The 142,196-nt window shown below is 46.4% G+C and overlaps 3 protein-coding genes and 1 long non-coding RNA gene across 7 annotated transcripts; 2 read left to right on the top strand and 2 right to left on the bottom strand.

Moving 5' to 3' along the window:
- The first annotated feature begins 1,773 nt into the window (after positions 1 to 1,773).
- On the top strand, positions 1,774 to 21,680 carry ALDH9A1 (aldehyde dehydrogenase 9 family member A1). The gene is made up of 11 exons (XM_040635995.1): positions 1,774 to 2,022; positions 3,767 to 3,912; positions 8,364 to 8,493; positions 9,282 to 9,416; positions 10,678 to 10,874; positions 11,731 to 11,871; positions 13,696 to 13,884; positions 14,334 to 14,421; positions 16,923 to 17,064; positions 19,542 to 19,654; positions 20,964 to 21,680. Exons 1-11 carry the CDS (start codon positions 1,842 to 1,844, stop codon positions 21,056 to 21,058), a joined length of 1,557 nt encoding a protein of 518 aa, XP_040491929.1. The 5' UTR covers positions 1,774 to 1,841; the 3' UTR covers positions 21,059 to 21,680.
- A 5,040-nt stretch (positions 21,681 to 26,720) lies between these two features.
- MGST3 (microsomal glutathione S-transferase 3) lies at positions 26,721 to 47,001 on the bottom strand. Of its 2 annotated transcripts, XM_008685704.2 has the most exons (7): positions 46,864 to 46,878; positions 46,240 to 46,333; positions 32,570 to 32,693; positions 30,451 to 30,524; positions 29,818 to 29,875; positions 27,657 to 27,729; positions 26,721 to 26,972 (listed from the first exon to the last, which is right to left on the bottom strand). In XM_008685704.2, the coding sequence occupies exons 3-7, from the start codon at positions 32,684 to 32,686 to the stop codon at positions 26,836 to 26,838; spliced, it is 459 nt and encodes a 152-aa protein (XP_008683926.1). In that variant the 5' UTR covers positions 32,687 to 32,693; positions 46,240 to 46,333; positions 46,864 to 46,878; the 3' UTR covers positions 26,721 to 26,835. The 2 variants fall into 2 exon arrangements, with proteins under 2 accessions (XP_008683926.1, XP_008683925.1); XM_008685703.2 differs by lacking the exon at positions 46,240 to 46,333 and having other exon boundaries at positions 46,864 to 47,001.
- Positions 47,002 to 74,577: 27,576 nt separating this feature from the next.
- On the top strand, positions 74,578 to 136,353 carry LOC103658227. 3 transcript variants are annotated; one of them, XR_005836312.1, is made up of 5 exons: positions 74,578 to 74,643; positions 91,496 to 91,642; positions 94,442 to 95,583; positions 133,407 to 133,530; positions 135,483 to 136,353. It is a non-coding gene; the product is annotated as an uncharacterized LOC103658227 (long non-coding RNA). The 3 variants fall into 3 exon arrangements; XR_567082.1 differs by lacking the exon at positions 74,578 to 74,643 and having other exon boundaries at positions 91,035 to 91,642; positions 94,442 to 94,604; positions 95,404 to 95,583; XR_567081.1 differs by lacking the exon at positions 74,578 to 74,643 and having other exon boundaries at positions 91,035 to 91,642; positions 94,442 to 96,339.
- On the bottom strand, positions 105,456 to 124,586 carry LRRC52 (leucine rich repeat containing 52). Its single transcript, XM_008685705.1, has 2 exons — positions 123,962 to 124,586; positions 105,456 to 105,908 (listed from the first exon to the last, which is right to left on the bottom strand). Exons 1-2 carry the CDS (start codon positions 124,581 to 124,583, stop codon positions 105,583 to 105,585), a joined length of 948 nt encoding a protein of 315 aa, XP_008683927.1. The 5' UTR covers positions 124,584 to 124,586; the 3' UTR covers positions 105,456 to 105,582.
- Positions 136,354 to 142,196: the final 5,843 nt, after the last annotated feature.

Here is a 142,196-nt window from a genome sequence, read left to right as displayed (position 1 = left end):
AATGCTCTCTTTATTGTGTTTTCCAGTCTTTTTTTCTCTTTGTGTTCCATTTTGGAGAATGTCTACTGCAATGTCTTCAAATCCATGAATCTTTTCCTCTGCAGCTCCTGTTAATCCCATTTGGTATGTTTTTAAATTTCAGATATTATGTTTTTCATCTCCGGAAGTTTGATACGGGTCTTTTATATATCTTTTCCTCCTCATCATGTTTATTTTTTTCCTCTACCTTCGTAAGCATATTGAGTACTTTTATAATAACTTTTAACATCCTTGTCTACTAATTCTGTCATCTGTGTGGTTTCTGGGTCTTTCTTTTGATTGATTTCTCTCCTGGTTGTTTGCATGCATGATAATATTTGGTTGGCTCTGGACATTCTGGATTACACTTCTTTAGGTGCTAGACATTGTTGTATTCCTTTAAATATCTGGGGGTTTTTGTTCTGGGGCACAGATGAATTACTTGGAATTGATTAGATCCTTCTGAGACTTGCTGATAAGCATTGTTACAGCAGACGCAGAGCAGCCACTAGCCTAGGGCTCATGTGACCCCACTATGGAGGCAATATCCTTCTGAGGACCCTACACAATGCCCTCTATTATAAGGTCTTTGTACTCTGGCCGGTGGGAACACAACAATTCCCAGTCCCATATGAGCTCAAGGGATTTTCCTGCTTATTCCTTTCTGGTGGGTGTTGCCTTGGCCCTGAGTTGTCTTCTCCCTACTGAGTACTAGAGTATCAATATTCAGCCTTCTCTGCCCATCTCCAAAGCTCTCTTTGTACAGCTTCTTCCTTTTTAGCCCCCTTCACATTCTCGAACTGGACATTCTGTCTCCTTGTTCAGGAAGATGGCTAGACTCTATTTGGGTTCCTTCTCCCTGTCCTGTGGCCTGGGAACTGTTTTTAGGCAGGCAGCTGGGAAACTTGAAGGGCTCACTTCGACCACTATCCTATGTTACCTGTTGTCCTATATCTGTAAATTATTGCTTCCTATATTTAGCCCAGTTTTCTAGTTGTTTAAGACAAGAAGATAAATCTGGTCCCCGTTATTCCATCATCATTGGAATCAAGTGTCAACACCCACTTCAGATGAGGACATGGAGGAGAGCAGATAAAATAGTACTATAGTCAAGGACAACATTCTCTGGGTTCTCTCAGATATTTTTTTCCTTCTTATCTTTCTTGAGGTATAATTGACAAAAATTGTATATATTTAAGGTGTATGACCTGATGTTTTAACAATGATATACACTGTGAAACAATCACCACGATCAAGCTATTCACCTGTGCATCTCCTCACATGGTTCTCATTTTCCGTGTGTGTGTGTGGGACCCTGGTGTGTGGCCTCATCCTTCTGGCTAAGCGAGGGACCGACCTGGACCGCCTAGGAGCCTACGCCACCAAGTCTCCCAGACCCTGCCCCCACCTGGAGGCCCTTAAGCTGGGCTACGCCCCAGGATGACCGGCATCCACTCTCCTCCCCTCCCCGCAGCCCGGCCCCGCCCCTCCCCGCAGGCCCCTCCTCGCCCCGCGGCCCCACCCCTCTCCCCGGCCCTGAGGGCCCCGCCACTCGCCCTGCCTCTCCGCGGCCCCGCCCCTCCCCGTCAGCCCCGGCTCTCCCCCAGCACCTCCCGCCGGCCCCGCCCCTTTCCGCGGCCCCGAGGGCCCCGCGCTAGCCCCTTCCTTTTGCGGCCCCGCCCCTCCTCGCCAGCTCCGCCCCCTCGCGCGGCCCCCCCCCCGTCTCTGCCAGCGGGGCTTCTCCGGGCCATCCTCTCTTATCCCTACGGCCCCGCCCCTCCTGGCCGCCCTGAACTTCTGCTCCCCTGCTGCGTCCGTGCCCCATGTTTTTCCGAGCCGGCCTGGCAGCGCTCACTCCATTTCTCCGCACCCTTCGGCCTGCTCCTCTTGCGGCCATGAGCACTGGCACTTTCGTTGTGTCGCAGCCGCTCAATTACCGCGGCGGGGCCCGCGTGAATCCGGCGGACGCCTCCGGCACCGAGAAGGCGTTCGAGCCGGCAACCGGTAAAGGGACGGAGAGCGGGAGGCAGGGCCTGGGCGGCGGGGGCCGCGGCCGTGCAGGGGGGCGGCGGCGGGGCCTGGGCGCGGGTTGGCGCTGCCCTGCTCCACTCGTGGAGGTATTCTACTGCCCCGAACCTGCATTTAGTGCGTTCGGCAAACGTTTGCTGGGCATCGGTGAGTGACGGTGTGCAGAATAGAGTTACATGTGCAGGCAGCTAAAGACTCCGTGTAAACACGAATGCATCTGGACGGGGACAGGAAGAGTCTAGAAACTGGTAAAGCCGGTGAGTTGCGTCTGGGGCGGAAGGGTTGTAATGCTACAAGGGCCTGAACAGAGTCTACAAAGCCAGGGTGCGTGAGGTTGTGCCCCTGTTAGTTATTAATTTTTAAAGTTAGAACGGCAGTAATGTATTCAACTTTTTGCATAGGAGAGGATTAGGACTTCCAGGTGAAAACAGTAGAATGGAGAAGCGTGCACATATGACTCTAATAAGCATAAATGAGGACTCCGTTGCCATCTCTTAGCGTTAAAATATTTCTGTGCAGGAATCAGAATTGGGAAAGGGGGGAAAAAGCCCAGCTTTTATCCAGTGCTTGAGGTTGCCAAACAGCGTGTTGGGCCCTGGATTTGCTCTGAGAGTTCTGAAGATCACACAGCTAATGAGGAAGAGATTTTGGTTTTGGTTTATGTTTATTTTGCTGAGCTTTATGGAATATTTGTGGGGAGAAAAATGTAAATGTTTTGTGCAAACCAGAATGGCCGGTAGCCAGAGGGACAAAACTGGATTGCAAAGGACTGCAGAATTTAGGATTGATCAATCCCGCTAAACTACAGAGTAGTAGTAACCTTGTCAGCCCAGGAAGGGGCCCCGGGCATCAGCGGACTCTCCTGGAGGAAACAGCCTCTCCACCTCCATCCCTATAGTCCTACAGAAGAAAGGAAAATTGCTCTTTAATTACCTGCAACGTGTGCAGCCCCTAGGCACTGCCCTTACCGACTTGCTATTCAGATTTGTAACAGAAATTGCAGGCTTGTGCAATCTTTCTGGAAAAAGAGTCCCTGGAGTTCTTGGGGGAGGGAAAAGGAAGTTCCAATTTGGTGTACTTAAAGGATTCTTGTTGGTAGAGTCAGTCACAACCCTTGGGATGTGGGTTCATATTTTGCACCGGGATAGGGAATAAGATTGGAGTAAGAAAAGGAGAGGCGTTTTTTATATTTGAGAAAGATTTTTTCTTGTGTTTAGGGATAGGTTTGGCTGATATTGCTGTTTATTAACCATATTCATGAAGTGTCAGTATAGTATGATATGACTTCTGTAGAACACAGGCCAGTGATACAACATCAGAGTTCACAACCCGGGAGACCGAGGACTTTGAACTTTGATTTCGCAAGACCCCTGCGATTCTCAAACACTGTTAAGGACAGTTGCAAAACCCAGCTGTAAAACAGAGGAGGACGGGGTTCTTAACTTGAAGTTCGTGCTGTGCTTAGGGCAAGAGACACACTCTCTCTGTAATTCTGTGATGTGGTGAAGTACATTTTTCTAAAGAGAAGTCTGCAACTTTTATTAGATTCTTCAAGGGTTCAGTCACCTCAGGATAGAGCTAAGAACTGCTGGTGTAGGAGTTGTCATTAAATCAAACCATAGTTAAAAACAAGGGGGTCACTAAAAGGGAATTTGGGTACATAGTACTTTCTTTAAACTTGAGGCAACAGTTGGAGATAACACCGTGTTTCCTGTCATAGGCCGAGTGATAGCTACTTTCCCTTGCTCTGGAGAAAAGGAAGTAAATTTGGCTGTCCAGGATGCAAAGGCTGCCTTTAAAATATGGAGTCAGAAATCTGGCATGGAGCGCTGTCGAATTCTTTTGGAGGCTGCCAGGATCATAAGGGTATGCTTTACTTTTTTTCTCTTTCAGAAATGTCCCCTTGAGTTGCTCTGAGGGTTCTTCGTGATGATTTGCAGTTAGACTTTGATGCTTCATTAGGTTATGCCTTTTTTACGAAATTGAAGGACATTTTCGTGTGATCACCCGGGTATATAGAACTTGCTTTCTTCGAGTAATTGCCTTCTGGGTCTTGCTTCTCTGTGACCTCTCCCTTGGCAGGTTTTTTTCTCCATCTTTGTTCTCATGTGTCCTTTGCAGCTTGTCTCCTTTTCGACTCCGTGTACTCGTTTCCAAACGGTTTACTTTTTCTTCTGATGACTCTTAAGTCTACCGTTCTTTTTTCAGGTACATTTTCTACCTTAATTGCCTGGGAAGATTTCATAGATTTATAGATGTTCCCTTCTTAAAAAACAAAGTCAGGGGCACCTGGGTGGCTCAGTTAAGCATCAGACCTTTGATTTCGGCTCAGGATGTGGTCTTGGAGTTAGGGGATTGAGCCCTGTGTCAGGCTCCGTGCTCAGTGGGGAGTCTGCTTGAGATTCTCTCTCTCTCCCTCTGCCCACCCCTTCCGTCCTGCTTCTGCTCAGGTGCTCTCTCTCTCGCTCTCTAAGGTAAATAAATAATCTTTAAAAAACCCAACAAAGTTAAAGCTTCTTACAGTCTTTTTTTTTTAATTTTATTTATTTTGAGTAATCTCTATACCCAACATGGGGCTCAAACTCATGATCCTGAGATCAAGAATTGCATGCTGTACCAATTCAGCCCCTAAACTTTTTACCGTCTTAAAAAGCAAAAGGACTAGAGATGCTCGTTACAGAAAATTAGAAGATTCAGAAGCATGTACGCCAAAATGTGAATGCTGGTTATCTCTGAGTGGTAGAACTCTGGTGATTTTTGTTCTCAAAGTGTGTTAAGTCAGAAACTGTGACGTGTCTGAGAATACCATATTTGCAAAGATAACATATATATGTACGTACATATATATCGTGATAGGAGACACAAGGCTTGCTGGATTAGAGAAAGATATATATATTTTTAAGATTTTATTTATTTATTTGAGAGAGAGAGAGAGAGCACGAGCAGAGGGGAGGGGCAGAGGGAGAAGGAGGCTCCTCACTGAGCGGGGAGCCCAACACAGGGCTGGATCCCAGAATGCTGGAATCATGACCTGAGCCAAGGGCGGATGCCCAACCGACTGAGCCACCCAGGCGCCCCGAGAAGGATACGATTGATCATTCACAGCAAAATGCAGCAGCCAGAGCAATACCTTAGCGGTAGTTTTCTGCGCTCCAGTCCCCACGGGGAGATGCATGAGAGCCACAGGTTACCCTGTCGCATGCAGAGGTTGCCTCCCAGGAGGGGAACCCTAAAGTTATGAGACTCAGTTCAGACAGGAGCTGCTCTCACACCTGTGCCTGCTCTCTCTGGAGCGCGCGAGAGATGACTCACTGAGCAGATCTCCTCCAGGGTTCGGGGGGAAGGTGTTACCAGCTTTATTACCCTGGAAAGCAAGCCGATGTCTGCAGAAATGGGAAGCAGCAAGCTTTCTATCTGCACGTCTCTCCAGGCACCTCTGTCTTTCGGGAGACACTGTGTCTGCCTTCCAAGGCCTTTGCCCCTCAGCTTGCCAGCGTCCTCTGCTCAGAAATCCTGGGCCACACAGAGATGTCACAGTGTTCATGGAGGATTTCCTCCCAACTGAGTATTTTCCTCTGTCCTTTAAATTTTTTTTTTAATTAGACCACAAGTGGTAACTCAAGCAGATAATTTATTATTTTAGTTTGTCTTTCACTTTTTCCTAGTGCATAAGCATTTAGGGTTGTTGCGTCCCCTTAAGAATTGGCCCCTTTGGTGCCTGGGTGGCTCAGTCGGTTAAGCGTCTGCCTTCAGCTCAGGTCCTGATCCTGGGACCCTGGGATGGAGCCCTGCCTCTGGCTCCTTGCTCAGCGGGGGGCCTGCTTCTCCCTCTCCCTCTGGTGTTCCCCATTCCTTTCTGTAGGTCCAGATTCCCATGTGGTGTCATAGTTTTTCTGCTTGAAGAAATTTCTTCAGCATTTCTTATTGTGCAGGTTTGCTGGTGGATGTTCTTTAACTCTTGTGTGTCTGAAAGTCTTCATTTTGCTTTGTCTTTTGAAAGAATTGGAGGTATATAATTTTAGGCTGATGGGGTTTTTTTCAGTGCTTTAACTATTAGGAAATTCTAACTGAATTTCTGCCCCTTCTGTCTCTCCTCAGGGCTTCCAGTTACACACAGACTGGGCGGCTTGAAGCTCTAGCAACTGAGGCTGTTTATTTTTTTCCTGTTTTTTTCCTCTATGTGTCTTAATTTGGGTAATTTCCAGGGTTATCCAATAATTTAATTTAGAACTTCCTAACTAAAGAAAAACCTATCTCTGGGTTCACACAAATGGCAGTGCGGGCCTACCCAGAGTATCTGCTGATCTTATCTGGCTTGTACAGGGCAGGGGGTGGGGGGTTGTAGATACTGTGGGCAAAGGTCTGAAGTGTGCCCGAAACGTGTGAGGGGGCAGGGAGTGGTTAGCCCAGTGCCCTGGGGGTGGTTAGAACGGCTGACTGGCTTTGGGCCCCTGTGGACACAAGTCCTCATCTGCCAGTGTCTGAGAGCGCAGGGTCTGGGCCAACTTATTTAGAATTTACTAACTTCCTGTTTTAGAAATCGGTTTCGTGAAGGCAGAGAATGGATCTGTATGTTTTTTTCTTGGTAATGAAGGTAGAATGACTCACTCAAAACTCTTGATACCTCTGGCCTTTATGGAAACATAGTGCGTTCAGATCTCACAGTCAGACTTCTGTAGTGATTTTTATGTTCCTCCTCCCTTCTTTCCCGAGGTGTGTGCTGTGCGCACGGGCTCGTGATTCCTCCTCCCTTCTTTCCCGAGGTGTGTGCTGTGCGCACGGGCTCGTGATTCCTCCTCCCTTCTTTCCCGAGGTGTGTGCTGTGCGCACCGGCTCGTGATTCCTCCTCCCTTCTTTCCCGAGGTGTGTGCTGTGCGCACCGGCTCGTGATTCCTCCCTTCTTTCCCGAGGTGTGTGCTGTGCGCACCGGCTCGTGATTCCTCCCTTCTTTCCCGAGGTGTGTGCTGTGCGCACCGGCTCGTGATTCCTCCCTTCTTTCCCGAGGTGTGTGCTGTGCGCACCGGCTCGTGATTCCTCCCTTCTTTCCCGAGGTGTGTGCTGTGCGCACCGGCTCGTGATTCCTCCCTTCTTTCCCGAGGTGTGTGCTGTGCGCACCGGCTCGTGATTCCTCCCTTCTTTCCCGAGGTGTGTGCTGTGCGCAAGGGCTCGTGATTCCTCCCTTCTTTCCCGAGGTGTGTGCTGTGCGCAAGGGCTCGTGATTCCTCCTCCCTTCTTTCCCGAGGTGTGTGCTGTGCGCACCGGATCGTGATTCCTCCTCCCTTCTTTCCCGAGGTGTGTGCTGTGCGCACGGGCTCCTGATAACGGCAGCTGCCATTTCCTTCTGCTTCTGGTCTGCCTCACTGCTTATCAGTTTTAAAAAGACAATGCTGCATCTCGTCAACTGTTTGATGCACCTTTTATGTATGTCCAGACATTCACCCTCTTGTTTATTTTTACACTGGATCCGTAATACCCCACGTCTACTTCTTACACACTCTGTTCATTCAGCTCTTTGGTCTTTGGGACAAAGAAAGGCATTATTCAGCTTTTTCTCTTTAGGCCAGTTTCCCAAACCTTTCCATTCATCCCTGGCCCATCTCCAGCATCTCTGAGTCGTGGAGGCTACAACTGGAACAGTATTTAAAAAGAGAATTGATGAGTACTGACCATTAAAAATAATTACCTTGTGATCTTCACCTGCTGCGTGTCCTCGGGTGCATTAAAGTGGTGTGTGTATATAACCTCTTACCTGCCGATCGTCCTGTTTGGCGATTGCGTACTGTTTCCATGGTGATGCCTGTGTCTTACTCTATACATGCATACACATATGTGCACGTGTGTATGTATTTATACACACACACATATAACATTCACTTTGCAAACCATTCCTTGTAAGTTTTTTTTTTTTAAGATTTTATTTATCTGAGAGAAAGCGAGCATGAGCAGGGGGCAGACTCCCCGCTGAGCAAAGAGCCCAGTGGGCTCTGGGATCGAGTCCCAGAACCCAGGGATCATGACCTGAGCTGAAGGCAGACGCTTCACCAACTGAGCCACCCAGGTGCCCCATCAAACCATTCCTTTTCTAATCGATCTTGAAACGAGGTATGGGTCTTAAATCTGACAATTAACTTGAGGGGAGAATAGGGCTGCTGTTCCGCAGCCAATTTTCTCTCTCTTCCAAATGTATCAGTGTGACTCCTTTCATTTAAAGTGCAAGCTGTTTCTATTTCTAAAAATTGGGCGATGTATTTTGAGTGTTGACTATGTTGAGGTGTCTGGTCGTATGTCTTAGATCTAGTCTCCCGTTTCACCCGAAGGAACGGAAGGATGAAATCGCCACCACGGAGACCATCAACAATGGCAAGTCCATCTTCGAGGCCCGCTGGGACATCGACACTTCGTGGCAGTGCCTGGAGTACTACGCCGGCTTGGCCGGGTCCATGGCAGGTGAGCCCCGGCCTGGGAGCAGCTGGCGGGGAGACAGAAGAGCAGATGCTGCTGGGGAAGGAGAGAGATTTGGGGATTAAGACAGACCGGGGTTAAAAATCCTGGGTTTATCACTGTCCGTGGGGGGTGACCCGGAGGATGACTTGATCTTCCCTTATTGAAACTGTCTTCGTGTGTCAGCAAAGGATTAAATGAGCAAATGTACGTACTGCGCTCAGCATGCTTCCCTGAGCTTCAGGCCAAGTTGTTAGAGGCAGTAAGCGTATCGTGTTGACTAGTTCTACGTCATTAGCAGAAAAGGTGGGTTTTTTGGACTCGGTGAGGTTTACAGTAGTTGGTGTTGGATGGTCACCAGCACCCAGCAGGGCTCTGGGGAGCCAGAGTCTGAGGTTCGGGTCCTCAAATTCCACCTGGTTTCTTTTAAGTTATTATCCGCTAGGTGCTCTAAGGTTTTAGAAAATTAAGTATTAAGTCGTGTGAACACGGCTTTGAGGGACGGGTGGGATTCTTTATCGGAGAGAACGTTCAGCGGCGCGCACGCAACGCTGGGTTGAGCGCTGGAGCGGAGACGGGGCGCGCCGCTTTGCTGGGGGCGGGGGTGGGGGGCGCGCCGCTGTGCTGGGGGCGGGGTGGGGGGCGCGCCGCTGTGGCGGGGGCGGGGGAGAATCGAGTTGTTTGTGCAGGCAGCTAGAGACGCCGTGCAAACACGAACGCGCTGAATACCGCTGTTGGCCGAGTCTCCGGAGAAGCAGCCCTGCATTCTCGCGGCTCCTCTGTTTCCCTCTTAGGCGAACACATCCAGCTCCCAGGCGGCTCCTTCGGTTACACCAGAAGAGAAGCGCTCGGGGTCTGCGTGGGGATAGGCGCGTGGAACTACCCCTTCCAGATCGCCTGCTGGAAGTCGGCCCCAGCGTTAGCGTGTGGTGAGAATGATTCTTCCGCGTGGGAGCCGTCTGTTCTCGCACCATTCCCCCACTCACCTGTTCGTGTGTGCGTGCGTGCCTGTGCACACACACTCACACACACACTCACATCAGAAGGGGCTGCCTTGGGGTACCCAAAGCCTCCGAGGACGTGTGTCCCTGCCCCGCTGCTTGGGGACCTAACAGCATAGCTAATGTACACAGATTGCGTCTGTATTATTCCCAGTTTTATTTTATTTTTTTAAAGATTTTATTTATTTGAGAGAGAGAGAGAGCGCGCACAAGCAGGGAGAGCGGCAGAAGCAGGACCCCCCCCCCCAAGCAGGGAGCCCGATGCAGGACTCGATCCCAGGACCCTGGGATCATGACCTGAGCCAAAGGCAGACACTTAACCGACTGAGCCACCCAGGCAACCCGATTCCCACTTTTATTTATCTAATTTATTTTTGTTATGGAAAGGAAGACTGTGAGTTTTGGTCTTGGAGGTCTTATTTTTTTACTGTTAAATTGATTTAGGTTTGTGATCTTCATAAGCTCTCTTCTGCACAAGAGCAGTGGGATGGGTTTCTGTGGAAGGAGTGGCACTCAGGAGTTTGGCTTCACTTAAGAAGCAGAAGATAAACTTTGTCCTTCTTAAGACCAATGATAAACAAGGCTCCCATTAGAGAAATTTCGGCTGGCGACTGAAAAAGTTTTCTCCTACCATTTAAAGAGGAATCCGTGGGAAAAGATATTTTACTGTATCTTAGGAAACAATCGTAAGGTTAAAGACAGCAGTACGGTTGGGACGCTGCGTCGAAATGCAGCGTTTCTTGTGTTGCTGCTACGTGTCCTGCTTTTTCCAAGTTCCCGTGTGAGGCAGGGGCAGCTATGACAGAAGGAATAGAACTAAGTCCTTAGCTTTGGAGACTCCTCAAAATTAACCTTTCTGGTCTTCAATTTCAATTTCTCTAAAATGGGAGTGAGCACAGCATGGTGGCACACATTAGATGAGATATAGATGTGGAAAGGCCTGGGAATGCGAGTGTGAGGTATTCCTGGTTGACGCTGGGCAGGTGGGTGGCTTGGGATCTGCTCACGGAGGGAAGCCAAGGAGGGAAGAACAGGTTGTGTTTCCTTATTCATTCCAGTGTGGGTCTGGGAGTCTGTGGGGGGAACAGGAGACATCTGGAGTTGTTCTTGGCTTGTCCTGTCCCGTCCTGTGCTCAGAGGATCACCGGTCTTAGAAAGTCTTTTGTGCCCGCATGTTGGGTTTGTGCAGGTAACGCCATGGTCTTTAAGCCGTCTCCCTTCACGCCGGTGTCCGTGCTGCTGCTGGCTGAGATCTACACGGAGGCCGGCGTGCCCCCTGGGCTCTTCAATGTGGTGCAAGGAGGGGCTGCCACGGGCCAGTTTCTGTGTCAGCATCCTGACGTGGCCAAAGTCTCCTTCACTGGGAGTGTGCCCACCGGCTCGAAGGTAAAGATAAGACCAGTATCGCTTCCCATAAATGACGGTGTCTGGTCTGAGGCTTATCTTCTGATCTCACCCAGCTTGTACTGGGAGCGAGGCCGTAGGAATTGGGGGCAAAGATCTGAAGTGTGCTTTAAACATCTGAAGTGGGGAAGGAGTGGAGTTAAATGATTAGAACATTAGGCTGGCGGTCGGTCCCCAAGGGGATGGAAGTCTTCATCTCCTGCCTGTGTCTCAGAGCACAGGGTCTGGGCCGCCACTTGGGTCCTTGGTATCTTTTTTTTTTTTTTTTTTTTTGAAGATTTTATTTATCTGACAGAGAGAGAGACAGGCAGCTAGAGAGGGAACATAAGCAGAGGGAGTGAGAGAGGAAGAAGCAGGCTCCCATGGGAGGAGCCTGATGCAGGGCTCGATCCCAGAACGCTTGGATCATGCCCGGAGCTGAAGGCAGATGCTTAACGACTGAGCCACCCAGGCGCCCCTGGGTCCTTGGTGTCTTTAACTCTTCTGTAGCAGCCACATCAGAAGGAAGGGTACTCACTCAGTTTATTTCTGATGTATTGTTTTCACCTTAATGGTCAGCCTTGAACACAGTAATAGTAATAGAAGAGTTTCCACCTGTGACACGTGAATGAACGGTATTTTGAAAATGAATTCCCTCTTCAGAATGTCAAGTGCAGTCCTGTAGATTCTCTTCAGGGTTCTGAAAAAGGATAAGTAGACGAAGGGCAAAGTCACTGACAAGAGCAAGGCTGCAGGTCGGCCGTAGTTCGAGATGCCTGGAGGCTCCGGTCCTAGCGGACGGTAGCACGCAGTTTTATTTGCCTTTCACTTCCGAATGTGTTTGTTCTTGTTCTGTAAGATCATGGAGATGTCAGCTAAAGGAATCAAACCCGTTACCTTGGAACTGGGAGGCAAATCTCCCCTGGTCATCTTCTCCGATTGTGATATGGAGAACGCTGTGAAGGGGGCGCTGATGGCCAACTTCCTCACGCAAGGCGAGGTATGCCCCTGTCCCTGGCAGAGGTTTCAAAGGAAGCTCACCCCTTCCTCCAACAGCATGTTTTAAAGCTTTTAGTTTTGAAATAATTTCAGACTGACAGAAGCGTCGAATTCCATGTACCCTTGAGCCGTGTTTCCCAAATGTTAACGTTTTATCACGTTTCCTTTGTCATTCTGTTTCTCTTTCTATACATACGTATGCATGTTTTTTTTTTCTGAAGTGTTTGAAAGTTGCAGACATAAGACTGGTAACTTCTACATTGCTTCCTAGAAGCAAGCGTGTTCTCTTACATAAGCACGGTGCCCTTAGTAAAACTGATAACCTCATGTAAGTATACTCACTCTGCAGCCCCTATTCACATATTGTCATTTTTAAAAAGATTTTATTCGAGAGAGAGGAAAAGAGACAGAGCATGAGTGGGGGGAGGGGCGGAGCTAGAAGCAGGCTCCCCACTGAGCAGAGAGCCCAATGTGGGGCTCGATCCCCGGACCCTGGAATCATGACCTGAGAGCTAAAGGCAGACACTTCACCGACTGAGCCACCCAGGCACCCCCACATATTGTCACTTGTTTGACATTAGTCCTTTTAGCAAACAACACAAAAACACAGCTTATTTTTCCTGGTCCAAGATCAAATCCAGGAAGGTGTGTGTGCATTTAGTTAGTGTCTTCATAGCCTCCTTTAGTCTGGAACAGTCAGCTCTTCAGTTATTCTTATCTTTTAGGACCTTGACATTTTTGAAGAATACAAGCTATTTATTTTGTAGAATGTCCCTCATTTGGGGTGTGTCTGGTGTTTCCTTTTGATAAGATTTGGGTTATGCGTTTGGGGCAAAAACACCGCCGAAGTGATGTTGTGTCCTTCTCAGAGGTGCAGCCGACCCTGCTGACGGTGGGTCTTTCCTGGGGAATCACCGCGTCTTCCTCTGTGGGAGACGTGTCACGTAGCGGACAGTGCGAGAGGATTCTGCAGCTCCTCGGGCTCTCCCCCGCAGTCTTCACAGCCTTGGATGAGTTTTGCTGGAAACAGTTTCTATTATGTTGGTTCCCAAATGGTGATTTCCCAACATTTCCCTACATTTATTAGTTCACTCTCCACTGTGAGAAAGAACTTTCCCTTTTCCCGTGTTTTTTTCACTCATTTATTTTTATTATTACGGACCATGGATTCTTACTTCATTCTATGGATTATGGATTACAGTCCATTTGCTACCGTGGTTTATTTTGACGCTCAGATGATTGCAGATTGGGCCCATGGCAGCTCCTGTGACCTTTTGCTATGTGTTCATTATTCTGTGAGCGTGAGGGCTTGGCTCTAGTTTTGGACTTTGTATCTACAGTCCGATAGCATTTGAACAGTTTTCGTGCTTGCGTTCCACGGGAGAATCTAAATGGTCACGATTGATTTGTGATTTTAGAGAGAGATGTTCACTGTGAAATGCTTCGGGTTTTTATGAGGCTCAAGCCCTTAGTTCTTAGTCTATTTTTACTCTCCCTCCCCTCCTACTCTTAAAATACACGGCCGCATTGAGCCTCTGATAGGAGGCAGTAGGAGAGCTCGTGTGGCTCGTGCTGTGAATGGCCTTAAGGAAAAGTGAACCAACAAAAAGCTAGAACTTTCATCTCGGGCAGGCAGTTTCTTTGCTGATATGGTGTTATGTCCACAATTCCATGTGTGATCCTGTTCAGTATGGGGATAATTTTTAGAGCTGGAGCTAACCTGTTAAAAAGGTGTACTGTCCCTTTTAAGATTAAACCTGGTGCATTCTTCCCTCTTTTCCTTTTTCCTTCTTTACACACATACAAATTTGTGTCTGTCCTTCAGGTTTGTTGTAATGGCACAAGAGTGTTTGTGCAAAAGGAAATTCTTGATGAATTTACAAGGGAAGTGGTGAAACGGACCCAAAAGATAAAAATCGGAGATCCCCTTCTGGAAGATACAAGGATGGGTCCCCTCATCAACCGCCCACACCTGGAGCGAGTCCTTGGGTTTGTTAAGCTGGCGAAGGAGCAGGTGAGAAACAAGTGGAGATGGGATGGGGTGAGGGGGAGGGGAATTATAACACGTTCCTTGCTGGGTGCACACTTCCCGTGCTAATACCCGCTTGGCTCGTGATGTCCTCAGCTGTGGCCTGCTTTGTACCTGCAGTGGAGTGACTAGGTGTCTGCTCAGGACACACTGAACGTTTCAGGAACGCATATCAGGGTTGTACTTTTTATTTATTTTTTTAAAGATTTTATTTATTTGGGAGAGAGAAAGAGCACAAGCGGCAGGTGGGGAGGGCAGAAGAAGAAGGAGAAGCAGACTCCCCGCTGAGCAGGGAGCCCAATGTGGGGCTTAAACCTAGGACCCCAAAATCCTGACATGAGTTGAGGGCAGACGTTTTAACCAGCGGAGCCACCCAGGTGCCCCAGGGTTGTATGTGTAACAGAAACTATGCATTCTTGTTTCTCTTTGGGCAGGGTGCTCAAGTGCTGTGCGGTGGAGACGTATATGTGCCCGAGGACCCCAAACTGCAGGGTGGATATTACATGAGACCTTGTGTATTGAGTACGTCCTCTTCGTGTTTGCTTTTAAATGGTTTGAATTAAATGTCAGCTAGAAAAGGATATTTATAAAATACGTACATGGTGTGAAGCACGTGTCGGTAAACTGTGTCCCCACTGCTCAGACTTAAGGAGTAGAAGTTCTTCATTACCTCCCGTGTGGATGGGAGTGTGGATTCGTTTCCTTCCTCTCGGATGACAGTGTGCGTTAGTTTACCTGAGACTTAACTGGGTCGACACCTGTTGTTCTGGAAGCAAGGAGCTTAAAAAAAAAAAAAAGTGCATGTTTGATAAAAAAAAAAAATTAATGAATTTCGTTTCTCAGGAAAGTTGCTGAAGAATATGTTTTTCTTTGAATGATATGTCATCAGTATGATAAAACCAATTTGTCAGACAATCTGGCAATGTTTTAAAAATTATGTATTTTAATAATTTTTAGCACCTCTGTTCAATCTTAAACATCTCCTGGTTTGGACAGGCAAGTGTGTGGTCATCCCGCTGTCCTCAACCCATTTACTTCCCCCCTACCTCAGAGGTGTCCGCTGCTCTAGGTAATGTCATTCTCGTGCTTTCCTCTGTCATTTTACAATATATCTTAGTAGCCCTATAAAGATATCGGTAGTTTCACTGCTGTTCCACATAGTCCTAGAAGTCCTAGCCTCAGCAATCAGACAACCAAAACAAAAGGCATCCAAATGAGCGAAGAATACATACATACTTGCACACAGTGGAATACTACTCAGCCATCAAAAAAGGAAATCTTGCCATTTGCAGTGATGTGGCTGGAACTAGGAGGTATTATGCTAAGCAAAATAAGTCCATCAGAGAAAGATAATTATTGCTCTCACTCATATGTGAAATTTAAGAAACAAAACAGGGCATAGGGGAAAGGAGAGAAAAATAAAACAAGACGAAATCAGAGAGGGAGACAAACCATAAGAGACTCTTAATCATAGGAAACAAACGGAGGGTTGCTGGAGGGGCCGGGGGTGGGGGGATGGGGTAACTGGGTGACGGGCATTAAGGAGGATACGGGATGTGATGAGCGCTGGGTGTTGTATGAGACTGATGAGCCACTGACCTCTGAACCTACTCATATACTATATGTTAATTGAATTTAAATTAAAATAGTAAAAATATCATTAGTTTCATAGGCTTTAAAAAACTGTATACAGTTTGAATTACGTTGTGTAATTCCTTACATCTTGTCTAGAAGATACTCCAGCTGATCTTTGTCCCTAGGGTTGACAGCGGTGTCCCTTTTCAGCACTTGATTATCTGATGCATTTTAACCTTTAGCCCTCGCTAAAAAAAGATCCACTGAGGTTTGAAAGCTGTGAACCTAGCATCCATACCATGGATTAGCTTGTACTTATTAAGTGACTAGGAAAAGCTTATAATATATTTTTAGTTACAAATAAAAAATATAGATTAAACCATAGTGTGTATGGTATTAATCCAGATGTATTAAAAAGCAAATGTATGCGTAAGAAAAAGAAGGAACGGAGTATGCATCATAATGTTAATAGTGGATTTCTCTGGTTGCTGGGATTACAGGTGATTTTTATTATACTTCGTACATTTCTGAATATTCCAGATTTTTCACAGGGAAAATTTTTTCCTAATTTTTAGAATTAGGGAAAAAAAAGTTATTCTTAAACAAGCTGTGAACCTAGGCAAAGAACAGGGAGCTAACCAAACAGAGTTTTATTCTAGTGATTCTGAAAGCCTGGTTTGTGGTCCACGACGTCAGTGCCATTTGGAAAATGTGTTAAAGGAGCCGATTCCTGGCTCCCGCCCTAGACCAGAGATCTGCTTTGTAATAAGCCCCCAGTTCATTTTTATTCATATGAAACTTTGAGAGTCACAATAGAGTCTGGGTTAACTTTAGATTCCTTAAGATTTGGGGCCTAAAGGACAGTAAGTGTTCCCTTTCAGACGGGAACCTTCCTTCCCTCGTGGGTCCACATCTCCTTTGAGTCTCCAACACAGAATTCACTGCAGACAGAGCCACGTGGTGTCACCAACCTGCAGGAGATAATAAAGTATTTCCTGGGACTCTTGGGTAATGATTGTCCTGAATAATTGAATATTCTGGCTAATCGTTTCTCTAAACATCGTATATGGATTCCTAGTTTTCAGAGAATTAGAACATAATGAACTATCCTTCAGCACAGCCTAAGTGTTATTTATTATATCTTTAAGATTGTTCAGGTGTCCCCAGAGTGTGACATACAGGTGACCAGAGTGCTTTTCGTACTTTGTATGCGCAGGCTCTAAACCACCGCTTAAGAGAATGTAGACTTGCCATCTGTGTACATGCATGAGGAGCTGGTTCCCAGACTTTGGCTGGTTTACTGCTGATGTTAGGAGTAGCGTTCTCAGGGCGTTCTTAAGGCTGTGTATTTCAGCACTTACTGTGGAGAAGACATTTGCAAGCAGCAAGCACGATCATTCCTTCACTGGTGTTTGACTCTATTCCAATTCCAATTGACTCTATTCCAGCTAATTGCAGAGACGACATGACCTGCGTGAAAGAAGAGATCTTTGGGCCAGTTATGTCCATTTTACCATTTGACACTGAAGCGGAAGTTCTGGAAAGAGCCAATGATACCACTTTTGGCTTAGCGGCTGGTGTCTTTACCAGGTACGTGGGGAAGGACACCTCAGGCAGCTTTGCAGGAATAGGGGATGTATGCCAGAGCTGCCCAGAGAGCCCATTGCTCTCATTTCCTCTCTGGAGTTGATGTTTTCATCAGCATTTTCTGTCTGCTCCAGGAGAGGTCCGAAGGTGACAGAGTAGCATCTGGTAGTTTGCCCTGAATGGCCAGAGCCCCTGCTGTTGAGTTTAAATTGAGCTTTAAAAATTGTTGATGAATATTCTATCCTATTTCGTTCATTCATTGAACAAATATTTAAGGTTCTGATCTATGGAAAGCATCTATGTAATGCGAATCACCGTTCCTTGCCGTGAGGATTGAGTGGGTTCAGTCTCCGCTCTGGCTTTGCCGCCACAGGACGGACAGAGGCGCTCACCAAGAGTGACTCCAATACGCTGCTCCTGTTTTAACAGCTTTGTAGAATGATTCATGTACCGTACAATTTACTCACTTAAAGCGTATAATTCAGTGTTTTTTAGTGTATTTAGAAAGTTGTATAACCGTTACCATAATCTAATTTTAGAACATTTTCATCATCCCACGAACATGAGCTGTCATTCCTCGTTCTCCCCTCCCCCCAGACCCAGGCCACCACTAATCTACTTGCTCCCGCTACAGATTTGCTTGTTCTGAATATTTTATATAAATGGAATCCTACATCCTATAGTATGTGACTTTTTGTGACTGGCTTCTTTTTTTTTTTTCTGGTCTTATTTTAATTTTTATTAATGTAATAAAAAATATGCATTTTTGTAGTGCCTCGTATGTATATTATAGTGTGTACATAGTATTTTATGCTCATGTCCATAAATTTTATGTTTTCTGTAGCAGAGGTTACATCAAAATTCTCATGAACAATCTATATTGCTAACGTAAACCAATTTAACTCAACCACTTAAACATCACTTCAACTACCCAAATAATTGTTGTAAGTATCAGAGTATTTGGACTGATGGACATAGTCAACATAATCATTGATTAAATGTTCCACTTTTCATCTCACTATTTGATGACAATATCTTTTTTTTAAGTCTACATTAAGGTTATTTTAATCCAAATCATGTTTATGATAGACATATTTGGGTTATCAAACTCGGAGTCACAGATCGAATACTACATTGACAAAATGCAAAAGATAGAGACTAGATTATAATGTAGATTCTATAACCCACTGATCTACACAACTTAGGCAAAAAGATATATAATCAAGAATGTTTGCTATTGTTCTTTTTTTTGACTGTCTTCTTTGACTCAGAATGTTTCCAAGGTCATTTATGCTGTAGCAGGTGTGCGTACTTCCGGAATAATATTCCATTGTATGGATACGTTTTGTTCATTCACCCGTTGATGGACATTTGGATTGTTCCTGCTTTTTTGCTATTATGAATAATGTCTCTGTGGACACTTGTATCTGAGTCTTTGTGTGGCTCTGTTTCATTTCTGCCTGGGGCACACACCTAGAAGTGGAATTGCTGGATCATACGGCGACTCTGTGCTTAACTCTTTGAGGCACTGCTCAGCCTTCTCCCAAGTGGCAGTACCGCCTCCCGTGCTCGGTAGCAACGTGGGAGGGGCCAGTTTCTCCGCCTCTGGGGCAGCCCTTGCTACTGGCTGTCCTTTTGGTTTCCGCCATCCTGGTGGGTGTGAAGTGGTGTCTCAGTGTGTGTGTGTGTTTTGTTTTTTTTTTAAGATGTATTTATTTATTTAAAAGAGAGAGAAAGATCGAGCATGAGCAGGGGGAGAGGGGGAAGCAGACTCCCCATTAAGCAGGGAGCCCGATGTGGGACTCGATCCCGAGACCCTGGGCTCGTGACCTGAGCCGAAGGCAGATGCTTAACGACTGCACCACCCAGGTGCCCCTCAGTGCGGTTTTGATTTGCATTTCTAGGAGTTGTCTTTGTCACTTTCTTGATAGTCTCATTTGCGGCACAAAAATCGTAAATTTTGACCAAGTCTCATTCTGTTGTTTTTCTTTTTGTTTGTTACTTTTGGTATCATGTCTAAGAAGGCTTTGTCTAACCCAAGGTCCTGAAGATTTATTCCTGTTTTCTTTGAAGAGTTTTATGGTTTTCGCTCTGACGTTTTAGGTCTGTGATCCGTCTGAGTTCATATTTATATGTGGTGTAGAAACGGATCGACCTTCGTTCTTAGGGGACATGTGGATAGCCAGCTGTCCCAACACTATTTATTAAAAAGACTCTTTTTCTCCCCATCGAAGTGTTTGGCCCCCCTGTTGCTGCTACTTACTTTACAGATGCTTTCGAATGAGACCGTAAAACTCAAGTCCTTCTCTCCTGTGCCTGGATGTTGCAAGATTTTAAAACATATTGTGAAGAAGTGAGAATTTGGCAATGCTTTGAGACCTTTAGAACTGGTAGCCTAACTTTTCCTGTTAGAGCAGGGGCAAAGGAAACCGAATAACCGACACGTTTTGTTTTGTCCTGTTGTTGTTTTCCCTTCGTAGGGACATCCAGCGCGCGCACAGGGTGGTGGCCGCGCTGCAGGCCGGGATGTGCTTCATCAACAACTACAACGTCAGCCCGGTGGAGCTGCCCTTCGGCGGGTATAAGAAGTCAGGTGAGGAGCGGAAACCATGGGGGCAGACCCGGTGTCTGGGGCTGTGGGTTGTCGTTCAGACCCTGTAGACCAGCTTCCCAAACATGGCCGTGTATCAGAATCACCTGGAAAAGTATCCTGATTCCTGCTCTTCCCCAGACCCACCAAACCGTCTCTGGGAATGGAAGCCAAGTGTCTTTATTCCCCCCAGAAGCTGTCCAGAAGGTTCTGACGTGTATATAGCCTAGCTTGTGAACTGCTGGTAGACATCTCAGAAAAGTTTATCTTGTGGGTAGAATTAGTTTTTCTTCAAAGTCTGTGATCGCTGGAGGCATGAAACCACCTAGAGGTTCCGGCCTGAGGCAGGGTGACAGGAAAGGCCAAGTGTGGGATGCTGTCCTTGTGACGTGTGACCTGGTGACCCAGCGGTGCTTGGACTTTGAGTGATCAGAGCTACCGGAAGAGTCCCCTGCTCTTGTGAGTTGGCGGGGTGTAAACAGCAAGCTGCTCTTAACAGCTTTGGTATAAGAAAAGGTTAACAAATCTATTATGTAGACTTAAGGTTTCAGTGAGCACCAACTTTTTTTTTTCTTAAATGTATTTATTTTAGAGATGGAGAGAGCACATACACACAAGTGGGGGGAGAGGTAGAGGGAGAGAGAATATCAAGCAGACTCCCCGCATTTTCCACATGTTGTTGCGAAGGTATCCTTCCCCATTTGGACCTATGCACTCAGGTCTTTGTATCTCTGTTAAGTTTCATAATCTCAAAGTTAGTCTATAAGTTTAGCTTTTAAGCCATAGAAACAATCTTTTTTTTCTTTTTTTTTCTTTTTTTTTTTTTGATAGAGCAGGGCTGGAGGGGCAGAGGGAGAGGGGGAAAGAGAATCTTTAGCAGGTTTCCATGCCTAGTGTGGAGCCGGATGCGGGGCTCAATCTCACAAGCCTGAGATCACGACCTGAGCTGAAATCAAGAGTTGGACGCTCCACCGACGGAGCCACCCAGGCGCCCCAAGTTAGCACCAACTTTCAGAGGCGTCCGGCGATTATTGTAGAGACTGCTCTTACACTGGATAGGAAAGCCTGAACGTTTTCAGATCTCAACCCAGAACAGAAATGAGACGTGGATATTCCCCTGTCCCCGCCTCGCAGGCCGGTGGGTCACTTTTGCCCGTGCCTGGCTCCATAGCTGGTACGTGCACTTGAGGACTTCCTCCCAAACCTTGTCGGTTCTGTGTCCCTCCCCCCGCTGGGGTCCACCGGGCCCGTCCTTGACGGTCACCGTGACTTTCAGTCCCACGGCTCATCGTCACCCCGCTCTCCCTTTCAGGGTTCGGCAGAGAGAATGGCCGCGTGACAATCGAGTACTATTCACAGCTGAAGACTGTGTGTGTGGAGATGGGGGATGTGGAATCTTCTTTTTGAGAACGTGCGGCGTGGCCAGGTGTGGAGCGAGGACTGGGTCGCGGGGGAGGCCGTGCAGCGGCCGTCCTTTCCAATCCCGGAACTGTGTCTTTCAGGATAAGAGAAAGGCTCAGTGTTCTTCATGTCTCAGTCCCCTTCCTCATTGAAAATGTGCCCAAGTGCCTTTTAGCTACTAATCAAGAAAGTTGTGATTGCGCTCTAAGCAGATGTCTGTGAAATCTGTAACACCCTTCTGGAGAACAGGGAGAGGGACCAGGATTATGCTTCTCTCACAGGTCTGACCCGCTGACAATGCCCAGTCTCTGGCTTGCTTCAAAGAACTCGTTCCTGGTTAGGTTCCCGGTGGGATCGGTAGAGACGTTTTCCTGCTCATGGACATTTTTAAGCTCTGAGCCCTTGTCATTCCATTGAGAAAGCCGACGGTCGGGATCGAGATGACAGGGTCACATTCTGCGTGATGGTTACCTTGCCAGAGGAGGCCTTTTGTTTCCACTCGGCGCTGGTGGAGAAAGTGGGTCTCCAGCCCTTGCACGACAGACAGCCTGCTCTCTTTTTAAATACACAGGCCAGCCATATGCTACGGCAGCACACCGAAATGCAATAAATCACACTGTTAACCCTTTCAGCTTCGCGTTTTGGAACGAAGCCCATCTCCAGGGAATGCTAGTCCACAGAATAGGGCTGAAGTTCAATGTGTAAGGCCGGGGATTTGTCCTTTGCACTCGGGAACAAGGATGGGCTTTCGTTGCTGTCATGAATGCTTATGGTCCGTGGGAACTTGTAGGCTCTGTGCCCTTCCCCATTCTGACACGCAGTGCCTGTGTTTGCAGGGCTGTCAGATCACGGCGACTTCTCAGCCCGTCGCGGGGGTCCTCACCCTGCCCCTTTCTCTGCCTTTTAGCGAAATAGTTTATGTCCGTTAGCTGCACGAGTCAGGGTTGGCCAGAGACACAGTACCACAGAAGAGAATAAGGGAACAGGGAGGTAGAAATAAGGGAAGATTTATTGTAAGAATCGGCTCACATGATCTTGGAGGCTGAGAAGGGCCCCAGTCTGCCATCTGCAAGCTGGAGACCGGGAAGTCTGGTGACGTGGTTCTGTCCAAGGCTGAGGCCCGAAAACCAAGGGGGCAGAGGGTACAAGTCTGAGGCAAGGCCGGAGAACCAAGAGCGCTGGTGTGCGAGGGCAGAAGATGGATGTCCCTGCTCAGGCAGAGATCGAACTCCCCTCTTCTCCATCTTTTTGTCTGTCTGGGCCCTGAATAGACTGAGCGATGCCCACCCACCCCGGGGAGAGCCATCTGCTTCCCTCAGTTCACGAATTCAATTGCTGATAACTTCTGGAAACCTCCTCGCAGGCACAGCCAGAAACCATGTTTGACCAGCCGCCTGGGCATCCCTTAGCCCAGTCGGGTTGGCGCACGGAAGGAACCAGCGCGGTAGCTGATTTAGCCATCGGGGTGAGGGAGGTCCTCCTCACAGGGCCCGCATCTAAGTGTATCAGGATGGGTAAACACCGCAGTGTTGGGGGACGAGGACAACTGCACCCGCCTCTCGGGTGTTTATTTGCACAGAAGGCAAGTAGGAGCCGCCCCAGAGAAGACAGATTTCGCTGTTCCTTTAGAGGGAAAGCAGCAGGGGAGGGGAAACCAGTGTTGGAAGCCCCGCTGTGTCCCCACTGCTACATCTTCACTCCGTCCTCCCGCTAAACAGAAGCGAGATACTAGCCCTGATGTTCAGAAGAAGAAACCGAATCAGAGAGGCCGGGTGGCTGGGACTTCAATTCTCGTGCTTCCTGCTATCCTTCCCTGGTCCTGGAACTTAAATGCTGTGTGCTGGGCTCCTGGGACTGCAATAACATGTGACCACAGACCTAGAGACCTGAAGTCCTAGGTGCTTTCCAGGCGTTGGCGGGGCCCCACTCCCTCCGGAGGCTGCAGGAGAGAATCCTTTCCCTTGCCTCATCCAGCGTGCAGAGCGACCCTTGCATCCCTGGCTCATGATCCCTTCCTCTGTCTCTAAGGCCAACAGCTTAGCATCTTCAGCTCCCCCTGCTGCCCTCTTACAAGGACTCGTGTGACGGCATTTAGGGCCCACGGAGCGTCCGTCGTCATCCCTCAGCTCCAGCTTCTTCTTCACATCTGCAGTCTCTTCCTGCCTTGGAAGGGAACTTCCACAGGTTCCGGAATTTGGATTGGGGGCAGTGTTCTTCAGCTGCCCCAGCCCGCACCGTCCACCGTGCCTGCCAGGATGCCACCAGCTATGGTCCTTCACACGTCTACCAGACAGTATTATGTACAAAAGACGCTTCAGGAAACACTGACTTAACCAGGAGGTCAGGCCTTCCTCTGATTTGGAAGAAGTTAGGTCCTCTAGCGAAATTCTCTTGGACTCCTCGTCTTCGTCTTTTTTCTCTGAGGTTATTTTGATTCCCTTTTTGAAAGTTATGCAGAAGAGCCCCCTTCTTTCTCCCTCCCTGTCTCATCTTCTCTTCCAGGGGTGACTACTGTTTCTCTCCTAAGATTTTCTTAAAGGGAGTAACTGCAAACTAACCCTGTCTCCTGATGCCTGTACGAGCTGTTGCTTGTAAGACAGTGGCCAGTCCAGTCCAAGGGTCCTTTTGCCCAGTTCAGGAGTTCCTTAGCCATTTGTTTTAGAATGGAAAATGGAGCTTTTCTCAAGATGGAGGCTCTCATGTCCAGAAGTTTTATACAATTCCAGAAATGCAAACTCTCAAAGCCAGAACTGTCAGGCCCTGGGCTCATGGGAAGTGCTGTTTGCATAAGTGAATGGATCAGAGGGGCTGGGTTAGCCTTGCTCCTCACAGTGGCCCAGCGACCAGCAGCGTCTGCTTGTTAGACCCCCGGAATCTCTGTCCCTCCTCAGACCTGAGGATCAGGATTTGCATTTTAACAAGACCCCTAGGAGATTCTTAGGCACAGTAGTTGGCCAAACTCTGTGCTTAGAGCAATGGTTCTCAACTTTGGCCACACAGAAGTGCCCAGAGAGAGCTTTAAAGATATGGAGATTCTAATTTAGCTGATCTGGGGTATGGCCTGGTCATCTGGATTCTTGAGGTCCCCGCCAAGCTGAACTCAGCAGACAGGCTGAGAACCACTGCTGCCTGAGTATGGTAGCCACTAGCAACGTGTGGCTGCTTACATTTAATTAAGATTAAGTAATTCAGGTTTTTACTTGCTTTAGCCACATGTCAGGTACTTAATGCCGCACATGGGGAGTGGGGACCGTATTGGACAATGCCCATGTCCAGTCTTCCCATGGTGTCAGAAAGTTCTGTCGGACGGTGCTGCCTACAAGGGAAGGACCCAAGACATTGTTCAGTTTTCGAGTGAGCTAGGAGACCACCTTTGGGGGCAAGTGCTGGGAGGGAGGAAGAGGGGAGTGGGGCAAACCCTGGAGCAGGGGCTCCTTAGAAGCAAAGAGGGTAGTAGGTCACTGGTTGCTGACTCCTGATGCATGAAGCTTCACCAGCAGGTGGCGCTGCGCTCCCCACACCTTGTGGTGGAACCGGAGCTGGTCTGGGGTGCACGGGGCGTGTGCTGTCGTTTGATCCTCAGGAACTTTCTAGGGTAAGTGTTATCCTTATCCCCAGTCTACACCTGGGGGAACTTAGGCTTAGGGAGGCTAATAAACCTGCCCAAGTGACACAGCTCCCGGGCAGGGAGTCCCCCGCGGTACTATGTGGAGTAATTAGACGCGCGTGGTTCTCTAGTTTCCATCTACAGCAAAGCCCAGAGTGTGTTTCTCTACGGAACCAAACCGCCTGTGGAACATACACTGTCAAACTAGCCGTGAGTGCAGGACTTACACCACCTTTGGAATTGATCAGAAAGTAGCTTGTCAAACACGGTTCTCTTCTATGGCAGGGGTCTACACACTGCAATCGGCCAAGCCCTGAGTGGGGGGCCTGGGGAAATGGAAAGGCACAGCTCTGGGTTCCCCCCTCAGTCACAGCATCGTTTCATGTGGTGGGGTTCCTTCTAAAACCTCTTCGAGCCTATTCTGTAGTAGCAAAATGACAAAGACGGATCACACGACTTTGAAAAGCATCCCCTCCAGACTCCCAACAAAGGTGAAAATGCCACGTCGTCCCCAGGCCGTCCCTGTGCCGCCTCCCTGACGCCCAGACTGTGTGATGAGAAAGGAAACCACGACCGTTCCCTAACCTGAGGTGCACTTACGAGAAAATAAGCACGAGAAACAAAAACCAAAAAAAAATCATAACCCCAGCCTATTATAAAGTCTTTATTTTTTTCAAGTCTGGACCAAAAACACCAATCATCACCACCATCATTTTATAAAGGGTATTTTATTTTTTAATTTTTATGAAGATTTTGAGAGAGAGAGCACAAGCAAGGGGAGGGGCAGGCAGAGGGAGAAGCAGGCCCCCACTGAGCAGAGAGCCCAATGTGGGGCTCCATCCCAGGACCCTGGGACCATGACCCAAGCTGAAGGCAGAAGCCCAACCAACTGAGCCACCCAGGTGCCCCAAAGGACATTTTAATATAAAAAAAAGAATGCAAGTTAAAACTTTATGAAAACAGTCATTTCCCTTCTTTTGCTCCATGCTGGGGCAAACATCTCATGACACTACGGTAGAGTGTATACCGCTGGCCTCCAGGTGGTCATGTGGCCACGGCTGACCATGTCCAGTTGCTGAGCAGAGCATTTCCAGCCTTAGGTGATGGAGGAGTACAGTGGGAAAAGCATGGATTTTAGAGTCGGACCTGGGTGCAGACACCATCTCTCATCCTCACAGGCCAGTGAGCGCTTGAAATGTGATGAGAACAACTACAGAACGGATTTGTACTTACGTTTTACTCATTTGAATGTAAACAGCCCTATGTGGCTCGTGGCTACTGTACTAAGCAGCACGGGTGTAGACGCTGCCCTTCTGTGAATGGAGTTCACGGCCACATTCACTCGGGGGCAGCCCTCTCAGTCTGCCAGCCAGCATCCTTCTCCAGGTCATCGAACCTGTTTAGTTTTCCACATTTTGTTGCTAAGGTGTCCTTCCCCATTTGGACCTATGCAATCAGATCTTTGTATCTCTATTAAGTTTTATAATCTTAAATTTAGTTTGTAACTTTAGCTTTTAAGCAATAGAAGCAATCTTTAAAATTTTTTAATTTTTATTTATTTACTTACCTTATTTATTTATTTATTTAGAGAGTGGGGGGACAGAGGGAAAGGGAGAGAAACTTAAGCAGGCTCCATGCAGAGCACAGAGCCAGATGTGAGGCTTGATCTCACAACCCCGCTCATGACCTCTGAGCCAAAATCAAGAGTTGGATACTTAACCAACTGAGCCATCCAGGTACCCTTCTATCTTGCTAAAGATAGAAGCAATCTTTAATAGAAATTTAAAAAAAAATCCTTGTTGTTACCATATGTCTTAACAGCAAATGGTAAGATAATCTTATATCCCAACTCAGGCTAAAAGAGTTTCCTTCCTCGGGCCCCAGGTTTTCACGGCTGTGGTACGGTTATGAACATACTACCACAGTCAGACGTTTCTACAGTTTCACCGAAGTAAACACCGCTGGCAGGTGAGGAAGAGACTCAGTATCCATCACCTTTCCCATCTAGTAGGAACAGGTTACTTCTTTTAGATAAAGACTCAAATCAGCAACAGAGTCAGGTTTAGGTATGAGGCTAATGCCAGGTAAGTTTTTATTATATTTAGAAAAAAAAAAATAACAGAAAATAAAAGTCAGTCGCTCAAAATGAATGAGTTTTTGAACACCCTGTAATTCTTCAGTGGCAGCATTTGGACCCACCGCCCAAGCCAGTTTTAACCCAGCCAAGATGCTGGAAAGCAGAGCACACCGTCGTGCCCATGAGGCCAATGAGGGCTACGGAGCCCAGGGCTCCCCGATTCCGCTTGCTGGGCTCTGAAACAGGAGAAAGAGCAGAGGTGACTAGCGGTGCCAGAAGGACAATGCCGTCAACATCCACAATCCATTCTAGCAAGGCATCTGGGGTCGCACATCAGACCACCTGGCCTGAAGAGTTCAGCCAACGTTGGCCTCAAGCTGTATGTCCCATACTGCATGCCACGAAATGTGGCACGATAGTATTAGTTGGACCTTAAGAGAATTAGGGGATGATAATTAGAGCAACTTTGCTCCAGGACCTTTGGGAGTGCTCCCCCGCTTTCAAGAGGTAAATACAGCCAAAACAGTCTTTCTCCCCCTCTTTCTCAGGCACACCATTCCTAGTAGGGAATTAAGAGCAGGTGCTCCGGAGTCAGGCTGCCCAGGTTTAAATCCTGGCTTCCTAGTTCACAGTAGCAGCTCTGAGCCTCAGTCTCCCATCTGTAAAATAGGACAGATGGTCTACATTATAGAACTGCTGTCAGGTTAAACAGCAGACACCAGGGTCTTAGAGCAGCAACTGACACATAGTAAATGCTCGGTAAAAATAAGTTCCAAAGGTTAGTAGAGAGAAGGAAGATACCAGACCTTTCACCTAAATATCAAGTTACTTCCCCTTTTCTTAAAGCCCTGCTAAGAAGAAAAATATAGTAGCATGGGGTTTTCGATCTGTTTCCTTGGCAGACGTCACTAGGTACTCACCTCCTGTGTAGTAACCATAAGCATAGAGAACTCGTCCAACAATCCAGGCCAAGCCCAGGCCAGAAGCTATACGCTAGAATAAAAAGGCTAGGTTAAAACTGGCATTCCAGAAACAGGCAGGTCTTCATTAACATCTAGGGTTGATGACACAGTGTTTAACCAAAACTTCCATGGATACGGTAAAATGCTCCACCACCCAAGTCAGGGTACAGGTATGTTACTTGTCTCAGAAAAATCAAAGATCTGTGATTCTTCCATGAACTGCTCTGGATGGGGGAGATGAGGGCTGGCCTTCCACGTGCATGGGGTGGAAGGAACCTCCTGGCTTGCCCTGGGGAACTCACGTGTGGGCGCACAAGAGAGGGAGAGGCAGGCCAGGGGGTCGAAGGGTAAGCCCCAAGAGGAAACGGACCCCAAGGCAGGACTGGCAGAGAAGCCTGGTTGCCTCAATGGGCCTGTCACTGCATCTCTCAGTAAGGCTCCCCCGCAACGCCTCCTGGGAGGGGCTCAAAGCAGGCTGTGCTCCGGCCCGCACTTGGGTTGAGGGGCTCCGCTAGAGAAAGTGGGCTGTGTGTGTCATGTTTCCACCCCAGAATACGTGGTCTTGGAGGGAGAAGTCTTCCCCTTCCCATGACCCTTGAGAAGAGAGTAAAACTTAGGCAAGAGGACAAGTCCTATGTGAGAACCCTCCTGGGGTGACCTGTTTGGTCAAAAGGAGTCGGGAGAGAAGGGGGTGTGTGGGCGTGTGAAACATCGTGCTCTGTCTCCGTGTGCCTTCGCAGTTCACAGGGGGTAAGGATAGTACTTCAGATTTTTGTGTTTGTTTAGTTGATTTGGGGTAAGGTTAGCGATCGGGTGTGTGAAACCCAGGCCCATAAGTCACTACCTGCAACCTGGTCTCTAGCAGGCCATGCTTGCTGTAATTTGCATAGTTACCACCAAACCTAGGAACAACATTGATGCTTGTCCCCAGAGTAGTTCTTGGAGTATTTTAGAGAACTAAGCACAGGAATGGGGTCTAGGGAAGACAGACAGGAAAGGGGATGGGGGCGGACATCAGGGGAGGCCTAACTAGGGAGACCGGCCAGTCTAGTCGCTTGCTAGCATTGGGGACCCACAGAGGCACAAGAAAGAACTATGTTCTCTGAGACATCAGCAGATGTTTCTTTGAAAAAAATAGGACTTCAAGGTCACGAACTACAGATGTGCCATTCTGGCTGCTTAGAACGAAGCACGAGGCCCTTCAGCTACAGAGCAGAGGCTCAGGTGAGGCTGGGAGCCAGAAACACGAAGTGTCAGCACTCTGCTCAGAACTCAGCTGAGGGGAAGCTGGCCCCTGAAAAGCAGACACTTCTGTCCAAGGCAGGACCCAACTGGCACCCAATCCGGCTTACGTCAACGCACTTTGTTTAAGTAACGTACAGTGCAGACCACCTCTCCGGCCCACGAGGTCGTCATGGCCTACGAGGCCCTGCGGTCTCCCCCCGCCTCCTGCTCCCCACGGGAGCCGCGCTGCCCTTCTCGCTGTTCGACACACCACACGGGCTCCCGCCTCAGGGCCTTGCCCTCGCGCCTCCCCCGAAGACGTCTGACCACCTGCAGCACCTGCTCCCTCACCTTCTTTAACTTTGCCTCGTTGTCACGCCAGCAGCCGGCACAATCCTCACCTGACCTCCCCACGCACAACAGTCTCCCGACCCGGGACTCCCTTTCCACCCGCCCTGCTGTGTTTTCCTCCCTGGCACGCATCACGTCTAGCGCTAACAGTCTGTGACCCCAAGTAAGAGTAACCCAGGTGGTCTTGGCCTGTTTTGTTCACCGCTGTAACCTCAGGCGATCTGTCAATGTCTGACTGTGGCACGTGAGAAAATTCTGGACATGAACCTTCCAGGAGCAGACAGACCTGGGTTCAAGTTCTGATTCTTCTACTCTGTGTGTCGCTATTTGTCCCTGGGACAGTTACATAGTATCCATGAGGCTTCTCCTGATCTCTCAAAAATGGGAAAGTTCTACCTATTTTAAAGGACTCTGTAACAAGTAATGGAATGACATGCTTTTAAATGGACATTGAAGACGTTCATAAAGGTCCATTTCCCGCTTTCCTCCCTAACAGCTCAGTGAACTAAATCCCAACAGATGAAAACCCCCTGGAAACACTTACCGGGTGGTAAACACCTCCAACAGCTAGGAAAAATAAGAAGGGAGGATACACTTCCAACCTGGAATAGACAGAGAGCTTTTTTTAAAAAGTGCCCCACTGGCGTGTGTCTCCGTGAAACAAAGAGCCACTTACGCTCTCACTTGCTGAGTTAGACCCTTGAGAGTAAAACTAAGCACTGAGAGCAGGGAGAAGCCCCACCACCAGGATGCACCCTCTTTTCTCTGCATGGGATCAAAGGTAACTCAGAACACGCTGAGCAAAAGTCCGCAGCTCTAACATGCGGACAGGGAAGGTGGTGGCGAATTCGAGTAGATTCCCTTCCAGAGCTCACAGCTGCTCCCTCCCCAGGGCTGGGACATTCAGTCTCAGCTTAGACAGGGCACCTTGCAAATGCTGTCAAAGGCCCACACACCTTGAAAGGCATTTTTGAAAAGATTATCCAGAACCCCACTATTCTAACAACTCTGAATATTCAATCTGTCCACAGACATATTTGTTATGACCCTTTTACGGAGGAGCCCGTGATCATCGTCCCAGCTGCTCTTCAGCCAACGGGGTACTAAAGGCCGGGGTGCTGAGCAGAAAATGCACCCTCTGCAGACATCCCCAGCTCCCTGCGGGGCCAACACTCACGTGTTCTGGTGGGCGCGCTGAATGCAGTTGAAAAGGTGCCCGTTTTCAGGGTCCGTGCTGTACATGGTAGGGTACTGTGAAAACAATGGGATACTGTGGATCAAATGGTCAAGAGCAGCATTCAGTGTTGAGTTACAGTCAACCTTAAAGATAATCTATCCTCAAGCATCTTCTACTTCACCCTTGACAGATGATCACTTTCTGCTTCAATATTTGCAGTGACAAGGGTCTCAACTCTCAGAAGCAGATTCAATGTACTTGTTAAAATCCAGTCCTAAGAATGTACGTCTGTGCCACAGTTGCACAAGGGAGGGAGGCAGCACGCGCCAGACCCCGTCCGTGCCCTTGACATTGAGCCATGACTGCTGGATTCCCGATGCATCACAAAGACACCACAGGGAAACAGCTCCTTCCCAAGAGTTATCAGACACCACAACCTTCTAAGATTTTCCTTAATGGGAGAACAGAAATTGAGGGTGTGAGAATTTTAATGGACGCGTCCATTTAAAAAAAAAAAAAAAGGAAAATCAATATGAAAACTTAAAAAGAACCTCTAGTCAGAGAGTCTAATTATAAGTTGCCAAACAGAAACAGACATTTAAATTTGCTCAGTAATTAATCTCTTGTAGACAGCTGGAATGAAAAGAAGCATTTAATAGACCTCCTTCTTATGTCTAACGTCTAAGCCCAGGCTGACCTCAGCACCACACGTTTCTTCTTTACTTGAGAAGCAGGAAATCACCTTACGACATTGTTTTTAAAGTGGCACACCAGGGGAGACTTGCCATTTACCTCTACTTAGTTAATTTTATTACTTATTTTTAAAAATCCAAGTATAATTGACATACATTGTATTAGTTTCAGGTGTATAACACAATGATTATGTTGTGAAATGATCACTACAATAAGTCTAGTTACCATAGTTGCAGAGTTCTTTTCTTTTGATGAGAATATTTAAGATTTGCTCTCTTAGCAACTTTCAAATTTACTATAGAATAATTAATTATAGCTGCCATGCTGTACCCTGCAGCTTTTTTTGGTTTAGATTCCACATATAAGTGAGATCACACGATATTTATCTTTCTCTGTCTGACTTGTATCACTTAGCATAATGCCCTCAAGGTCCATTGATATCGTCATAAATTGCCAGATTTCATTCTTTTCTGTGGCTGAGTAGTATTCCATCCTAGATATATACCACTTCTCCTTTATCCACTCATCCACTGACGGACACTAGGTTACTTCCATGTCCTGGCTATTGTAAACAGTGCTGCAACGAACATGGGGTGCACGTTATCTGAGTTAGTGTTTTCATTTTCTTTGGATAAATACCCAGAAGTGGAACTGCTGATTCATACAGTAGTTCTATTTTTAATTTCTTGAGGCCCCTCCATTGTTTTTCATAGTGGCCGCACCAATTCACATTCCCACCAACAGTGTGTTCCCTTTTCTCCCCATCTTCGCCAGCTGTGGTTATTTCTGGTCTTTTTCATCATAGCCATGCCCCACCAGGTGTGAGGTGGGGGCTCACTGTGGGTTTGATCTGCATGTCCCTGATGATGAGTGACAGTGAGCACCTTTTCATGTCCCTGTTGGCCATTTGTATGCAGTCTTTAGAAAAACGATGTGCAGGTCCTCTGCCCAGTTTTAAATTCGGTCTTTTTTTTTTTTTTTTACTATTGAGTTGTACGAATTATATATTTTGGATATTAACCCCTTATCAGACGTATGATTTGCAGATTCTTCCTCCCACGCCGTAGGCCGTGCTGTTCGTTTTCTCGGCAGCTGCCTTTGCTGCAGGGCAGTTTCTGGTTTGATGTGGTCCTGCTTTTTTACCCCTCGTTAGAAAATAACACTCTTCCTGGCACCTAGCTCCAGCCCAGGGCCATACTGTTCTCGCCCCAGCACAGCTGGTCTTTCCACGGAAGAGACCACATGAAAACAAGACGGACATTGCTCCCCAGCAGGGCCCCCCATCTCTTGCCTTCTTCCTGCCCGAAACGGGCAGCACTTCGAGTAGCTGCGGTTCTCAGACTGCCAGCGCTGACCTCCAGCTCTCACCTCTCCTTCCACGACTGAAAACAAGGTCTCGCCTTAACAAATCTAGGTTCCCACTCACCTCCACTTTGTACTTCTTTCGGGCCTTGGCAACGTTGACGGCTAGATGAGCCACCATGATGAAGCTGGCAGCGCCGGTCAGAACCACGAACCCATACTCCTTAGAGAGGACAGCCATGCTGGCCCTGCGGAAAGAGGACGACGTTAGGCACCCACGGGAGGAGGCCTGCAGCTCGGCGCCGCACTACCTGCCAAGGTCTAGCTACAGATCAAAGAGGTGCGAGTAAACAAGATGTTCCTAGGACGCAGACCACATGCTGTATCACACAACAGCATCGAGCCGTCACTCAAGCATGCGATGTACACTCAGGAAAGTACACGATCGTGTCACGTGTCCTCTCCCGGTGAGCACCACGCTTACAAGGTAGCTTCACCACCGCAGTGCGTACTGCCGGAGAGGGACACAGCTGCTTAAAAACCACACTTTTGAAAAAAAGGTTAACTGGCAAAATCCTAAAGGATATATTAGAGAGAGAGAGAGACACGGAGGAGAGAGGTAGGGAGAGAGGAAAGGAGAAAGAAAGGGAGAGAGGGAGGGAGAGAGAGGGAAGCAGGATATGAACAGCAAGTATACAGTGATTCCAAGTTCTTTGTGTGCGTGTGTCTGTTGGCATGGCGGGGGGGGGGACACGAGGGTAGCCCCCTTGGGACTCCCTTTAGCCCTGGGGCACATACTGGCTTAGCAGCAGGTAGGAGACCGAGTTCTAGTGCTCTGAAAACAGAGCCTGGCTCTAGAGCCTATCACGCTGCCAAGAGCCCTGGCTCTGTGTAGCTTGCGGGAGCCAGGTTGCTCATCAAATCCTCACTTCAGCACGAGCCCCAGGATGTGATCCGATGCCTGCAACTTATTCTGCAATGCATCAAGCAATGACAAGACAAACCAACAGAGCAAAACGTTAATTATGGAAACCAGGGGGTGGCTATAGGGATGTCAGTATATGATTCTTCCAACTTTTCTGTATATTTGAAAAATGTCATCATAAAATGGAGAATAAGCAAACCTCAGCATTTTTCACTGTTCTACCATTTCAGCTCTTTTAGCGACTGTTCTGCCCCCAGCAGGAAAGAAAAGAGGAGCAACAGACTGGCCAGCAAGGAGAAAAGAACTTGGCAGGTGGGAGGAAGCCCTTGTCATCTCATGGTAGGATCAGTGCTGCCCCTCCAACCACTTTGAGCTTTGGTCACCGGACAGGTGAGGCAGGCGGGACATGGAGCCATAGCCCCCGTGCTCCCTGAGATTACTGCCTGCCCACTGTCAGCGAGGCTGCCACAGGCGAGCAGCTCCCGCGTATGTTCTGCATTCGCTTTAGAATGACCACCCCTGCCATCTGGCTCCCTGCAATCTGTCCTATAAGCCCAGGAGGGCTCCCCTGCCCCCAAGTGTTTCTCGTTGCCCTCGCCAGCAACCCAGCAAGATGGACCATCCCTATTTCCAAAGAGTACCCAGAGGGTAAGGCCCATTCCCAGAGTCCAAAATAGAAGGCCCCAGAACTGGGATTCCCATTTAGATTCCAGTCTGGTTCCCATGTCCCCTTTTAATCCCACTTGGAAATGGAGAGCTTCACTGTTGCTGGGGTCATAGCGCCTTTCTCACTGTGGAATTTGGGGCCAGAAAGCAGCTCAGTTCTTTAAAATTATGCTTCCCTTAGGTCTCAAAAAGGACATACAAGGCTGAAGTCCTAAAGTCTGCCCCCTGCCCCCTCCCGATCCACAGTAATTCTCCCCAGTTTCCCCTTCTCCATTCTTCACCCTGAGCTGCATCCCAGGCTGCCCAGCCCACCTCGCCCAGTTTGGAAGGGGACACACTGCAAAGGGCTGGTGCCGTGACTCAGCACAGGACTGGCCTCCTGGCCACTCTCTCCTCACTGTCAGGTACGGCTGCAGAAAGCAGGCAGTCTGTGGCTGCCCTCCAAACCTCTCTGCCCTCGTTCCCTTCTAGAATTAGTTGCTTCCTGAAATGTCCAAAATCAGCTCAGGGAGGTAGTAGTTATTGAGACAAAAATACAGGGGGAATTCTGAGCACCTCTTTGAAAATAGCAATGACTGAGCCATCCAACCTATCTGATGTCCTTGGAGCTCAACAACGTTTGGCTATACAGGTCATTTAAAATGAAGCCGTCACTCACTCTGTCAGAAGCCACCTGTTTAAGGACAGTCAATCAACCATACTTGGCTTAGGTCAAGGTTTACAAGTCGAGAGAGTCCTAGAGTGAGAGCCCACCTCCAGACCCCAGCCATGCTCCCCGGCAGCATGGGGTCACCCTGTGTTTGTGTAGCACTTTTCAGCTCCCTTTTCACCCTCACAATAATCCCATTAGCTTCACTTCACAGAAAAGGAAACGGAGGCTCAAGTAGAGGAAAGCAGAGCTAAGGCCAGAGCAAGTTTCAGAAGTCTTCCCCAAACACCCAGGCACAGGCAACATGGCTTAGTCACTGCCCTTGGTTTTTCTGGTTTGTCCGGGCTTGGGGTAGGAGAAGCAAACTGGCCAAACACCTCTTGAATAGATGTTCCTGTTGCAGGCAATGAACACTCAGGTGACTGCTAAAAAATTTACAATCTGAAATTAATAGTTACTACTGAGCTCCTCTTCCAAGGTATATACGCAATCTGGGAGGTTAAACCTGTTAGACAATCACACTCTAGTGAGAGTTACCCTTCTCCCACTTTGCTACAGTGATGGGTATTAGGGAAAAGGACTCTGCCTATGGGCAAGCAGAGCCAGGAACAACAAGTACCTTTGAAGGGCAGAGAATTTACAGTAAGGGGACCCAGAGTCCGGTGCTAGAGTGGGCGGTTTGCAAAAGACCGCATAGCTAGCCGTGGGAAAGCAAGTGTGCTCAGATGGGGGGGGGGGAGTGCCTACCTCCCTGAGCCTCTCCCTGCAGAAGCCTGGACACACCCGCAGAGGCGCTAGAACAAAGCCCAGGAAGCCGCCTGTAGGACGGGTAGGACAGCCCTCCTTGACCCCCTTGCACTCCCCACAAATGAGGAGTCCTGCTTCAAACACCATAGCAGTCAGCACTGCCCGGCTGGTGTGATCAGCGCTAAACCAGAGACAGCAGCCAGTGACAGCAGCTGCTAAGCTCCCACGGGGGTGACTGCGTTTGTCCGGCATCCTCCGCGCCAAGCACAGAGTGTGCCTACAGACACCTGTGGAATAAACGAAGCAAGCCGCCACTCCAGGTGCTTTCGGAACTGACACCTCCGACTGACAGAATGCTTGTCGCCTGGCACCGTGCCCAGCATAAAGTGGTCGCCTAAGCGATTTAAGTTCCCTTTTGTTCCCCCAAAAGTATCTACTGAAAACCTTTGAAGCAGAGAAAGAGGAGGTCAGAACACAGAAAAAAGCTCTGTCACCAGAGCTATTGAAAGCCTAAATCCAACAGGGACTGGAAAATGGTTAAGGCTTGTCCTTTCAGGAGAGAATCAGCTTAATTCAGTCAGCGATCTGAAAAAAAACAAAACAAAACCCTTATCATTTGCTGAGTCCTTCTGTTCCGAGGAATCCAGCGCAAGCACGCTCCCACCCCTTAAAGATCGGCCTTTGTGGGCTCGGGTGCAGGTGTGTGCATTGGTTAAGGGGAGGCAGCGCAAGGGACCGAGGCCAAGCCCTGGCAGCCACAGCCACACCCGAGGCTGTCCCAGCCCTGGAGCTAGGAGATAGCTTCCCGGCCACAGGCTTCCTCACGTCTGGTACGAGCACCCACTGGGCTGCACACCACGTTTTGTTGATTATATACCTGCTTTGTGTCACCAGCAACCCTTCTATGACCCAAGAAGACCAAGTGGTCTTGGGGGTGGGAGTCTGTCCTAGACCAAAGTCTTCGACATGGTGCCACACACGGCATGTGGTCTAATAGCCCCTTTGCCGCTCAACTTCCAAAGCAGAATCCTCTGAAACCCCCCTCGCTGTATAATGGCATTTGTTCATCGTCACAGTGTTTTCGAGGCTGGTCACACTCCAGCTGTATACATGAGAAGTTATAATTTGTATAAATAGAAATGTATTTGGGTACCTATTTAAAAGCACCTAGTTTGCACTATTGCACAGTGGTGGGAAAGTGTACAATAGAACCATCTGGAGAACAGCCCAACAACAGTAAGATTCTTTACATCATTCATACCTGCTAATTCATTAATTCCACTGGGAAGCTAGCGGGAGGGAGTAACAGAAACTCGACAGCATTTGGTTCAAAGACATTCACTTGAGTGCCACTTAGGACAGCAACACAGAAACGGCACAATGGCCAAGCAAAGAGGACTAATTAAATAAACAGTGCACCCATAAAACAGAATATTGTATAACCATTAAAAATGGTGTGCACACAATTAAAGATGTTGAAACGGGCTTCACATATAGCATGTTAGGTTAAAAAATTTCAAAAAGTCTATATTGTATATATATGTATAATCTTAGTTTTCTCTGTAATAGAAAAAATTTAAAAAGAAAATATCAAAATCATAAACACAATTATTTCTAGACAGGTGATCTGTAGACTTTCCTTTGTACTTTTCTATCATTTCCACAATGAGCAGATATATACCAAAAAACCACACGGAAAGTGGCCTGACAAGGGTTAGGAATTGAGAAATCAGGGGAATAGGCAATATTCTGCGATGGAACCAAACAGTCACATGTGAATTCCAGCCTGAATCCCGTCACTCATCTGCTCTGTGCTCTTTGCAGCTACGGATGCAGTTCTGGAAGGACACTGAGCTCAGAACCTGGTTCTCACACTTCCTAGCTGCGTGTCCTTGGGAAAATTCCTCCACGTTGTTTCAGCAGCCTCAGCCTCCTTATTTTTTACATGGAGACATCGGTGGTACCCCCCCGCCCTGTGGTTGTTGGCTGTCGCGAGAAGAAACGGGGACGCTGTGTATTAGCGCACAGCACGATGCCTCACAGCACTCGGTAAATGTTCTGGAGCGGGTTATATGATGTGTGTTAATGCGAACCGTCTCTGCCCTGATTCAATTATAAAAGGGGATGTTTGAATGAATGATAATATACATTTAAGAATTTATCATTTAGAATTGCTATTTTAACATAGCAAACTTAGAACTATATATATTCACTTCTTTTTCTGAACTCTTAGCCAGCTGTGTCAAAGTATCTGAAAAGCAGGAGTATTCAGGAGGAAGCACGTTTCCAGTGCTGACCACGGAAATCGGTGAACTGCAGTCATTGAACACCCCGCCCCCACCCCACTGCGGTCCAAGTTGGGGGTGAGTGTGCATTCACTTGCTTATTCAAGTTTACTGAACACCTGCTGGGTACCACTCACTGCGCCCCTGCTGGAGATGAACAGCCCTGACTTTGGTCCCTGGCCTCACAAGGCTTATGTTCTTCTATTGGGGGAAACAAGCAAACAAGTAAACACACACCCAATTCCAGATTTCTCCCCTGAATAGCCATGATGAGAAACTGGGTACAAACATACCCTACAATATGAAAGTGAATGTATGGGGGAAGGCAGAAATAGGACAGAAGGGTTTCTGTTCTCCCCTCCCTTCTTAGTAGTTGCAGGGGTATATGCTTTCAGTTAACTGTTTCCTGGCCGTCTTGAGTCTTGAGATGAGTCAAGATAGTTTGGTTGAAAGGATATTAAATTGAAGGTTTAAAAGAAACTAGATTTTGTATTTAATTTAATTTCCTGTCACTTATTTAAGAATAGAGATTTTTTTTAAAAGATTTTTTTTTTTAAAAGATTATTTATTTATTTATTAGACAGAGATAGAGACAGCCAGTGAGAGAGGGAACACAAGCAGGGGAGTGAGAGAGGAAGAAGCAGGCTCATAGTGGAGGAGCCTGATGTGGGGCTCGATCCCATAACGCCGGGATCACGCCCTGAGCCGAAGGCAGACGCTTAACCGCTGTGCCACCCAGGCGCCCCTTTTTAAAAGATTTTATTTATTTATTTGACAGAGAGAGGGACAGCCAGTGAGAGAGGGAACACAAGCAGGGGGAGCCACTAACGACTGAGCCACCCAGGTGCCCCTTAAGAATAGAGATCTTTTTGGAAATGTTTTTACTTCTAGTAGACTTGAACACTCTTTTATGATTTGTCTTCTCCTGTTGGAAAGGTCCGCAGGAGTGGAGACAGCAGGAATCCTGGAGTCGGATGGATGTGTGTTTAGACACTGCCTCTGTACGGAGCTTGGGAATATTACCTAATTTCTCTACAAAATAGGAAAATACTAACTACTGACTTCGCAGGATGATTTGAGGAATTAAAGGAAATAAACTAGAGGCGCCTGGGTGGTGGTCAGGTAAGCATCTCACTCTTGGTTTTGGCTCGGGTCATGATCTCAGGGACGTGAGGTCGAGCCCGGGGGCCAGGCTCCACGCTCAGTGGGGAGTCTGCTTGGATTCTCTCCCCCTCCCCTCTCCCTCTGCTCCTCCTCCCACATGCTCTTTCTCACTCTAAAATAGATAAATGAATCCTTAAAACAACAACAACAACAACAAAGGAAATAAACTAGATAAGCATCTGGTATGAACACTTAATAAACGTTGGCCCAGGGGTGCCTGGGTGGCACGGCGGTTAAGCGTCTGCCTTTGGCTCAGGGCGTGATCCCGGCATTATGGGATGGAGCCCCACATCAGGCTCCTCCGCTAGGAGCCTTCTTCTTCCTCTCCCACTCCCCCTGCCTGTGTTCCCTCTCTCGCTGGCTGTCTCTATCTCTGTCAAATGAATAAATAAAATCTTAAAAAAAATAAATAAACGTTCGCCCAAATACAAAGACATATTGTAAATACTGGTAAGCGTGCTTGTCTGCCCACGTCAGTCTTATTTCCTAAATAAGAAGATATCGATTTCCCTACAAATCAATGAGGCGCTGACTCAGGAATTAGTTCCAATTCTGTTTGAAAGAGATTCAAATTTGGCAAAAGGCCGGCCGACTTAGATTCCCGGTGTGGACAGCATAGTGTGTCTGAGAGGGAGTAAGTTTTCTCGTGTGGACAGCATCGTGTGTCCGAGAACACTTAATTCACTCATTTGACCACAACATGAAAGCACTTACTGTATGCCAGGCACTGCTGAGCGGTGGGGGACACAGTAGTGGACAGGACGAGGTCCCTGTCCTTAAGGCACTGACATTCTAATGAGGACAGAAGACTAATAACAAACACGCCAAGGTGTCAGCTAACACTCCAACAGCAATTGTACAGCGGTATAAACATGAAAGAAATGTATGATACATTCACACTTATACAATGTCCTGTATCAACTGTATCTCAGTAACATCAGAAGACCTTGCTGGGGCGACACTTACACTGACACAGAATGAGGAGGAAACAGCCGCACAACATTCTGGGGCAGAGAATATTCAGGTCAGAGTACACAGCACGTGCAAAGGCCCTAGGTGAGGAAAAGCCTGGCACACTCGCGGGACAGAAGGGCAGCTGGTGTGGCTGGGCCCCCGAGGTCGGTGGGAGCACCAGGAGACAGGGTGAGGGAGGACAGACCCAGATCACGAGAGAGGCTTTACCGGCCAAGTATCAGTCAGTACTTGCCGCCTCTCCCTCCAGGGACTAAGGAGAGAGGCAGAGAGGAGGAAAAGGTGCAACAATGTTACGCATTAGTAGCGGAAGGGTCACTCCCAAAGGGAAAGGTGTACAGCCGAGCAAGCAAGCACCACCGTTAACCCGGACAGCCCTCTGGGTGGACGCAACTCTTACACGTGGAGAGAGCGTTCAAGGTCGAAGGGAGCAGGATCAGCACAGACCCCAGACGTGAGGAAGAAAGCGCTCCAAAGAGGAACCAGTGGACACTTCCACCAAGATGCACGAACAGACCAAGAATATGCTCTGGCTTTGGTGAGGGGGGCCCTCTGACAGCCGGGTTTCAGGGGAAATGGGAGACGGTGGAAGCCCTGTGCCGAGGGTTAAGACACAGGCGGGCTGTGTCTCAGCGCGACCTCCTGCATCAGGTAACAATCCCACAGGGATCCCATGTGGTAGTTACCATTATCCCCGTTTGACAGAGGAGAAAACTGAGGCAAAAGGAGTTCAGCAACTTGTCTAAGGCCCCATAGCTAGGGAGTGCAGAGCTGGGGTCTGAACATAAGCAGACGGACCCCCAGGTCTAGCTAGCTCTTTGCTACCACATCACCCTGCGGGGTTTGCCCTTTACCCAGGAGTCAGATTACTCCTTCCCCCAGCACAGGGCAGGGAGCAACAAGGAGAAACACCTTTGCAAAACTCCAGCTCAGAGGCAGGACCGGAGCTGCACCCTGGGAGCAAAGGGGGGTGGGGACAGAGCCGGGGCACGAGAGCCCAGGAGAAGGGAGACAGCTGGATCCGTGATCTACATAAAGGATCGTGTCATCTGCAGAAGACAGTTTTACTTCTTTTTTTTTTTTTTTTAAGATTTTATTTATTTATTTGACAGAGAGGCAGCGAGAGAGGGAACACAAGCAGGGGGAGTGGGAGAGAGAGAAGCAGGCTTCCCACTGAACAGGGAGCCCGATGCGGGGCTCGATCTCAGAATGCTGGGATCATGACCTGAGCCAAAGGCAGACACTTAACGACTGAGCCACCCAGGCGCCCCCAGTTTTACTTCTTTTTCATCATGAACGCCTTGTACTTCTTTTTCTTGCTTGATCATCAACTCCTGCTTCTGCCACCACTGGCCTTATCTCACTGGGGCAGGGTTTCCTTCAGTTCCAGCGACTACCCAGAACACATCCTGAGCCACATTCATCAGAATACCCCTGGGGTGAAGCACTCCTTCACTACTTGCTCAAGTCTCTCTCGGCTGCCAGCAGGAACTCCCCAGGGCACAATCAACGTTGCACAAATGGAGTAAAGGCAGGCTTTATAGATTTGAGCACTTGCCTCCAATGATCACTTCTGAGCCATGAAGTGACATCAACTTAATCTTTTACTAAATGAAATCAATCGGATTTTTTAAGGGAGAAAGGATTTCACCTTTCAGCTTTCTCTTTGCCCTCAAACAAGCAGATAAAAGCCAAGCTGGACAGTGGTCACCCCCTACTTCCACCTGCAAGATTGTTCTCCTCAAATCCTCCTGCAGTTTCGCAGTGGTGTCCTTTTTTACACACCCAGGAATGGGACAATGATAAAGCACTCACAGACTGACCTGCAGCCATCCCCGACGTTTCGTTAAAATTCTTATTTGGCTCCCTGTGCTACTTATCCAACCTTCCTTATACATGGTTCCTTATTTTACGAGGCAAAACCCACCATTTTCATGAACCTTAACACAAGGATGGTCACTTACACGGCTGATCTGACCGTCCCAAATGGACTTCTGTGAGTCTCCCAACACGGAGGTGGTTCAGAAAACACTGAGGTTGTGTCGGGTGTCTACTTAGCCTGTTTACGGCACCCCAGGGCAGCTGCCCAGCCTCACTTCTGCCTCTAGCTGTTTCTACAAATGAATGGTCCCCACAGTCATCTCAGGCAGGGCACTGACCCTCACGAACCCATGCAGAGGGAAGACGCACAAAAGTAGTTCCCTGTTTCCACGATAGGAGAGAAAAAAGAATCACAGGATTTCTTTGTGTCCATCCTACATTTCAAAATGCCAGTTCCGGCCACTTCTCCTTTTTTTTGAAGATTTTATTTATTTGAGAGAGAGAGCGTGCGGGCACACACAAGTGGGGCAGAGGCAGAGGGAGAAGCAGGCTCCCCGCTGAGCAGGCAGCCCAGTGCCAGGCTCAATCCCAGGACCCCGGGATCATGACCTGAGCCGAAGGCAGACGCTTCACCGACTGAGCCACCCAGGCACCCTGACAGCTAGATTTTTTAAAAAGTGCGTGGACATTTAAGAGAAGAAATAACAACCCAGGTGAGGAAGAATGACTGCTCCCCACCATCGCATTGCACATTTGGCAACCATCTCCCCAAGGGCTGAAAGTGAAAAGTTAGCTGAATAGGATACCCTTATTCATCCAGCACCCGATCATGAACTCAGTGAGGCCAACAGCAGAGGCAGGTCGGAGACCGGTCCTTCCCCGGTGCCTCACATCCTTTGATTCCTCATCTATGTTCCTGGCAGAACATTTGGAAAGTAGAAGCTAACGGTTAGAAGGGCAGAGGATCTGTCCCTTTAAGAGATCAATGTGTTATAATCCAAATGTATTCAGCTTTATAGATTCTTTCTCCCTATCCCTCCCGCTCGTGCTCTCTCAAAAATACATACATACATACATACATACATACATAAATTCAAATTTCCCATGTTGTTTGAATTCCAGCACTTTGGTGAACCGACAGGGCTGCAAACAATGAGTACCTCCCTGCACGCACGGGCTGGGAGCGCGGGAGGGCGGCCCCAGCATGATGCTCGAGTTCATCGGAACAGTTCTGCCGGAATGGAACTGAGTCTCCCCCGGAAAAAACTGGTCATTCAGCTCCTCAAGATACTAGGAAGAGTAGCCTGTAACAAGACAGAACAAATCCTACGTTCCTCTGCTGGGGTGACGACAAACGTTCCCAGTTTCCTGACACAAAAGGCTCTATGGGGTGAGAGGTGTGCGGGCACCGCACCTAGAAGTCGGGGCCGTGCTGGGCCATCTGCAGCAGAGGTCCCACGGGATGTGATCCCAGCGACAGGCCGCAGGACATTTCCCCGTGGTCTGAAGGCACCCACCTCAGCGGGCAGAAGAAAGAATGAGGAGAAGCCACGGGATGCAGAAGAAAATAAAATCGCCTAACAATTCATTAAATGGAGCCGATCTGCAATCAATGCACGACAAACCATTTCACCTAAATGGAGCGCTTGCCTGAAGTCCACACCTACCACCTTCTTCAGTATTGCTTTGGGGCACGGTTCCTTCCCTGAGTTATGCCCCACTCCACGCCGGGCACCACGCGAGGTGGCGAGGTGCGCAGGGCTCCGATGGCAATCCAGACTGACAGCGGAGGTCCTGATCCTCCAGAAGACACAGAGATGTGGAGGGAGACAACCCAGGAGGGCCATGAAGCAGGACAGTAGCAGACTGAGAGAAGGGCTCCGAAAGACATCAAGTGATGTGGGAGACAGACACAGGGAGAGAAAACAGCGAGGACACAGGAGCCAGGAAAGGACTTCGCTTGTGTAAGGAAGAGAAAGGACACCAGTGTGTCTGAGGGTATAGAGTGGATGGGTAGGTGTAGTGATACAGACTATAGAGTGGTAGGAGAAATCAATTATTAGTAGTAATACCTACTATTGGCCTGTCTTATTTATTACATGTCACTGTTCTAAGTAGCTCACCAGATTAACTGCTCACAGCATCCCTATGATATCTTATTACTTCTATTTTGCAGATGAGGAAATGAGCATCAGAGAGGTTAAGTCATCTGCCCAAGGTCACACAGCCATCACAGAGGAGGCCTGGACTCACACACAGCGAGACAGCCGGGCTCCAGAGTCTATGCTTTCGACGCTTGCTTCTACCGCGTCTTAATGAGATTGGAGAGCAAGTGTGACCACACCTGACCTCTTTTGGAATTTTTCTATCTCCCCAAACTCTCTCCTGAGCATAAAATATATTAATAGGAATAGACAGCTAATAATTAACTCCAAGCCTGTGACTGATTAAAGCCTAAGAACGTTCTAATTGGAAGGAAAAAAAAAAAACTTGGAAAAGGTCCAAAAAGTAACTTATTTTAAAATTTCTTTTCATGAGTGTCAGCACTGCAGTAAGACTTTTAAGAGGTGAGATTCCAGGAAGGAAAAACTTCCTCCAGTCTTTCAGGTGTACGGGTTTGCAAGGAGCAAAGCAACACAGAAATTGGCTTTTCTTCTCATATCATGATTTCCACATAACCTGTGCCTTAACTGGCATTACAGAGGAACTGAAGGTCATGGGGAAACAAAGCCCTGACTTCCACAAGAGGAAAACAAAAATCTCAAATGAGTCACAGTGACACCACTTGGATTTTCCATCGCAAGAAATGTGGGCAGACTGTAGTTAATTCTTAGCAGCTGCTGTCCTCACCAGGGTATCAGACATTCTGGATGAAGGAACCCCCAGGGTTGCCTGAATCAGGGGTCTAACTCTTTGTGCCTGTCTGTACTTAGGATGAAGCCAAGCCAAAACCATTCACGTTGCTTTGGCTGGAGAAATTAAAATACCACTTATTAAAAAAAAAAAAAAGTGAACTAAGGCATCAAAGTATTAGAACATGACTTTCAGTGAATGAACTGGTCAACTGTGGCAAGAACTCAGAGGGTCAACAGGGGGACTTCCAGTCCCAAATATGCAATCCTTAAAGGTATTTGCAAGTGTTGTTTGGAAGGTCGTGCAATTTTCCCATCTCCTCATTGATGTTTTTCCTCCTCATAAAGATAGGTAGGTAGGTAGACACCGTGAGAGAGAGTAAGGGAAACAGGAATTCTCTTGTACATAGCAGTATCCTAGCTGGTAACTGCTGAATTCTTCCTTTTTAGGAGGATGGTATACTCATAAGTAGTATTAATGAATTCAACTGCATAAACTGTAGCATTATGTGGAATCTTTTAAAAAACATTGCTTAAAAATACTAAATGGTTCATGGTCAATTGTGGTTGGCAACTATATGCTGAATACAGATTCAGAATATTGAAATATTAAATAGGGAACAATAGGTTTAAATACAGTTAACTGTACAGTAGGCACTAAATTGCATTTTGACAGCTTGATTTGTCATCCACTTCACTGCAGATCGCTCCAGACATGCTTTTCAGCACATCTCTGGATAATGGGGTAAATAAAGCCTCTCCTTGTTGTATGTTCGCTCCCTTTGCTGTCCTTCAGGTTAGGAAATCTCCTTTCATGACTGTCTCTTCAGGACTCTAGGCCAACAGGAGGAAGTCTAAATTAGGGGGAAGACTGCCCTTTTCCCGTTCTGTCCCTTACTCTAAGGAAGCCCCTCGTGTATACTTTCTATAGCTGGCTACAGTGATCTTTCTAGTATATCTGTTTTATATATAGTAACATCAGTTCAGGAAAAACAAATTGCTTGACAAAGTTTTCTATTTCTGTAACATTGTGTCAGGACGGAAGCTTAACTGAACGTCTTCCCAGGGGTAAAAGGATTTCTTTGGATTTGAGAGGTTAGTTTTATCTAACTTGGTTAAATTTAACTCCTGTGAGAATAAATATTCTTGATCCCCTGACCAGAATACTATGCTATTATTATTGAATTCACTGAACTAGAACATAGCCTTGTAACTCTGACCGATAACCCTGGGTGCTTCCCACAAACTGCAGGCTCTCGGTGATCCACAGATTTCCCAGGAGAAGCCCTTGCTGCAGCTCCCACGCACAGAGGAATCTCAAATCTGCAGCAGTTCCACGGGACCACGCCTAGGTCCACAGCACCCGCAGAGCCATTGGTCCGCACAGCAGTAAGTGTCCTTCCTTCCGGGACTCTCTTTCTCCAGTTGAAGCGATTAAAGCCCCAGCTCTGTCACTCCTTTCCTACCCACCCTCGTCTCAGCGCTTCCTTCACCTCCTGTTCCACACTCACTTGTCCCGTACGCTACACAGCAGCTCCTGAACTCCCGGTCGGAAAGGAAAGTAAGAGCAGAAACCACAACTTAGGAGAATGACTCACCAGAGTCTCCCGCCCCTTCCACCGCCCAGCAGCTGCCCCCCGCAGGGGCCCCGGGGCTCCCTGCAGTGACACAGATAAGGAGAAAAATGCTCTGAAATCCAAAGCAGAACCTTACTTTGAGAGTCCTCCTCCCCTGCGGAGTCTCCTGCTCTCGGGCCGAGGTAGGAAATGACCCACGGAAGGGTTCCGGTACCGACGGAGAAACCTTTCTATGAGGCAGCAGGAAAACAAACACAATTCCCTGGGAGGTTCTCCCAGACGGTTCCTAGCAACACATCCGCAGCAGGCGCAGGGCTTCCAGGGCACTTGTTACCGATCGGGCCTGCACCGTCCACCGCCCTGCAGCGTCCCGCCCGCCCATCTCTGCACCACAGCTGCACTTGGCAAAGTCGGGTGGGCTCTGGGAGGCAGAAACAAGGAGCTCGGGTCTGCACGGCCCGGGGACAGGAGGAGAGGAAGGGAAGGCACTGAAGTGTTGACCTTGAGAGTCTCCCTGAGTTACAGATGGCGAGGTGGGCCCCATTTCAACGCTCCAAACCCACTCCATCAGGGGGAGGATGCAGGGCAGGTGGAGGGCAAAGGGGATGGAAAGGTAGACAGAAGTGTACAGACCAGAAAGAGGAAAGGGAGCGCATCCCTAGTCAACCCGGGATGGCAGAGGTAGGGGTGGTGCCTAGCGCTGGAGCAGAAGTGCCCCGAGAGCCGGCACTCCGCGTTGCCCGTAGATGCGGGGGCTCACCTGGATCACCTTCGCTCGGCTGGTGCAGACCACAGCTTTGCAGGGAAGCGAGGATGCCGCGCCCTTGGCCACTGGCAGGGCGGGGCGTGGCCCGGATGAGGGTCAGCCCCCGCCCGTGCAGCGCGAGACCACGCCCCCACGCCGGGACACCCGGCAGCTGGGATGTGCCATGTGAGGGTTTCTGCCAGTCACTGTTTGGTGGTTAGGCCGCGGAGACTGAATTTTCTTCCTTCTCCCGGCTCTCCACACGTTACGCTTCCTACTCCCAAATCCATGTATCAGCCCCCTTCCGTAAATACCTCTGTGGCCGTCTTCCTAAATTATCCCAGTCAATTCGTACTTTTCGGATTGGGTTTGCAGAACAGTAGCGCGTCAATAATTTGTCCTTAGGAGGGCCACCGTAGCTTGCTCCTAGGCGCGTGCGCGGCTTGCGCGGGGAGTACGCGGAAGTGGTAGCGCCCCCGCGCCGGGGGATCGCGTGGGTTGGGTTGGGTTTATTTTCTTTGCGCGTCTGGGGCGCGGTAGGCCCATAGTGTTGCAGGTTGCTGCACTCGCCAAGTGAGAGGATTTAGGGATGTTGGGGCCTGTACGTTTCCCTAGCTAATAAGTACTATTGTAGTCAGCTTTGGCGAGAGCGGGAAGGGACCCCAGCCCGCGAGGCGGCCGCACCCACCCTTGCCCGCACCCAGCCTCGCCCGCGGCTCCCGCCGGCCGGCCGCTGGGGCCCGCCTCGCGGTTGTTTCTGTGGGAGCAAGACTGCACCGCAGACATTTGAGAGTGTACACATCCCCAGGTACGCCCTCGAGGCCAGCCCTGGAGCGGGGTCGAGGCGGTGAGGTCGTGACAGGCCTGCAGGTGGGGTCGGTCTGAAGGGGTAGAACTTGCTTCTACCTGCTGTAAACTCGGCCGGAAGAGCCAACCCCACAAGGCCCGAAGGTCTCCAGTTTCAGCGTGTTCTAAGTGCGTCCCTCGCCCCTTTCTTCTGGATACCCCGCATACTACCAACGGTCGCCACCTCTGGGTCTCCCCTAGGATCTCTTCCATGAAAGAGGGTGCTTGGGAACCAAATGTTTCCAAGTCAGGGTGTGGAAAGGTTGGAATCTCGGTGTCAGAAGGCTTTAGGCTGGATATTTTTCCTTTTCATTGTGTTGACTTATCCGTACAGCTAGAAGTGCTTTGACGACTCATAAAATCTTTATTGCTGTTTCAGCAATTTGCAGTCCTAGGCTTTCAACTTCTTTGGCACAAGAAGGGCTTATGTTTTAAAAAGTTTCTGGCATGTTGAGAGTAAAGGGCTTGTTTTGACTGAACATTGGAAGGAAGAAAGCAGGAAAGCAGTTCTGCATTAGTGAGGGGAGAATGTCCCCCTTGCTGCTGTAGACTGAGTGTTTGTGTCCTCCCAATTCCTATGTTGAAACGTAGTCCCTAATGTGAGGGTATTTGGAAGTGGGTGGGGCCTTTGGGAGGTGATTAGGCCATGAGGGTGGGGTCCTCATGAATGGGATTAGTACCTTTATGAAAGACCCTAGAGAGCTCCCTTAGCCTTTCTGTGTATGAGGACACAGCAAAAAGACTGCAGTCTGTGAACCAGGAAGCAGGCTCTCATCAGACACTGAATCTGTTGGCACCTTGATCTTGACCTTCTCAGCTTCCAGAACTTAGAAAAATAAAAGTTTCGGGGCGCCTGGGTGGCACAGCGGTTAAGCGCCTGCCTTCGGCTCAGGGCGTGATCCCGGCGTTATGGGATCGAGCCCCACATCAGGCTCCTCTGCTATGAGCCTGCTTCTTCCTCTCCCACTCCCCCTGCTTGTGTTCCCTCTCTTGCTGGCTGTCTCTATCTCTGTCAAATAAATAAACAAAATCTTAAAAAAAAAAAAAGAAAAAGAAAAGTTTCTAGCTTATGGTATTTTTCCGTAGCCCCCGGAACCCAGTAAGATCTTAATATTTTCTAGGAAGGGGTTAGCCTGAGGTGGCAAAAGGAATGACTGAAGAACCGGAAGCATTAATTCAGGCCCCTCCCCCAGTTATCTCGGACAACGTACAAGCACTTCACCACTTGGGCAGGACCTTTTAAAAATCTCATTACAGGTGAGGCCTTGGTGGGGGAATAAGGAGGTGGAGCTGGCTTAACCAGACTTTACTGAAAACAGAAAACCAGTGGAACAAAGATTACGAACAGGAGTGTGGACTGTAGCAAAACAGAACAGAAAGGGAGGGAAGAGGAGTGTCAGAAGAATGTGTGAATGATTAGTTCCTGTTGCCTAGCCCTCCGGAACTCTGGGTTCCTGACTTTTTTGTGAAGCCTGTTTCTCCAGCCCATGACTCTCTGAGCCCTTCCATTCTTCCGAGAAAAATCCTTTTCAGCAAGTCAGCCAGAGTCCGTTTCTGTGTCATGAAGAACCATTTACCTTGTTACAGGCTTCTCACAGGGCGTCCAAAGCCACATGCATTATCTTTCCCATCAGACCTTTATGCCTTTAAGTAAAGGACGTCATCTAAGTAATTACCTTAGCTAGAAATGTGGCTTCACTCCTTGGGCTTGGGAATCAGATAGAATCCCAGAATAGCCATTTATTTAGCTGTGTGATTCTGGGGGAAATTATATAAGTTCTCTGAAACTTGTTTTGCCCTTGTATATGCAGATTTGGTACACTGACACCTACTTTGCTTGCCTGTTAGGAAGATAGCAGCAGAGTCAGGGCCCACTGTAGGCACTCAATAAATTTTATTATTGCTGATTGTTGTTGATAGCCTCTCAAAACAGTCTCCTTACTAGTCCCTCTACCTTAGTTTAGACCTTAAGTATCCTCTGATCTGGACTATTACAGTAACCTTTGAACTGGTTTCTCTTTTAAAATTCATCGCCCAACTACCATCATCGTTACCTTTCTAAAGCAGACCTCTTTGATGGCTAAGATGAAGTCCAGACTCTCAAACATGGCATTTCAAGATCCTCAGCAGTCTAGCCTCAAACCACTTTCCCAGAATGCTCTCACTTAACATTAATTTAATAAACATAGAAGTGCCTCCTAGAGGCCAGACACTAATAGAGCTTACATTTTAATGGGGGGGAAACTATCAATAAAAACAAGATAATCACAAATCTTGACTGAGATTTCAATGAGGCGTGGGAAATTTCTGTCATCTCTTTTGTGGTTCTGCCTTTCCCACCATGAAAAAAGAGAATGTTTCAGGAAACCATTAGTTCTTTACTCTGAGTCCCAGAATGAGACACATGGCTTGGCAGATCCAAACCTGCTTTGCAATCGAGCTAAACTGGGCTGAATTCAACCAAGGTTAGCAAAGCCTCCTAGCTCAGTCACAGCCAGCCTCCAGGCTTGTGTGTGGGGCATAAATATTTATTGTGACTGCGAGTTTGGGTTCGTTTGTTATTTTAGCAAAACTGGAATAATACAGAGAACCAAAAGCCCTTGCTTGTGGACTGAATGTGTGGGTAAGGAAAAGAAAGAAATCAAGGCTCCTGTTCTCAGCAACAGAATGGTGAAAGGCATGAATTATCAAGGTAGAGGAGATCCGTGGGGGAAGGAATTTGGGTAGAAGGATCAAGTTCAGTTTTGACCATCTGTAATCTGCGTAGGCTAGCTGCTGCTGGACAAATAACTTTAAAATAGGAATGGCTGAACGCAGTCGATTTTTCTTTTCTTGTTCACAAAAGAGTTCAATGTGGGTATTCAGTGGATAATATACATTTATTCATGAATGTAAGCCCTTTCTACCTTTTGATCTGCCAGGCTCTATGGCTTCATCTAGTTGCGTGGGAAGCTGGGAAATGCTTAGCTGGGTGCTTGAGGTGAAGAGGATTTGGGCAACAACCAGCCAATCTCTCCAACTGCACCTTATTCTGGAATGTCCTTTAGCTATCTGGAAGATAAAGAGTTCCTGTAAGAGCCCGGCTCTCAGGTTTGATCTTGAGATATACTTTTGGAAATCAAAGACATACGGATGGTATTTAAAAATCACATGTAAAGAGAATAGAATGAAGTTTAGGACAGAGGTCTCTACTATTGGGCTTTTCAACATTTGGGGGTTTCAACAAAGGAGGAAGAGCTGACAATAGATCTGACAGCTTTCTCTTCCACCTTTGTTCATGTTCCTCATGCACCACGACTGCTCTCATTTCGCTCTCTTCCAGATTGTCCTTAATACCATCCCCTGCCCTTGGCAGATGACCACTGGCCCCTTCCTTTCCATAGCCCTAAAAATCCCAAACAACAATCTAGCCAGACTCATTCCTTTTTTTTTTTTTAAGATTTTATTTATTTATTTAACAGAGAGAGAGACAGCCAGCGAGAGAGGGAACACAAGCAGGGGGAGTGGGAGAGGAAGAAGCAGGCTCCCAGTGGAGGAGCCTGATGTGGGGCTTGATCCCAGAACCCCGGGGTCACGCCCTGAGCCGAAGGCAGACGCTTAACGACTGAGCCACCCAGGCGCCCCTAGCCAGACTCATTCCTGGCTTTAATGAACATGGTCAGAAATGTTTGGCTGTTCATCAATGGTAGCTCACCAGGACTGTTCAGCTACACCACATTTCTTAAATTCTTGTATAATTGTGGCTATGTGAGTGAGTTTTCCCTAAAGGAATGTAAACAAAAGTGAGGTGTGTTCTTTCCAGACCTGACCTGTACAACTGCCTGCACTTGCCTTTCCCTCTGCTCTCAAACTGGAGTGGTGATGACTAGGATAACCTTGGGCAGCAGAGCTATTGTCGGCCTGGGTCCCTGCATGACTACATGGAAGAGAGCTGCTTGCCAACCTGGACTAGCTTCTGCAGAATGTCACATGAGCGAGAAGTAAGGGTTTACTTTGCGTGAGCCATTCCATTTGGTGTTCTATTTATTATAGCAGTTTAGACTATTCTAAATACATAGAAACTAGAACCAGGAGGGGTGCCTGAGTGGCTCAGCTGGTTAAGCATCCGACTCTTGGTTTTGGCTCAGGTCATGATTTCAGTGTCCTGAGATCAAGCCCCATGACAGCTCCATGCTGAGTGTGGAGCCTGCTTAAGATTCTCTTTCTCCCCCTGTGCCCTCCACCCGCCCCCCCCCCCGCCCTGCTCACGTGCTCTCCCTCTTAAAAAAAAATTTAGAACCAGGAATGGAGGGCTGCCATAATAAAAATCCAGACTATGTAGCATTGATTTAGCAGTTGGGTAACATGTAGTAAGGCAGATCCCTGCCATGTGGGGGAAATATAGTTGGTGAAACACTGCCTGAGAGAACCAGGAAGGCAAATATAGATTCCTTGTGAACCTATAATTATGGGAGAAGAAGTTGGAAAGAACCAGAATTTTAGGGTGAGTTGGCAGCTGCTTGCTGCTTTTAGCAAGGTACAGGTCCAAACACTTTGGAGCTAGATGCTTTTGAGGATTCAGGATTTTTCTAAATTTAGAAAGTTAAGAGGGCATCTACTGTATAGTACAAAATGCCCCAGCAGCACCCCAAAATCAAACACATTCCTGTTTCTGCAGTGAGATGTATGATTATTTTCACACTAAGAAGGATACATAAATAGCTCACATCAATTTAGGTCAAGTTTCACCATCTCAGAGTTACAGGAATGAGCTACAGAAAAACTTCCATTTCCCAGAGCTTTTTGGGTTTCAGATTTATGGATAAGGGGTTGCAGACCTGAATTATAAGAGATGAATCCAAACAAGAGCTAACTCATTTTCTTTTCTTTTTTTTAAGATTTTTATTTATTTATTGATGAGAGACAGAAAGGCAGAGCGAGAAGCAGACTCCCCACTGAGCAGGGAACCCGATACGGGGCTCCATCCCGGGACTCTGGGATCATGACCTGAGCCGAAGGCAGATGCTTCACCGACTGAGCCACCCAGGTGCCCAGGTTTGTACATTTGAAATATTGAAATTAATTATCAACTTTTCTTCCAGAAAAAGTTCATGAATTTACACTTTTAGTCACGACAGTATATAAGAATGAGCATGTCTCACACTCAACCAGACAAAGGTGGGGCTGTGGTGTCAGACAGCTCCCGAGGGAACCTGGGGTGGTCACAGCCTCTGTGGTTCCAAGCTGCCACCCTGCCTTTCAGTCTCATGGGAGCAACATGGCATCCCCTCGTCTTGGCTCTCATTTCTTTTCTTTTCTTTTTTTTTTAAGGAGACTTTTTTTTTTTAAAGATTTTATTTATTTATTCGACAGAGATAGAGACAGCCAGCAAGAGAGGGAGCACAAGCAGGGGGAGTGGGAGAGGAAGAAGCAGGCTCATAGCAGAGGAGCCTGATGTGGGGCTCGATCCCATAACGCTGGGATCACGCCCTGAGCCGAAGGCAGACACTTAACCACTGTGCCACCCAGGCGCCCCTTGGCTCTCATTTCTTTACCTTTGTATACACCTGAGAATTATTATCCATCTACCTCTTTATTTGAATTTATTTTGTCTACTTCTAAAAGCTTTATGTAAATTGAGGATATCAGCAGTTTGCTTTCCTGTGTGACAAATATCTTTTTCCCAGTTTGTCAATGATTTTTAGACTGTATTGATTGATCAAAGCAAAATTTCATAAATTCATACTTTTGTGTGGTTAAATTTATCAAACTTCTGCCATTATAGCTTCTTGGTTTGGTGTCCTTCTTGGAAAAGCCTTTTCTACTCCAGGATCTAATGTAAATTATTCATGCTTTATTCACAAATTATATGGGTATATTTTTAAATTTTATTTTAATTTTTTTTTAGAGAGAGAGCAAGTGTGTATGTGAGGGGGGCAGGCAGAAGGAGGGAGAGAGAATCTTAAGCAGACTCTGTGCTGAGAGAGGAGCCTGACATGGGCCTTGATCTCATGACCTGAAGATCATGCTTGACCTGAGCTGAAATCAAGAGATCGTTAACTGATGGAGCCACCCAAGGGTCCCTATTTGGATGTATTTTATTCAAAATCTTTGATACACCTGTAATTATGTTGGTATAAACTATAAACCCAGCCTTATTTTTTCTAACAATTCTTCATTTTCCTCTACACTATTTTATTTACCCCACTGACTAGATTACCTATAAATCCCCTAATCAGAAACGACACCTTTATCATGAACTAAAATGGGTGCATATTTAGGTGTATTTCTGGATTTTCTCCTTTGTGCCACTGAGGTCTTTTTCTTATCCAGTAGTAAACAGTTTTAATCATGGCAGCACTATCTGGGTTTTCTGAAAAGTTATCTTTTTCATTGGTGTCCTCAGCATGGTCTGTAGAATTGGGGATGTGGAATCAGCTGGCAAGACTGGTGGTGCCAGGGCCAAGGAATTAGCTAGTGTGGCCAGGACGGCTAGGGCTGAGGACTTGACCTTTTGTGGTTGGCGTGTTTGGTGGGACCAGGGCCAGTGGCTCAGCCAGCACAGCTGGGGCTGCCAGGGCTACGGCCAAAAGGAGACTGTGTGAGTGGTCAGGAGATGGATTACCACTGGGGAAGTGGCTGAAAAAGTAAACATATCGAGAATAATGGAGTCCAGGTTTCTCCCCCTGTGGTGTTGGTGTGGAGTTGGAAATGTTTGTGAACTTGTGGTTTTCAATATGTGCACAGAGACTGACATGGACACAGATTGTAGGCAGTGTGTGTGTGTGTTCACATATTTTTAGCTCTGTCTCCGGTAAGAGTCTAGAACAACAATAGCCCAGTAGCAATGGGCATAACCAGTGCCCAGATCTTGGGTTCTAAATCCTGGTTCCCCCTAAAGGAAACTGGGGATCTTTGGATAAATGGCTGATTCCAGATACGGAAAAAACAAGGGCAATGTGAGCTTCAAAGATATTTTTGTGCCAGAAAGTAAAAATTGTTCAAAGAATAATAAGGGGTATGTCATGAGGATGTAATAATCAGCCTAAGGGAGCTTACACCAGCTAAATCTGGAAAAATTCAAGCGTCAGACAAATAATGATAGTAACAAATACAATCCACTCAATGAAGTAGAAACCCGTGAGTCCATACTGCTATAAATAAATCCATGAATAAATAAATAAATGGGGGAGAAGAGAAGACTCTACTGCACAGTGTGATGCTAACTAGGGTATGTAGAGGGAAGGAGAGAATGGGAAGCACCTTGCAGTCATTATAGTAATAATGGATTCAGGTAAGTTTCATTAATGGATGCCACAACCGCGGGTGAATGTTTGATGAGGAACAGAAGATTTACATCATTTCATAGGGGTCTCCACTCAGACTATGTGTTAATTGTTTATGAATTCGTGCTAAATACTTCTCAGTTGATTTTACCATAGAGAATGCTGACAGACACTATCTTATAAATGTTAGACCACCACCAGTATTGGGACGAATGGACGTCGTGGACTTCCTGACTGGCTGCTGTTAGAAGAACATGGCATCACTTTTGGGGTATTGCTGCCAAGAATATATAATTTGCATGTAGTTACGGGGAAATAGCAGATAAATCCGCACTGAGGGCCTGTCTCAGTCAGCTTGGGCCACTGTAACAAACTACCATAGACTCAGTGGCTTAAGCGACAGATACTTATTTCTCACAGTTCTGGAGGCTGAGATCAGAATCCCAGCCCGGTCAGGTTCTAGTGAAGACTCTCCTCCTGGCTTGCAGATGGCCACCTGTTCACCGTGTCCTCCCATGGCAGAGAGACTGAGAGACAGAGACAGAGAGACAAAGATGGAGAGAGAGAGAGAGAGAGAGAGAAGAATTTCTTCCTCTTGTTATAAGGACACTAATCCCATCATGAGATCCCAATACTCATGACGTCATCTAAACCTCACTAGAGAGGGGCTCCCAAAGGCCCCATCTCCCCATGGTAGATGGCTGATGATGGGTCACGTGGCTGGACCCTGAGGGTGGGCTCCAGGAGCCCAGAGTGACACCCCGCTGGCAGCCAACAAGGAAACAGGGACCTCAGCCCTACAACAGAAAGGAACTGATTTCTGCCACAACCTAGATGAACTCGAAGAGGACCCTGAGCTCCAGATGGGGCTGTAGACTCATCAACATCTTGGTTTAGCCTCACAAGAAAATACATTTCTGTTGTGTTCACGACCCCTACGCTGTGATACTCTGTTATGGCCGGCCAAGCAGATGAACACTGTGGGGTACGCAGTGGGGAGCCGACTAGCCTTATCTAAATAGTTAAAGTGCAGTCAAAGTGTGAGAATCTAGTTTTCAGTGGCTCTGTAGATAATGGCCCAGCTTCAGAATGAAGAAGGGACTGGGTGGAGTAAAATTTTGTTGTTGTTTTTCTTTTTTACATATCCAAAGAATGAGTCAGTCTCTCCAAAGAGCTCAGTTTTCTGAAAAGCTGAAGGCCTGTAAACACTTAATATTCTTTAAAAAATTATTTTGAACAGGCAACCATTTTTACATTCTTTGTTTTCTTTTTATTTTTAAACGTTCATAAACAGAATTAATGCACATTGTAAAAATCAAATGGGGGGAGGGGAGAGAGAGATCCAGAAAGGATGATCATGAAAATGCTGATTCATGTTTTGTCTGTACAAAGGCTGTCTCCTGCCTCAACTCGTCCTGTTCCCAGATACGATTTTAATAATTTCTCCCCCCTCCCCCCCCCTCGTGGTGGTGTCTCTATGTTTTTCAACAACACCCTTAACACCATTTTTTTTTAAAGATTTTATTTATTTATTTATTTAACAGAGGGAGAGAGAGCACAAACAGGGGGAGCAGGAGAAGGAGAAGCAGGCTCCTTGCTGAGCAGGGAGCCTGATGCGGGGCTCGATCCCAGGACCCCGGGATCACAACCTGAGCCGAAAGCAGAGCTGAAAGTAGACGTTTAACCGACTAAGCCACCCAGGTGCCCCCCCTTACACAATTTTAAAAATGTATCCACTTTATGCGTTGCTGGTCTATGATGGGAGAGGAGTTAGTTCACCTCCATCAACTCTGACTTCCCCACCCTCCAAAATGGTTCTAGCCCCAGTCTCATTCCTTTACTATGATTGGGCATCTTTAAGCAAAACATTTAAATCTCAACTTCCTTTTTTTAAAGATTTTATTTATTTATTTTAGAGCTAGAGAGTGAGAGTGAGCTGGGGGAGGAGCAGAGGGAGAGGGACAAGCAGACCCTGTGCCGAGCGTGGAGCCTCACACCGGGCTTGATCTCACCGCCCTGAGATCATGACCTGAGCTGAATGCCCGACTGAGCCACCCAGGTGCCCCTAAATCTCCACTTCTTATGATGCCAGTCCTAGATTACTTATTGACTTAAAAACAAGCAACAAAACCCCCACAAAAATAGTAAAATATAAAAACAAATTAATGGTTTATAGACCCTGAGAAAATTTTCAGCAAAGTACAAAAATTTAAAGCATTCCTTTTTTAATTTTGTAATTCTTTACTGTGGAATAGCTCAGAATGTCACTTCTGTTTTATTTTTTATTTTTTAAAAGATTTTGTTTATTTATTTGACAGAGAGAAACACAGCGAGAGAGGGAACACAAGCAGGGGGAGTGGGAGAGGGAGAAGCAGGCTTCCCACTGAGCAGGGAGCCCAATGCGGGGCTCAATCCCAGGACCCTGGGATCACCCCCTGGGCTGAAGGCAGACGCTTAACGACTGAGCCACCCAGGCACCCCATCACTTCTGTTTTAAATAAAATTGATAACTGAGCAAGAAAACATAATTTGGATTCTAAAAAACTTGCCTTAATAAAAATTCCTTAAACAGTGAAAAAAAATCAAATCTTTTCTTATTCCACAAACGAGATAGTATTTAATTTCCCACTGTGAACTGTAAATCTTGATACTTCTATTGCCTTCTGCCCTCTTTACCCCATATCCATTCCCCTACTTTTGACAGCTATCGATCTGCTTTGACCAGAGCCAGATTAGTAACATTCATACTTTGTTTTGAAACTATGGTTAATTTCCCCATAATTTATCTATAGTTCAATTCTACAAGTTGGAAGTCTAGTGTTCATATGATTATGATGGTGTAAATACTGTTTATGACAGAACCGAATATTGTGCTGGGTTTCTTATTTCAAGTCATGACCCCTATACCTCTTAATGGATTATGGTGCTAAACAGAATATAATGAACATATGTTAGTGTTCCTTTGTAACTCAGGATCGTAATTGTGAACCCTAAGTATTTTGCTTGCTATAATCTAGTGTTGTCTTTCTTCCAATATTAATAATAGCTATTATTGATTACCTACTAACTGTCAGGAATTCTGATATGCAATATTCTTATTTTAGCTTATTAACAATCCTTGAGTTTTACAGGTGAGAAAACACAAGGTAATTAGCTGGCAGGACTGGATTTGATAGAAGATCGACACCAGGTTGGGTTGACCAACTCATCCCAGTTTGCCTGGGGCTTTCCAGTGTTAATGCTCAAAATCCTGAGCCCTGGGAATTGTCTCAGGCTCAGGGGAACTGAGATTGTTGGTCATCCGACAAGTCCAGAGTCTCTCTCTTTCTTGTTTTAAAATTATTAACAACAACAACAACAACAACAGCAACAACAGTAACCAGCCATGTCCATGGCTTGGGACCCACTGCTCTTCCGCAGGTAAGTTACATCATCTGCCGGTGGGCTGTCTGAACTTACCAAAGCCTGGACTGACGTCAGAATTGTAAACATCTGCGGCCTGTATGCCACTTATTGTTCAACATATTAGAAGATAGTCTTCTCCGCCGGTCTCTATTAGGGTGGTAATTTTTCTGTGTGAGGCATACTTTAGGAACTCCCTTTGCTGGTTCTGCACCGTGTTCATACCTCCAGCACGGAGCACCTCAGAACTCACACCTTGACTTGCTTTTCTGTCTACGTACTTGCATGAGGGCTCATCTACTCCCATGACTGTAAATCTCATCCACGTGAACCACTGATTCCTACATATACATAGTCAGTGTGGATTCTCCCCCGAACTCCTGACACAGATGACCTCCTGGACCTCTCTTCTTAGAGGCAGAATAGTCATCTGAAACTTAAAATATCTCTAAGTGATTTGCTCATACTTCCCGGAAAAGTTGCTTCTCTCCGAGCCTTCTGCATTCCCAAATGGCAATTCCAGCCTTCCAGTTGTTCAGGTCAACAGGAGAGTCATCATCGACTCTTCTTTTAATGTTTTACACTGTTTAAAATCTGGCAAATCCTCCAAAATGCATCCAGAATCTGACTACCTCTCACTACCTTTGCCCTAAGAACACTCTGGTCCAAGCCAGGTCCCACTTGGTTTAGTGCCATAGCCTCTTAATTGGTCTTCTTATTCCATTCTTGCCCATTGATGGTCTATTCTCCGTAAAAATCCAGAGTAAAAATCCTCTTAAAACACGTTTTGCATCGCTCTCAGCTCAAAGCCCACAGATTGCTCTCTGTCTCACCCGGAGGGAGAGCCCAGCACTCAGGAGGATCTTGCGTTAGGTGATGCATGACCCCATCCCTGTCCTGTTTCTCTCTAGTCCTCTGGCTTCCCTGCTCCTTGGAAGCGCCAGGTATGGTCTTTGTTATTCTCTTTGTCTGGAAAGTTAATCCCCTGATTATCTGGAAGCAGGCCAACTCCATAATATGCAGGGCCCTGTACAAAATGGAAATGTGGGGCTTCTTACTCAAAATTCATGAAGGTTTTCAAAACTGGGACAGCAGAGCGTAAACCCAAATATGGGGCCCTTCTAAGCATGTGGCGCTTGTGAAAGTCTGAAGGTCTCTCTCCCTCAACAGCTTCAGGACTTCGTTCAAAAGTCATCTTCTCATTGAAGCCTCCTGTCCTGACCACCCCCTTCAAAACCTCAGCGCCTACCTCCCCACCTGAAGCTCCTTACATACCCTCCGTGATTTCCTTTTCCTCTTGAGCTTTTCTTACCCGCAAACACATGTGCAGTTTACTTACTTATTTTGCATTTTCCGACCTCTCCTTGCATTTGAATAGGTGAGGTCTGGGGTTTTGGTTTGGTCGAAGTTGTATCCCTCCCGCACTCGGAACCATACCTGAAAGAAAGAATGAATGAATACATTGATTTTGTGGTCTTCTGGTAGAAATAGCCAAGCTTTTAAATCCATCCTTTAGAGCAAAAATCCTATGGACTTGCAGTATTTGTATAAAAATAACACCTTGGGGCGCCTGGGTGGCTCAGTCGTTAAGCGTCTGCCTTGGGTTCAGGGCGTGATCCCGGCGTTCTGGGATCGAGCCCCACATCAGGCTCCTCTGCTGGGAGCCTGCTTCTTCCTCTCCCACTCCCCCTGCTTGTGTTCCCTCTCTCGCTGGCTGTCTCTCTGTCGAATAAATAAATAAAATCTTAAAAAAAAAAAAAATAACACCAGTCCCTGGCATTTCCTTCATTTTTTACCCAAGGACATGCTTGGACCACAGAACAGCTGGGCCATCTCGCCTTCCAGAATTCGGGCTCTCTGCATGCATGTTGGCCTGTGCACTTCTGCGTCTCCTTACACGGTTCTAAAGTTGCTGTTGTTTTGACTTCTTGGTTCTCTTTTCCTTCGAAAAGTAACATTATAGATAATATTATGGTTTGGAATTCAAGAGTTACAGAGTGAAAGGCCTTCTGTCTCTTGCCCTGTCACCTCATTCCCTTCCTCGGGAAAAATAAATATTATCTTTCAGGCCCTCCTGTGAATCCTCCCAGAGATACTCCATGCAGAGACTGTGCTAGTGAATACAAGTGTGATGCATAGGTTCGCCCCCTTTACTTTTCACCGAATGATTCGGTGACAGTGCACGAGAACGGGACCGTTTCTGTCTCCGTTTTGATCGAGGTTCTAAGACTCTGGTTGCAAACAATCCCTGTTTCTCAGGGAGCTGGCAGAGCACCTTTGCAGTACTTGGAAAAGAGTACTGAGAACTGGTTTTCCAAGTCTCAAGCCTTCACCAATTAGGCTATAAAACAATTTGGAAAGGCGAAGGTGGAGTCAAGATTGACTAAGAGCTTTTGCCTTGGACTTTGAAGTCACACCCATTCCTACAGGGAAGCATGCTTTTCCCTCACCTTTAGCCTCTGGCTGAAGGTAGTTCTCAAAGGGAGGGGGATACCCCGCAGGGGACGTTGGCAATGTCTGCAGCCATTTGGAGCTGTCAGGATTGGGGAGATGCTGCAGGGCTCTGTGGGAGAGCTGTTGTTAAACGTGCTGTGCATGGGACCGTCTCCACAAGGAGCACCAAATCCAGGGCCTCCAATGTCACCAGTGTCGAGGTTGAGGAACACTGGCCCAAGAAGAGGGGTTTCTTTGGGACCACCTGAGGAATGGTGAGATGTCTCTTGCAGTTGGTGGACACACGGCGCCGTTCTTTGGCTCGCATGTGGAGGCTGAGGCTGGCTCGTTGTGCTCGTGGTGGAGAGGGGGAGGTGAGGTTGCTGAGCAGGTGGCAGCCTGGGCTCCCGCTGTGTTTGATAAAAGGGTGCGTCAGGGATTCTTGCGGAACCAGATAAGGACTGTGATAGCAAAGCGGGACTGCCACCAGCAGAGAAGAGTGAGCTCAGGGTAAGAGGCTGGAGGGCACTGCCAGAAACCATGGAGTAAAGGAAGCGGTCAGAAGTACTTACTTATGCCAAGGGAGCCACAGGGGAGCTATCTCCAGCCCTGGGGGAGCTGTGGTATGTGATTGTCTTCGAAAAACCTCCCAAAGTACTTCAGCAGAAAGCCCGGCAAGCTTAGACAGCACTCAGCATTATTAGTCACATGAGTTTGGCTGTCTCTGCAATGGCCCATAGAGAATACAACCCAAAGCTCACAAAAAAGACCCTGCTTGATTTGGCCCCTGCTGGCCTCTCCAATTTCATCTTCCATTGTTTTACTCAAGTCACGTAGACTTCAGGCCTTTGCGCTTGCTTTCCCCACCACCTGGCATGCCCTCCCCGCCACCTGGCATGCTCCCCACCACCTGGAATCTCCCCCCTGCCCGCACCTTTGCATCACTGTTTCCTCCCTTCATTTGAGTCTCTGTGCAAAAGTCATCATCTCAGGGAGGCCTTTCTTGAACAGCGCATCTAAAACAGGCAAATCTCTGCTTAGTATCTCCTATGCTTGCTTTATTTCTCTTCAGGGCCCTCAGTACCTGACCTTTTGTTACATGCATTCACTTCTCTCTCATCCATGATAATATCATAGCCCTACAGGAAGACACTTCGTCTTTATGTTCCCAGGACCTGGGGCCATTTCAGCATTTGGTAGGTGTCCAATAAATATTTGTCGAGTAAATCAATGAATGCATATCTGGGCAATGCCCCTGTGGTTTGCCCAGCTGTTTGAGCTGGCTTCAGGTCTGTTAGTGGAGTCTTAGCTCTGCTTGAAGGCAGGCTCTGCCGTCCCCAGCTCTGAGCCTGTCCATTCTCTGACACACTCTCCCCCATCACGCTCCCTAGCCCTGGAGCAAAAGACACCGGCTCACAGGAAGAGGAAGACCAGGCCACCCCCTGCACATAGCTTTTCAGGGAAAAAGCTAACTAGGACCTTGACCGAAGACACCCCTCCCTGTTTAAAGATTCAAGTGAAAATTTGTGAATGAAAAGAGGGTAACGACGGCTTCGTCCTTTTGTTTTTTTTTAAGTCAAGAATATCTGTGTCTTATTTACATTCTAGTTTGAGACAGATGTATTTTTAAATCAAAAATAGGGGCGCCTGGGTAGCGCAGTCGTTAAAGCATCTGCCTTCGGCTCAGGGCGTGGTCCTGGCGTTCTGGCATCGAGTCCCACATAGGGCTCTTCCGCTATGAGCCTGCTTCTTCCTCTCCCACTCCCCCTGCTGTGTTCCCTCTCTCGCTGGCTGTCTCTGTCAAATAAATAAATAAAATCTTTAAAATTAAAAAAAAAAATAAATCAAAAATAGACATTTATTGTTGCTGTTTGGAAAAAGCGAAATGAGGGGCACAATGAAATAAGATTGTCCACAAATCTGTTATTCAGACGTTGTCATTATTATTTTAAAGATTTATTTTATTTATTTTACAGAGAGAGACAGAGAGAACAGCAGGGAGAGAGGGAGGAGAGTCTGAAGCGGACTCCACTCTGAGCCCAACACAGGGCTTGATCTGACGACCCTGAGATCACGACCCTGAGATCACAACCTGATCCAAAACCAAGAGTAGGATGCCTACCCAACTGCGCCATGCAGGCACCCCCAGACATAATTATTTTAATGTTCGGTTTACACTATTACTCTCTTGTTTTTTAAATGCATGCAGAAGAAAATATATGTGAAAATGACACCATATTAAATATATCAAAATGGCATATACTCACAAGTACTGCCACCTCATAATTTTATGGATGTATATTGTAACATTGTGTGGAGGGAACCACTGTTAATTTTCTTCTAATTCCCTCCCAAAACAAAACAAAACAAAACCTATACACATGAATCTTAACTATCATCTATGGATTTATCTGCCTATCTAACATTGCACCTGTGTATCTATGAGTTAGTTTATCCAATATTTATTACCTTTCTATTTTTTTTGTATCTTTCTATCTTTCTATGTAATCTGTGTATCTATGTATTCATTCATCTGTCCTATCTTTCTATCATCTATGTATGTATGGGTCTTTCTCTCTCTATGCATTTATCTCTCTAGGTATCTATGTAGTCGAGGTAGCTATCTTTCTATTTATGCGTCTATCATATATCAGTGTGTTTATGTACCTACCAGTTATCCATATATTTATTGATCTGTCATCTATTTTTGTATCTCTCTCTATATGTACATATTATCTATTCATCACCCATCTATTTATGTATAAATATATATACATATGTGTGCACATACCCATTATCATCTGTCTCTGTTCCTATCTTTCGTTTTTATTTACACACAAGATTTTCGGCTCTGCGCACTTTGGCACCTTGTTTCCTTCACTTCGCGCATCTTAGAGACTTTCTGCTTGAGCACTTCAAGAGCTATTTTGGTCTCTTGGATGATGGCATTGTATTCATCATAGGGGTTTTAGTAATGCCTTTAGAATTTCTCTTGTCCTTATTTCATTGTGCTCTATAATGTACATAATATGTGCACGTGCATGTGTGCGCACACACACACACACACACACACACACTTTAGATACTGCCCGTGTCAAGAAATAGAACACTGCTACCACCCAAAGGTCCCCAGTAGATTCCTACTCAATTACAGCTTTACCCCTACCAACTAGAAGCCACTTCATCTTGATCATTGTGATAACAATTTTCTCGCATTTAAAAAATTTTACCATCTGTGGGTGCATTTCCAAATAAGACGGTTTATTTTTCTGTTTATGAACTTTAGTCAGATGAACCGTACTTTATGGATTTTGTTGTTTCTTTCTTCTTTTGCTCAATGTTATATTTACGAGGTTTACACATGGTGGCATGTAGCTGAGTATATTCATTTTCATTGCTCTGTAGTAGTATTTCATTGTATAACTAAATCCCACTTTTAGAAAAATCAGTTCTAATGATGGTGGACATTTGGAGTGTTTCCAGTTTGGGCCTACCGTCAAAAAATGCTTTTATGGACATGCTTATAGATGTATTTTGATTTTCATGTGCACCAGTCCTTAAAGATATCTTTCTAGGACTTGAAGTTCTAGGTCATGGGTGCATCAACTTCACTAGGTAGGGCTGGACTGTTTCTAAATATTAGCAGCCATTCCTCCCCACACCCCCAAGCAGTGGAGATTTCCCATTGCTCAGCAATCTTGCCAACAATTGGTGTCACCAGGCATTTAAATATTTTTACAAGTTTCCTGCTGATGGTCAATCTAGTCTCTCTCTCCTTCTCTCCCCTCTTAATTTTGTTTGTTTTCTTGCTATTACGAACACTGTAAGGAACCCAACCTCATAGACTATCCTGGCAAGCGTTGGTAAATATGCCTATAGTATGTCTCCTTCTTAGTGAAATGCTAAGTCAAGGTACTGTAAATGTTGATAGCTACGGTCAAATATTCCTCCCCAAGAGCTCTTCAGTTTATGTTCCCACAGTAGAAAACAGGAGCCTATTTCCCCACATTTTCAACAACACTGGCTGTCATCCAATATTAAGTGTTTATCAGTGTCATGGGTATTTCATTTTTGTTTTGATTTGCACTTATCTGGTTGTTAGAAAGTTTTAACATGTATTCATTTGGATTTAATGGCTGAAATATTTTTTTTCTTTAAAAAACTGCCAGTTCTGATCTTTAGCTCATTTCCATACTGGATTGTCATTTTTTTCTTATTAACTAATATAGGCTTTTTATCACTTAAGGAAATTAGCCCTTTGCTGCCATATATTGTTGTAAAGATCTTTTTTCATTTAACACCAGTCTTTGGGCTTTTTTCAGGCTGCTTCCATTCCGTAAAAAAATTGTGTATTTAAAATTACCAGTTGTCTGCTTTCCGGCCTCTAGGTTTTTATATCCTTCTTAGGAAGGCCTTGTTCCTACCTGCACTCATGCTTTCTTTTTGAAATTTTATGGTTTATTTTATGTTCAACTCCTTGATACATGTTAAATCTTTGGTAATTTGGGTTTAAATCTTTGAGGCACCAAAAAGGAAGGACTGCAGCAAGAATCTAGCTTTTCCTTGCTAACAGTTTGTCAGTGGGTCCATGTTTTTCTTCCTTGTTTAGAATGTCACCTTTACCAGAAAATAAAATGCCATATGTATTTGGGTCTATTTTGAAATTCTCTATTTTGTTTCACTGATGTCTATTTTTTGCCCCCAGTATTAAAACAGTTTTAAATTTTGCTCACTGCCTGGGTTTTACTGAGCAAAGGCATTTTTTTTTCCTTAACCAAAAAGTCAAAGCCAAACATAGGCACAAAACTAGGAGTGCACCTGAGCAAGGTTGTGTGGGAAAAATGTTACTGTGTGGCTATTGGCACAGAGGATAGTGGGCTGTAGGTCCCAGGGGTACAAAGGTATAATGTTCTCGTAGATTCTTGATTAGGAAGAAGTGCTCTGTATACACACAAAACTGCAAGTTAGGCAAATAACATATATTAGGCCCAGTATCTTAGGGCAAAGTCTGATTTCATTTGAAATAGTAGTGTACCTAGTGACTAGTTGATTAGTTATTCTTTATTTAAATGGTTAACAGTGCAACCAAGCTGCAGGCATCTGGTTTCCCACGGCTGTGGGAGGGAGGTGAGCCATGACCTACTTCACAGAAATGGGAACTGATGTAGTGAAACTCTGGCTATCTCATACCCTCAAGAAATGGCTCTGTTTTCTGGGAAGAATAAGGCCTTTAAATAATACAGTATACTTTATTTTTATTATTTTGAATGGCGACCTCTGTCAAATGCATGAGAGCCGTCCCTGTCTTATTTCTAGGGTTTTCATTACTGGCGTTCAGGCACAATTGTTCAATCAATCAGGTAGGACAGGCAAGCAGCACTTCCCAGGGCCAGCTGATCCTTCTGTCCTTTCCTGGAGCAACCACTTCTGGACCCTTTCTATATTTGATTTTTCTGATGGTTTCTTCCTTATCTCTGTGTATTATGTGTGTGTGCTGCTCCTTGAGATATCAGTTTTAGACATTGCTTCTTGAAGGTACGCATGCTATGACAGTTGATTTTCATCACCCTGTACCCACCCCCTCTCCACCCTGTACAGTTAAGTATCCTTCCTCCTCCTTCCGTGATGGCCTGTGTGCTGTGTGCTCCCGCCCCCTCTGCTGGGACTCCTTAGGCCCCTCGTTGTCATGTCACTCTTCTGAATCTTGGCTCTGCAGGACATCCGTCCCCAGGGCTTAGCGTTGCTGGTCCCAGGATATTCCTGGAAATTCCACTGTGGCCTGTGTGCAAGTCCTGTGTGCCTCCCCACACCCTGCAGAATGCTCCAGGCGCTGGGGCCTGACTGCCCCTACTTCTCTCTCCTCCTCTTTGCTGGTGCCCTTACTTTATCAGTGACCCTCTTTCCACAGCTGCCACTTGTCAGGTTCTGGGCCATCGATATTTTCCTAACCTTTGTCCCCAAGGCTCTGTGCTTGGCCTTAAGATCCATTTTGAACATGATCAGGCCCTTCTGGTGCTCAGCGCCTGGGGAGTGATCTCATCTCAGAAGGTATCTGCTTGGCTCACTCAGCATCATGCTCAGATGTGTGAGGTGTGACAAGCAGCACCCCGGGTGTCCCTGGTGACCCTGGACTGTCATCGATCGTGTGGGGACACCTGTGGAAGGGAGGGAGGTGGATGGCTGTGAGAAAGCAGCCTCATGGGCAGATGCTTGATGGATTATACTAAGCTGCAGCCCCTCAGAGGGGCGGATGGGGTGTGGGGTCCTAGGTTGGAAGTGGGAGGGGTACCAGGTGGGGTTTCCAAGGGGAGCTCCCAGGGCACACCTCCTTTCTAGGGACCGGCAGGCCTGCTCTAAAGGCCACGTTGAGCCATTCCCAGAGGTTATGGAAGGATCAGAAGAAGGTGATGCTGTCATAGGGCCAAGGCGGCCCACACGGCCTCCAAGGGACTCACAGTTCAGGAGGCGAGAAAGACTCGTAAATAAGTAATGACAGCACAGGTGTTAAATGCTCTGGGACGATGCTTTGAGAATGCAGACTCAAAGCACCCTAACAGCCCTCTCTCCTGACTTTCTCATCCCTCAGGTGGTAAAAGCCCAAGGCTTGCAAAACCAGTTTTCAGGCACCTCCTTTCCAGGCCAGCTTCACTATGTGGGAGTGGTTGGTACTCAGCAAAAAGACAGTAACATTTATTGCCTCTGGGAGGAACTGGTGGCTGGAAGCAGGAGTGGAAGGAGAGGACTTCCACCTGTGAATGTTTGGATTTGAAACCTGTGTTACCCATAAGCATAAATGTACTTAAAAATACAGCCAAGAATTACCAAAAACACTTTTCAAAGTGTCAGGTGGGGGACCTCATAAGGGGAGGCAGTGTTGCAGAAAGGAGGAACTGAATGAACAGACTCAGGGTCCGGGCACCATGCAAGATTATCAGGGGAGACTAACATCTGCAGGCACCTTATCTGCACCAGTGTAGACAGGGTGGGAAGGGTATGATTGGCTATTTCCCAAGACAGGTGGTCTGCTGTGTTGCAGGTCCACACAGCTCACTGTGCATGTATGTTTGCATATGCAGGTGTGTGCATGCGTGTGTGTGTGTGTGTGTGTGTGTGAGGTTAGCAACCACTGATAGCTCAATGCCCATGTCAGTTACTGCATCAGGAGTCACAAAATGATGATACGCTAATCCAATCACTCCTTCTTCACTTATTATTTTGAATGTGTCTATTAAAAGAAACTTCCTTTTACTATTTGGTTCCCTAATGATTCAATTCATACAGGAAAGGCAGAACAAATGTCTGATTCTTTCTCTTTGTTTACCGTTTCTCAATAATATGTTCTTCTCTTATCTACCAAAGGTGATCAAAAAGTTTTTTTTTAATCAAATAGGGTTTTTAAAAAGTAATTTAAACCCATGGATCTAAATATAGTGGATGCATTGCAATTGATTGCAAGTATGGTTCTTACTGATGCTCTGGTTGTTACTTCTTCACCAGTGAATGCCCCTGAATCCCGTTTATACAACCCTAATTGTCATTTTCTGCAAGGTGTTATGCATTCATTATTATCTTTCCTGCCTCAGACCTGGAATCAGCCATTTCTTCAAGAAGCCATGATTTCTTTCTTTCTTTTCTTTTAAAGTAGGCTCTACACCCAGTGTGGAGCCCAACGTGGGGCTTGAACTCACGACCCCTGATCAAGACCTAAGCTGAGATCAAAAGTTGGACACTTAACCAACTGAGCCACCCAGGTGCCCCAGCCATGGTTTCTTTTAATGATGAATATATTTCAGGCAATATTGGCACTAAACGTGTTCACTGATACTGAGTTGACCATTGTTTCTTGGCCTTTTCAGTGGACAGAGCAAGGGAATATTTTCGATAAGATAGCTCACAAGTTAATACTCATACTTCTCTATTTCAAACTCAGCATCACAGGATTTTAACTTAGCTCCTTATATTTGTGTCGCCTTTCTTTGTCACCAAGAGCCCTGGTTCTCAAGAAGGGTGGGGATATGACGTAAGCACTCGTTTGCCATTCATACGCTTCACGTGTAAGAGTCTCGCTGTCAGTCAAGTTCTGTTAAATATTTCGGCCTGATCTCAAAGATGCTGTGTGGAATTAAGGGAGGGTCTTTATTCAGGCCTCTAAACGGTAGAAGAAGGTTAGAAACAGATCGTCCTGCCTCCCTGAGGCCAGCGTGTTGGCAGGATCCTGGGATTTGGGGAAGTGGTTTGGACCCATAGAAGTGGTTGGTGGCGAGGCTGTGGCAGTTCATGAAGCAACAGAGATTGTTGGTCTGGAATTGGGTGACAAGGCGATGAGACCAAAGTTCTTCCCAGATATACTCTATGGAAACTTTTTATTATATAGGTGAGGGCCTTCGAGCCAGGAGACATTTGGATTCCAGTTATAGTAAGCATTATGCTGTAGGTATTTGCCAAACAGCCACAGACCGGGCATCTCACTTGGTCCTGACAACCGTGTGGGATTCAGATACTCTGTATCTGTCTGCCACCCGATTCTTACAAAGCACTCTTACTTGTAGTCTCTCATTCAAGGGTCACATCCCATCACAGGAATAACACGAAGTTTTATTCCCTTACAATTAAATCAGTTTAACATATTTACGTCTCTGAACGTGAACTCTGCTTTCCTATTCCCTATACCTCTGCTTTGGTGGTTATCTTGGACAAAATCTCTTTTCCTGTCCTGTTTCTAGTCTGGACTCCTGTTTAATCCCCATAGCTCCGCACAGAGGGCCTCTGCCGCCTTCCTCTGGGCCAGGGTGTGCATTCAAGCAGCACCAGCCTGGAGAAAGGGGTTTCTCAGATGGTGTGAGGGGCATGGCTCACTCTTCTTTTCTCTTCTTGGGAGGGGTGGTGACTGGAGCCCCACTTCAATGTGCAGGGCCTCAGGAACACCCCCAAAACATGGAGGCATCTGCATCTATTCCTAGGGTTTGCTGCTGTTTCGCAAGGAGAAAATAAAACATGCCTTTCCTCTCCCCCACTTCTCAAAGTTTTATTCTTACCTAACCAATCTTCCTTCCCCTCTTGGAAGGAGAGAGGACATTTTCTGTCTGATGCAGGACAAACAGTGGGAGATCTTAGATTTTGCTTTAGGGCATATTTATGGATTTTTAGTTACATGCCAGTGAGCTGCATTTTCTAAATTAATCTACATTTAGGATAAGCCCTAAAACGAACTGATTTTTGAAGAGGGGCAGACAGCAAAGGTGTGGTGGCTGACATGTTCCTGGAACTACTAAGAACTTTTTACAATAGCCTTCATTTTGAGGAAGACAGGAGAAGAAAACTCTCCATTCGACATGTCTGATCCTCCTGGGGGGCTCCTCATCCTCCCAGATGTGGGGAGGACAGCCAAGGTGGAATCCGAGGTGCCATGTTGGGCCACAGGGACACCGTACAGGTTGCCTCTTCTCTATATACTTTATATATATGGAGGGGGGGCAGTACGGAGGGCTTTGGAGAGAAGGACCCTTGTGGTTGGGTAGTGCTCTCCCAATTTCAACATCCCCATTTGTATCCTCTGTAGAAGATCATATAATCTGGAAAACTCAGAGTGACGCCACTCAGGACATTTGTGAGGGTGACAGCATCCCTTCATCATGCGGCACTGCCGGCCCCCAGCCTGACTGGTGGAGCACTGAAGCCGGTGGATCCCCGCCACCTGCCTTGCTCAGCTTCCACCAAACATGGGACTCACAAGTTCGCGGGAGGAGCCACTTTTGCTTTCCAAAGCAGGGGGTTGCCAAGTAGAGGCCAGCAGTCAGGGGCAACTGGGAGGAAAGGAATCTACCTTTGTAACAGTGAAAACCAAAAACTTCGGGAAAGGAAAGAGGGACTAGGGAAATTTAAAAAAGACCACAAATTGTAGAATGTGGAGGAAGACAGGAGTGTTTGTTTGCAGAGAGAGCTTTCAAGGGCATTAAAGATGGAAGAGGCAGGGCCCTCCTGCTAAACAGAGTTGCTTGTCACTCTGTGCCACCTTGTGGCCACTGTATCACTTCCGTCTACCGCTCCACCTCACTCCCTTGATATCCTTGATATTGCCTATTACCGGCACCTTTGAAAGTCACTTGGGTTGTGCCCACAAGCAGCGCCTAATTTCAGTGGTGGGTCTCAGGGCACTGATTTCTTTACCCCCACCGCGTCCTTGGCAGCACCGAAGGATCTGAGGGCGGGATACTGACAGCTGTGGGAGAGACGGATGGGGGACAGATGGGGAGCTCGGCATCTCTTCCTCCGCAGCCACTGCAGATGCTAAGAGGGCCACAGAGGAACTCGTGTGGGGGGATTTCCGGCATTATGATGACGACTCACATCCATCCCTGTGCTGCAGTAGAGATGAAAACGGATTCTGATGTTTTCCCTGAAGTTTAAGCAAAAGCTTGCTGGACACCAAGGACATCCTGTGGCAAGAAAGTGATGAGAGAAAAACTCTCTAAAGGCCTGGTATATACACGGGAAGATGTTTTAGATTTCTTTCTCAGTCAACATGACTGTATGGAAACTCTGTTTAAACCCAAAGCCTGATTTATAGCCCGCTGTGCACACGTGGTACATCTGCTTCGTGGATAGTAGCCTAGAGGAAAACCATCTTGTCCTTGAGATATTGATCAGTGCTCCCACTCCCTGCATTCTTTTGTGATAAAACTCATAATTCCTGCCTTTATGCTAATCTATAATCTTTTGAGCTTTTACAAGATGTAAAAAAGTATACATAACTGTCTAAAAACTCGTCATTCTCCAGAGTACTTTCTTCCTGCGAAGAGTGTGTTTCCTGGGCAGCTGTCCTAACTTGGGCTTAAATAAAACTCTCTTTCTTACTTTTAGAGATTCTAAAAGGTTTGATAATTTGGTATCAACAAAAGGAAGAAGTATGAGACATAGCCATGCCTCACTGTCCATACCCAAAGAATGATTCTGTCAGAGATGCTCACACTGCTGTGGTTTGGGATCATGGCTTGATAATAGTGATACTTCATACATATACAGCACTTTCAAAGCCCGGTCCTATTTTAAGCACTTTTTGTATTATTGACCCATTTAATATTCACAACAACCCTATGAAGTTGGTTCCATTCTAGCTCCTTTTACAGACAAGGAGACTGAGACTGAGTAACTTGCTTGGGGTTGCCCAGATAGTGGGTGCCCAGATGGGATTGAAATCCAGTTTTGCTCGTGACCCCCAGCATGCACTCTCTCCCTTGCACCTGCATTCTGTTTAGGACCCGGAGTGCGGATCTGCCTGTGACCTTTGGTGCTTCTTCGGGGTACCCTATTGTTTCTAGAGTAGTCTGCCCTACACAGCTGTGTCCCCTGATCAGGTGCTTTTGAGAGAAGGACTTCACTTCAACTCTCTCCATTCATCTTTTTGTTCTCCTCCAATACCTCTTTTCCAAACCCTCAGATGATACTGATTCAGGAATAAATGGGGAAGTCCAGAATATTTGGCATTTTAAAAAAGAATGGAAGAGCAGGAGTTAGGGAAGGTAATTCCTATTCAATTCTTTCCTCCCAAAGACTTAGCAGGCAGAGAGCCATTTAGAAGGATACAAGGTAAAATCAAAGAACAGCACACACCAACCTGTCCATGTGGCAGAATGATACTGAGATCTTAAGATCAGTAGATCTGGGGTCTACAAGTTAAGTCTTGCTCATACCTTCAAGTGGCTTGAATGCCTGCAATAGAATCCTCTAAATACTAACAGATAGAATGACTTAAAACATCAGTAAGGTGGATCAGCTGTACAAAAAGGGGAAGGGAAGAGTCAGGAAACCGTAGAAGCTAGACAGCTGCCATGTTAGTTGTTAGAAAATTAAAGACAGCCAGTGTTTCCAGCACTCTTCGCTCTGCTATCCAATTTCAGAGCTCTATAATGAAGACATTCAAAAATGAAATGAGAAATTCCCAAGGAGCAAATGGAGAAGAAACAGGGCAGAGCTGCTCAAGGAAGTGAAAATAGTTATAGTAACACTGGTTTCATAAGACAGACTGTGAAGGTAAGGCATTGGTATAGCTCCATAATGGAAAAGAGAGACCTTTCCTTTCACTAATAATGTACCTGGAAAAATAATTCTATATATAGTAAGCTCAGAATTATGACAGCCTCTGTGGAAATCAGAAACAAACTTGGAAAAGAAGTAAGAACAGTATAATAATGTGAGCCGTGGGATATGACTTTGGTGAAACAGATGCAAAGCCTCTGGGAGAAAAGGACATCCAGCCGGATATACTGTCAGAAGAGAAGGGAGTGGGTGAGCACAGTGATTTGCAAAGTACAACGATGTCACACATGCAGGGCTTTAAAAAAAAAAACAAAAAAACAACCATCACTGTATTCCTCTCAGAACAGTATGCTTTCGGAAAAGACAAAGTCTGCACTGTTTAGAAGCAAAATGCCAGGGGCGCCTGGGTGGCACAGCGGTTAAGCGTCTGCCTTCGGCTCAGGGCGTGATCCCTGCGTTGTGGGATCGAGCCCCACATCAGGCTCCTCTGCTATGAGCCTGCTTCTTCCTCTCCCACTCCCCCTGCTTGTGTTCCCTCTCTCACTGGTTGTCTCTATCTCTGTCGAATAAATAAATAAAATCTTAAAAAAAAAAAAAGAAGCAAAATGCTACGTTTCAGGTGCATTTAACGAAAGAAACTGAAGCGAATCTAAAATAATTCTGATAAAGGATTGACCATATTCTGAGATTGTTCTGCTGAAGCTTCTTGGGGACAGTATCTTACACGCTCTGAGTATTGATGGATGAGAATTCCTTCCTAAGCATTCAGGCATCTTTGCATCCTTTTTCTATGGAGTTGAGTCCAGTCAACCCTAAGCCTGACAAACATACGGCCTGGATTTTCAGGGGCAGGACTAACTTAAATCAGCCTCGACTTTCTCCACAAGTAAGCAGCTTTTCATTTTTATTATTATCATTTTTTCCCCATGTATCCTGAGGTTGGGCCAGAAAACAGTCATTCTACCCACAGAGCAGAAGCTTAGAGAATTTTCATTTTTTAAAAAAATCTGACTCAGCTGTGCCTTTGTTCTTCCAGAGTTTTCAAATACTTCCCCCTTTTTCCCCTTTGTTCTCCCCCACGATCTTTGTCCAACCTTTCTTCCTGAAACCCTAGTTATTTTAGGAGGTCTCCCTGGACTGCAGAATACCAATCACTTCGCTGCATTTTTTGCTGACAGTATTTTCTTCATCTGAAAAACAAACAGCATTTTCTCCTTCAACTCGGAATCTTACTTCGCCTGCATGCCCAAATCTTCCCTGAGCCCACACAATTACAGACTTTCATTTGACCTGCCGCAATTGTCCCCTCTCAGGGACAATTGTGATTACTATAATAATCGATTAATTATTGGGTTGTCCTGTTCTCCCATGTCAGGGAGCAAGCCCTAGACTGGGTGAACCGGGCACCTCCAGCAGCCGGCTCCTGAAATGCTGGCAGTACGCCACCTCAGCCAGGAGCGGCCTCCGCGGGCCCTTCCCACATCCCAGCACCCATCCAGGGGGCTCTCACGTGCTTGGGTTCCCCTGAAACCGCTCTCCGCGCCCCACACGAACCCCTGGCTGAGGGGCCCTCCCCTAACTGGAAGTCCGGGCTCGCATCACTAAGCCCCGTTTCACTAGGCGAGAGAAAAGCGTTCCCACCTGGGTCCCGCCTCGTTTTTCCCCAGCCCCGCCCCCCGGCAGTCTGACCATTCAGCTTCGGGCTCTACATAGCAGCGCCTGATTGGTGGAGCACAGAGAGCGCGTCAGAGAGCGCGGAGCTCATTGGGCGGCCCCTCGGCCCGTCTATAAAAGGGACGCCGAGGCAGCGCAGGTAAACTCTCGGGGGGGATTGCGGTGGCTCTCCGGCTGGCGGGTTCCGGGGCGTTGTGCTGCTTATGAGGCGGCGGCAGCTCTGCGCGGGGCGGGCTGGCTAACGGCGTGCGCGCTGAGCTCCGCATTTGGAGCCGGGGCCCCAGACCCCAAGTCCTTCACCCCCTTCAGACGTGGAGAGGCGATGGCCTCCGAGAGGGGAGCTCTACCTCAGCCGTTATCCTTGAAATACTTCCTTTTATTTATTTGTCAGCCTTAAAGCGAACATCCACCTGCCTTGACGTGGGCCTGAGAAATACTTGTAACTTATGGGTCATTGTAATTGTTTAAGGAAACTCTGGAAACATTGGCGGTCAGCCCTCTTCTCACTTCCCTACCTTTTCCGTGAGCAAAACGCGCTCCACGCTTGCTCCTCTGACGCTTGCTAGCAGTCTGTCTTGTTTTTGGCGTGCACAGGGCGCGTTTCTCCTCTCGTGGAGAGCTCACCTCACGAATCCTGGCCGCACTCTGCAGCCTTCAGATGCATCAGCAGACGCGGAAAGAGTAAAGGGATATACCGAAGCCACTCGGTGGGACCGGGGCTGGCCACCCCCAAGGACCTTCCCCACCCGCTCATTCCTAATCGCCTTGGTTCATAGATGACCCACCTGGTTTTTCTTCTCAGAGGGTACTGATGATGGAGAAGAGGAGGGATAAGGGGACATAAAGGGAAAGGGGAAATATGTGCCGGGCATTCTTGGATAACCTCAATGTAGATAAATGCCCCTTTCCCAAGAGTGATTTTTAACTTCATTTTTTATGTAATTTTTTAAAAAAATTAAGTTTCCTTGTTTGTTTTAGAGCAGCTTTAGGTTCACAGCAAAATCCAAGTGCAGAGATTTCCCATGTGCCCCCTGTCTTCACCCATGCATAGCCTCCCCCATTAGCAACATTCTTCACCAGGTTGGTACGTTTGTTACAGTTGATAAACCTGTATTGACATGACATGATCATCCAAAGTCTGTAATTTACATTAGGGTTCACTCTTGGTGTTGTGCACTCTATGGGTTTGGATAAATTATGTATTTAGTAAATAACCCCAGAGCATTTGGATCTAAGTTTGTGGAATGAGCAGGTTAATAGCGGTTGGCCCTAGTTTGGAATTTAAAAGGGAGAAGGAGAACTGGGACTATTAAGTAATGTACTGGTTATGTAGTTTTGAAGGCGGTTCCAAGACTAATTCCATAAACATTCTGAGCAGTGTGGTAGTGCCACCTAGAAGCAGATAGATAGCTCCCGTGGGGACACCTTTGAAAGCAATCCTCTTTTGGTTGTGTAAATTCTGATAATCAAAATTAATTCATCTTTCCTTCTTTTTTTTTTTTCTCCTTTCATTTTCACAAAGGATTTAGGGACGTGGCTTAATAGACTAATCTCAAAGATAGTTTAATACATAAATGTGAAAATATGTAAGTGTGGAGTTTATTATTGTTTTAGGCACCAAATTCATTACCAAGTGTCTTAGTGATCACCAACTGCATCCTGTAATACTCAGATTAAAACAGGCTATAGGTATGTTACTGAAAAATTATGTAGACCAAAATTGAAAATGTTGAACAAAATATTTTCCTGATGACTTTGAATTGTTATTTAGGAACTACTTTTAAAAATCTTCATTTCTGTTACTTTGAAATTAGTAGGGATTCCTTCTTCTCTCTTTAAATTTTTCTAGTACTTATGTTGTTAATGAAATTATACATTGAACCACATGAGATTGCCAGGATTTTGGCTTTATTTGGTCAAAACAGTCAAAATTTGGCAATTTTGGGTGATTCAATCTAATATCTGAATAGGAAAAAAATTTACTTAAAAATAGTTTGAAGTTTATCTTTTTTTTTGAATATGTGATTACCGCCTAATGTATTGATTTTATAAGTTAAGATTTTATATATTGAGTTTACTTACAGAAGGATCCATTTAAAATTTACCAGACTTTTCTGTTTTGCACATGTGTGGTATGATATCCTGAGTAGAAATTCAGGAATTTAAGGGCAACTAGAAACCTTTCAGCACATGTCTTTCACAGCATTAACCACAATCCTCCCTGACAAGTTGGAGGTTACTGACTTTGAAACATAGCCAGTTGCTGAGAACCCAGTGTATATTCTTTCCATGACCCTTAAAAACTGGCCTGTTTCCTATTAATGATTTTTTGTTTTGTTTGAGGCATGCTATGGTCCAGTTTCCTGGTTAATTTCCAGATCTTCTGCCATTCTTCTTGTACAACTCATTTTCTTTGTGGTGGGTCTCACCAAAAGATACCGTGTATGGAAAAGGGGCTTCTGGAAATTATCATGTTTCAGCAACAAAATTGTTTAAACATCTGACTATCATTTACAACCAACATCTCTGGTCTCATCCATGGAAACTATCACACATAGCAGAGAAAATTGAGGAGAGCTGGCAGAAGCTATCTGTTGTGTTTGCATTATGCACTGTTCAAATGTGTTCCTAGGAGATCTCAGGCCAAGGTTATTTTTTTCATTTCGATTTAACTTGTTGGGTGTGTTCCTTTCAGTGGAGAGTGGAGGATCAGAGTCTGGTTTTGAAGGTGAACTTGAGAAATCAATTAGTCCAGCCTCCTCCTGTCTGGAAACTCAGCATCACAATGGACATAGAGCCTGGCTCCAAGGTGAGAGGAGCCTTGTCAACAAAATTCTCGGGCAGGCAGAGGGCATTCCTCTTGGCCCTTACCCTTGCTGATGTGTTTTGGTCCCAAGGGACCGTTGTTCTGAGGGCCCTGCAGAGGAGCTAACTCCTAGTGGTTTGAACAGTGATTTGTCACCCTGGGGAGCCATTGACTAATCCGGTCCTATAATTTCTGGGTTAGGAACTTTGAATATGTCTTATTTTTAGGAGTTCTTGTCTTGTAGATTTCTCTAAGGCCACTTTTCTGGGGTTAGAAAAACTTTCTTTTTGGTAAGAAAAACCTGCCAAGAAACCCTAGTTAGCCTGCAAGGAGCCTCAGAAGCGGAATTGCTTTAATCTTAAGGTATGACCAGTCTTGCTCATGGTGAAACTTCCCTCTGCTTTAAAGGTTTTGAACTCAGTAGGGACGAGAAGATACCGTAGCCTTAGGAACACAGCTCTGAGTGGAGCAGTAATAGACCCTATTTTCCTTAATGTAAGAAATGTGAAGTTCTCTGTTGAGCCTGATAAGCCACGTGCTTCTAATATCTAAATTACACTGTTATTAATGTAATCTGCAGGATGAAAACTTTGGGATAATTAGTGAACAAGTCAGTCACCTGTAAGACACACAATCAGAAAAAATCAGGCTTCATTAGTTTCTTCACAATGTGAAACTCCTGGTTAATAATTATAGCTGTCTTAATTGAACATCAGGTGGCACTTTTCTGTCTATCAGTGGAGGAAGACATAGATTTTGGTTTCATGCCCTTATCTTGTACTAATTAATGTACGAAATGTCTTTATTTACAAAAGTATGTCTGCATGTCTTTAAACGAGTGCTAGCCAATAGAAATGTAGAGCTTTCCACATAATTTAAAATTTTCTAGTAGCCCCATCAAAGAGTAAAAAGAAATAGGTGAAATTAAGTTTAATAATAACTATTTAACCTACTGGATCAAAAATATTATGTTACCATGTAATCAACATAAAAATCTTCAGTGAGATAGTTTATATTTTTATTTTTGTATGAAGTCTTAGGAATCTGGTGAGTATTTTACCTGTCCAGTACATATCAACTTGGACTAGCCACCACATGTGGCTGGTGACTGTTGAACTGGACAGCACAGCTTTAAACTGTTACTGTATCTGTAGTGAGGCAGAGGATTTTATAGGGGAGAGAAAAATGGGGCAGGAAAGGGGGGGGGAAGAGCCCCTCTGGATACGGAGAATCCGTGGCACCAGATTTCCCAGAGTGTGCATTCCTCTGTTGGACATTTAACCTTTAAACCGAAAACATTGACTTTATTTAACACCCCAGCAGGAGACTGTGATTAAAACAAGAAAACAATCTTATAGACTCAGTGTCTGCCCTAAACAATTTGAGCAGTGAGAACAGGTGGTTTTCGTCTGATGTAATCAGAAGGGACTTTGGGAATGGAACAGACAGAACTGAGTTCAAACCAGCCCCTGCTCTGTCTGGCCCGTGAGCTTTTGCAAATCTATAGCTTCGTTGGCCTTTACCCACTCTAATAATGGGCACAAAAATGCTAGTCTTGCAGAGTTTTAGTGGGGATTAAATTAGATTCCTTATGTGAATGTACTTCATTCAGTCAGTGTGTGATGTGTGGAAGTCTACCGGGGTTACCTGCCTCTTTCTCCATCTATTTTTCTCATCAGGGCACTTTGTCTGACTTTTCTCCCCCTTCACTCCCTTTTTTAAAGTCTGAACTGATTTCCTGCTTAGCGTTCCCAGAACCTCAATTTCTGCTGCGGCTCTGACTCGTAGGCCTGCTGTAATTGTGATTATGTTATAAATATCAAAAACTTACTGTTGGATCACCAGCAATAATGGTAATAACAATGCAGCTACTGCCCATTCCAAAGCCACATGAGATGGCCCATGAAATCACTCCAGACTCCGTGAAAAGACCAGGAGTACTTTTATTTTTGGCCGATGGGTGGCAGCATTGTCTAAGTCACGGATCTTTGATCCCCCGGTTCTTGAGGGTTTTCTTTTTCTGTGATTCATTCTCTCAACCTGGAAGAGAACTTTTCACCAAAAAGTCTAGGACTCTAGAGTACAGTGTCAGTTCCGGAATGCTAGAGGAAGCCCAGCATACAGAGGGGCTGTCCATCCAGGCACTGGGGGAGATTGCTCAGGCCCAGAGTCCAGGTGTGTGTTGGGGGTGGGTCAGAGGCAGGATCCCAGGAAGGTGATGGCAGGGTACAATGCTTTCCAGCAGCGATTCCTGTAGGTCAAGGCAAGGGCAACGAGAGGGTAGAGAGGTTGACCCTATGAAGCTGCAGAAAAACCACAAGAGCCTCTACAGCAGAGGCTGCCGATGGGCATCCAAGCCTGGTCTTGTAGGTTCACTGTGATGACTGGGAAATGGCTTTCTTATTTTCAGCCCCTTAGTAGTAGGACCTGTTACCTTTGAATTAGGAGGATGTGCTTTAAAAATATTGTTTTTTTTTCCTTTTAATATCTTTTCACCTGGAATTTACTGTATGTTTCCCCCTTCCCCCAACACCCAATACAATGGCGGTTTGGCATTCTGAATGCTAATCTTTAGGCACCACATTACACAACTATTTGAATTAAAGGGAGTCTAATCATATTTGTGAACTTAAACTTCTTTCAGGCTTTCCTTTAAATTTCCTAATTTTGTCAGATGACTGATTTGGTACAGATCAAGAGATCAACAACATCTGGAAAACACAGAAAATCACCAAGAAGGAAATAAAAACATCCATTAGCTTTAAAAAATATGTATCTTGGATAATAGGAAAGAAAACTTGGTTATTGTTATAGAGGCATTTACTAAACCAGAAAAACTTCTGAACTGAAGGCAAGCTACATGAATCTTATGATTAACCATGTGGACAAAAGCGGGAGGGGGGGGAAGCATGAAGCATCTAGGATTATCTTGTTTTGTTGGATTATTCAGTTATTCATTTATATATGAAATCATTTAAGGAAACGTGCTATGTACAGTGCTAGATCGGGGAGGAGGGAGTTAAGCAATGAATAAGATAACGGGTTTTGCCTGTAAGCTCCTTACAGTTTACTGGAGAAGAGAGACAAGAAAGTCAAAATCCCGATGTGGTAAGTAGCACAACAGGGGTGCACACTTTGTTATAGAAGCAGAGAAAAAGGCATTGTACTGTGGAGCCAGGGAAGGCTTCAGAGGGAGGTGACACAAGCTGAGTATTTAAAGGCAAATAGGAATTATCCGAATTGGGCATGGGAGTTCGGAAGGACGGTCCAGGCAGAGGAAAGAAGTGTGTAAAGACGTTTATATTAGATTACCTGATGTTTGTGAGTGATGGCAAGTACCTTTGTATGAAGCTGGGGCAGAACGTGTAAGTATACGAGGCAGGAGAGGGCGTGATGGGAAATAAGCTTGGACGAGGAGTGGGGGCCAGATAACAATGGGTGTTTGATGCCTTTTTGAATCACTTGGAATTCTGTCTTATAGGATTTGATAAGAAATGGATGTGGAGGGTAGGGGGATGGGAGAGATGTGAGACGTGTCCCATTAGGCTTCTAATCTGGATGATTGGATGAATGTTTGTAACAAAGGGTTGTGGGAGGTGAGAAAATGGTGAGTTCGCTTTGGGACTTCCGGGAATCCTGCCCATCTGACAACTGACTATACGGACCTGGCCATCAGGAGAGAGACCGGATTTCCAGTTACAAATTTGGTTAATAATAATTACCATTTACTGAGGACTTCTCTGAATAATAAGTCCCCGGTAAATGGTAATTATCTGTGCCGGATTCTGTACGATCTGTGTTCTGTATTTTCTGAATACAGATCATACAGAATCCGGCACAATAATACAGAATGTGCCAGATTCTGTATTAATCCTCACCTTAAATCCTCTTCACAACCCTTTTGCCACATGTTACACACGAGGAAGATCAAGATACGTGACTTGTCCAACGTGATGTGTCCAGCAAGGGGTGGGGCTAGGATTTGAGTCCAGGCTGATTTCGGAGCCTGTGCTCCCCACCACTATCTTTCACAGGAGCCGTCTGCACGGAGGTGAAGCTAAGCAACAGGCAGACAGACCTTTCAGGGACAGGATGTAGAACGAGGAAAGGATGGAGGCCGGAGCTTGGTGGAAAATGCCCGTGGGGACAAGTAGCAGCAGAGGAGCTATGGAGTCTAGGCTGGACTTGCTGCAGGGGAAGGAGGAAAACAAGGAAAGAGTATTGTCCAGAAACCCAGGAGGAGAATTTTACGCAGAGAGGGGTCACCAGTGGCAAATATCACAGGGAGACAAAGTAACAGGATGGCATGGGGCCTTTAGGATTTCCCCTTTGTGTCTTCCTGGCACCAGCCCCACATTGCCAGCTGACAGCCAAACATAAGCATTTAGGGGTTCCGCAGGCTTTGTCACCCGTAAGTTCTGTTTCCGTTGGTGATATGACTGGCTTCTCAGACACCCAGAATGCACACTTCGGGATGATCTTTGATGTCCTTGTCCCACATGATCACCAATGACCAAATCCTGTTGACCCTAACTCAGCAACATTTATCTACCCCTTCCTCTTCGTGACCTCTCTGAAACCCCAGATCTTTGTTTTTTTACCTACACTGTCGTATTTCTTTCCTGACTTGTCTTCTTGCCTCTGGTTGCATTTTCCTCTAATCTACCTTCTGAAGTCTCACCATGCCACTCCTGAGCTCAGAAACCTTCAGTGGCTTTTCATTATTTACAATATAAATTCCAAATTCTTATTGAAGGCCATCTATGAAATAGTTAAAGCTTATTTTTCCAACTTTCCCCCCTCTGTGTTATATGCCTTGCAGCCTATTTTCCAGTCAGACTGAAAAATGTCTTCTTTTCTGTATTTGCCTCCTCAGATCCATTGGTTAGGCCAGTCTTTCCAGCTGGATGCACTTTTCTTTCATGTTTCAGGTTGAAATCTTACCCATCCTTTAAAGGTCATCTGAAATACTCTTTTTTTCTGTGAAGATTTTCTTGACCCCTTGCACCCGGAATAATTTCAGCCTTCTCTGAACTCCCACGACTACGACTACGGCACTTTATATGCACCCCTGTCAGGGCAGTTAATGTTTGTTTGTTTGTTTATTTATTTATATTTTGTTTACTTGAGAGAGAGAGAGAAAGAGAGAGTGCACAAGCAGGGGGGAGGGACAGAGGGAAAGGGAGAAGCAGGCTCCCCACTGAGCAAGGAGCCCGGTGTGGGACTTGATCCCAGGACCCTGGCATCATGACCTGAGCCAAAGGCATACACTTGACTGACTGAGCCACCCAGGCATCTCTGTTTTCTACTTTTTATTGTGGGTTTTTGGTTTTGATCTTGTTTTTGTTTTAATGTATATGTCTTGACTTAGGTTTTTTTTTTTAAGATCTTTTTTTTAAGAGATCTTTTTTATTATTAGATTCAACGGACATAGTTGACTCTGAAATTGCTACGAAAGTTTCTAAATGCATTCTCTCCATTTCTGCGCTCCTGCCCCTGTTGACCAGAGCAGTCTGAGCAGCAGCCGTTCCTGGCCTGCAGTCTGAGTGGTACCGCGGTCTGCACATTTTTTTTTTAAGATTTTTATTTTATTTTGAGAGAGCGTGTATGGTGGGGGGGGAGGGGCCGAGGGAGAAGGAGAGAGAGAATCTCAAGCACACTCCCCCCGAGCATGGAGCCTGACACAGGGCTCTATCTCATCGCCTTGAGATCGTGACCTGAGCCGAAAGCAAGAGTCGGATGCTTAACTGACCGAGCCATCCAGGCGCCCCTTGACTTACTTTTTGAAGGCAAAGTCTATTTCACTATTTTTCTACTCATTTTGCTTGTCACATGGTTGTTTTATATGTCGATGTTTGGTTTCGTTGAATATTTACTGAATGGATGGATGGAAAACTGACATTCCTGTCAAGATTGGGGCAATCTCTGTATATTTTATTTCCTAATGTCAATGTCTGCAATGCAAGGCTTAAGTATTAAGATTGATGATTCTTGAGATTTGCTCTAAAGAACTAAGTTTCCCTATTTGGGGGAAAATCCACTGGACTTTTCTCTGGAGCACCTCAACATCCTTTCAGGTTCGTCTTGAGAGATTCAATGTGATCGCTCTTTGAAGGTGGGTAGGTATCCAGGGAACAGGGAAAGGTGCTTGTTTGGGGATGGCGTCCTCGGAAATACCTTCAAGTTCGGTGGCTGTATAACATTTTCCAGGTTTTCCCTTGACTCATAGATAGAGCCAGATTAGGGGAGTAGAAGCCATAGCCATGACGCTGGGCCCAGTTTGGTGGTGCCTGTCTCCTGCTTGTGAAATTCAGTCTGGAGTGTGGAGTTTCCATGGCTGAGCCTGTTGTCCCATGGACAGGTCTCTTTAGCTTTCTCTGCCTTTGAAGGTATTTTCTCTGCTAACCACGCGTGGATGAGCTTTGTGTTAAGCAAAATGCAGTGGAACGCAAGGGATCAATGGAAAATGTCTTATGGTGTTACGTTTATTTGGGTTTCATTGTCAAGTATAAGTCTTACAATTTGAGCACATGATCATTTGGAGCTTTTAGTTTTTTACCAGCTTGGGCAGAGCTGAATGCCTGTTTGGGAATGGAATCCAGGTTTTGTTATTTCCTTTTTAGCTGCGGTTGTTGATCATGGTGTGGATGATCTAAGGGAAAACTCTCACATAAGGAAATCCTGAGGTTACCCAGAATTTGTGAGCTCTCCAGACAACCTGCCTATTTAAACTTGTATGTTCTACAAAAGATGGCATATCTTCATTAGAGAAGACCAAGGGAAATTAAATTTGTTGCTGATTATCTGCCTGATATGAAATCTGGCAGAGAGCAATTCAATAGTTTTATTAAAAATCTCTTTCCAGGGGCACCTGAGTGGCTCAGTCATTAAGTGTCTGCCTTTGGCTCAGGGAGTGATCTCAGAGTCCTGGGATCGAGCCCCGCATCCGGCTCCCTGCTCCGCTGGAGCCTGCTTCTTCCTCTCCCACTCCCCCTGCTTGTGTTCCCTCTCTCACTGGCTGTCTCTCTGTCAAATAAATAAATAAAATCTTAAAAAAAAAAAATCTCTTCCGAGCCTCTTCTGCTCATCTTTCTCATCCATCTTCCCTCAGTCCAGTGATGAGCTAGCCAATAGGCAGTTGGGAACCAAGGTAAATGCCAGATCTCCATTAAAAGTGGGAGAAGATACCCCACCGCCAGCTGCCTTTCCCCAGTAGGTGCTGCAACAGCTGTCTGTTCTTCCTCCACCTGTAGGTACCCATGTCCCAAATGGGAAGCTCAAAAATAAAGGAGATCCCAGGTGCCACCATCCGTTAGCTTGCATATCACTTTGTGACTCTCTTTCTTTAGGTCCCCTTTTACCCAATCTCTGACTTATTCATACCGACACCTTCCCACCTGGAATCTGAAGGGATTACTTTGGAATCTTTTTCACTGGAGAGCACCGGATACACGTATGCTTACAATTTTTTTTTTCAGCTATTTTAGAAGGAATAGATTTGGTATTTTTGTGTAAGTACTCTAGTGACTTGTTCCTTGGTCCTGAGTTCTTACACTCTCGTTCCTTCTAATGTAGCCCTCTTTTAACCTGCGTCTAATGCCTTTACCTACTGTTCATTAGAAACTCGGGGATGTGGGAATCTCGATTTCTACAGTGCAAAATGAACGGGAGTCTCTTTTTTAAAAGGGGATCAGATCAGAAATACCTTTTGTGCTACAGATAGTTAAGGTTTGGAAATTTTATGTGGAGCTTGAGTCTGAGAATTAGAAATTCAGGTTGAGAATTAATGGTTGAAAGATTCTGGAGTCCACTTTATGGAGTTCGCCAAAATATGTTGGTAGAATCAGGTAACTCATTACACAGGCAAAGGTGACTGACTGATCTAAATATTCTAGCCAAGATTGTCAAGAGTGACCAACTTGGCGGATGGTGACTACATTTATTGTGGTAAGCACTGGGTAATGTACAGAATTGTCAAATCTCCATATTATACACCTGAGGCTAACATAACATTGTATTGGTCAACTGATCTTCAATTAAAAAAGCAAATAACCAAAAAAAAAAAAAAAAGATCTATTTCAAACAAAGTGGACAATTTGGAAAAAAGACCATTTTATGCCTCTAAGTATCTTCTTAAACCTTCTGTAATGATTGAGAATGATACGTAAATAATATCCATACCAATGTAAAGAGTTAAAGCCAGCAGGACTGAGAATCATTTTCATGGAGCAGTTCATAGTTTTCTTGCTATTTCTTATGACAAGGCATATTTTCTCATTTAATCATCACCACGTCCTTGTGATGAAGGCAATACTGTTACCTTATTTTATAGATAAAGAGACTGAGGCCAGAAAGTTTAGGTAAATTGTTCCAAAGTCACACACAGTGACCAAGACAATTCAGGTCAGCTGACTTCAGATATCAGCCTCCTTCCATACGTTTCAGTCTATATTTTGGTGAGTAAATGAGATAAAGACAAAAAAAAAAAAAAAAAGCAACATATTCACGTTCAGAAGTTTTCCTTTCCCCCTGCCTTCTAGGAGGAAGTAAGCTTCTTGGATGGGTGGCTGCTTTTGTTCATGACATGTTGAATCCTGTCATGAGAAAGGAGTGGAACTGAGTGATGAGCTCCCTGGCAAGGGCAGAGAAGTCGTGGAGGGAAAGGAGGGCATTTGAGAAAGGGAAACAGGAAGGGGGATGACCACCAATGCAGGCTGAGGTTTGAGAGAGCATGTTTGGGCAGATGGGGAGTGTGGAACATGACCTGTGTAGTGTGTCTGTGCTCTGTGAGAGAGTACGAAGGGGATGGGGAAAGGCAGTCCGGAGAAGTTTTATTATTATCATGAATGGAATGCTCCCTTGGTGCCCTTCAAAGAAATTCCAGCAAAGGTTTTAATTTCTTTCCAGATTTCTTCAAAGACCAGTTTATTCTTTCTTTGGATTCATTATCTCTCTACAGCTTTATGTGTGTTATATGAGCTAAAAGCCCAAGGTGTTAATCTGGGTGTTCACTCTCCTGTGCAGGGGAAAAGGGTCAACAGTGTGTTTAGTCCAAGTTCAACAGGGTCAACCAGAACTTTCCTCTCATCTCAGCTCCGTTGGTGGAGGTCACAGATTGGCTTGAGGCAAAGACCCCCAGATTTGAATTCTGAGGGTCTTTACTTTGGAAGTTCCTATTTTCTTCTTCTTCTTCTCCTCCTTTTTTTTTTTTTTTTAAAGATTTTATTTGTTTAGAGAGAGAGCACCTGGGGGAGAGGCAGAGGGAGAGAGAGAGAACCTCTAGCAGACTCTCTGCTCAGTGCAGAGCCTGATGCAGGGCTCGATCCCACGTTCCTGAGATCATGACCTGAGCCGAAATCAAGAGTCAGATGCTTAACCGACTGAGCTGCCCAGGCGCCCCTCTATTTTCTTCTTAAACGCAGGTAATTCTTGGTGCTAATGTGATCCTCCCATGGTTACATAATGGTCACAAATATCAATTTGTTCACAGGAGGAGAAATAGCAAAGCTCTAAAGGGAGAATTTTTTGCAATTTCCCCCCATTTCATGGCTCGTGGTGAGGAAGCGTGGTGCTATGACTCACTTCCACTGGTGTCATAGTCTGGGCGGCAGTGCCGGGCATGGGTCGGGAACTGGGTATGGAAATGTGCTGCCTTAGCTGAACTGCTGACCTTGTCCCAAGAGAGGGTCTAGTGCGTCTCAGCCCAGTCACGGCGGGGAATGGGAAACTCTGAGGCCAAAGGTAGACTCTGGCATGTGACTTGTCTGGGGATTTGGGGCCTCGTTTTGCTGAGAATTGGGATTTTAACTGCTGGTTTCAAGGCTGTTAGTTCCCTGGAAGGACACTGATTAGTCACTAATGTCCAGAGTGCGCTGGCCTTGTGCTGAGCGAGCACCAGCTTGCAGTGTGAATGGGACTAGGAGAAGTACTTTACTTTCCTGTCCCTTGAGCTACTTCCTGCTACGACCTGAAGCAACGGCGCTTGCAGAGTGATGTACGTTGCTCTTTCCAAAATACTGTTCAGCGCTTGATTAATGCTGTAATTACAAATATTTGCGATTTGTAGATACGTCAATCTCCTCCCCTTTGCTTGCCTATTTACTGGCAACTTCCTTGCCCCTGAGATGACTCTTTGGAAAGGAATCGTTCTCATTTGGATGAATAAATTTTGGCATGTGAGCTTTTAAAAAGTCAACCGCGTTATTTGATGGTCTCACCTGCGCTGTTCATTTTCGTACGAGATAGGACCGCTTGGGTTGCCAACAGCAGTTAAGAAGAGAAGTCACACTAGCTAAAGTAAAAATCACAGTTTAATGCTCCTGTGACTGAAAAGACCACAGATACATGAGTGAGGCTTGATTGTATCTCAGGGGACCATCTCCAGCCACCTTTGATCTCAGCTCTGCCCTCCTCCCGGCTGGCCACAGTTTTGTCTGTGTTGGCAAGACGCCTGCCCGCAGAGAGCTGAGGTGGCTAAGTCGCTGGAGTGGCTTAAATAATTTGGAATTCATCCATTTGTTTCCTCATCTGTAAAATGGACGACTACCTCATCCACAGGGTGGTACGTGAATATTTCATGAGCTCCTGCAGGTGTGTGTGCCTCTGTGGCTCAGAGCGTGGGGTTTGGAGTCACATCTGGCTCCAGCACTTACTACGTGACTTGTGTACTTACAGTATGTGTATCATAGTGTTGTTGGGATTTAAAGGGAGAGCTTGTACATAAAACCTCTAATAGGGTGCTTGGCACACAGATCCACTCAGGAAATGGTAGCTATTATTTGAGTAGAATTTTGAAAGTGGCTACTAATGGTTTGAATGGAAAAGGTAAACTCAGGCAGAGGAAATGGCTGGAAAAGGTCACGGACAGTGATTCATAAAGGGGGCAATTTGGATTTGGACAGCAAGGGAAGCTTGGGTCGTGCCCAGGTACAGGCATGTGGCTCTTGCTGCTTGTATCAAAACTCAGATAAAAAGGCAGACGCCAGGAGATGGTCTAAGGAAGAACCCATCAGCCAACCAGGAGGTAGGCACCTTGGGAGGGTCCATCGATGACTTTGGAAGGATTCTTTTTGTAGAATTACAAATTACAGGGCCTAGCTTAGTGTTTTATACTCGATCAGTGTTTGCTGCATTGACTGGAATTGCCTTCGGAGTCAGAGACAGTCTTGTTGATATTTTCAATGGTGGAAAATCTTCCTTTTATCAGAGCAATTTCTGTAATTCAGAGCCAAATTTAATGAATAAGGGAGGGGGAACAAGCTGAGCAACTGTGATTCAGATTTTTTAAAACCCCAGCACACTAAACTAGCGTGATTATTTTCTCCCCTGACTTAAACTGGCTTTTTGAAAACTATGGTATGAGTAGTAAGTTGTAACACTTTAAAAAATCAGTTTCATAATTTCATCTTTTACATATAGAATATATTTAACCCAACAAATCGTGGAGCGCTTCTGCGTACTAGGCATGATATTAAGTCCTGGGGTCACAGAGATCAGTAGATGTTTCTCCTTGGGGACTCCATCATCTGGTGGGGAGAGACAGCAGCAGATCTGTCATCATAATGTGGTGAGATCAGACCTGTGGAGCTCTTTCAGATTCAAGTTCTGTGAGCAGTCATAGGCGGGGGGTATGGTTGAGGTGGGGCAGGGGTGCGGGGTCTGGGAAAATTGTCCAGTAGAGAGGACGCTTGAGCAGGATGTAGAGAATGCATGGGAGCCTACAGGAATAAGGAGGGTGTACAGGGCTGTGTGTGTGTGTGTGTGTGTATGTGTGTGTGTGTGTATTTCTGATAGAAATGCATGTGGGAAGGCTTGGAAGCCATGGTGTCAGCAGAATGTTCTGAGCAACAAGTAAGATCAAACAGATGAAATCCTTAAGGGCACTGCATTTTTGATGTCTAACTAGGGTTAGCCCTTGAAGAATCCTTCTAAGATGTCCAGGCTTCAAAGTCAGCAAATGAAAGGCAGTTGCAAGGCAGAAGCAGGTCCTGCCTGATGATCGCGGTTGACAGTGTCTTGACGATTTTACAGATGAGACACATGACACTTAGGGGGTTTAAGTAATTTGCCTAAAATCTCGTGGCTGGGAAGAAGTGGAAGTGGGATTCGAGTTGGAATCTGCCTCACTCTGAAGACCGTGCTTTCCTGTGAATGTAATTCACCCTTATCTGATGGCTCAAGACTTCACCTAGCTTTGGGCCCACCATTCCGAACATGAGATCGTCCTGTTCAGTTGGTAGCTAGAGATGGAGCGGCAGGTGTAGGGGCTGAGCATGTGGACTGATCACTGGCAGTGCCCACACCAGTAGTCCTCAGACTTCAGACTGCCCAAGAGTCCTCTGGGGAATTCCTCCAGTGGCTCCAGTTCTGAAGTCCCACTTCAAAGCGTCTGTCCTGTGATGAGGTACCTTGGGGGACCTTATCACAGGGACATGCAGATGGTACCGGGTTTACACTTTGATGGCCACCAGCCTGGATGAATGTCTATGTGAAGTTGGGTTTCTCTCTCCCTCCCTTCTTTCTTTTCTTCCCTTCTCTCCCTCTCCCTCCTCTCTTCCACCTTCCCTCCTTCTGCCCCTCCCTTTTTTCCTCCCTTCCTCCCTCCCTCCTTCTACCCCTCCCTCTCTTTCTCTCTCTCTCTCTCTCTCTCTCGCTCGCTCGTTTCCTTGCTTGCATCCTTCCTTTATTCCCTTTCTTCTGAGGCTTCTGTTCATTGGGATCCAGTGATGTGAGGAGATCACTCATATATACTACTTACTCTCTCTATGTGTGAATTCCTTCTTTCTCCAAGCAGCATTTCTTCCTTGCAGGCAGGGATCCCACATTCTGCGTGCCTTTCACAGACACTTACACGTACACGGGTGCACTCCCAGGGTTAAAGCATACACCAGGCACCTGATAACAGTGGCTCACCTTACAACTAGGCGTTTTGAAACCAGTATTTCAGCCAAGGAAGGCGCGCTCCGCGCTCAGCTGTTTGCCGTCGCTTTCCGCGTGCTCTCTGTGAACTGCCTGTGGGTGTCCCTGCTCCTCACACAGTCCTGGAGGGGCCCTGAACACAGACGTGTGTTTAGTGCGTCCTCTCCCATCCCAGTTCTCAGCATTTCCCGTGGGCTCTGGCCAAACCTCACTCCTTGGGCATCTCCAGACCTGTGCTTCCCTAGTCATGCTCACCTGCTTGGGTGCTTCTCTTGTCTTGCATTTTGAAAAAAGGAAATCCCATTTGAGTTGGCTTTGGATTCAGCTCTCTGTTGCAGCTGGCTTAATATCGGGGGTACCCCCCTTTCTGGTCATGGCATGTCAGAGCCACATGGATGGTCTGACCTCGTCCCCTTTGAGCACTTTTCTCCCCTGAGCCCTGGTGACAAGGGCCCAACATTCTAGGCAGAGCAGATTCCTCGCATGGTATCACACTAGTGATGGATTCCTGTCTGTCTCTCTGCTTTGGCCTGGGTGCCTGGATCCTGGAGTCAGGGATACCTGGGTTCAAATCTTGCTTGTGAACTGGGAGTGTGAACACACTTTAAAACCTCTTCAAGCCCGCATATTCTCATCCGTAAAATGAGGACCATAAGGTGGTTGTGAGGTTTTTTTTTTTTTTTTTAAGATTTTATTTATTTATGTGACAGAGAGACAGCCAGCGAGAGAAGGAATACAGCAGGGGAGTGGGAGAGGAAGAAGCAGGCTCCCAGCTGAGGAGCCCGATGTGGGACTCGATCCCGGAACACGAGGATCACGTCCTGAGCCGAAGGCAGACGCTTAACGACTGTGCTACCCAGGCGCCCCAATGAGGTTTAAATCAAATGATGCTTGGGAGTGCCTGCTTTACGGGAAGCACTATGCAATGATTGTTATTGGTGATGATTTTTTATTGTCCCTTCATTTCCCCAATTAAAATTCTATCAATCTTGCAAGCCCAGCTGGAACTCTGCCTCATCCACAAAGCTTTTTTGTCCACCCAAGTCAGCAGGGGTCTCTGTCCTAAGTTCTTGTGATCACTCATGTCTAAGATTAATGCTTGATTGCCTTAAATATTTACTATTGTGTTACTATTGTACCAGGTCCTGATTGGTTTCATTCTTGGTCCCTGTTGTAGAGGGAAGTTCTTGAACACTGATAATAAAGACTATCTGTTTCTTTTCGCTTCTCCACTACCAGTTGTTATTAGCATTAGCTCTTCTTCCAGGTGTCGTGATTACGGATGTACAGATCCATACACTTAACATGAACTCATTTGGGATAAACTGAGATAAATTGGCAGCGTCTACACAGCAAATGACAACATCCTGGGGTCCATCATCAGCTAGCTTTGTGCAGCTGCTGCTCTTACTAGGTAAGGAGAAGGTCCTTGTTCAGGGAGAATTGCTTTCTAAGGCTCGAGTGTTACTGGTGAAAAACCTTGTTTTGACACCATCTCCTTCTAAAACTGGTGGTTCTCAGCCCTGGATGCACAGTAGAATCACTGCAGAACTTAAAAAACAGTACTGAAGCCCAGGCCCCATTCCAGACCAGTTAAATCCAGATATGTGGGGGGGGCAGGGGGGGAGCGGAGGGGGTGGGTGGTAGTGGTGCCCAGGTATAGTATTTTTAAAAAGCTTACCAGGTGGCTTTACAATGCCACCCAGGTTGGGAAGGGTGGAATTGCTCTAAAATCAGGCTCCCCAGTTCCTCTACCTGGTGAATGGGCTTCAGTTTTAATTATGTGCATTCGCCTGTTTTTCAGGGATGTTGGCTACAATTAACTTGTAGGAATTAGCTTTTAGGAGAACATGGATGGGTATCTTCAGGGTCCAAACCATGCCATGAAAGAGAGAACATGTATTATCTGAGAATGCCTTGCACCACCCTGCTCACAGACACTTGGCGTGCCTAGGAATAGAATTTTCCTTGCCCTAGGTCACTGGTGCCACAGCAGAGAACTGACAGGGCTCCCCAAGGGCCTAAAGTATTTATAACTCTTATAGTATTTCCGCAAGGTGAGCTTTGCTGCCAGAGGCCTGAATTGGGGCCGTTAAGAGTCACTAAGGTGGAGGAGTTGGACACAGCTGCTGCAGGCAACTGGGGAAATCGCTCTTGGCACTGAGAGAGAGGGGCTCAGGTGTCCTTGCCGGAGAACGGAAAGTGGGGAAGGCTGGGCAAGCAGACCACCCAGGCTTCCTCCTCTACTTTGTCTGAGATTTTTTTTTTTTTTAAAGATTTTATTTATTTATTTGACAGAGAGACAGCCAACCAGATAGGGAACACAAGCAGGGGGAGTGGGAGAGGAAGAAGCAGGCTTCCAGCGGAGGAGCCTGATGTGGGGCTCGATCCCATAACGCCGGGATCACGCCCTGAACCGAAGGCAGGTGCCCAACGACTGCGCTACCCAGGCGCCCCTGTCTGAGATGTTTTGCACAGGAATTAAGACCTCTTAAAAATAGTATTTTTTGAGGTATAATTTATTTACGATAAACTTTAAGTGTACAATCCAATGACTTTTAGTAAATTTCCAGGGCTGTGCAAGCATTATCACGATCCAGTTTTAGAATATGTCCATCACCCCCAAGAGATCCTGAGTTCCTGTTTGCAGTCAGTTCCTGTTCCAGCTAGGATCCAGGCAGCCGCAAAGCTGAATTCTACTTCTATAGTTTTGCCTTTTCTGGACATTTCATATGAATGGAGCCATACAACGTCTGCTCTTTTGTGTCTTGCTTTTTTTCACTTAACATAACATTTCTGAGGTTCATCCAACTTGTGGCCCATGTGGGTATTTTGTTCCTTTCTATTGCTAAATGGTGTTACATTGTGTGGATATGCTATGTTTTATTTATCCATACATCAGCTGACTGACGTTTGGATCGGTTCTACTCTTGGGCTGTTAGAAATAATGCTGCTATGAGCACTCATGTGCAAGCTTTTGTGTGGACATATGTTGTCATTACTCTTGAGGAAAGAGCTTGGAGTGGACTTCTTGGGTTGTATGGTAAATTTACGTTTAGCTTTTTTTTTTTTTTTTTTTTTAAGATTTTATTTATTCATTTGACAGAGAGCTAGAGAGCACAAGCGGGGGAGTGGTAGGCGGAAGGGGAGAGGGAAAACCAGGCTCCCTGCTGAGCAGAAAGCCCCAACATGGGGCTCCATCCCAGAACCCTGGGATCATGACCTGAGCCCAAGACAGACGCTTAACGGACTGAGCCACCCAGGCGCCCCTTATGTTTAGCTTTTTAAGAAACTGCCAAATTGTTTTCGAAAGTGGCTGCACCATTGTACATTTCCAGCAGAAATTTACGAAGGTTCTAGTTTCCCCCCCCATCCTCACCAACATTTGTTACTATCTGTCTTTTTGATTCCAAGGAGTGTGATGTGGTTTTAAGTCCACTTTGTCAATTTTTTCTTTTTTGAATCATGCTTTTGGTGTCTTATCTACTCAAGGTCACAAAGATTTTCCTCTAGATTTTAGACATCTTAGATTTTCTCCTAATTCTTTTATAGTTTGAGCTCTTACATCTAGGCTTTAGTTAATTTTGAGTTAATTTTTAGGTATGGCGTGAGTAGGAATATAAATTAATTTTTTTTGCATGTGGATATCCAGTTGTTCCAGCACTGTATTTTAAAAAGATTATCCTTTCCCCTTTGAATTGCCGTGGTACATTTGTTGAAAATCAGTTGACCATAAGTATAAGGGATTATTTCTGGACTCTCAATTTTATTGCATTGATGTATATGTTTATCTTTATGGTCAGTACCACACTGGCTTGATTACTGTAGCTTTATGATGAGTTTTGCACTTAGGAAGTATAAGTCCTCCGACTGTGTTCCAAATTGTTTTGGCTGCTCTAGGTTCTTTGCATTTCTATGCAAATAGCAGGATCAGCTTGTCAATGTCTGCAAAAAGCCTGCTGGGATTTTTTTGTGTTGTTGAATTTATTGATCAATTCGGATGTCAATGACCACCTCAACAATATAGAGCTTTCCAATTCATGAATACAGAATGTTTCTCCACTTATTTAGACTCCTTTAATTTCTCAGCAACGATTTGTAGTTTTTGGTGTACAAGCCTTTTAATCAATACTTTTTTTTTGAGAGTTTGTGTGGTCCTGATAGGAAAATGTGTTTTGTTGTTGTTTTCTTTTTTTTTTTTCTTTTTTCTCAGAGGTCTCACTGAAACCATGGAGAGAGACACACAGGTTAGCACCCAGGAGCAGGAGGTGGTGCCGTGAATGGGAAAGGCACTAGACAGGCACGAGGAGGACCAGCTCTGATTTTCGGCAAGCCACTTCACCTTTCAGTTTGCTGATCTCTAAAATGAGTATAATGTAATTTATTTTGCTTCAAGTTTGTAGGGTTAGAGGTAATGTGTGGAAGAGCTTAGAAAAATGTTATAGTGGGTGTTCACTGGTGTCAGACACTGTTGGTGCCTGTGATGATGATGATGATGATGATGATGGTGATAATGACGATGGTGATGGTGGTGATGATGGTGGTGATGATACAGTGTTGTGTGTGCCATCATGGGGGATAAGAAGCACTGATGGAAGATGCTGCTTTTAGGGCTTTCATCCGGGCCGCTGAGTTTCTTTGCAGCTCAAGGCAGAGGCCAGGGATCCACAGTGGAGAGGTGAATAGTCCATCTCATTTGATCTCCAGACAACTCACTGAATTAGCTTTTCTCATCTACGTTTTACACCAAGGAAACTGATGTTTGGAGAGATAAAGTCAAGGTTCCAATGTCACAAGCTAGTAAGAGGCAGAGCAGGATTTAAAGCCAGACTTTTCTAACTTCAAAGCCTCTGCTTTTCCACTACACGTCACCACCTTCACTGATCGACAAGGCAACGATAAATTCCGGGCAGAGCATAAAACTCCTCAAAGGACAAATGGATGCTCTTAAGTGATTAATAGATCTTGCTTATCTTTTGTATTTAACACGTTAAAGGTTTAATTTTGTCTCAAGATTCAGGAAGGCAGATGTGGTTTCCATCACCAAGGATTAGATGGGAAAACCAAGCTGAATTCATGGGGGTTGATCATAGTGAGCTTTTAAAAAGAAAATCACCCTGGGTTACATGGCTGTAGAGACCAAGATGAAAGGCAACCTTTGTTCCCAATTTTTAGTGTGATCTGACTGGATCCCTGAGTTGCACCTTACAACCTCCATGTTCCGAGCTGCAGTAGCATTGGTGAGAGAGAGGTGGAGCTCGTGGCAACGTGAGATTTCAGATCCTGGGCTGCCGAGGTCCTCCTGCTGTGTCCTTCCCCTGGGCTTGCTCAACAACAGCACAACTACCCACAGATGTGAGTAGAGCTGAGCCTGCAGTGGTGGCTCACCCACTTTTCCCTTGCTTCCCATGCAGGAGATCGGGGTCTGATTTCTAGCAAACTCTTTCATATGGCAATATGGAGAGTGCATCGGCTTTTGGAATCAGATGAATTTTTTGTTCCATTTCCACTCTTTGCTAGTTTTGTAATCGTGGGAATGTACTTAGCTTATCTGAGCCTCAGTTTGTTCATGTAAAATCATGCAAATAATTGTTGTGAGGATTAAAACGACAATTAGCACCAGGTGTGTAATATGTCCTAGACACAGTACCTTTGCTTCTTTCTACAGGAGTTAAAAATAATTCATTTAGTTTTAAAGAATTCTCACTCTGGACAAGTGGCTTAGTCATCGTTTGCTGCACTCACAAATAGCCCCCAAAGCTCGGTGGTTAAAAATCACATACATTATTTCTAGCTCGTGGTATCAGAGGGCTGAATTAACCATGCCTTTGTTGGGCTCCGCTGGGTTGGGTTCTGCTCTTTGTACCCTCTCATTTCAGGATCCCAGTTGGAGAGACACGCTGTTCTCACAGTGGAGGACAGAAACTCAAGAGAGCAGGAGCCAATCTATTAAGCATATTTTAAGTTTCTGCTTGGACACGGCACATATCACATCTGCCCACATCCGTTGCCATATGGCCAAGCCCAAAGTCAGCTGGTGGGGAAGGATAGTCTACCTAAAGGGAAGCGTGCTGTGGGCTCTATGAATGAATAAACAATCTACCTTAACAAGTAAGAATTTTGATAGAGGCAGTCCTTGGTAAGCCAAGAAATAATCATTATATACATGGACTAGTTGAGTTTCTTTATTTTTAATCGTTCCCTTTGGCTGTGGCAATTTGCTTTTTCAGGTTTTCTTTTTAAAAGCAGAACTGATGAAAGACAATTTGTCAGAGTCTGAGAAGAGATTTTCCTGTTTTTCTTCCTTCTTATTCTTCTCAGTCACTTGCTGATTCATCCTTTTTTTTTTTTTTAAATACTCATTTGCATGTTGGCTTGCTTAGGGCTCTCTTCTCCTTGTATACTCTTTTCTCCAGGTGATCTCATACATAACTGTGGCTTTAGCTGACTATGCGTGGAGGAACCCATCTCAGCGTTCACAACTCTGGTGCCTGGAGCAGCACGCTGATAGCGCCCGCTACCGCCTGGCATCTCTACTGTGGTGCCATATAAATCTCAATATAATGAAAGCCAGCTCTGGTCGCTCTAAGTATCCCTCTAGGACCAGACCATCCAGCCAACTGTGTACACAAAGACCTAGAATTCATCCTTGCCACCTCCTTTCCTCCCTCCCTCTCTTATCCAGTCCTTTGCAAGTTCCCTTGCCTTTACCTCTTCAGGGCCTCTCTGATCTGCCACTTCTCTCCATCCCCACTGCCGCCACCACCAAACCATGATCCTCCTTCGCCTGGACTCTCTCCCCCAGCTGTCCCCCTATATCCTAGTGTTCCCCTTCTAATTTGTTTTCTGCATAGCTGTAGCCAGAGTCTTTTTTTTTTTTTTTTTTTTTGAGAGAGAGAGAGAGTGTGAGGCTGGGGGAAAGGGGAGGGGCAGAGGGACAGGGAGAGAGAGGATCTTAACCAGCCTCCATGCCCAGCATGGAGCCCTGCCTGGGACTTGATCTCATGACCCTGAGATCCTGACCTGAGCTGAAACCAAGAGTCCGATGCTTAACCCGACTGAGCCGCCCAGGCGCCCCCCTACCAGAGTCATTTTTTAAAAGATTCACACCTGATCATATCTCCCTTTGGCTTAAAGCTCTTCAATGACTTTCCATAATTTTTAGGATAAATATAAGAACTGTTTCCATCGCTCTCAGGATCCTGCATGATCTGGCTTTTTTCTGCCTCTCGCATTTTATTTCGCAACACGCTTCTCCTGTCTATACTGTAGCTACAGTGTTCTCCCCTTGCCGATCCTTCCGTGTGTCATGCCCTTACCTCTCTTGGGGACTTTGCACATGTTTTCCTCTGTTTGACATGTTCTTACCTTGCCCTGCATCCTTGAAATCCCAGCTCTGGTGTTTCCTCCTTGCTGAAGCACCCCCTGGCATCTCCAGGCCGAGAGATTTGTTTTCTCTTCTAGGAGCTACAGCTCATGTATCTTTATGTGCGTAGGATGTATCTTGTAATGTTCTTGTTTGCTTGGGTGACTCTCCACCCGTGTTTCAAGGTCTGAGGGCAGAGTTCTGTCTCATTCTCCAAACATTTTTTTTTCCTTTTGAGCTTAAATAAAACAGTGCAAAAGCCCTTCATAAGGGCTAGAGAAATCAAAATTCACTGCTCGTAGAGCTCTTTTGCACTAAAATGCATAATCATAAACGTCAAAATTTGGAGGTGGAAGGGATGGCTCTTGTCCATGGCATTTATTTTTATGAATGACAAAATTGAAGTCTCAAGGGGTGAAATGACTTGTGTAAGGTCAAGCAGCTGATAGGTGTCCGGTAACGTTAGTCGTCTGAGTCCCATCTGAAGGGGAAAGGTTTCCCTTACCGGGGCTGCTAAAAGGACTCATCCTTTCCCCGAAGTTACCGTTTTTCAAAGGCTTACTTTGTGCCAGGGATTGTATTAGGTTCTAATAATCTCTAAAGTTTAGGACTACACACTGAGTTCAATCGCGGTTTTAACTGGAGGGGAAATGAGAAAGACAGATTGTGATGTGCTCAGGGTCCGTGCAGCTCCTGTGTAGATAACACTGATCATTATGGTGATTTCTTTTTACTTGGTGTTTGTTGGGTGGGGGTGAGGGGTTGAGACGAGAGCAGCCCGAGTGGGTTTTCACTGGAAACTGATAATCCCAAAGAAGCTTCCTAGTAGCAGACTTGTAAGGTGTCAGGGTTTCCCTATAAAGTGGTTCCCGTATGAGCTTCAGTGAGGCTGCAGATCAGAGAGGTTTACAGAGCTCCCACTGTGCGGAGCCCACACTGGGCCAAGGTCAGCGAGGTGAAGAAGAACTAGAAGGCATGGACTGCATCTGAGGGAGACCAGATCAAAGGATCAGGCCTGTTCTGATCCAGTGTGCTTATTGGGAATGAGTCCACAGTGGCCTCAGTGAGTACAGGGACTGGCAGCCTAGTCGACCCCAAGTCATTTACCAGACTGTATTGTTCTTAAGTGTTAATCTCTTGGCCTAAACAATTGGTCTGCTTAAGAAACCAGTTAGCCTGCACCCTTTCCTAATCTGCTCCTTGTCAAACACCCAGCATTGCCTTCAGATCGCCCCACATTCCCACTGGGTCCCGCCTCACCCCTCAGCAAGATCAGGACTGTAGTTGCTGGAGCAGATTGCCAGCGTGCTGTCTCCACCGTCTGGCTGCTTGCAAAGAACAGATAATCCTTTTAAAGTCTTAATAGTAATAGATGATTTGTTTGCCCTTATTTTCTAACATTAGCTTTTAGACAGCCTGTGTCAAGTCCACAGGTTTTGAATTTGAATCGTAGAGACAAACAGCAGTTAGCAACAGGAAAGAGCTGACGGCAGAATCATGCAAAATCAAGTCTGGGAGAATTAATTTGGTCAATTTCCCTAACATCGACATCTTCTTTGTGCAGAGAAGCAGACTAAATTGGTAGGGAACACACAAAACATGGCATCAAAAAGACCCGCTGCTGGCACTAGGCAGATGAAACAGGGCAACTGCTAAGCTTTTTAAAACCTTAGTTTTTGTGTCCATACAATGGGCCAGTGAGTAACATCTTTGAAGGCTGTGGAAAGGCTTTGTGAGTTGCAAGTCCTTCTACAGTATAAGGTACTGTTCGGGGTGGATCCCAGTCCCCTCCTCCTCGCGGCAGGGCCTGCTTCTGTGGAAACTGACCAGCTGGGAGAGTTGTATGCATTGTCACTAATGAAGTATCCTCAGCTCCGTTGCCACCTTGAAATCTGACAGAGGGCTGCTGTGCAGACGGAGCAGAGGGTCCTTCCCAGAGCCGGGGCTTTGCTTGCTTCTTCAGGCAGGGAGGGCTGCTCCCAACAGATGCACCGATTGGCAGAGGGGAGGGGGACCGGACATTGCTTTCCTGTCACCTCCCTGTGTTCATCTCAGGTATACAAGCTTAGATGACACACACTCCTCAACAAATGGCACCTTCTCATCGTTTTCCCATGCTAGGCCCCTCCCTTATTTATCTTTTGTATATTTGTTTATTTATTATTTAAATTCAACTAGCCAAGGTATAGTACATCATTAGTTTTTGATATAATGTTCAATGATTCTTTTTTTTTTTTTAATAAAGATTTTATTTATTTATTTGTCAGAGAGAGAAAGAGCCCAAGCAGGGGGAGCGGCAGGCAGAGGGACTCAGCAAGGAGCCCGATGTGGGACTCGATCCCAGAACCCTGGGATCATGACCTGGGCTGAAGGCAAATGCCCAACCAGCTGAGCCACCCAGGTGTCCCTGTTCAATGATTCTTCAGTTGCGTATAACACCCAGTGCTCAGGCCCTCCTCAGTGCCCGTCCCTTTTTAAACGTAATGCTGTTTACCCTCATGCTCACTCACCGTTCAGTGGATGACACCCATGGACTGTGTTTAAAAGTGCATTTGACTTGTGCGTAAGTGGTATAGTGCTGTAATCATTCAAATTGTCAACAAAAATTTCTTAAGTGCCTCTTTTAAGGCTCTGTTCTAGGCCTTAGGAGGCATCTATGAGCCAAACAGGCAAAAAATCGTGCTCACATTCTCGTGGTGAAGGTGGGAGTAGGGAGATAGTACTTACTACTTTTCACTTATTACACTGATCATTATCTAAGGGAGACATTTAGCAGAGTAAGGGGACCGAGTGTGTGTGTGTGTGTGTGTGTGTGTGTGTGTGTGTGTGTAGGGAGGGGAGGGGGATTTTGAGGACTTGTCATTCCAGGCAGAAGGAACAGCCAATGCAAAGGTCCTGTTGCAGCATCACTGCCCTGTGTGCATTAACAACAGCGGGGCGGCTGGTGAGGCTGGGCCAGAGTGAGCACTGGGGATGGGGCTGGAAGAGGATGTCAGGGAGGTAAAGGGAGTGGGGGTTGGGAGGGAGAGCATCTAGGGCCTTGTGGGACACTGTAAGGATTTGTGTGCTCTCAGGGTTTTGAGTATTATAGAGGGTTCCCCCCCTTTTTTTTTTCACTCAGCATTGCTTTTAAGATCCATCCATGTTGCCATATGCACATCTAGTCAGTTGCTTGTAACTATTCTGTAGCATTCTATAAATTTTACCTGCTCATTCATCTAGCCTGCTGCACTGGGTGTCGTCATGTGGGTTCCATTATGGACCTATGTGATGGTTTCTGTGGGAGACGCATGTGGGCCTGAGCAGGCTTGCTAGGTCATAGGGAAGCACACACCTAATTTGACGTAAGTGGTTCCAGGCTGCTCTCCGGGCTGGCTGTGCCCGTGTACGCTCCTTCGGCAGCATACCAGGGTCCCCAAGGCCCCACATCCCTGCCAAGTGAGACGCGACCCAGCTTTCCGTTTTTTTGCCAATCTAATAATAAGTATAAAGTGACACCTATTGTTTTCATGTGCATTTCTCTGATTACAGTGAGCATGACCACCTCTTTATAGGCTTGTTCATTTTTGGGGGGTTTCTTCTTTTATAAGTTGCCTGTTCATATTCTTGGCCAATTTTTCTATTGGGGTTCTTTCTTGGTTTTTTGTTTGTTTGATTTCTAGGAGTTCTCTTAGATTCTGGATGTCATCTGCAGTTGTTTCAGGAAGTTAGATTTGAGGTAACCTTTGGTAATCTTGTCTAACCACCCCATGTTATGGCTGGGGAAACTGAGACCCAACCCATGAAATGACTTCTTAAAATCATACACATAGTGGAAAAGCTGAGACTAGAGTTCAGTACTTTTCACCCCATGTTGCGTGAAATGGAGGTTCCTTTACGAGGCAGCAATGATGGGAACGGTGGGCAGGAAGTGTTGGGTGTTGCAGGCAATAGGGCCACTTACCCTGACTGTTGGTGGGGCCAGCTCTGGATCCAAGAGGCCCCTGATCTGATGACCTTTTCCTCCTTTCCATTCATACAGTCACTACTTTATTTTAGGACCCTATCTCCTCGTGCGTGACCAGTGACTCTCAAATTTTAGTGTATGCAAGATTCACCGGGAGAAGACAGTGTAATGCAGATTGATCCCCCTCCTGAGGCTAGAGAAGCGCTGAGTGATCCTTAGGACCCTAATGCAGGTGGCCCATGGGCCTCATTGTGTGAATACCCTGCACCAAACAGTTCCCTCAGCTGCCCGATTGAGCTTCTGTCTCCATCCCATTTGTCTTCTGGGTCGCCAAACAGAGCGACGATCATTCCAGAACGGATCTCTCTCTCACACCTCCAGGCTTTCACCCTCACCACCCATCTGAAGTGCTCCGTCCTTTGGGAAATTCTATGACTTTTCAAGAGCTAGGCCAACCATGGTCTCCCTTAGAAAGCCCCCTCTGATTCTTCTGGGAATCAAGTTCAGGGGCACGGCGTGAATGAAGACATGCGGCAGGGATGAGGCACAGCTCCCTCCCCAGCATGGGGCGCTTCGAAATCCTGGTGGACACCCCTCTGTATAAAGGGGTCAAAGACAGCCCCGGAAGGTAGCAACACCCTGCACCAGTCTTTTCTTTTGAAAGAAGCAGTCATTTTTATCAAATATACAGGCATATAGTTTATTTAAAGAGTACTACTTCTACAAAATTTGTTGCAGAAAATGGCAGCCTTCCATCCATTTTCCCTGGGTTTTTTTCCTCCCTGGAGGCAGACACTTGAAACTCTTTTGGCTGATTTTTGTTTTGTTTTGTTTTGATATCACTAAAGAATATGGTTATGTTGGTCCTATTTGATTTTTTTAGTTTTAGGCCTTGTCTATTGACTTCCCATTGCAGAGAGAATAAGGATTTAATTTTCCGTGCTTCCCCTGTCGTCAGAAATTTGGGCTCCTTCCCTAATTCCTTCCTCTTTCTCCTAATCTTCCATTCACTCTTTCCCTCACCTCCCATGTGCAGTCACTCGGGGAATTCTGTCAACTCTCTCTCTGACAAAACTCTTACATTCATCCGCTTCTCTGTTCCCTGCCTCGGTCCCTGCGCTGTCACCCTTATGGCTTGCTCCAGATACTGTAATTATGCTGGCCTCCTTGCTTCATCCCTCCCTCTGCTTGCTTCTTCACCTTACAGCCAGACCGAGCTCCCTAACATGCAAATTAGACCACAGGGTTCTTGTGCTTAAAACTTCGAGTGCACCTCAGGGCCACAGGGGAACTTTCAAATTCCTGAGCATGGTGGGGTTGACACAGAACGTAGTTTACCGTGGTGTCGTGTCTTCCTGGCACACAGGCTACAATTGCTTGCCATGAAGGTTGGGGGCCATGTGACATGTGAGGGGAAGTGACGTGTCATTTCCAGGCCCAGGAAGTTAAGAGCTGTGGGCCAGTATACGTCTCCTTTCTTCTGCAGGGGCCTCCCAGGCCCACGTTCTAGAAGCTGTAGTTACAGGATGGAGGACGGCTGACCTACCTGCATCAGACTTTATCTGAGTGAGAAATAGGTGTTTGTTGTGCTAAGCCAATGAGGCCTTGGCGTTGTCTGTCATTGTCGCATAGCCTGTTGTGACCTGGAGTAGCACAAGGGATGTACAAGGCCTTCCAGGGTCTGGCCTTGCTTCTCCCACTGCTATTAGTTCTCCTCTCCTTTCCTGGGACTCTGTAATCAGCCACAACATGCCAGGATCTTTCCTGATTCCAGGCTTTGCCCACGCTGTTCTTGTTGCTTAGAATGTCTTCTCAGTACTCAGGCCTCTGCCATGTTGCCTGGCTGGTCCCAATTCAACCTTCAAGCCATAGTTTACATGTCTCTTCCTCTAGGGAGCTTTCAACTTCTGGGTGAGGTGCCCCTCCTGTGTCCCTTAGCACCTCGTGCCTACCCTTCACTTCCCCCTCCGTCCTGCCCTTTGACTTGTGTCTCTGCCAAGCCAGACTGCTCGCTCTCTGGGCCTGTTCTCTGTGGTGTGCTTAGGGCCAGTCCCGGGAGGTGCTCTGTTCATTTATTTTTGTGGGAAGATCCAGGCGATTTTAGAGGACAAGTTATTGTGAAAAACTGCAGTTTAGATTTCTTTTTCCAAGGCTTTCTTGGTAATTTAAATTCCTGAGAGACCGTGTTGGTTGGTCACTGGGGGAAAGACTCTATAGTCAGACGCAGCTGGCCTGACGTCTGGTCTTACTAGCTGTGTAACGTTGAGCAAGTTACTTAACCTCTGAAGGTTCAATTTCATTATCTAAGGGGAAGGAGAATAATAATAGTACCCACTGCATAGGGTGATTGCAGCCATGAAATGAGTTGATATATATGGGTTTGCCCAATAAATGTTAGACATATTGTTAACCTAAATGCAAAGGTGGGATTAGATCCTGGAATAGAAAAAGGGGAAAAACCGGTGACACCCAAATGAAGTCTGGAGTTAAATCATGGTGCTCCAGTTTTGGAATTTCTTAGTTTTGGCAGATGAACCCCTGGAGTGCGAGATAACTTTAGGGGACCCCGGGTGAGGGGTATGTGGAAACTCTGTGCTAGCTTCGTAACTTTTCTCTAAGCCTAAAATTCTCCCAGGATGTAGTACCCTTATGACACTCATTTTACTCTCATTCTATCCCTGTATGATGTGGGCATGAGGCACAGAGAAGTGAGATAGCTGGTCCGTGGTCACCCCTCAAAGTCCGCATAACGGAGTAGGAATGACTGGTGGGATGGGGTTTCAGTAGAAGGCGATACTGAACACTTACTGAGCCCCTGCTTTGTTTAAGGCACCCCCCTACGTGCCGTGTCAACAGGGAATACTAGGAGCTCTTAGCCGTCATACTGAGCACATCCAGGGAATCACGTGGGATTCACGTGGGGGTTTTGGGGCAGCTGGCCTCGTGGGTAGGGCCTCGGATGGGAGTCCTGAATGGGTCTTCGGGTTGAGCCGCCCCTGTCTTCTCCCTTTCCCCTCCTCCGGCCTGTCCGGGGACATGGATCACACTGGTACACACTCGGCCCTTCTGTTTGGCACTTCATGAAAGACAGCAGCTCATAGAGCATGGGGCATGGGCTTTGCGTTCAGGCAGCCTGGGCTTCAGCAACCGTTCGGCTTCTTATCAACTGATCCTGAGCTGGGTACTTAGCCTGCCTGAGCTTCAGGAAAACGAGGGTAACAGCGACTGCCTGACCTGTTGTCATGAGGGTCGACCTGGTGAGAAAATGCATACAAAGCTGGGTACGATGCTGGGTGCTTGGTAAGGCCGCGGGAAGTGGTGGCCGCAGCCGTGTGCCTCACTCCTTTGTTTCGCTCAAGGCATACATGATGAGCCCTTGGCCCTGTCACTAACCATTTCCTGGGGAGGCAGCTTCATGAAAAGGAAAAAACGTGGACTTTTGGGGGCTGTGCTTCTGGCCAGTCCCTTGTTTAACCTTTCCAGGCCTCAATTTTCCACCATGAACTAATATCAGTGTTATAGGATCTAGTGACCGTCTTGAGATGGGATGTGAAGTTGGCCCGTGGACATGTTTGGACGTGCTCTCTTGATGTCGGTTCTTGTCATTGTGTCTTGTAGTTTTCTCCATTTCATTCATATTAATTGTGACTCATCCCAAACTGTTTGCTCTGTGAGGACAGGTCCTCTCAATCTTTGGTTTCTCTTATCCCTCCCGCCAGCCTTTAAGTTAGAGGCATAGTAGGTGCTCATTAAACATGAGTTGGCCTGCTTTTGGAGTGGGCTTCCTCAGCATTTAGATGCACTCACCAGCTTTCCAGACTTTTCTAGACTTTGATCTGCGCCATCCCACTGACCTCAAGCAAGTGCTTGGGGGCTGGTCGAGCAGGGAAGGACCAACTTGTGAAATGGCCACCAAACATTTTATTTGCTTTACTAAATAGGCTTTGGGGTCTAAGACAGCGGCGAGGGAGGGGGAGGGGAGGGCAGGCGAGAAGGCGGGGAGCCCCGGGGAAAGACTTAATCAGACGGCAGTGTCTGGTGGCTATATCAGCTGAGGGAACCCGTCCTGGCGCGAGTCCACCCTGCTTTGGAAGATGCGCCCGCTGCTGTCCACCCTCTGCCCGTGCTCCTCCTCGGCCTCGTCCTCGCTCGCCTTGCGCCGGGCGTTCTGGTAGAGCACGGCGCACATGCCTGTGAGCCAGGCGGCCACGGTGCCCGCGGAGAAGATGCAGAAGCCGATGAGCAGCAGGAAGATGTAGTCCTGGCGGTCCAGGTGCGTGATGCACATGTAGCGCAGCGGGTTCCCCACCTGCGTGACGGGCCAGCCCGCCAGCTCGGCCGGCTCCGCGCACGTGGCGTTCTGATCATCTGCGAGGAAAAACACCGCGGGCAGAGCGCTGAAACAGCAGACCCGCCAAGGGGCCCCCGTCCCCAGGGGACCCGCAGAGGCCATGCGGACCCTCGCTCCTGAGAGTGTGTTCTGCAGGCCGGCGGCACGGGCGGCAGCTGGACCTCGATGGGGATGCAGGCTGTCAGGCACCCGCCAAGCCTCCCGGATCAGAATCTGCGCCTCCACAAGGTCACGGGTGCACACAGTCAGGTTTGAGAAGTACTGCGACCCGTGCTGCTTCTTGCCCCCACCCCCTTCTGATTTCTCTGCGTTCAGCTTGCCTCCTGAAAGGGGGCTTGGCTGCTGCTGCGTTTTGTTTGTTTGTTTGTTTTTGAGATTTATTTATCTGAGACAGAAGGTGGGGAGGGGCTGTGGGAGAGGGAGAGAATCTCCAGCAGATTCCCTGCTGAGCATGGAGCCCAAGGCAGGGCTGGATCTCTTGACCCCTGAGATCATGACCTGAGCCGAGATCAAGAGTCAGAGACTTACCTGTGTGAGCCACCCAGGCGCCCCTGTGCTTGGCTCCTTAAGGGTCCTCCAGGAACGAGACACCACGACAGAGGCAGGGAGGTTGGAAACAAGATCTCCACAGAGCGTTGACCCTCCACAGACCCCCGCCAATATCCGTCCTCTTCCTCCCCCCTCGCTCTTCTTGGCTCCCATGTCTCTCCTCCACCTTGTCCCTTTCCCTTCACCCTGGCCTGAGTCTAGCGGGGACCACAAAGGCGTCACACCAGGCTCAACTCCCAGGAGGGACAAGATTCCCTGGAAATGCCTCCTATGTGTTCTCCGCTCAAGAAACCGGGGTGTGGGGAGCTCAGGGGAAAGGATCACCAGTAGGAGAGGCAGTTCCGCTTTTCAGCGGTGGGGCTGGCATCACTGCTCATCACACGATCTACATGAGTCTTCAGTCCTTTTTAGCAGCTGACTCAGCTGCCTGGCTACTTCTCCAAGTGCCTCCCTGTGTCAAGTGCTGTGGGCTTGAGTGTTTAACAGAAAGCAGAGTGGGCTCTGGAGCCAGACAGACCAGGGTTCAAGTCCAGACTGTCACTTACTAATGTTGTAAACTTCGGCAGGATATCCACTTCCCTCTCTGAATCCCATTTCCTCATCGTTACACGTGCAAAGAATGCTACCTGCTCCCAGGGTAATTGAGAGGATTTAACTGCCACAGGCGAGGACGCAAGCCACTGCACCTGGTGCTGGGTAGTCGCACACAACTCAGAGATCTGCCCTCAGCCCTGCGAGGTCCTAGCTCCATATGCTCCGTCACGCTGTGCAGAGGTGCCTGTGTGTGCGGGCGGTGCCAGGGGAATGTATCCAGCAGGCATTGCATAAATGAGCTCCAACGCAGGGTCGAGACCAGGGCTTGAGATGATCGTGCTCAAAATTATAATAGCAGCTAATGTTTTCCAAGCTCTGACTACACGTTAAGCGGTATACAAAGGTCTCATTTCATTCTTACAACAACTTCGATGCACAGAATACGATCATTCTTATTATAGACATCAGGAAGCTGAGACTCACAGAGTTTTCTAGATAACCTGAAGAATCTAGGCCGGACACGAGACACAGAAAATGCAGACAGAGCTATCTAAGCTCATTTGCAGAAGTGGGAGACACAGACAAGCTAGTGGGGAGAGATGCTTCCCCTAAACTTTAGGGTAGAGGCTCCAGGCTATGTGAACATATTCTTGTCCTTGGTGACCAAGGAAGTTAGGGAAATCGGGTTTGCGCTGGAGCTAGCAGCAGGGGAATTAGAGAAAGCAGTACGGAAGTGAGCTGAGTGGGGAGGAAGCCGTTGCGTCTGGGTGGCTGGGAAGAGCTGACCAGGCTGAGTGCCTTCGAAGTCCCCTGTAAGCTGGACAGCATTTCCCGCGCCTCACCCCTGTGCCAGTGCACCTGTGGTGAGATGTTTGTTGCTTTCAGGAAGATGGCCTGAAGGCCATGATGCCATTGGGGACTGGCTCTTGATCGAGGCTGTAGACACAGGATGGGAAGGCAGTGTGGGGTGATCACCTCCACAGTGTGCAAAGATTACAGAGGGAAGGAGAGGAAGGGGTCCTTTTGGGGGACCCTGCCCCAGGGGGAGAGCTCTCAGGAGAGGATAAGGGGTTGGGGCCGGGGGCTCCATTACACTTGCTGTCAAGGGCAGGAACCCATTCACACGTGGAGTCCTTTCTCCACTCAGCCTGGCTGGAGTGCACCTGGGGCTTGGGTCAGCTCCCCAAACTGCCAGAGACCCGACGTGGGACTCTGCAAAGAAAGATGTGTTGGGGAAAGGAAAATGTGGGATTCTGTGGGTCGGGGATTTATCTCCTTCTATTTTAAGAGGATTCAGCTTTCAAACTGGGGTTTGAGCGGCAGACTAAACATGAAACACCGTGTCCCGTTTGGGAGCATTACCTTGAAAGGGGCAATTAGCAGTGATTTAAAGGCTTTGTTAGGTTGCTCTTAAGTGCGGGATGTGGGTGGCTCTGCGGGGAGGGAGGCCTGGGTTTTTCTACTGCTGTATTCTCTCCCCCTTCCCATTCCCCAGTCACTGCCAAGGTGGGAGCCCTCCTGCCTTCTGGCAGGTCTCTCTAACTCCACTTTCCCCATTGCCCAGCTCTGGACCATTTCACACACACCTGCCAGATTTCTCTTCCTCAAGTACAGCTCTTCCCAGACAAACTCTGGCTCAAAACCCTCCTCCGACTCCCCTGTAGGCCTGCAAATGACATCCAGGCGACCTGGCCCGGCACTCAGAGCTCCCTGCACCTGCCCCTTCTACCTCGCCATCGCCGCGCCCCGCGGCCCCCCCTTCCTAGCACTCCAGTGGCCCACCCTTTGCTCCAGTCAAATTAAACTATTAATTCCTTGATTGCGTCTTGCCCTTATTGGTAGCTAGCTTTGTGACATCGCTCTTTCTGTATCAAATGCCTCTTGCTCCAATTTTTGCCTGGTCAAGTCCTTCCTATCCTTCAAGTTCTGGTGTGAATGTATGTGCTCCCAGGAGCGCTTCCACAGCCCCCTCGTCCTCGTAGCTCAGACTGCGCGGGATCGTTCCCACTCCTGGACCCACCGTAGCGTTCTTACTGTGCCTGTGATGTTCTCCCTTGCTTGGGAGCTGCTGGCCAGGAAAGGAGTGTATCTTTTCTCCTTGACCAGACAGACAAAACTCTTGAAGACATAATCCATGTCTGATCATTCTTGTTCTTGTTAATAAGAGGCATCATTTATTGGAAGAAATATTTAATTTGGGGGGGTTCTAGTAATATGTTTTTTATTAAAAGATTTTATTTATTTTGACAGAGAAAGAGAGAGACTGTGCTAGTACATAAGCGGGGGGAGTGACAGGCAGAGGGAGGAGGAGAAGCAGGCTTCCCGCTCAGCAGGGCTCCATCCCGGGACCCTGGGATCATGACCTGAGCTGAAGGCAGACGCTTAACTGACTGAGCCACCTAGGTGTCCCTCTAGTAATATTTTTATTGTTGATTCTACTTTAATTCTACTGTGGCCAGAGACATACTCTCTATGATTTCAGGTCCTTTGAAATTTATTGAGAATTTGCTTTAAGGCTGAGTATAAAGTCAATTTCAGTAAATTTTGCATGCGCCCCCAAAAGATGTGTATTCTGTCTTTGTGGAGTTGTCGTTCTATGGATGCCAAATAGGTTGCGATTTTATACAGGTCTTCTGTATCTTTGTTCACTTTTTTATTTATATCTTTACTGACTTTTTTTTCTATAAAAACTATTGTCTCTTGCGTACTATTAGTCTATTAATTGTCTATTAGCTACTGCGAGAAGGATGTTCAAGTCACCAGTTTTGATTGTGCATTTACCTAGTTCTTCATATAGTTCTGTCATGTTTTGCTGTACATATATTGAAGACATGTTATCAGATGTGTAGAAAGTTCTCACTGTTACCTCTTCCTGGTAGATTTACCCTCTTCTCCCTGAGCAACGTCTCTTGTATTTCTAGTAATGCTTCTTGCCTTAAAGTCTGTCTTTGACATTAGTATGCCTCCATCGAATTTTTTGGTGTTTGTATTGTTTATCTGTTGCCATCCTTTTACTTCTAGTCTTTCTACGTTCCTATATTTAAGACGTATTTTTGTAAGCAGCATGTAGCTGAGTTTTGTTTTCCATGCTGTCTAGCAAACTTGTGTTGTAATTATTCCATTAACATTTAACATTTGACTGATATATTTGTCTTCAGTCCCACTTATTTCTTTCACTCTACTTTGTTGCCTTTTATTTTATTATTTCATTTCCTTTTCATTAGTTCGATAGTCGTACATTATTTTCCTATTCTAGTCTGATGTCATTAGAGATTATAGACCCATCTACTGATCCTGGAGGGCCTGAGGGGTGCTGGGCACCATAAAAGGTGCTTTACAAAATTAAACTTCACTCTTGACCACCCCACCGAGCCGTTTTAATTATTCCCGTGCTATAGAATGAATAAATTGTTTATCAGTTATTCCCTCTCTGGCTTTCTTGATTTCCTTTCTTCTGACAAAAGTCTACCAAGTACTGTCGTACGTGCTGTGCACTGCACAACTCCAGGGCCTTTGTTCATATTAGAAACAGTTGACTAGCCCCCATGTCCTCCCTTTCTCAGTGCCATTCCCTGGGCCTAGGGCATTTGTCCCAGTTAAGGCTCCCAGGTACGATTACAGGTGTCATTAATGTTTAAGGTCTTCCTGCAAATAGTTCCTAAGGAAACATAACGCCCCACCCCCGACCTTGTTTATTTCCACACATAGCATGTTATTCACAGGCAGAAAACTTGTTTTCCAGAATCACGTGTCTGCAGGAGCAAGAGTTTCTATGGCTCAGAATCCCATCTGTTAGTGCAGGAAGCCTCCCTTTCAGAAGACTGGCTTGAACCCAGTGGTTCTAAGATAAACTGCTCCTTTCTTGGCCTGCAGGGACCACAGTTCTGCCCTGTGCTCTGCTGCAGGTTCCCAAGGAGCCAAGTGCAGGCTCTGAGCCCCGTGTGCTGGTGTGCTTGCTCAGCAACCATCGGGGCTGAGTGGAGGGTTGAGCCTCCACGTGGTGAGAGCATACAATGAAGGATGGAATTTGGAGACCCCCTTCTCTACTAAACTGTACCTGCTACTGAGAATGCAGCCCTGGCTTCTATCAGCATTACCACTTTGTCATAAGACTTTCACCTTGAACCCCGAGAAAGACCTGATTCCCCCATTTCTCCTTATCAGACCCTAGCTTGCCCGAATGTCACTAGGTGTATAGTACTTTGTCTTATCTTTTTTCCTCCAGCAATTATGTATTTGTCAAGGAAGTGGATTCACCTCCTACTCATTTGTCTGCCTCTGCCCACTAGATTATAAACTCCATGAGGACATGGATTTTTTGTCTGTGTGCTTCACTGTTGTACCCTCAACACCTAGAACAGTGCTTCACCCATACTAGAGCTGAAAGCACGGTTGTTGAATGAATGAAATGTTATGTTATGAATACACGCTGGGGTCAGTGTCATTAACAAAATGCTCATCTAGAAGATAGTGGCCCTGGGGAGATAGAAGACCCTTGGTGGGTCAGCTAAGCCCTTGTCACCTCGGATTACTCTACACTATACAAATACGAATCCCACTTCCCTTGTAAGAGTTTGGGGAAGATTCAGTGAACCAAAGGGTGTGAAGTCCCAGAGGACTCAGAAACAGATGGTCCCCAGGACCAAATGAAGGGGTAAGCCTTGAACTGGGAAGGGACACTGTTCTATTCTCTGAGACTACAGAGAAGGAAGGGAGGGTAAACACAGATGAAGACATGTGAGGATGCTGGGGCGGTGGGCATGGCATCAAAAGGTACTTATTTCTATTTCTCTATTAGTGTTAGAGAACTGTTTCAAAGCGGAGGCCCTCTTTGTTTGCTTTGGTATTCCTAGTGCCTGGCACATAGTAGATGCTCAAGAAACGTCTATTGAATGCATACAGGAGAGAATGGGTGGGTTATTGGTCAGACCTCGTACAACAGTTCTTAAACTCTAGTGTCTTTGGCCTTGCTGTTTAGGACCAGTTTCCCACTGGAATTTGAAGGGACATGGTTATATCCTGCTACACTCTGGGTGACCCAGAGGAAATGACTCTCTAGAGGGGAACCCAGATTGGACCACCTTGCAGCCCAACAAAGCCAAAGCCAACCAGCCAGCAAGACCCCCTTCTCAGTCCCTCCTGCATGGCTTCTACCCTTCCTACCTAGAGCTCCTTTTTTCTCATCACCTGTCTGTCTCCCCTTGATGGCATAAGCCCAGGTTCAGCAAACTCCACAGGCCAAATCCAACCTGCTGCCTGTTTTTGTAAATAAATTTTTCTTGGAACACAGCCATGCCCACTTATTTACATACTTTCTACAACTGCTTTCAGGTTACAGATGGCCAAATGGAGGAGTTGTAACAGAGGTCCACAAAGCCTAAAATATTTGCTATCTGGCTTTTTATAGAAAGCAGTGCTGACTCCTGGTCTAAACCATCCCTGGCATCTTGAAAACGTAAAGATCTGGATGATTTGGGCTTAGGCACTACAGTTCTTCTCTAATACAATTTTTTTCCTTGGATAAAGAGTCCGTATTTTGGTAAAGGTTAAAAGTGATTCATAGACTCTTAGAACATTACAGGAAAGACCTTCAAATCCAGCAAGTTCAAGCTGATTATTCCTGTGCTTTAGAGGTGCTTTAGGCTACAGGACTGGTCTTTTGTATAAGGGGTTGTATATGGGCATGATCCATAGGTATGAAGACCCATTTTCCTCCTAATACGTTCTTGTGCACTTGTCAGTACCCAGAATTCTGCCAGCAGGAGATAGAACCTTTCATTCCACCAACAAAATAAGGCTTAAAGTGTATACTCTTCTGAAAAAGAAGCTAACAACTTAAGCCCTACCCAGGGTGGAACCCTTGCTACCACCTTCGTTGCATGAGGTTTTGAAGCAACTTCTCGTTTCTTCTCGGTTTGATCTAGAGCTGGTCCTGCTTAATAACTTCCCATTTGATCAGAAAAAACCCAGGTAGTGGATGGTTGTCCTCATGGATAAGAGGCAATTTAGAAAAACTCAGTAGCAGAAGGGCACCCCCAATCACCACTCACCCATGCAGAAATTTCAGAGCTCTCCTTGCTTCCTCTCTCACATCACAAGCCATATCTCAAACCACAAGCCATTCCTGTTAGTCTTACTTTCCAAACATGTCTTGATTCTTGTGTCTTCTCATCATCTAGATCATTACCTCCCTCCCTCACCTGAACCGTGACAGCCCTTCTCACCCATGTCCCTGGTGTCTCCTCAGTCTCTCTCCATCCAGTAGCAGGAGCTCTCTGCAGGTTATAGGTCATGCTGCTTCCCTGCTCAAAACCCTTTCATGATTTCCTGTCACACTTAGAACAAAATCAAAAGCCTCTTCTTGGCCTAGAGGTCCCACCTGATCTGGCCTCTCACTAATTTTCTGTCTCCTTCCTTCATCTGTCTCCACCATACTCCCCTTCTAATACATCATGCTCATTCCACCCCAGGGCCTTTGCATGTGCTCTTCCTTCTAGAAAGTCCCCTCCCCCATGTCTTATTTCCACAGCTTGTTACCCTCACTTCACTCAGTTCTCTGCTCAAATGTCACCTCCTTAGCACCACCCAACAGAAACGATCTTCCTTGTCCTCCATCCCAGGCACACTCTCTCCCTTCCCTTCCCGCATTTTCCTCCATAGCCCTTATCATCACTTAACATCATGTCATTTACTTATTTGCTCATTTACTCCTCTCCCACTAGAGCAGAAACTCCACGACGGCACATCTGTTTCTGTTCTTAGCTGTGTGCCCAGTGCCTGGCCCAGGCCTTGGCACCTGGGAGATGCTCAGTAACTATTTGTGGACCCAGAGCACTCAGGTGCCAGGCCAAGCTGCTTACCCCCGTGTGGATGTCAAATCAGTCAGCAAGGCATGTACCTCACCTCAGCCACATACTGTGGCCAAGTGTCATAGCTGTTGAAAGAAGCTATTGAAAATTACAACAGTTTGTTCACATGACTAATCCTAATCTTAACCATATTCTAATCTGATGTATCAGACGTAATTAGTTTTCCTTTATTTGGGTCAAGGGGAAGGCCAAATTTACCACTGTTCTGATAAGAAAAAAAAATCACTGCATATGGGCCAAGCATTACATTTCATTTTTTAACATAATGCTGTCATTTTGAAGGTTTTAAGACACCCTCCCTGACTCCACAAGCTCCGGGCATCCCCCTCCCGCCCAAGTTGGACTCCCTGTGGACAGTGCACCTTAGCAGAAGGCAGGAGGCATCACGGCACCCCTTACCCTGTTTCTGTCACCCACACGGCTCTCCCCCTTCTCTGCACCCCATGTGGCGTCCACAGTCACCACCAAGAATGGTTCCAGCAACGGCAGTAAAGCTAACATTAGCTGAACACTATGTGTACTTCTAAAATCTTCATGTGGGTTATTTCATTTAATTAGCACAACAACCCAAGAAATAAGTACTAACTTATCGCCATTTTACAGGGGAGGAGCGTGGTTCTCGTGCAGACTGTGGCCCAGCTGGTTAGTGACTGAAGCAGGATTAAAAACCAGGTGGTTTGAATCCAGAGCCCATCTTAGTTTTGCCTGTTCAACCGGAAGTATGATCCTCTGGAGAACAAAGGGATATTTTAGGATCGCCTAATCGAGTCGGTGTTTAGAAGCATCATAGAAAACAGCATGAGAAGCACTGGGTATTATAGAAGACTGATGAATCACTGACCTCTGCCTCTGAAACCAATAATACATTATAGGTTAATTAATTGAATTTAAATTTTAAAATAAATTTAAAAAAAGATGACACCAAAAAAAAAAAAAAAAAAGAAAGAAAGAAAAAAGAAAATAGCATGAGAAGCTGTGTACTTTTCTGGATATAAAGTTATTCTTTGTTTTTTATCTCACCTCGATTCCGTTTGCCCCACATCCTCACATTCAGGCCCATGTGTGCTTACCCTTGCTTCCTCCTCCACAGGCCCCGAGGAGGGGCCTTTCCCTGCGTAAGGCTGACCTTCCATTTGGTTCTGGAGTCCATCCACTCCTGCCTCCACATCAGTTATTCCCCGGGTCCCAAGTCTTTGCCCTGCATTGACTCCTTGGCAGCAGATAAACGCATGCATGGACCTCTTTGCTCTGAAGAAAATAAATACCCCATTTATACAGTTCCCCTCCATCTATCACCCTATTTCCTCAGTCCACAGCCAAGCTTCCTAGAAGAGTTTACATTTTTTTTTTCAAGTAAGCTCTACGCCCAATGTGGGGCTTACACTCACCACCCTGCAATCAAGAGTGATATGTTCCACTGACTGAGCCAGCCAGGCACCCCAAGTTCACATTTTTTTCTGCACCCCTTTTCTTCCTTGCTGTTCATTCTGTAACCCACTGTCCACTCCCACTGTGCCATTGGAACTGTCCAAGACATCAGGGAACTCTTGATAGCTAAATGTGATGGATACTTTTCAATGCTTACTTGACCTACTTCTACTCTTTGAAACTCTTCTTCTCTTGACTTCTGTGAGTCCACCCTTCTCTGATTTTCTTTCTTTTCCCCTGGCTGCTTCTGCCCAGAGCACTTGATGGGTGGCTCTTCTTGGCCCTTGCATATGTTGGCATTCCCAAAAGCTTCTGTCCTTGACCTATTACCAGCCCCCATTCTAAACTCCTTTGCTGGCTTATCTGGTCCTTCCTTTGGTTTCAGTGATCACCGGTGAGCTGATGATTCTCAAATATATATTCTGTTCTTTATTCTGGATTTCAGGCCAGAACCTCCAAAGGCCTACTGGTTCACAGGGGCCCTCCCATTCAACATGCTCAAGATGGGTCATGGTTCTCCCCTAAGCTCCTCGCTGCCCCTCCTCCAAGAGTGTCCATCCCAGGGAAGCCTCCGGAGCTGTTCAAGCCAATTCTTTCCTGTTATTTTCCACATCTCATTTATTCATTGATTTTTCTCAATAAATATTTATTGAGCCTTTTTTTCTGTGTCAGGCCTTGAGCTAGTTTCTGAAGTTCAGACATGTTCTTTGCTCTCATAGATCTTACTGTCTACCAGAGAAGATAAATATTAAATATACAAGTCTATTAATTCCTTAGAATTGTGCCAGAAGTCATGAAGAGAGTACTGGGAACTTGGGAGGGTCTGGTTCAGTCCGGTGTCCTATTGCTTCTACTTTGTTTTTTTTTTTTTTTTTTTTAAGATTTTGTTCATTTATTTGTCAGAGAGAGAGAGAGAGCAAGTGCAGAAGCAGGGGGAGCAACAGGCAGAGGGAGAAGCAGGCTCCCTGCTGAGCAAGGAGCCCAATATGGGACTTGATCCCAGGACTCTGGGATCATGACCTAAGCCAAAGGCAGATGCTTAACCAACTGAGCTACCCAGGCATCCCTGCTTCTATCTTCTAAATGATTCCTTCTGACCTGTCTAGACTTCATCTGCTGCTATAGACCACCTTCTTCCCTTACCTGGATGCCCACAGGAGCCTCCTAGCCCTGCATCCAGGCTCACCTGCCTCCCAGAGCTTCTCAGGATGCACTGTATGTTCCCCAGAAAATCCTTCAAAGGCCCTTCATGGCTGGATCCCTGTTTCTCTTTCTAGCCACATCCACACTCTCCTGGATTATCTCCAGGCTGGAGAGCTCTTCACTTCTAGAGATAAGGAGACTGAGGTTGGCTGCTTTGGCCAGCTTTGCACTGCTGCCTTCCAGAGGCCTGAGTGGCACTGGGTGACCAGAGAGGCCATGCACAGAGCTCTGGCATTTCTGAGCTCAAAGGGACTTTAGATCACCCACTTTCAGGGATCTCAAGTGGGCTGAGCTCCAGAGTGTGTGAGAATCACTCAGAATCCTTCCTAAACTGCATGTGCTTGCCACCGTCTTCCTCCTTGGCTTTTCTGGGTGGTTTAGGGATCACTGACCCAGTTGCACCCCCCCCACCCCCTCATTTCCCTCATGAGGCTGCTCCTCTGGCTCTCAGCAGGGTGTTTGTGAGAAGGTAGGAGAGACAGGCTGGCAGAGCAGCTGATGGCCTTGGAGATGTCTGCTGCCCAGCTGTTCCCATTCTGGGCGTCTGGTCTTTGCAGCAATTTCTCTGATGGAGAAGATGGGTTAGCATTAATAGTGGAAGAGTGCGAGGACCTGAATTCATTCTGGAAATCTAAGTCTTGGCACGGTTGTAGATGACTTTGTACTTGGTGGGTTGAAATGGGGCCATTATCCTATTACAGCAGCCTTGAATACAGGATGAAGTAGCCTTGGAATGAAACTAAGATGTTCTCTGCTCAAAATGCCCTCAAGATGACGTGGACCCGAAACAGCACATGACCCAACCCATCTGCTCCCTGCAGATGTCCCTGAGTGGCTTCGTCCCCCTGCCTCTGCAGCACTCTTGCCCAGACTCCTCTTTGATTTGTGGGCCCCACCATCAGGTCATCCAGGACTGCTTAAGGACGATAATTTAAAAGCTGACGGAGAGGGACACTCTGTCCCCAAACTACTCCCACTTCTACCCCTGGTAGTCTGTCACTTTCTGAACTCGCACTGTTTCTTGTTGTTTTCTGTCACATTGCAAATGCCCCTTGAGGGAGACATGTCAAAATATTATTAGCCACTAACATCTCGGTGCAAATCAATTTATTCACCAGTGGGAGCAGCCACTGGTCTCATAGGGTCTCTCAAAATGTGGCCTAAGGGTTTGCACTGTCCAAAACCAGAATCTCTGGATATGGGGCCTGGGGTTCCTATGTTCCCTGGAATTTGAGAACCACTGGTTGAGCGGGCCAGGCCTGGGAGGACAGTCTAGGGCACTAAGTCCCCCAGGGATGGAGGTATTGTTCTAGTCAAGCAGACGATGCTTCAGACGGGAGGTAGGACAGTGCAAGAGTTTGAGGCTTCCTGCTTCCTAATTATGTGCATGTTCTAATTACGTGACTGTGGCCTGCTTCTCCAGGAATGCCTCCACGTCAGCATTGATCCATTGCATTGCCCATCTGGGACCCTGTCTGTGGATCACTGCTCTCCTCCTGCAGTTAAATGCACCTTATCTTTCCATTTAGGTCTATACACTACCAGCTAGAAAGGGCTGTAGAGAGTATCTAATCCTACTCTCTTTTTATTTCAAAGACAGGTGAATCTCAGAGGGAAAGGGAGTTGCCCCACATCACCCAGTGGCATTGCTGGGACCAGGACAGGACCTCTTGGCTTTCAATTGCATTTTCTCTCTCTTATGTACCAAAATTGTCTTATTAAAGATGGAAATTATGACTTCTTTTCCCTGTGATGAAAGTACTACAGCCTCATAATACAATGTTGGGCATATAATGAGCATACAACAAATATTTCAGAGTCGAATGGACTAGGATGTGTCTAAGAGTAAGGAGAGGTCATGGCAAGGAGCAGGGGTGGGGGGACACTGAATCTGGATTTCAGGAGATCTCCATGTTGGGCTTGGCTGTATAGCCACTTACCTGTGAGGAGGCAAGATTCTAAAGTTCCAGCTCAAGCATCTTATATTAAAAGGCTGCCCTGACCAATATGGTGGCCAGTGGCCATTCATGGGGCTACTTACATGATTTAAGATAACATAAAATTAAAAATTCAGTTCCTCAGTTGCACTAGCCTAATTTCAAGAACTCCATAGCCATATGTGGCTGGTGGCTACCATATTGGACAGCACAGATATAGGCCATTTCTACTGCAGCAGAGACTTGTTGGACAGCGCTAGACTAGACCTTGGGAGAAGACAGGATGGAGGCCAGGATCCTTACGTCCAGGAGCTTAGGGTTGCATGAGTTTTTGAGAGCATCTTCGGAGGCATTCAACCCTATCCTACTAGGCAGCTCTATCCTGGGAAGAGCTCAAATGCCACTCTCACCTTCAAAAAGCATTAATGCCTGGGAAATTACAGTTCCAGCCAGGAATTTGTCCTCCTATCTGCTGACCATGGCCAAAAAGAAAATGGAATCTGTGAGTCTGTTTTTAACTCTGCATTGATCAGAGCATCTGGTGACCAGCCCTTTATAACTCACCTCCATTTCTGCTGTGATTTTCATGTTTGCAAAGTGAGTATGTAAGCTCTTTGAGGATGGAATGGTTTTCAGTGTATCTGGTGAGTGTATCGTTGGAGGGTTTCTTTTGATAAAGACGTTTGATAATAACACCAAATCTCTTGCCAATGTGGGAAAATTTTGATATTCCTATTCAGTGTAGCTTTACGACGAAAAAAGGTGAATAAAACATTTAGCCTTCTCTACAGCCCCTTTATGGGGGTGAACTGAGCCAACATGGGACATAGGGGCAGGACAGATTACTGCCTTCACATCTTTTGTTTTAAGATCTCCCCATTTCTTTCCTGGACCTCAGCTTCCTTCAAGGTTCCCCACTGTTGCAAAATTAATCTTAGCTAATTGTATTTCTCAAGAATTCACTTCTGCCTCTGATGTGAGAGCTGATAAAGGCTTGAGGGCACTGGTATTATTCAGCCCAGGATTTCATATTTTTTTGCAGGGTCCTCTTTAAGATTTGGGCACTTTGGGGGATCCAAAGGGGTAAATATCCAATGGCTAATTTTAGCTCAGTGGTAGGCAGTGGATGGGGGCAAAGTCCTTTTCAGATTACAAAATCACACCATGGAGGTGACTTCTTGCTTTCAAGGCCATGTCTGTCCCACTCCCTTGAAAGCTGTCTGAATGTCCACACCTGTTCCTGCCAGTGGGGCTTGTCTTTAGTAGAACTCCAATTCCAGATTCAGATGACTCAGGAAGAACCACTGTGCTACTACTGGCTCAGCCCTGAGTCTTATGGTCCAGGCTGAGACCAAGCCTTGATCTGGCCTTCTGGTTTTTTTTTCCCAGTCTGAACTCCTGTGTTCATAACTTCTCTAATACCCAACTGCCTCTAAGATTCTCTCTGTCCCATTTTCCCAGGGGTTAGAGCCCTGGGACCCGCTGCTACTTTCTTAAGTACCCTGTATTTTTCCCACATCTGCCAACCATTCGTTTTTTGAATGCTTTTTGGTGTGCAAGACTTAATGCTAATGGCAGTTTGTAAGCGTTCTCGTCTCAGCAGCCTAGATAGGTTGGTTCTATTATTATACCTGTCTGAAGGATGAGGAAGTTGAAGTTCAGAGAGGTTAAGTAACTTCTCTGATATCCTATAAATAGCAAGTGGCAGGGCTAGGGTTATAATTCAGGTATGTTTCACTCCAACCCGAGCTCTTTAACACTGGGTTCCCCTGTCTGCAGGCTGGCTGTCCTTCCCCACCTGCCCCTGAGGCTGTCCCAAGTGTCTGCTCCACCCAATAGGCACATGGTGGCCTCCTGTCCTGCTCTGTCCAGTAGAATAGTTCTGCTGTCCCTGACTGGACCATGGGACATATATGGTGCAGATGACCATAGTCATGAGAGTCTCCAGACACAGCTCAAGGTTCTGTCCATGAGCTCTTGTTGGGCACATAATAGGACTCAATAGATATTTACATGGATGAATGGATGAACTGAGTAGTAGCACGGAAGTTCCTGACTTCACTGCCTTGCTTTTCAAGGGATCTCTATACTGCTGATCTACTGTCGTGCTGACCTTAATACCGTTCCACAGGGAAAATCTCCTAATACTAACGTTCGGTATCTTCCCGGGTCTAAAATGAAACCCGTCTTTAATTTGGATTCTTCTTTCTAAATAACTAGGTTACTCAGCTCATTTCATAGAGATTCTTCTTAGATCCAGCAGTGTGGGTACACGGGGAGAGAGATGTATACGCTCCATTTTAGAACGTGCTGAAGATCACCTTTTGATAGCCAAGGTGGTGTAAGAGGTGGGACTAAGCTCAAGCATTTGTCAATTGCAAAGATATTTCCACTTAACAGAGGCATGAATCATGGGAGAGTCACATGAAATCGATACCTTCCCGATATCTTCCATTGTGTTGAGGGCTGACTAGAGGGCAAGAGAAGCATCTATGAATTCTACTGTGTATGTGTGTGCCTCTTCACGTGTGGGTGTGTATCTACACGTCGATGTGTGTATGTGTGTCATGTATGTGTAATATGTGGGTGATTGTGTATGTGAGTAGGTAGGTCTATAGGTTTGCATGTATAGTATGTGTACGGGCACATCTTTGTGCTTGTGTGTATGTGGACATATGTATGTTTGTTTGCACATGTGTTTATGTGTATGTTTGTGACAAGGTGTGTGTGTGTATGTGTGGGAAAGGACAACCAGACTGAGACGCAAAGGTGAGCAAACACTGAGGTTAGGCTCGTTATTTGGGAGTTTAGGTGGGTTGGGGTGAACTTGGGCTTGTAAGGAGCATGCAGGCATGTGATGAGTTTACGATGGCTAGAGCTCATTATCCAATGGAAATGATCTTGGGTGAGTTCCATGTGTAGTCAGATAGGAAATAAAGCTGTAATTTAGACGCTGTGGCCATATGCTTATAATATGACTTATATTTATAACTAAACTGACTTACAGGATCATAGTTACCATGGAATTCAGGGATTTAAGATATAGTAGTCTCATGAAAAAAGACCTGAATTAGGAGGTTCAAATCTTTTTTTTTTTTTTTTTTGCCATTTACTAGCCATGTGACTTTGGGCCAGTCTGTTTTCTCAACCCTCTCATGATAGGCTTAAGAATACCAATCCTAGCCTCTTCCACAGGCCTACGGCACAAAATTTAAGGGTTGGTATGACACCAAAAGTAAAGAAAATGAAACCACATGTGTGAAAAAACTCTAGCAGTTTCAAAGCTTTCTACAAAGATAAATTGTTTTATGTCTGGCCTTGGGCTCATTAGTGTTTTCAAGAGATAACAATTGTTAGCCAGGGCAACAAGACCATAGTTCTGCGTGAAGTGGTCGGGGGGGTTCCTCTAGGCCACCAAACAGCAGAGAGAGATGAGCAGATCAGCAGTTGTGGGTGTGTGTTTTTTTTTGGGGGGGGGCTCATACTGGCCAGTGGATAAAAGCTTTGTCTACCTCAAAAGACATTCTCTTCGTTCATGAGGAGCTTATGAGCTTGACAAGATAGATACTAGCTTCTGATGTTTTTGAAAACACACAGTGAGACAGATCCGGTTTATAATCCTATTCACTCCTGGAATGAAATGGGTCAAGGAGTCCAAAGCAGTCAGCCCAAGCATTCTGAGAAGATACAACTCTGTAAGCAGAATTTTGATTGAGGGAGATTTGATGGCAGGTGAAGTGGTAAGCTTTGGGACTGGGGAAGAAGCCAAGCTACATCACCCTTTTCAGCTAGGGTAGGAGCCCACCTGGCTACTTGGTGGGCTCTACTCGAGGAAGAGATATACTTATGGTGGGCAGGGGGCAAGAAAGGATGAAGCTTCTTCACAGGCTAGTTACATGAACATGGACAGTGAGAATTACATTTAATGCATGAGAATGATTAATAGTGACCCTCTCTTAGAGAGCTTTCTAGAAGGTGCAGTCATAGCACCAGTCATTGAGAAAAGTAGAAGCCATTCTGTCTGGAGAGGTAAGGCAACCTACCCAAAATAACTGCTCCTCTATTTTTTTTATGATTTGTACTTTTGGTCTGATGAAGTTCTTTCCTTTTGATTTATTCTAACTCAGACTGAGGTACCTATCAGCAGGGCCAGGTGCCTAGGGCACAAAATGTAAGTAGCCAGCCACTCTTACTGTCTCCCTGAATTTTGCATCCCAGGAGGCTCGCTTGCCTCACCATAGTCCAAGCCCTGCCTAGAAGACATGTTAAGACCCATCCACCGAAAAGAGGGCCAGGAGGCACATTTTTACTTGCTGCCACCATTCATCTCCCTCTCCCCTAGAGACCCTTAAAGCCTATCATGTTGGCCACGGATCTTTCTGGGATATTGCCACCTGGGCAAGACTTCATGGTGGAAGCTTCAGCAGGTGCTTATGGATGAAAATATTTTTCAAGAACAAACACTCAGGGAAGGGAGCTGGTGCGTGAAAATATTTTCAAAAAGAGACACTCAGGGAAGGGAGAGAAGACATGGTTTTGACGAGGTTTGAATCCAAAGTCCAATTTTGCCAGATTACACTAGTGGCTCCAGGCTTTCTATGAGGAGTCATTTCCCATTTCCTTGAAGTCCTGAGTGAAGGTGATATAGATAAAGTGGGATAATCGGAGGATGAGGACGGGACAGTGAAGTCACTGAAAAGAAGAGGGGATTGAGGCACTGGAGTGCCCCGGGGACCATGGCATAGGGGTGGGGGCAGTGGAGAGAGTGGCAGCAACTGGCTTGGAAATCTACCAGGTAAGACTTGAGAATCTGCCCGTGAGACTGGGACATCCCTGCTGGACACAGTGGGCACTGGTGACCTGTTCTTCATGGATGTATGCCATTCCCTCCTTCCTTATTGGGTTAGCATTTTGAAGACAAAGGAGCCATCAACAGCCTTCTCCTCTCCCTTCTCTCCACCCCCACCCTCATTGTCTAGGGAGTTCCTGTGCCCCTCCCCTTACTTCTATTGAACTTTCTCTTCTATATATCATAGTGTTGGATTTTTGATGACCTATGCATGACTGAATACTTTTGGATCTTGGAAAAATTCAGTCACTGAGTCAAACAGATTAAAATAAAATAGTCCAGCAGTGGAATACTATGTCCCTGAATTTGTTACTTTGCAGTTAAAGAACTTGATCATTTCTACACATACGATTTTACATTGACATGATAGCTCTGTATGTCTGGCAATATTAATGTCCCCACTTGATGGATCAGGAAACTGAGGCTCAAAGACATTGTCTGTCCCTCGGGCAGCCAGCCAGTAAGTGCTGGGTTTGGGACCAGAACTCAGCTCTTTGGATTCCTACTCCAGAACTTTTTCTATGGACCCTAGTGCCTCTCCGGTCAGCCCAAGGGTGGATCCTACCGGGCAGTAAGAATGCTTTCGATCAGCTTCCCCCAAAGTTTTCTCCCATCCTGACCATCTTTTGACTTTACCTTTTCTGGAACCAATTCCTCCTGCTCCATCACATCCTCATCCCCACACCCAATCAAACCCTCACCTGGATGGTTCAGATGGGACACTATTAAGTAGATGGTGAAGTCCAGGAAGGAGCAGTTGCATTTCCACGGGTTTCCACCCAGATTCAGGGTCTGTAGTGTTAGGAGGTTTTGGAAGGCAGCGTGGTCCAAGGTCTGCAAGCCGGTGTTTCTGAGGTCCAGGTACCTCAGAGAGCTGGTGTTGGCAAAGGTGTACTTGTTCAGAGAGAACAGGTGAGGGTTGTTGGAGATGTTCAGCTGCACCAGGTTGCTGAGCACGGAGAAACTGTATGGGGAGATCAAGGTTAGGTTGTTGGAGCTGAGATCAAGGTAGATGAGTTTGAAGACCCCGATGAAGGTATAATCCATCACCTCGCGAATCAGGTTATTCCGACAGTCCAAGTAAACAAGGTCACTGAGGAGTCCTAGATTCATCGCTGGCAAAAAGGTGATGAGGTTATCATTCAGGTACAGCCTCCGGGTGTTCAGGGGTACGTCAGGGGGGTACTCGGCTAACTGGATCCCTGTGCAGATCACTTCCTGGGCTTGACATTGACAATTATTTGGACACTTTGACCCCGAGACCAGTCCCATTCCAAAGGAAAAGAGTAACCACCCGGGCCCAGGGCCTGAAGCAAGGGACATAGTAAGAAGCTGCAACTACCCTCCGTCCACCTTCCTGCGGGCGCTGTCCCTTGGATCAGAAGGCTGCCGAGGGGCGGGGTGGGGGGGAGGGGCGCTGGAAAGAACTGTAACACTCTAGCTTTGTGCAAAGCAATTTTCCATTACAGGAGAACTGAACAGAAGTTGAAACGCGAGGCCCAATGCCCCGCCGCCGGGCTTGGTGGCTCTGCCGCCTGCTTACTCCCAGCCTGCCGCTGGAAGCTTGCCCGCCTGGCGGCTTTGAAAGGTCTCACCCTTTCCCTGCGTTTGCAAGTGAAGGGGAGCCAGGGGAGAGCCACATGACAATGAGGTTGCCAGTTGACACCTTTGTGATGTCAGCAGCCTCAGGAGACTGCCTGGCTGAGGGAGGGAGAGTCCTGCCTCTCGCCCCTTCTGGGTGGTGTGGGGGTGTTTTGTGTATCTCGGTAAGCTGGCTGTCCCTGGGGGGGTTGGGGGGGGCCTGCAGCTTGGAGGTGGGGGGCTGTGCTCGGGTTCACGGGTGTGTGTGTGTGCGCGCGCGCGTGTGTGTGCGCGCGCGCGTGTATACCAGCTCCCAGCTCCCTACAAGGTGTAATGGGGGATTAGGTTAGCTTGGATCCCCTAATCCACAAGCTGTAGAGGGACCTTGGAAGTCGCCACCCCAACTCCCTTCTTCACTGATGAGGAAAATGACTTGTTTAAGGTCAGTTCTCCTTTTAAGGTCAGTGGGTCCTTTCCTTGGGAAATGAATTTGGACAGGTGCCAGTTTTTTGGTGCTTTGGGAGAGGATGGGAAAGGGGAGCCTCCTTTGAAATGAGGAAAGGGAATTCCTCTGATAAGGTGGTCCTCTTAAGATTGCTTTTCTCTCGTGCCTACAACCCTGTCCTCATTTGGAATATATATGTGTGCTAGTATTTTAAAAAGCCTTTAGAGCAAGTATAAGGTACTCTCCTCAACACAAGACCCAAATGTATAAAAAAAAATCTGAGTATAATGATATGAACTATTTCTTACCTTTACTATTCTCCTAGACTTTTAAAATAGTGAGTGCCTCTCTAGAGTTTCTGGTGGGAGTTTATATTCATTAACTATTTGAGGGATGATGGGAGGGGGGGTCTTTTGAAGGGAGGGATAGAGAGTCTGGAAGCTTAAGAGTTAGGATGTATCATTTAATCCATGGAGGAAGGCACATTGGGCAGAAATGAAGAAAAAGCACCTCAGCAATTAAGATTTATATTTGGGGGAAAATGGGATTTGTTGTAGAACTTAGCTGTGAATATTAATAAAATAATACAACCTATATTTAGCTTAGCACAGTGCCTGGCACCTGGTATGTAATAAATATTTATTGAATGAATGATGCGTGAATGTCTCTGATGGTTTGTTCCCTTTTCTTGCTTCTCTGCCAAGAGAGAAATTAATAAACTCAAGTGGGTTTGTGGCTGGTTAGCTAATGCTTGATGATGTTTACTTACTCAGCATTCCTAGGGTGACTGGCCGTGAATTAAGATGATGACTTAGGAGTGTTTACCAAATTGAAAGTGACCTTATTTAAGTAGAAATTCAAACACTTAAAATAATGACCCAAAGGATAGTTGTTCTAATTGAAGCAGCATTTTATTGATAGGGGAGCCACCCTTTCCTTATAATTAAAAAAAAAAAAAGTTCCTTGCTAGATCTTCCATGATTGCCTGGGAGAGGAATGTGGCCCATGAAGGCTATGGGGAAGAATTAATTTCCCGAGTGATGGCTTTCCCGGGGTGGGGGGAGGGGCCGGCGAGTGGGGGGTGTGGCTTGGAGGGGGTAGGGGTGGGAGGCTGCATTCCCAGTGGGCTGGGTTTACCATCTGTCTCTTTCTGATGAGAGCTGATCGCTGACTGGTTTGCCAAAGTTTATGGGGTGATTTTATCCACTTTCCTTTTCTTTTATGCCTCTCTCCCTCTTTCTGACTTTTCCTTTCCAGGGGAGCCAGTGTCTCCAGTTTTCCCCACTTAATTTCTAGCCTTCTCCCCTGGCCGAACCTTCTCCAGACAGCAGCCTCTGGCTGAGGCTTCGCAGTTTGGCCTTTGGAGGGCAAGTACTCTCCCTTAGAAAAGCCTGGGACAAATGAAGTACACAAAAAGTTATTGGCGACATCGGTCAGCTATGTCTCTTTCTGGAGCATTGCCATTTTAACAAAGCATCGGGAATGGCTACCGTCAGGGAACAGGCCTTTGGCCCAAGGAAGCTGTGTGTGTTGTGGTCCTGTCTGCATACCGCAGGCTGGTTTCAGCTTTGTCAGGTTAGACCAGATCTCTAAAGTGCGTTCCTCATTTTGAGACTGAGTGCGTATTTGCTGAATAGAGAATGAGTGGACAAGACAAAGGAGACTAGAGAATGTAGCCTTTCCCAGCTACCTGATCTCAGAACCTTTAAAACAATTTCTCTTCAAGGAACATCTATGAGACTGCTGTTTCAGGGATTCTGCTTTGGAAAGTTCTGGACTAGGCTGTTCGCCCTTGGCAGAGTTGCTTAACATCTCTGGGCTTTATTTTTCTCACCTATATATGGAAGGAAGTGAACTAGAGAATTTCCAGCTCTTCATGGGACTCCCAAACTCCTACAGAAATGGGAAGGTTTCAGGCACCGCAGGGAGCCACTAGGAGAGGGCCGAGCGGAGCCTTCCAATTCCTTCTGCTTCCACTGCATGGCCCCGCTTGGTCAGGTGGTTGCAGAAACGGAATTCACCCTCCCCAGTGAGCTGCTCCTGCAACTTGAGCAGCAGCTGGGTCGCCCTTAGTGTTTACAGCTGTTTGATAAGCCCACCTCTGCCCACCTTGACCTGGGTGGCCGCCCTTCCATGGCACAGGTGGGTGTCAGGTGAGTGCCTGGCGGAGCACCTGGTTATCAGGTGCAGATTCACTAGCTGGGGCTGGTCTGGGGCCAGCTCCTATTTTTAGCTCTATCTGATAGAGTCACTGCCTTCCCTGTGTAACAGTCCCTTTTGAGGGTCAGTGTGCTCCCCGCAGCCTCTCATGACCCCAAAGTCACTGAGGTTATAAGAGGAAAGGGCAAGGTCAGGTAGAGCAAAGTGCATACGACCGAGGCACTCGGTTTCTGTCCCTCCCAGGGCCCTGATTTCCTTTCTATAAAACAAGGCAGGATGCTCTCTGAGGCCCCCCTCCCCAAATGTAAAGACCCTGTCCGTGCAGGGGGAGGACAGATGCTTGGAGTCTTAAGACGCCAGCACTAGGGACAGAGATTCGAGCAACCACATAGTGCCTGGCACAGTGTAAGTGTCCATAAATGTTCGCAGCAGATATTCCCACCCAGGTGGGTGGGCGCATGGCCTAGCGGAAATAGAGTTCTGACATGATCTTATTTGCTCAGGAGAAAAATAGAAAGACTTGCCTGTGCCATTTTCTTAAGTTAAAACTGCTCATGTGCTCAATGCAGGACTCTATGTGGGGTTAGCAACCTAGGGGCATGTGAGTCAGTACTGTGTTCCGCTTCCCGGGCCAGGAATTTAGTGGGTACAGGTCTTAAGAATGTCAGAATTTCAAGGACTTTGATGTAGAAACTGCTTATGACATCCGGTTCACTCCAGACTTTTGATGCTGCCTGTGTCCCTTTTTGGCAGGGTCATCTCAGTGCGGATAGGGCTTGGGACAAGTCTCATGGAAAGCAGATGAAAATGAACAGGAAGGGTGGCCTGGAAGAGAAAAGAAGTCCTAAAATATGCTGGGAGGGCTGGGGCCTAAAGGCCAAATATGTCTGTCTTTCTGTCTGCCTATGTATGTATGTACCTATCCATCTATCATCCATCTATCTATCTGTGAACCTTGGTCTGTTTTTAGTACCAGCTGGGATGAACTATTTTTGCCTTTTCCCTTCAGGCTGCCCGAGTCCCTGCTCAGGAGATCAGACCCTTACAGAGTGCAGGCCAGAGATCACTCCCGTGGCCGCGTTCCCCAGGGACCCCTTTGTTTTCAGGCTTTCTCCACGTGAGACATTTCTGTAGCATTCATTCTCCAGAGGAATCCAAGGGAAGTCTTGAAATTGTATACCGTTTGGGGGGCCTTGGGTCACATTCTCAGCATCTAACAAACTTATATACTATTGCCCATGGCTAGGCTTCTGTGGAGTGGTCATTATGCCTGAAACTCGCATTGTGCCTTTGCCCGAGCCCCTTCATTTGGGAGGAGAACACTGACTCTCTTTCTCCATGGGGAGAGAGAACATGGTGTCGTATGAGCTTCGGAAGGAGAAGCCTCACTGAGTGACTCGGGGCAAGCACTTCAGCTTCTGTAGACATGTCCCCTTTCTGATAAAATAGGGGTGCCAAATCCTGCCTCTCCAGGGGTGTTATAAAGATCAAATGTGATTTAATACAACACAGTGTCTGCCGTTTACTATTCAACCGGTCGGGCTTGGGATCCTCTCAGCAACGCCGTGAGTCATGTGGCATGACCCCGTCTTATAGATGAAGAAAAAGAAGCTCTAAGAGGTGCCAAGTGGTCCAAGGTCACAGAGCTGATAGGTGATGAAGGCAGGATATGGTGAAAGTTTTACTCCTGAGTGCATGCCCCTTGTTACTAAGCTATACCACCACCACAGATGCAAATGCCTCAGAATGCTCATTATTATTTTCACAGGCTCCATGGAATAAATTGTCCCCTCCTAGGCATTAAATGGTACATTAACTTTAGGCTGGATCAAACCACCGTTGTTACGTGATCTATTTACACCTTGGGGTTCCTTGTCTTTCAGAAGGCTTACGGCACTTCTCAGCTTTAAAGTCTTACATTCACCTGTGACATTGTTTTGTATAATTTTCTTCCTGTTGCAGGCAAGGAAGCTAACAGGAAAAACAACTTTCCTAAGCTCACTCAAAGCATGAGTGGCAAAGCTAACAACTCGTTTGCTGACTCGTTGCTGCCTGAGGTGACTCAGATCCCTGTGTAGCCACTTCTGTAAGGAGAATTCCTCCCAAGGTAGTCTGGAACATGCTATATCCATTGGCCAGACCACTGGGCATTTCATACTTATCAAAGCCCCAGACAGTGCAGAACTCCTCTAGTGGAAATGTCTCCATAATCCAGCATGGTTACCCTACCCCAGGCCTGCCCCTGAGGGCAATCTTTGATACTGAAATTCTAAAGCACTGGAAGCCTTTGATGGTCTCTCTGGGGGAATCCGTACCTCACAGAGGCCCAGGAGGCTAGGAGGAGGACCGAAGGAAATTGAGTCCTGTCTCTCCGTCAGCATTCCTTGTGGACAGATTTGCAAGAAACTATGTAATGTGGGAGGTAAACTTGGAGCACAGGCGCCTCAGGCACTGTGAGAGGTACCCCATTGGATGCCATGGAGAGGGGCCATCTTGGCATTTGGTGTAAAAATTGATAAGGAGACCATTCATCCTGAGAGAGGTTGGTGAGAAGGTCTCTAAGTCTCAGAGTGTTCCTAGCGCCTTTGAAAGGCTCTTAGTGTTTTGGAAGGGCCGGCTGTCAGAGGGACATGGAGTGATACGGGTGCGTCATCGTGATATTCCCAGGACAAGTGGGAGGAGACCCAAGGAGCTCCTGGGAAGAAAGCTGACTCGACCGTGGGCCTTGCAAGGAACGTCCATACTTCTCATCAGAGCTCACAGACCCAGTCCCACAGCAGGGTCTTCCCAGAACTTCACTTCCTGGACAGACTGGAGAAGTTACCTCTACAGCCTGGCCATGGTCCCAGTGATACCAAATTGGGGGAAAGCAGGTAGGAAAGCGACTAGTTAACTTTGTGATAAATGGTATTGCTCCAGTCGCCACGCAGACTCTCAGTCTGAGCCTTTCTGCACGAGACCACCAATGTCCCAAGTGTCAGGGGCAGGATCACTAACCTGTCATGGGTTGTAGCCCCTGCTTCATGGAGCATGCTATCTACCTTCCTGGAGAGCTTGCTTCAGACAAAAGTCTCTCCACTCCCCAAGCCAGAGAGGATGAAAGGTCAGGAAAATGCCTCTGAGAAAATCCTGGTGCGTGCGTCCTGCTGCGTCATCTGGCCACTCGCCTTCACCCCTGCTCTCTCAGCCTACAGCTGCCACGCTTCTGTGCAGAAACGGGCCACGCTGGGTTCTCTCCGAGATAGATTCTTTTGCTGTTGCCCTAGTAACAGAATTATTAAACCAAGTTCCAGCCTCTGGAGTATTTGTGCCTGGTGAGGTAATGTCTGTCGCATGCAGCCTTTCCCTTCCCACCCCCACTCCCTCGCTTCAGGCCCTCTGTGCCTTACACCTAGACTGATGGACTCGGCTCCTTTCTGGCCCCGATGCCACCTGCCCACCCCCACCCCCCACACTGGGGTGGCTCCCAGCTGAGCAACCCCCTTTCTCAGGCTCAGAGACTCCGTGTTGGCCAAACCCTCCCATTGGCCTGGCATTCAGAAACCCCCATCTTGATCCATACCACCTTCCGAAAGGCCACAGTCCTCCCTTCCCAAAGTCCACAGTGCTCCCTTCTGCAAGCCCACAGTGCTCCCTTCTGCAAGCCCACAGTGCTCCCTTCTGCAAGCTCACAGGGCTCCCTGCACTTCAGCAGAGCGCGCTGTGCCTGCAGGCCAGTGACAGGGAGCAGATCCAAGAGGAACAAATACGGAGAATCCGCAGGACTTAGGTAGTGACTGGTTGGTAGAGAGGCAATAAATATAGTGGAATGTTTAAGCATCTGGGCTTTGGAATGAGACTGTCTATAAAATTTGATCTCTCTCACTAAATAGCTGTGTGACCTTGGGCAGGTTTCTTTTTCTTTCTTTTTTTTTTTTTTTAAGATTTATTTATTTATTTATTTTAGAGAGAGAGAGAGAGAGAGAGAGAGAGTGCATGAGCCGGGGGAGGGGAAGAGAGAGGAAGCAGACTCCCTGCTGAGCAGGGCTCGATCCCATAACCTTGAGACCAAGGCCTGAGCCAGAGTTCGAGGCTTACCAACTTCACCACTCAGGCGCCCCTCGGGCAAGTTTCTTCCCTCAAGTCTCAATTTCCTGAAAGGCAACATAGAGACAATGATGGTACCTTCCTCATAAGGGCTTCTTTGCCCAATTGAAGATCTTCTAGAGAGTCCTTCGCTTCGTACCTGTGCACACAGACTCACAGCAGCCATGTTAGCTGGGATGACGAAGGGGGCTGACAGGCGAAGGGTGACCCTGTGGGAAATGGGGCCGAGAGCAGCTCCTGATTTGGGCGAGTGGGCGGAAATCTCACAGATAGAGAATCCAGGTGCAGAAGGAACCCGCTGGTGAGGACGGATAATGTTTTCATTTAGGGGGTTATTGAGTTTGAAGTGTCACAGCTCACTTAGATTGATTGTCACTGAGTGCCAGGCACTATGCTGGCACATTCCATACATTCTCCCTTAGGTAATTCCCACAGCAGCCCCCCGAGATGAGGATTAGTAACACATGACAAGGTTAAGCAGCTTGCCCAGCTGTTAAGTGGCAGAGCTGGGGTTTGAACCCAGGTCTTTGCGTCTCCAGAGGCTGCACACTTTTTACCACTATATACACTGCTTCCTAAATATCGTGACTATGGTTAGGAAGTCAGTCCTTTTGTGTGTGTGTGTGTGTGTGTTTGTGTGCGTGTGTGTGTGTGTGTGTATTGCACACACATGCGCTTTTAGTGCTAAGATGGTCTTTGGGGAACATAATGGTTTGTATTGCTTCCTGCCAAGGAAGGGGTCTGCCCCCTCACCTGGGGTCCCTGTGTGGAAATTTGGCCCCTGGACTTGGGGACTTCTTTTATGACACGTGTTCTCCTGTGCTTGTGCTCTGAGTCAGTGGCTCAGTGCTTACCTCTCCCTTGGTCTTACTGCCTCATTCCAATTCTCCCCCCACATGGTGTCCTTGGTCTTGAAAGTGCATTAGCATCTCTGAGCCTCAGTTTCCTCCTCTGAACAACTTAAACAGTTCTAGAATTGCAGGAAGCATCAAAAGAGATAGATGTTTCTTGAGGAGAGGGGCTATTTCTGATTTCTCAACATTGCTGGGGCCTGGGCTAGAGCTGGGCATAGCCCAGCTGATCTCTGAACGAATGCATGACCAACTGCCTGCATAGGCTGTTACATATGGTGCTGGGTCCACCCCTTCTGTTTGAGCCTGCTGAGATTGTTTCCTTTTCCACTTACTGCTGTCCTGGGTGGTTACCCCAGTTTCTGTGCTTGGGGATGACTCTGTTTAAACTTTTGGTGTCAGCTAAATCCCAGTGGCAGAATTGGGTTACAACACTGGTGTTGGGAGTATGCCCATATATGTGGTGGGGGATGGGGAGGTGGTGGGAGGTGGCAGGTGTGGAGGAGGGACAAGGGGGTAGACTGGATCATATTTCCTCCAGGGACTTTCTTTGTAATGGAGAAAGGTGCTCTGAGAACCTAAGGGACATGAATTTACATGTAGTAAATGGAACCCATGCTATGGTTGAATCTTAAAGGCCACTGTGATGGTTACAGGAGGTGAGGACTTTGGGAGGTGATTAGGTCATGAGGGTGAAGCCTCACGAATGGGGTTAATGACTCATCAGAGAGGCCCCAGAGTGCTCCCAACCCCTTCTGCCCTGTGAGGATGCAAGAAGTTTGAGACCCGGAAAAGGGCCCTCACGCCACCATCCAGCACCTTGATCTTGGACTTCCAGCTCCCAGAACTGTGAGAAATAAATTTCTGTTGTTTATAAGATACCCGGGCTGTGGCATTTTGTTACTGCAGCCTGAATAGACAGCAGGGCACAATGAGTTGGCTTTTAACAGGAATTTTCTGTTCTTTTAATAACAATGCTTCAATATGACAACTTTTAAAATATTTTTCCCCCTATCATTCCAGGTAGTGACATCTTTGGTAACCTGCATCTGGATTTTGCTGCTATTTAATTAAGACTTAACCCTCTAAAAATGCACATTTAATACTCAGAGTAAACCCTTGACTTGTTCCCTTTGAAGATAAACAGGTGAGATATCTTCTTGAACTCCGAATTCTGAGATAATTAAGATTAGTTGCCATAGAGAGAGAGAGACAGAAATGCATTAAAATGTATCATACTTTCCATGTTTAGGAAATTCATTTAGTTAAATATTCAGGGCCATAAAATCTACCCAGACCTAGATACCTATGAATCTGCTGGGCACACAGCCTCCAGAGTGATCTTTCCTTGTCAGGAAAGCGTTCTAATTGCTCCGCTCCTCTGCTCAGAAACTTTTCATGGCTCACCATTGTCCTGTGTATCTGTGGTGTTCCAGACCCTCAGGACCTGACCCAACCCCCTTCCCCAGCTCTTGTGCTACCACCTAGCCCCTAGGTGCTGGTCGGCGCCTGCTGGTACCTGCAGTGGGCCAAGCCTCTCCACATTATTTACCCTTTGGATTCTCTTTCTCGTCCTCTTATGACTCTGTGAGCTCAAGCTCACTCTTCCAGACCCAGTTCAAATTCACATCCAGTTTAAATGCTGGGTCTCTTTGGATTCTTCCAGACAGAATAATCCTAGGCTTTCTTGGACTTTGTACTTTTATGACAATTCTCCTTATAATGCACCACAATTATGCATTTTTCCCTCTAGACTGAGAGCTCCTTGGGACCCAGGGACCAACTCATATGAGTATGTACAATGCCTTATGTGAATATAGACATATTCATATAGTATCTAGCTCATAGTAGGTCCTGAATCACTCTTGTTGGAGCAAATTAAGTGAATGGCATTACATTGCCAGTTAATAGTATGTGTTATAAAGTATGATGTTATATAGGTTTTCTCAGGGAATGAATTTTCCGACCCAGTGTTGTGTGTGGTGTGCCGTATAAAAGCTCCACAGTTTTGTTGAAGGGGGCTTGTCTTTGCATACCTGGCTGCAGGAGAGTGAGCTAGTCTAGAGCTCGCTGCTACCACTTTGGTTAAGTAGTAGAAAGGTCAAAGTTAGTGGCCACAAAAGAATCCCTTCTTTCCTGATGCCTATAACATCCTATGGACGCTCTGGACACTCAGCGATGGGAGGCCTTATCATTTGGTGGTTCAAGTGTGAAGCATGGAGTGAAGCAGATGTGACTCCCAGCTGTGTGACTGGCAACTTCCCGAACTTGTCTTCATTTTTGCTATGTGTAAAATGGAGATAATCATATTATATTCCTAAAGTGGCTTTGAGCATAAATGAAATATGCAGGCCACACAAATGGGTACCCAGCATCCAGGGAAGTATTTAACAAAAGGTAGTAGCTATTATCTTTGTGCGGTTTTGTAATGGTTCTGGGTTATGAATAGAATGTATAACGGCAATGCAAAATGATGCACTAATGTAAGTTTCCCCCAAGAAATAACAAATGCAGTAATCATCACTGATTTGCTGGCGAGTTAGAATATGGTTTGTTATTAGTAGCTGTTCGAGTACTGTCAGGGGCTAGAGCCAGTCCCGGAAATTTCCAAAAGAACTGCTTAACTAAGGTTGCAAGCCCAGCAGACAAGGTTTCCGGACCGAACAGTCCAACAATGTGTTTGACGAGGCTGGGTTCCAGCTGCATGGCTACAGACCTTCAACACAGCCATGCAAAGGGCATGCAGGGCAGGCAATCTCTCTGCCCGTAATGCCGGATTGTAGGAGCCCATTGCCTCCGGTCCTGCATAGGAAACCCCGAAGAGGAACTTTCTTGAGGCATTACATGGAGGCTACGTCAGCAGCCGTCTCTTGATTCTGTCCCTGTCAGACCTGTGACTCCCAAAGCTTATCATTCATTTTGACGAGAAGAGTGCTAGTATGTAATCTCTGACGAATACATTTATTAAAAATGGAATCTCCTGTCCTGAGTGTTCTCTTAAGGATTCCTCCTTCTGATAATGCATTACCAAAGCAAAGAGTTGCTTTATTTAATGTACTCTGTTTTTATGATACTTTGTTTTCTTTTTCTTATTTAAAGGAAAGAGCTTTCTGCAGTCAACCTACAGTACACCGGATTGTGGAGCATGGGAAGGAAATGATGGGTGTGGAAGTCCGTGAAAGGGGCTGAGGTCTGAGATGACTTGGGTGTTCCTGAAGGTTCCAAGAGTGCCCACGGCTGGCCCCCAGCCCTTGTAAAATCCGCAAGAGACCAGCGCCCCTTCTGAACCTCCAGAAGTTGTTCCATTGTGAACTCATTCTCCTCCTCCCTCCTCTTCAACGGCTCTGAAAACCACGAGCGGAGCTGAGGGGCAGGCTAACTGAGGGGCACTTGGAGGGAGATCTAGCCGGAAAGAGTCTGGAACTGGAAATTTGGGGACCTTGGGGAACTGGGAATTTGGGGACCTGAAGTTTAGTCCTGGTGCTTTCCTAAACTCCCTGTGCAACCTTGGGCAAGCCCTTCACTCTCTAGGCTTCTGTTTCACCATCTGTGAACCAAGGGAGCTACGTCTTTGGGTCTCGGGTATGGTGGAGCCAGGCCAGGGACAAGCAGTGGGGCGGGAAATAGCCCCTTCATCTCCTACCGAAAGGCACATATCAGCTGTCCTTTATGAACACCTTGTCCAGTCAATGATGCATGAGTCTGAGACTGGTGCAATTTGGAACTGGAAGCCTGGAGGTTTGGGACAGCCAGGAGTCACTGGGAGCGCAGGGGAGCTATAACCTGGAGACAGCAAAGCAAAGCTCTGTTCTTCCTTGGCGGGAGGGGGAGTGGAGGGGTGTCCTTCCGCGAGGAGCCACCATGCCGGGAGCACGTCAGAATAGTATATTTGTATGAAATCAAATTCTGGTCTTTGGCCTTGGTGGTAAGGAACCTGCCCCCCATAAAACAAAACAAAACAAAAACAATACTTAGAGGATGTGGTGGTATTTATTCAGTGAAATCAAGGTGAACTGAACAAATCTGAGGACCTGGTAGAGCATGAGGGGAAGTTGAGGAATTTTATCAGTAAGCAAAATGTGTCCAATTAGAATGACACAGGTGACAAGACAAAGGGATTTTTTTTTAATTGAAAAGTTAGTTCATGCCCCTGGGGAGTAACTCAAACTGTTCAAAAAATTATCATTGAAGAGCACATTTCTCTCCTACTCTCACCTTTTGGTCTCCATTCACAGAGGCAACCACCTTTTACAATTTGTGGATCCTTCCAGAAGTATTTTAGGTGTCATCTGCATGTTGCTTCTTTAGGTGACAGTATACTGGAAGACTGTCCTATAACAGCAGGTACAGCCATTAATCGTTTCAACAAATATTTGTGTGCTGAGCGAGGGTCAGTTACTGTGTAGGCTTTGAGAATACAGCAGGAGAAAAGCAAGATCTCAGCCCTCAACATTCAAGGGGAAATACCAGAAAATGAACAAGTAAATGATGATTATGTTAAATATAATGTCAGGTAGTGATAAGTGTTATGAACAAAAGCTGAAAAAGCATGGGAATAGAAGTGATGGGGCTCTTTCATCTATCTACCTATTTAATATAATTTTTTATTTTAATTCCAGTATATTTATTTTTTGAAGGTTTTAGACAGATAATATTTATTTTTTCTTGTTTTTAATTTTAATTCCAATATAGTTAATATACAGTGTTAGATTAGTTTCAGACGTACAATACTTCAACACTTCTGTACGTTACTCGGTGCTCACATGGAAAGTGCACTCTTTAATCCCTGTCACCCATTTCACCCATCCCCCCACCCACCTTCCTTCCGGTAACCAGTAGCTTGTTCTCTATAGTTAAGAGTCCGTTCTCGGTTTTCTTGGTTTATCTCTCCCTCCGCCCCCTTTGTTCATTTGTTTTGTTTCTTAAATTCCACATATGAGTGAATTCATATGGTGTTTGTCTTTCTCTGACTTATTTCACTTAGCATAATACTCTCTAGCTTTACCCAGGTTGTTGCAAATGGCAAGGTTTCATTCTTTTTTATGACTGAGTAATATTCATTGTATACATACATCACATCTTCCTTATCCATCCATCAATTGATGGACACTTAGGCTGCTTCCATAATTTGGCTATTATAGATAATGCTGCTATAAACCTAGGGGTGCATGTATCCTTTTGAATCAGTGTGTTTGTGTTCTTTGGTTAAATACCCGCGAGTGCCATCACTGGATTGTAGGATAGCTCTATTTTTAATTTTTTTGAGGAACCTTCATACCGTTTTCCAGAGTGGCTGCACCAGTTTGCATTCCCGTCACCAGTGCCATAGCGTTCCTTCTTCTCCACATCCTTACCAACACTTGTTGTTTCTTGTGTTGATTTCAGCCATTCCGACAGGTGTGAGGTGATACCTCATTGTAGTTTTGATTTGCATTTCCCTGAGGATAAGTGACATTGAGCATCTTTCCATGTGTCTGTCGGCCATCTGGGTGTCTTCTTTGGAAAAAAGTCTGTTCTTGTTTTTTGTCCATTTTTAAATTGGGTAATTTGTTTTTTGGTTTGATTCGTGTAAGTTCTTTATATATTTTGGATACTAACCCTTTATCATTTTGATATAGTCCCAATAGTTTGTTTTTATCCTTATTTCCCTTGCCTCAGGACACATATCTAGAAAAAAGTTGCTATGGCTGATGTCAGAGAAATTACTATCTGTGCTCTCTTCTAGGATTTTCATGGTTTCAGGTCTTATATTTAGGTCTTTCATCCGTTTTGAATTTCTTTTTGTGTATGGTGTAAGGAACTGGTTCAGTTTCATTATTTGGCATGCAATTTTCCAGTTTCTCCAACACCATTTGTTGAAGAGACCATCCTTTTCCCTTTGCATAATTTTGCCTCTTTTATTGAAGATTTGCCTCTTTTATTTGCCTCTTTTATTTGCCTCTTTTATTGAAGAAATAAATTCATTCAATTTATTGAATTTATTTCTGGGTTCTCTGTTGTGTTCCATTGATGTATGTGTCTGTTTTTTGCCAGTACCATACTGTTTTGATCATTATAGCTTTGCACTATAACTTGAAATCTGGAACTGTGATGCCTCCAGGTTTGTTCTTCTTTTTCGAGATTGCTTTGGCTATTCAGGGTCTTTTGTAGTTCCATTTTGGGATAATTTATTCCAGTTTTGTGAAAGATGTGGTTGGTATTTTGATAGGGATTGCATTAAGTCTGTAGATTGCTTTGGATAGTTTAGACATTTTAATAATAATAATAATCTTCCAATCCATGATCATGGAATATCTTTCCATTTCGTTGTGTCACCTCCAGTTTCTTTCATCAGCATTTTATAGTTTTCAGAGTACAGGTCTTTCACCTCCTTGTTTAAGTTTATTCCTAAGTAGTCTATTATTTTTGGTGAAATTGTAAATGGGATTGCTTTCTTAATTTCTCTTTCTATTATTAGTGTATAGAAATGTAGTGGGTTTCTGTACATTTATTTTGGATCCTGATCGGTGGTTCTTTTAGGTAAGTTGGTCAGGGAAGGCCAGCCTGGGAAGATGACATAAAGGAGAAGAAGAGTGGGAGCATGGACAAAGATCCCAGGGTGGGGGGCTGTGCCTGGCCTGTTAGAGCAACAGGAAGGTATGGCTGGGGGAAAATGAGATGTGGTTGGAAAGGAAGTCACAGAGGCAGGCAGGGGACACAGCCCACAGATACTGAGGTATTTGTCTTTTATTCTAAGTGACAAGTGAAGCTATTGATGGTTTGGGCAGTGGGATAATAGCTGATGGATGTTTTACAAAGATCCTTCTGGCTGCTGTGAGGTGACCAGACTATCAAGGGGCAAGAGTGGAATTGGGGGTGACCAGCTGACCAGGTGGATGTGGCCATAATCAGGAAGCAGGTGACAGTGGCTTGGTCTAACTGATTTTTATTTTGGGAATAGAACCTGCCAAATGTGGGGTGTGAGAGAAAGGAAGTGAAGTGATTCCCAGATTTTTGTTCTGAATGGACGAATGTTTTGCATTTACTAAAATGAGCCATGGGGATGGAGGGGCTAGTGTGATGATTGCTATTTTTTGGCTCAGCTGTGTTAAACTCAGGATATTTATTTCATGTCCCAATGCCAACATTTAGAAGGCAATAGTGTGTCTGAATCTGGAGGGCATGGCTTAGGTTAGCACTGGAGATAAGAAATTTGGGTGTCACAGATGATAACCGCTGGGTCTCAAGGAGCATCAGAGATTGAATGCAGAGAGAGAATGTAGGGAGAAGGCCAGGACCAGTTCCAGGGCCTCTAATATTTAGAGGTTGGGAAAAGGAGGAAGGGCCAGCAAAGGAGACTGAGATGGGACAGCCAGGGAGGAAGGAGAAAAACGTAAGAACGTGGGATCCTGGAAGCCAAGCGAGTGTTGAAAATGTCGGATAAATCTCCCAATTCTTTTTTGTGTTGGTACTGCGTTCTGTTGTATGGCTGTGGCATAGCTTATTAAACTAGGTTTCTTTCCATTGGCATTTAGATTGTTACCAGCCTTCTGCGGGTAAACAATGCCATAGTTAGTGAGCTGGACTTCATCAGTAGTTCTGGGTAAGGCGATCATAGGGACGGAACTGTTTAAAGAACTCTGCCCTTGAAGCAGAATGAATAGCACTGGCTTGTGGAGAGCACCATTGTCACACATACAAATGAATATCAGGGAGGCAGAGTTCTAAGAGCAGGAAAGCCCTTTAGAAACCACTGGTCCCAGCCACTGCTTCTATGGGAAAGAAACAAACTTGTCCAAAGTCATCTGGCCCTTCGGGCACAGCTGATGGTAGGACACAATCTCTTGACTCTCAGTTCACGCTTGGCAGAACTGCACGTTGCATGCCAAGGCATTTCCAGCGATCAACTCCCCCAAATTTGCTGAGCTGCAGTGTGCAGGTGTGGCTCGATTGAAGGTAGTGAGGTGAAGGTGAATGAGCAAAGTTTTGGGGCAAAACCGACCTGGAGTGAAGCCTGTCTCCAGATCTTACTAGATGTGCATCAAGGTACTTGACTCTGAACCTTGTTCTCTGTCACATGGCGATATCACCTCTCACAGCTAATGTGGTGCAAACCCCCTGCCCCACCCTGCATGGTGCAGATGGTAAGTGGGACCCCCCCCCCATCTGCTGCTGCTTCCTTCCAATGCGGTTGTTATGAGAGGCAAATTGGAAAGTTCCTCCTAAACCTCGAAGGAAGCAAAGACCTCAGAAAACCAACCAAAAACTGTATTCTGTATGGATGTGTGTAATTTAAAGCTTTGTTTTGTTCTTTTTTTTTTTACATGTTACACTTAATTATACATTTTATTTTATTTTTTTTATAATAATATTTTTATTATGTTATTCACCATACAGTACATCCCTAGTTTTTGATGTAAAGTTCGATGATTCATCAGTTGCATATAACACCCAGTGCACCATGCGATACGTGCTCTCCTTACTACCCATCACCAGCCTATCCCATTCCCCCACCCCCTCCCCTCTGAAGCCCTCAGTTTGTTTTTCAGAGTCCATAGTCTCTCATGCTTCATTCCCCCTTCTGATTTTCTTTTTTTCTTTATCTCTTTCTTCTCCTACTGATCTTCCTAGTTCTTATGTTCCATAGATGAGAGAAACCATATGATAATTGTCTTTCTCTGCTTGACTTATTTCACTTAGCATTATCTCCTCCAGTGCCGTCCATGTTGCAGCAAATGTTGAGAACTCGTTCTTTCTGATAGCTGAGTAATATTCCATTGTATATATGGACCACAACTTCTTAATCCAGTCATCTGTTGAAGGGCATCTCGGCTCCTTCCACGATTTAGCTATTGTGGACATTGCTGCTATGAACATTGGGGTGCATATGGCCCTTCTCTTCACTACGTCTGTATCTTTGGGGTAAATACCCAGTAGTGCAATGGCTGGATCATAGGGTAGCTCAATTTTTAACTTTTTAAGGGACCTCCACACTGTTTTCCAGAGTGGCTGTACCAACTTGCATTCCCACCAACAATGTAGGAGGGATCCCCTTTCTCCACATCCTCTCCAACAATTGTTGTTTCTTGCCTTGTCTATTTTTGCCATTCTAACTGGCGTAAGGTGGTATCTCAGTGTGGTTTTGATTTGAATTTCCTTGATGGCTAATGATTTTGAACATTTTTTCATGTGTCTGTTAGCCATTTGTATGTCTTCATTGGAAAAGTGTCTGTTCATATCTTCTGCCCATTTTTTGATTTGTTTATTTGTTTCTCGTGTATTGAGTTTGAGAAGTTCTTTGTAGATCTTGGATACCAGTCCTTTATCTGTAGTGTCATTTGCAAATATATTCTCCCATTCCGTGGGCTGCCTCTTAGTTTTTCTGACTGTTTCCTTGGATGTGCAGAAACTTTTAATCTTGATGAAGTCCCATAAATTCATTTTATCTTTTGTTTCTCTTGCCTTTGGGGATGTGTCATGAAAAAGGTTGCTTTGGCCGATGTCGTAGAGGTTGCTGCCTATGTTCTCCTCTAGGATTTTGATGGATTCCTGTCTCACATCGAGGTCTTTCATCTATTTAGAGTTCATCTTTGTGTATGGTGTGAGAGAGTGGTCAAGTTTCATTCTTTTGCATGTAGCTGTCCAATTTTCCCAGCACCATTTATTGAAGAGACTGTCTTTTTCCCACTGGTTGTTTTTTCCTGCTTTATCAAAGATTAGTTGCCCAAAGAGCCGAAGGTCCATTTCTGGGTTCTCTATTCTGTTCCATTGGTCTATGTGTCTGTTTTTGTGCCAGTACCATGCTGTCTTTGTGATCACAGCTTTGTAGTACAG

Source organism: Ursus maritimus, unplaced genomic scaffold, assembly GCF_017311325.1.
Source record: "Ursus maritimus isolate PB19 unplaced genomic scaffold, ASM1731132v1 scaffold_2, whole genome shotgun sequence".
Taxonomy (NCBI): domain Eukaryota; kingdom Metazoa; phylum Chordata; class Mammalia; order Carnivora; family Ursidae; genus Ursus; species Ursus maritimus.
The sequence above is the reverse complement of the archived record's forward strand: the minus strand, read 5'-3'. Positions and strand labels throughout refer to the sequence as shown.

Excerpts from the sequence above, each read along its gene's own strand:
- ALDH9A1 (XM_040635995.1), top strand. The coding sequence starts at position 1,842 with ATGTTTTTCCGAGCCGGCCTGGCAGCGCTCACTCCATTTCTCCGCACC. Across the intron at positions 8,494-9,281 it reads CTTGGCCGGGTCCATGGCAG|GCGAACACATCCAGCTCCCA; the intron begins GTGAGCCCCGGC and ends TTTCCCTCTTAG. Across the intron at positions 10,875-11,730 it reads GTGTGCCCACCGGCTCGAAG|ATCATGGAGATGTCAGCTAA; the intron begins GTAAAGATAAGA and ends TTGTTCTGTAAG.
- MGST3 (XM_008685703.2), bottom strand. The coding sequence starts at position 32,686 with ATGGCTGTCCTCTCTAAGGAGTATGGGTTCGTGGTTCTGACCGGCGCT. Across the intron at positions 29,876-30,450 it reads CAGCGCGCCCACCAGAACAC|GTTGGAAGTGTATCCTCCCT; the intron begins GTGAGTGTTGGC and ends TGTCTATTCCAG. Across the intron at positions 27,730-29,817 it reads TTGGAGGTGTTTACCACCCG|CGTATAGCTTCTGGCCTGGG; the intron begins GTAAGTGTTTCC and ends TTTTTATTCTAG.
- LRRC52 (XM_008685705.1), bottom strand. The coding sequence starts at position 124,583 with ATGTCCCTTGCTTCAGGCCCTGGGCCCGGGTGGTTACTCTTTTCCTTT. Across the intron at positions 105,909-123,961 it reads GTCCCATCTGAACCATCCAG|ATGATCAGAACGCCACGTGC; the intron begins GTGAGGGTTTGA and ends TTTTCCTCGCAG.